We start from the raw sequence: 125,451 nt of genomic DNA on the forward strand, positions 1-125,451 counted from the left end.
TATCGAGTCCACGCTGCTGAAGATCCAGCTGCGCTGGATGGGTCACGTCTCCAGAATGGAGGACCATCGCCTTCCAAGATCGTATTATATGGCGAGCTCTCCACTGGCCACCGTGACAGAGGTGCACCAAAGAAAAGGTACAAGGACTGCCTAAAGAAATCTCTTAGTGCCTGCCACATTGACCACCGCCAGTGGGCTGATAACGCCTCAAACCGTGCATCTTGGCGCCTCACAGTTTGGCGGGCAGCAGCCTCCTTTGAAGAAGACGCAGAGCCCACCTCACTGACAAAAGGCAAAGGAGGGAAAAACCCACACCCAACCCCAACCAACCAACTTTCCCTTGCAACCGCTGCAATCGTGTCTGCCAGTCCGTCTCCCATCGGACTGGTCAGCCACAAACGAGCCTGCAGCTGACGTGGACTTTTTTACCCCCTCCATAAATCTTCGTCCGCGAAGCCAAGCCAAAGAAAAGAAACAGTGAAAACACAATGCTGGAAACACAGCAGGTCCAGTGAAGGGCTCAAGCCTGAAACGCTGGTGATGTATCTACCTTTGCTCTCTAAAGGACACTGTTTGGCCTGGTAGAACTTCTCCAGCATTGTTTTTATTTCAATCACGGCGTCTGCAGACTTTTGTGTTTGACACATTGAGTACAGGAGCAGGGGACATCATGTTACAACAACGTTGCTGAGCTGAGAGCACATTTGGGCTCAAATGTGCAGGTCTGGTCCCTCAGCCAGAGAAGGAAGTCATTAGCACCCCTAAGATACAGGTGCATAAATAGACCATTCAGTCCATCAAGTCTGCTCCACCTTTCCATCATGAGCTGATTCATTTTCCCACTCCCTGCCATCTCCATAACTTTGATACCCTGTCTATTCAGATACCTACTAATCTCTGCCTTAAATACACCCAATGACTTGGCCTCCACAGCCACACGTGGTAGCAAATTCCAGAAGTTTGCCACTCTCTGGCTAAAGAAATTCCTCCATATCTCAATTTTAAATGGGACATCTCAATTTTAAATGGGCACCCCTCAATCCTAAAATTGTGCCCTCTATGACTGGAAACTCTGTCCAGGGTTTTCAACATTTGAAATGCTTTGTTTGAGGACCCCCCACCCCATTCTTCTGAACTCCAAGGAGTGCAGTTGAAGAGCCATCAAACATTCCTTATACACTCATCCTTTCATTCCAGAAATTTTTTAAAATATATTTTTAGTTTGTGTAGCAGTTAGTGTAACACTTTTACAGCACGAGCAATCGGGAATGGGGTTCGAATCCCGCGCTGTCTGTAAGGAGTTTGTAATGTTCTCCCCATGTCTGTGTGGGTTTTCCCCGGGGGCTCCAGTTTCCTTTCATCCTTCAAAACGTACCAAGGTTGTTGATTAATTGGATGGCATGGACTTGTGGGTGAAATGACCTGTTACCATGCTGTATATAATTTTTTTTATATTCATGACAATCAATTCTACTTCTAATTCAGATATGCAGCGAGTCAGCACACTTTCCATGATACATCTGAAGAGGTTTGCCCAGGTTTTCGATGCCATAGCAAACCTCCACAAACTCCTGACCCGAAGTAGAGGCACTGATGTTCTGTTTTCATGATGGGTTCAAAAAATGTCTTCTGAGATAGCGAGTCCCAGAAATTTAAATGTGCTTACATGCTTGAATGGTGATCCCCAATGATCCCCGGATCGCTCACCTCTGGTCTTCCTTTCCTAAATTCGATAATCTCCTCCATGATCTTGGTGACAGTTGAATAAGAGGTTGTTGTTAGTACACTATTCAGCCAAGTCTCCCTCCTGTATGCTAATTCATCACTCCTTTTTATAAATTCTCTACAGTGGTATCATCACCAAATTTGTGAATGGTGCCATTATCGTGCCAAACCACACAGTTATAGAAATAAGGTGAGTAGAGCAGAGAGGTAAGTACATAACCTTTTGGTGCACTGGTACTGTTAGAAATTGTGGTGATGTTCTTGCCAAAATTGATTGGGGTCTGGAGGTGAGAAATCCAAGATCCAACAGTAACAGTGTGTATCGCAGCCCAGGTCTTGGAGTTTGTTGTTCAGTTTGAGTGTTGAATGCTGAATTGTAGTCAATAAAGAGTATCATGATGTATGCATTTTGCTGTAGGTGTTCCAGGGCTCTGTGTAAAACCAGTGAGATGGCATCTACTATAGATGCAGTAGATAACAGATCCATGTCGCTGCTCAGACAGAAGCTGCATGCTGTATCTATGTGTGTTTGTACATGGGGTTTGGATGCATTCCTCTGCATGAGTGCATGCATGGTTGGCATATGAGTGTGTCTTTCTGTTTGTGTGTCTATGTACGTGAGTGTGTGCACGCGCATGCACGCCTTACCCCTGTTACTGCGATAGGCAAGTTAGAACGGATCCATGTTGCCGCTCAGACAGGAGTTGATACGGTTCAACACCAGCTTCAAAACACCTTGCCACTGTGGATGTGAATGCCACGGATCAGTAGTCAATTAGGCAGCCTCTTGAATGGATTCACTGGTAAAAGGCAATGCCCTTGCAGGATTTTTTTTTTTAATCACTACTTTTTTCATTCCCTGCACTTTGATTTTTGCACTTTCTCCATTCCCTGCACTACATTTCACACTACTCCCCACACTATTTATTTACTTATTTGTAATTATTGGACTGCCTGCTGTATAAGTTTACTTGCCTGGGTAGCATGAAAAAACAAAGCTCACTGTATTTTGGAACACAAAAGAAAAATTCAAAACCATTCGTGATTTCTCAACATCTTTCACTCATCCTTCCCATTTTGGTTTCTCACCCCACTGAAAGGTTTCATTTCTGAGCTGTCATTCAGCCACAGAAATCCTCTCCATTCATCCACGGACCCAATGAGCAAGTTCTTCACACAGAGGTGGTGGGTTTGTGGAACAAGCTCCCAGAGGAAGTGGCAGAGGGGAGATCAAGCATAATGTGTAAAAGAGATTTGGCCAGATCCATGGGTAGGCAAGGTTTGGAGGGATGTAGGCCAAATACAGAGAAATGGGACAAGCTCAAATGGATAACTTGATTGGCACGGATGAGTTAGGCCAATGTTTAATCATTTATCCATGCTGACGTGACTTTTTACCCCCTCCATAAATCTTCGTCCGCGAAGCCAAGCCAAAGCCACAACTCAATGATTCTATCAAGTACTCTTCCCCATCCCTCTATCTCTTTACCTCCAGCTCTCCACCCCTCTCTCTCCATTCAGAGCACTATCCCCTCCCTGTAAGACTTCTCAGCTTCCCCTCCCACCCATATGTACCTCTTGCCTCTGGGCCTGTGCTCTCCCTTCTCAGCGCAGGAACAGCATTGCACTAACCGCTATGTCAACCATGCTGCCCTAAAGATGGGTCATAGTGTTTTTAAGTATTTTGGCCCATCTCTGTAAAATAAGGTGTGATAGTGTTGGGGAGAAGCACCCACGGTCTGAAAGCTTACGATATCATTACCACCAGTTAAAGTAGAAAAGCACTAGAAATTAGCCCATCTCCCAGACTAATTGGATGGATCTCCCAGCCTAGCTTGATGAAGGGCTCAAGCCCCAACGTTGGTTATGTATCTTAATCTTTGCTATATACACTGTTTGACTTGCCCCAACGTTGGTTATGTATCTTAATCTTTGCTATATACACTGTTTGACTTGCTAAGCTTCTCCAATGTTGTGTTTTTACATCTCTCCACCTACTTGCTTTTTACTGATACCTTGAAGAAGGGCTCAGGCACAAAATGCTGATTATATATCTTTACTTCCTAGGGATGCTGCAAGACCCACTGAGTTCCTCCAGCATCTCTCTCTTTCTGTTTTTAATACAAATGAGAACCAGTCTTCAGTCAAGGAGAAGGTCGTGAATAAACACCATTGTGTGCAAAGCCAATACAATGGTCAAAGTAGTTAACTACAAAAGTCTGCAGATGCTGTGATTGTAGTAAAAGCATAAAAATGCTGGAGGAACTCAGCAGGTCTCGCAACATCCATAGGAGGTAACCAATGTTTTGGGCCAAGCCCTTCTGCGAGGCAATTCAAACCTATTTGTTGGGGACCACGATCCCATTGAATACAGTAGATGAGGCTGAAGGGGGTGCATGTGAATCTCTGCCTCACCTTGAAGGACCATGTGGGTCCTTGGATGGTGGTGAGGGCGCAGGTGTGAGGACAAGCATTGCACTTTGTGCAATAGTAGGGGTGGGTGCTGGGGGATAGGGAGGGGTGTGGGAAGGGAAGTGGTCTGGGTAGTCACAAAGGCAGTGGACCCTGTGGAAAGCATAAAGGGTGGGAGAGGGGAAGATGGGGCTGGTGGTGGAGCTGGCAGAAGTGGCAAAGAAGTGAGTATGATGAAAGGTGGTGACCAGGTGAACTCTGTTTCGCTTTGTGAGGTAGGGAGCAGGAGGATCAAATAGGTGGAAATTGTTTTTAATATTCAGGAGTGTCCTTGTCAGTTGGGATGACTCCAGGGAACCTCGTCCATACCCAAAATGTACATCATTGTTCCCATTGAAATTGGGTTTATTCACCTGCTACCTTTGTACTTGGAGAGAGATTCACCTGAGATATTGTACTGAGATTCTGTTTGCCCAGGTCTCCATCATAAAGGACCCCCATCACCCTCGTCGGAGCCTCTTCTCACTGCTCCCTTCAGGCAGACGTCTGAAGACCAGCACCTCTCGGTTCAAGAACACTTACTTTCCAACAGGTATCACACTCTTGAACCTCCCCTTACTACACTCATCATATACTCCAGCCACAAAAAGGCCTGCCTGTGCTATTGTAACCCACGGTGGAAACTGGGAATATTTAATACCCATTATCTTTTCCATTTATTATCTTTTTTTAATTTGTTGTGATTTACACTATTGTGTAGTTGTGTTTTTTTTAAAAAACAAGGTACCTGTTCGCCTGCAGTGAGTAAGAATTTTGGTGTATATGTACATTGAACAATGAACATGACAACAAACATCTTGTTAATCATTATTCTCGTTTTGTGCTGAATAATATCTAAATTTATATCTGCAGCTCCAGTCTGTACGTGCCCCATTCAAAGACACAACAGTGTACACATTTAGGTTGTAATCCAAACCACACACAATACTGCAGATTTGACCTCACCAATGTCTTATACCATAACATCCCATCTCCTGTTCTCAATACTTTAATGATAGCCAACCTGCAAAGGCACTCTTGATGACCTTATCTTTTTTTTTGTAATTTTTTATTTATCGCTCTATGAATCATATCAACCAACAGATGTACAAATGTTTCTCATTAAATATACACAGTGACACTTTCTCTCTTTTCTTCCCCCCCCCCCCACCCTTCCTACCCCCTCCAATCTTTATGACCTTACCTGCCTCTGATCCCACTTTCAGGGAATTATGTATCCTTCTACTCCAACAGGGGCAACAGGACATTTGAGGGCAGCCGAGGACTGAAATCATAAAATATTTTTATCCTTTATGTAGGAGAGAAGTATGGAACTAAACTTGATTGCTTCATGGGGAAGGGAGCCTCTAAACTTTCTGCAGAGTCCTAGAGGGGACCAAAGGTTGAGAATGGCTGGCCTATTCTACTGCACTCCTACCGTTTACAAAGTTCGTCCTACCTTGCTTAGTCCTTCTAAAGTACATCACATTTCTCCTTTAAGTTCAGCTTAACTTCTGGCCATCTGAACACAACTGACTTGGCAATGTAGCTATTGAACATTAAAAAAATCAGCAAGGAACATGTCAATACCCGACCTGCTACCTGGACTTTATGTATGTTCTATTTTCTATCAGAGAAGCAGCAATTTTCCTGATCAGCTCTGCCAAACTCACCAAACCTTTACCGGAGTGATCTCAGCCACCTCCTGAGAGTTTACAGAAATGGGTTGGTTTTCAGAGATCAGAATCTGATAACTCTCTGTAGGCAGACAGTGGCAGGGCAGCCAGATTTGGCACCTTTGGCACCAAATAGCAGAAATTTGACAATTTCTTGAATCAGTTGGCAGCAGAAAATGCCGATTGGCAGGTTTTAGATTTTTAGGCTCTTTATGGGTCTGTTGGCGCTTTTTACAACTTTTTAAAATTATTTTTTTTAAATCTGGTGTCACACCTGGCAACCTTGGGCAGGGAATGATTTAAATTCTTATTATAAAATTAAGCTTTTTGCTACATTTCGCTGCATGTAACTGGAAAACAATTCAATGCATTCTCTGTGAATTGATTAAATAGATTTCCATTAAGATACCACACTGTGTCATTACTGGGTTAGCTACATTGAAGAATGGGCAGTGAGTGCCTGGAGCTTGAAAATCTGATGAAGAAATTGTCATGACATTTAAAAGTAGCTGCATGAGAATTTGAAGAGGTCAAGGCTATAGACCAAGATGAACATTTTAAAAATATTCAGAAATCCAAAAGCAGAAAAGACTGAACAGAAGATCAGGCAGAATCCACAATGCAGTTCCAAACTCCTTTGTCAGAACAAGGCTCTGGTTCAAGAATTGGGAGCGCAGAAACAATGGCCTCCTTCCTTGCCTTACATGTCTGTGATTCTACAACCATTGAAGTCGATCAAACAAGAGCAAGGGCATTAAAAAAAAATTTAGACATACAGCACAGTAACAGGCCCACGCTGCTCAATTACACCCAATTGACCAACAACCCCCGGTACATTTTTTTTGAGGGTGGGTGGAAACCGGAGCACCTGGAGAAAATCCACCCAGACACAAACTCCTTAAAGACAGCACAGGATTTGAATCCCGGTACCAATTGCTGACGCTGTAAAAGCATTGCGCTAACTGCTATGCTAACCATCCCACTCAAAGAGGGAGAACCCAAGTAACGCGTGGACAGCTAAGAAGATAGAGAGTGGATCTTTCTCAAATAAAAAAAAAATAGAAATATTCTCATGGACCAGTGGGATTGGGTTCCACACTTTTCATCCTACTGTAAAGAGTTTGATCATATTCCTGTCTTAGACATTGATGAATTAAAGGTACAAAATGCATATTGCTTTTATAAGTACCTTATTCGTAACATGTAGCCAAGATAATGAGTCTATAACTTTCCAAATACAACTTGATAATGTGTCTGTTCTTTCCATTCGTGTTTTTGGTCAGGGGCTTAAAATTGGACCATTCCCAAGATAACTGTTGAATGTGTACTTGTAGGTTTCACTTTGATTCTGGGATTGTTATTTCTGCTTGAGGCTTGGATCATCGAAGTCTCACTGAGCTCTTCCCACCATTGGTGTCAACCAGGCTCAGGAGGAAGATACGCATCTAATGGAACTGATGTTGATCCCAAGTGGTACAATCAAGTTTGCATTAATAAAAAATGGCTGGGACACTTTGGTTTCACCATATGGGTGTCTAATTCAGATTTAGAGCAAAAATTAAACATTTTATTTACAGCCCTTTAAACCTGTGCCACACAATTGCACCTATATCCCCATATATTTTGGAGTGTGGGAGGAAACTGGAGCACCCAGGGAAAACTCACGCAGACATGGGGAGAACGTACAAACTCCTTACAAACAGTGGAGGATTCAAACCTGGGTGTCTGGTGCTGTAAAAGCATAGCGCAATCTACCTCAGTAATATTGCTCCCCCCCCCCCCCCACACGGTCCAAATGTAATGGTTCAGAACTACAATGATGTTCAGTGTTTGGACACATTCGCACTGAAAATAACGAGTAATTCCATAACTATTAATAAAAGATGCCAAAGATCCAACTGAACAACTCACTCAACTCAACATGTTGCAACTGGATGAAACTTTGGTTAGGCCCTACTTGGAGAGGTTGAAGTTTTGGAAAGGCGTATTTGGTTCTCATTTAGAAAGCACCTTGGTTATCATCGATTTTTATTAATTAGTCCGACTTTACACAATTCCTTTTTTTTTAAACCTTCTGTTCATGACTTTGGATACTCAATAGTCCAGGTTGGGTATTCAATATTTCTTGAAATTGTATATAGACCAAAACTTGGCTTCCTTTGAGCAATTATCCACCAAATTTAAATGACCTAATCAAAATTTTTTTTTGCTATTTATAGATTAAGATCTTCTTAAACTCCTTAATGTTAAGCTTTCCCTAAGAGTTAGATTTTATTCTTATCTGGGAAGGATATCATTTTACACCTAATCAGAAAGGACTGCTTTCAGCCCTTTATGAACTACTTGTAAGATCTAGCGATAGTTCTTTATCTAACATTAAGAAAGTTTGGGAACATGACTTTCAACAGCTGTTTGCTGTTGGGAGTCTATTCTGAAAACTGTACATTCATTCTCTCTCTCTGTGCTATACATTCCTTATTACAAGTTAAAATAGTCCATCGGGCCCACTATTCCAAAGTTCAATGAGCTAAATTTTACCCCAATATATCTTCAAAATGTGCTAAGTGTACATCTCAGGAAGGTCCTTTATATCTTATGTTCTGGCGATGTCCCCTCTTTGTAACTACTGGAAAGATGTATTTAGTACACTATCTTTAATTCTTGATATAAATCTGTCTCTGAGCCCTTTCACTGCTATTTTTGTAATGAATGGACCAGTGGACTTAATTTGGACTCCATTACAATCCCATGTGGTTCCTTTTGCTTCTCCGTTTGCTCGAGGCTCATTGTGCTGCAGTGGAAAGATGCCATCCATAAACAATGGTTATTGGATTTGATGGCATCTCTCTCTCTCTCTCTCTCTCAAGAAAATCAGGTGCTTAACTACCTAAAACAAGTATTAATTTTTTTTCCTCTTTGGAGTTTTTAAAATTATTTTCAAAATTTATAGATCAATTATTTTTAGTTTATTAATTTTTTTTCATAGCTATTAGTTTTGAAATTAGTAATTGATGGCCAACTTTGATAGTAATTTCTGATATAATAGGTTAGGGCTAGAAATAAATTTGATTAGTTATAGATTATTTTTCTTTCTCTTTTTTTAATCAATAACACGGATTATACAGATCTTGTTTACTGTTGATAACTCTCTGTAATTTTAATTTATTGTTACCTGAACATTATGTATCTGTGCATGTGATTTTTTTTTTAATAATCAAAAACCAATAAAAAGATTGAAAAAGAAAGAATGGGCGCAGAAGAGGCTTACTAGGGCGTTGCCTGGTTTAGCAGATGTGAACCATAGGGGACAAAGTCGGATTGTTGGAGGCTGAGGGGAGGCCTGATGGAGGTTTGTACAATGGGGAACATAAATCCATTGATAAAGCAGAACTAACAGATAGGTCTTTTGGTGGCAATGTACAAACATTAGAGAAATAGCATCATCTGAGTGTACAGATCAGGGCACATTCTGAAATGGGATCAAAAGTCAGTTTTAATGGTAAATGCAGGTGTCTTGACTTTCACTGCAGTAGCCAAGACCATACAGAATGGTCTTCCCCGTTAAGACAATAGAAAACAGATGTGTAACTCTCTTCCAAGTAACCAAATGAGTTGCTGTGAAGAAATCATCTAGAACTGTTTTATTAAAGTATACAATGAAACTGTCATCTACAAAACCATCATTCAGGGTCACATCTCAGCTCCATGTTATATTTTCTCTGATTCAATTTATGATTCAATGAGTGGATGAGGTTTGTGAGATTCTAGTGCAGCTGCCCTTCACTGTCTCATGGAGTCTTTGCTCTCCACACTTGAGACTCTGTGGGTTGTTCCTGAGGGATCCGATTCCATCATCTCGCTAGCTCTGCTGCTCTGACTGTTTTGAGGTTTCATTGATCGTTAGGTACCGATTTTATCAAATGGGAGGGATGGGTGGGAACAGACGAGGGTGGGGGGAATGAAGGGGGTTGATGTGCGCTTTGATCCAAATTGCTTTCACTGCCCACAAAACTCAAGCCATGAAACTCATGAGAGGAGGAGTTACACAAAACACAAACATCAGACGTTCTACTGAATGATTTCATTGTTGGACAGCTTTTTTTTTTGTTTGTTTCTACGTGAAATATAAGGCTTGCGGTGTCTCGTTGAAGGAGTTTACGAAGCAATTCATGATCATACACTTAATGATCAAGTTTAATGCAAGAAAAATCAGCCAACTCTTCCATGCTCCTCCTTGCTGTCTGGGTCTGCCCACTTTTTCCCTTCTGTCCGGTGACTAGACAGTTAAAAACAAAGTTGGCAGCCATGCCAAGGCTGACACAATCTGGCCAATGACCTTTCAGCTTTCAACCATGCCAAGGCTGACACAATCCGGCCAATGACCTTTCAGCTTTCAGCCATGCCAAGCCCAGAGGCTGACACAATCCGGCCAATGACCTTTCAGCTTTCAGCCATGCCAAGGCTGACACAATCCGGCCAATGACCTTTCAGCTTTCAGCCATGCCAAGCCCAGAGGCTGACACAATCCGGCCAATGACCTTTCAGCCATGCCAAGCCCAGAGGCTGACACAATCTGGCCAATGACCTTTCAGCTTTCAGCCATGCCAAGCCCGGAGGCTGACACAATCCAGCCTCTGACCTTTCAGCCATGCCAAGCCCAGAGGCTGACACAATCTGGCCAATGACCTTTCAGCTTTCAGCCATGCCAAGCCCAGAGGCTGACACAATCCGGCCAATGACCTTTCAGCCATGCCAAGCCCAGAGGCTGACACAATCTGGCCAATGACCTTTCAGCCATGCCAAGCCCAGAGGCTGACACAATCTGGCCAATGACCTTTCAGCCATGCCAAGCCCAGAGGCTGACACAATCCGGCCAATGACCTTTCAGCTCACTGAACCAACTGCCTACCAGTTGACATCAGAGGAAATCAAACACCCCCATAATCGTTTGCTAAAGTCAAGAAACACACAAAAGGTTTAGTTCCAAAGAAAATAAGAGAAATTATTAAAGTTTGATTTCTGATCTTGCAACAAACTCTCAGAAGCAGAATATTGGTTTGTTTAAAAAAAAGATTAAAGAGGTGTTAAAAAAGACAGACAAACAGGGTATTTTCCACTTAGAAATGTCGTCCAGTTGTGTGATGGGCCAAGGTAGCTGGGTAGTGGATAAGGGAAGCAAAACAAGAATTTATGTCAATAAATCTTGCAAGATTAGTGCTGAATAAATACAATCCTGTTCACACTCCAAATGTGCTGCTCCATCACACAGGGGTCCAGGTTTTAGTAGCACAACAGAAGAGATGACGCTTTCTTTACAGAGATGTAGGGAAGTAAGTCACATGACATCCACAAAGAACTCACTGGGGTTCCCCATCGCCATTCTGAAAGACTGTCTGCTCGCCGTGAGTTCGGGGGGAACCGAGGCCAGGTCGCGGACGGGCGGTGCCCCAGGGGGTGCCGAGGCTGACTGCGGGGGCATCATCATTAGGGGAGGGGTGTAGAGTGGCGGCAAGCCCGGTGCCCCGTAGGACTGGTGCGTGTGGTGACTACGGATGCTGGCGGCTACAGAATGGTGGCTCCGATGGCTGAGGTTGCTGTGGTGACTGTGCTCGCTGGTGGGTGCCGAGCGCTCGCTGGTCGCCCGCTCCCGGCGGATGCCGCTCCGCGTAGTGTGGTCCGACTCACTGCCGCTGCCTCCCGATTTGGCCTCCCCAGCTTTGGCTTCCTTCTCCTTACCCCCTCGTCTCTCGCTCCCACTGCGATTGGAGCCACTGCTTCGACTTCCTGCGGGGCAGAACACAAGGGTGAAATCAATTGAATTGTTCATCGTCACCTGCACTGAAACACGGTACTAAAACTTTGTCTTGTGTGATATACGGCAAATCAACCCATACTGAAGATCCACAGGTAGTGCAAAATTCAACAGAAGTGCTGAGGATAGCATTAGAGATCAAATTTTAAATTAAATAATTTTATTTAAAGCTCGGTACAAACTGATTTCGACCATTTAAATCCACGCCACCCAATTTCACCAAATTAACTTACAAACCACTGTATGTTCTGAAAGTGTGAGGAAACAGGATTGCTTATGGAAATCCACGCAGACACGGGGAGAACATACAAACTCCTTACAGACAGCGCCGGATTTGAACCTGGGTTGCAGGTGCTTGTAACAGTGTTGCACTTATCACTAAGCCAGCTATGCTGGCCCAATGCAAGGGCCTTCTGGAAATGAAAAGGTTATCTTATGAGAGATTGTGTCACCAGGGACTAATCATCGGGGTTGAGAAGGATGAGGCAAAATTATGAAAGGAATAGAGTATATAGAAACAGGGCGATTATTTTCACTGACTGGTGAGACCTAGAACTAGGGGATACAGCCTCATGATTCAGGGGAGCAGACTTAAGACAGAGATGAGGAGTCTGCAAATGCTGTGATTGTACTAAAAAGAGAAAAATGCTGGAGGAAGTCAGCAGATCATGCAGCGTCTATGGGAGGTAAAGATACATCATCAAATGTTGGTTATACAGTGAAATCTCCATTATCTAGAGTTGAAGCAACCAGCAAGCCTCGGACAACTGGCAAAAAAAATTGTGGAAAATAAATAGGTAAAAAATATGGAAGTTTAAGATTGGAGTTCCTCGCCGTTACTTCACCAATGATACAACACACAATCTCAAGCAACCGGAAAATTCACTCATTTGGGGTCTACCGATCCCCGTAGGTGCCAGATACCAGGGTTTTTTTACTGTATGGTTACAGAGATGAGGAGGAACTGCTTCTCCCAGAGAAGAGTGAATCTAAGCAACTCTTTGACCAGGGAAGAAGAGGAGGCTGCCTTATTGAGTGTATTTAACCCAGACAGGGATAGTTTTTTGAAGTACAGGGGAATTAATACAGGTAAGTGGAGTCCATGACCAAGGTCAGTGGGTAGAAAAGAATCGTCTTCATTTTATCATCAGCGCCATGATCTTATCGAATGATGGAGCAGGGTCGAATTGGCTCAATGGGCTTCTCCTGCACCTATTAACTATACTTAGATCTGGTCCCCTTCATGCTGACTATTCTCCCTCTCCCACGGATGGTGCTCAGCCCGCTGAGTTCCTCCACTTAATTGTGTTTGGCTCCAGTGACTGCAGGCTCCTGTGTGCATCATTGGACCGTGATTCCTTGCCACACATGGAACATCAAATCAAGTTTATCGTCACCTGATCGCACAAGTACAACCCAACAAAACAGTGTTCTCCGGTCCTTGGTGGAAAACACGCAGACACACAACTGGACATGACACACATACAGACAAGTAAAAACACAAGGCTGGAGAAACTCAGCAGGTCAAACAGTGTCCTTTACATAGCAAAGATAAAAATACAGAACCAACGTTTCGGGCTTGAGCCCTTCGTCAGGGTATCAAGCAACAGACGACCTCAAGCTCATACCCTGATGAAGGGCTCAAGCCCGAAACGTTGGTTCTGAATCTTTACCTTTGCTAAAGGACACTGTTTGACCTGCTGAGTTTCTCCAGCGTCGTGTTTTTACTTCATCCACAGTGTCTGCAGACTGTCGGGTTTTACTACACATGCAGACGTACAATACATATGCAGGACAAGTATTCATCCATACAAATAAATATTGTCGTGAATAGGAGAGTCTCAGGTGGTTAGTGTGAGCAGTTCCTTTGGTCGTTCAGCATTCTCCCTGCCCGTGGGAAGAACATGAAGGGGATGGTAGGATTTCTATCATGGGCTAGCAGCAGAGTTTTAGTTTGATTTGGACATCATGTTCAGTGCACACACGTGGGCTGAAGGGCCTGTTCCTGCGCTATTCCATGCTCAATGTTTCCTGTACACAGTGCTCCGACCGATGGAGGGAAGGCTGTTGAATGCCTTCTTCACCACCTTGTCGATCTCTATGGCCGGGGGTGGGGGGGGGGGGGGGGGGGGTCTCTTGGTCTCTATTATGATGCAGTATCAACCCTGTGTGAAACAACAGAGGAACACAAAAGCAGTAGATGCTGAGATCTTGAGCAGGCAAAGAATTGCTGGGGGAGCTCAGCAGGTCAGACAGCATACATGGGTAGAATGGTCAGTCAACGTTTCGTGTGAGGATCCTGAAGGGAAGGGGATGATATTCTGTACATAAAGGGGGAAAGGGGGAGGGGCCGATAGGACAAATAGGGTGAGATGTGGAGAGGTAGAGGGAGAGACATGAGGAACACTCCTCGCATCATCTAAGGCGGGGGGGGGGGGGGGCGTGGATAGAGAGAGATAAAAGAAGTGAATAAAGAAGAGATGGAAACAGTGGAACCAGATGGGGCAGGAGTGACCCAAAACTGCAAAAATCAATTATCATGCCTAGTCCTGACGGAAGGGCTCAGGCCCAAAACGTCGACCATCTTTTACTTCCTACGGATGCTGAGTGACCTGCTGAGTTCCTCCAACAGTTCATCAGATGCTGAGGTTGAATGCAATACACAAACTTGCTAAATTTAAATTTTTTAAATGTAATTTGGTAACAGGCCCTATCAGCCCATGAGTCTATGACACCCAATTAACCTATAACCCCCCCCCCCCCCTTCCCAGGTAGGTTTTCGAACGGTGGGAGGAAAACCCATGCTGAACGTAGAAACTTATTACAGACAGCACGGGTTTCGAACCCCAGTCCAGATCACTGGTGTTGTGCTAACCGCAGCGCTAACTGTGGTGGAGAAACTCAGGAGGGCACACAACATCCATCGGAGGTAAAGGGTAAAGTAATGTTTCCTCTAGCACTTTCATGTACTGCACTAGACCCCAGCTCCATGAGAGGAATAGATCAGGTGAATGTAAAGAATCTTTTACCCAGAGTAGGGGAAATAGGTATCCAGGAGTTGGGGGGCAGGGGGAGAGACTTTACAGGAAATTGAGGATAACTTTTTATTTTACACAGATGGTGGTGGGTGTACAGAACGGGCTGCTGGACGAGGTGGTTGAGGCAGGTACCACTGCAACGTTTAAGAAAGAATTGGACAGATACATAAATAGGATGGGTTTAGAAGGATATGGGCCAAAAACTGGTAGGTAGATAATTTTGGTCGACATGGGTATGTTGGGCTGAAGGGCCTGCTTCTACGCTGTGTTTACTTATTCCATGTCTCTCTCTGCAGATTTTCTTCTTTACCTCAGTGTCCGTACTGTTGGGTTACAGGCTGTTCAGGACTTGTTCGCATAACGGACAACCAATCCTTGGCCATCAACACCTCACTAATCAGAAAGGCGCATCAGCACGTTCGCTTCTTCAGGTACCGGCCCCCATCTTGACAACATTTTACAAGAGCACGGTTAAGAGAACCCCGTCCGGCTGCATCAGCGTGTGGGACGGTAGCTGCAAAGCTTTGGACTGGGAGTCAATATAAAGGATCATCAAAACAGCCGAGGCGAACACTGGGGTCTCCTTTTCCTCTATTGATGGCATTTACTAGGAGCGTTACTTAAATCGGGCTCAAAAAATTATTGAGGACCCTTTTCATCCAGTGCGCAGTATCTTTGACCCACTACCATCAGGAAGGAGGTGCAGGAGCATCAAAACCAGGACAGCCAGGCTGGGAAATAGTTTCTTCCCACAGGCTGTGAGATTGATGAACAGTATCCTGTACCTGATAAATAATTCCAAAATATTCATTTAACATTATGTGATTTTTTTTTGTGCATTGTGGTCTGGAGAAAAGCTGTTTTGTCGGATTGTAAATGTTCATTAAGATTATAAACAACCTTGAACATGAAGCAGGTTGGAAACATTACTGTGCTGAGGGAGTTACTGAGGAGTCAGCTGACCAAGTCTGGTGGACCACCCGCCCCTCACAACGCCCACAGCCCCCTCACCTTCGCTGGCTTGGCTACCGGCGCTTCCCCCTGCATAGGTAAATCCAGTGACGTCGTGGTAGCCCGGTGGCTGGGGGTTGTAGGGGTGCTGTGGCGGGTACTGGTATGGGAAGGCGATGGGCCACGGTGCCGCTCCCGGGTGGGGCAGAGGTGCCAGCGTGTCCTGATCGGAAGCACCGCTTGATCCGTCGTGGTCGTGCAAGCTGAGGTTAGCCATATCTGTGGGAACAAGGAGCAAGTGAAACGTGAAAATCTGCAGATGCTGTGATTGTAGTCAAAAACACAGAAATGCTGGAGGATCTGTAGCATCCATAGGAGGTAAAGATTTAGAACCAACATTTCAGGCCTGAGCCCTTTCTCAAGCTATGTGAAAAAAGGATCATCAAAACAGCCGAGGCGAATTAAGGGCTGGGGAAAATAAAGGGGTAAAAATAGGAAGGGAAGGAGTACAGATCAACAGACAAACAATGTTAATTAGATATGTTAAGAGGAAATGGGAGAATTGATTTTGGCTCTGAGGGAAAAGGGAAGAGAGAGAGAGGGAGAGACAGAGCTGGAGCTAAGTTTGCTGAGGAACTATAACTCTTGCTACATGTAATCTTAAAATATAAAATAAAGTTCAAATAACTGTCTGTTTTCCTTGCCTTTTTGGTAACCGAGGCCTATCACAAAAGAACAAAAAAGTGAGATAATAGAACCTCGCGACAATGTGAAGCTGCAAGAGGACATAAAAGGGGAAGCAGGAGGCCATTCAGCCCCACAAACCTACCCCACCATTCAATCTGATCCTGGCCTCTACTATTCCTGTGCGTCAGTTCCTCACAACCTTCCATTCCTCCAACTGTCAATAGCGACCTACTTCCACCTGAAGCACCTGCAGTGATCGGGCCTTCACAATTCTCTGGGGTTGAGAATTCTGTGGTGAATGGGAGCTTGTGTGCAAAGTTCAATGGCCTGTATCTCTGCCCTGTCCCACAATCTCCTTGACCCCTCTCTCCTGAAGGTAGCTGGAAGAGCAACCTCCATTTTATTTTTTTTAGACCTACAGCACGGTAACAGGCCCTTTTGGCCGACGAACCCGAGCTGCCCAATTGCATCCAATTGACCTACAAACCCCGGTACGTTTCAAGATTTAATTTATTATCATAGTAATAAAACAGTCCCCTATTACATGAAATTCCTTTTTGCCTGCTGCAATGCAGACAGATTCGCTACTGGCAGGAATTGCCTAAGTGCTTCTTATAGTTAGAGAGCGAGAAGCAAAAGAGAGTCCCTCCAGAGTCACCAAGTGAAGGGTGGGAGGAAACCAGAGTCCCCAAGGAAAACCCACGCAGACATGGGGAGAGCGTACAAATTCCTTACACACATTTGAACCCCATTCCGATCACTGGGGCTGTAACAGAGTTGCGCTAACCACATGCCGCCCAATATAATACAGAACATCGAGCAAAAAAGAACAGAGGCAGGCTATTCCACCAGGTGAGACATCATAGGTATGCTAGATGCATATATTTCTACAGCACAGGAATAGGCCCTTTGGCCCAACGTCCATGCTGACCAAGTTAGCCCCATTTGCCTGCATTCAGCCCATATCTAAACCTGTGACTTAATAGAGGTCGACAAAATGATGAGGCATAGAGAAGGTAGAGCGCCAGCTCCTTTTACCCAAGCAAGGAGAAGCAAACAGCAGAGGACATCTGTACAAAGTGAAGGGAGAAAAGTTTAGGGGAGACATCAGGGGAGGTGGTGGAGGAAATGTTAGGACATTTAAGAGACCCTGAGACAGGCACATGGATGAAAGAAAAATAGAGGGTTATGGGTGTGAGGTAGGGAAGGTTTTGGTTTTTCGAGTAGGCTTATAGAAGTCAGCACAACATCATGGGCCGAAGGGTCTATGTCCTTCATCCACGTAATGATGATTCCCGTTTCTACCACTTCCTCTGGCAGCTCATTCCACACACCCATCACCCTCTCTGTAAAGCAGGTCCTTTTCAAAGCTTTCCCCTCTCACTGTAAATCAGTGGTTTTCAAACTGCCTCCCCCCAAACTCACATCCCACTTTAAGTCATCCCTATGCCATCGGTGCTCTGTGATTAGTAAGGGATTGCTCAAGGTGGGATGTGGGTGGGAAGAAAAAGGTTGAAAACCACTGTTTTAATTGTCCCTTGTTGACTCGTTATGTGCATGGTTTCATAACTCCAAAGGAAACGGGCAACTCAATTTTTCTCAAGCAAAATAGTTCAGTAACAATTGAGTCTAGAGCAGTGGTTCTCAACCTTCCCTTCCCACCCACATATCACCTTAACCAGTTCCTTACTAAGAGCACTGATGGCATAGGGATTACTTAAAGTGGGATGTGAGTTTAGGGGGGCAGTTTGAAAACCACTGCCTGCTCCTGTACTCAATGCTCCGACTAATGAAGGCAAGACAGTCGATCGACTTCTTCACCAGTCTCGTTTTCTTGCATTGCCACTTCCATGAAACTACGTACGTGTTTCCTCCCCCACCCCCACCACCCACCTCCACAAGTTTCTATCCTACACCACTCTCCAGAGTCCCACCTTTCACCGTGCAATCCACCCACCCCTTCGCCAGTTTAACCTGGCAAAGAGCATCACCTCACACCTGTCCAATTTAAATTCCACCTGACATTGCTTGGCCCACCTTCCCAGTTCATCTAGATTCTGTCCTCCTCAGCAGGCGATGGGAAGGGGAAAGGTGGGATGGGTGCTGTTAGAGGAAGGGATAAATGATCAGCCCCTAACCCAGGCATTGGCTAGAGATATGGACAACCCATTCTCCCCAACAAAAAGAGAACACATGACTAGGAAGAACCTGGGGCCAAAGCTTGAAGGGACAGTTGGTCCATTGCAACACTACAGTGTGTGTACTCAGGGAAAGTCCAACTATATTCAAAGTGGCTTATGCTGGTCTATAGCCAGGACAGCTTAAAGAGCCTGTCCTTGTACACACCCAGGGCACGTGATTGTGTAAACAACCAAGGTGGCTTGTAGAGCACATGCACATACAATAGCATACTCTTGTATACACTTAGGATGGCTCATGGAACATGCACTTGTGTACACCTGGGGCACCTCACATGATGTGTGCATTCACGTCAGCTCACTATGCACACACCTAGGACTGCCCTCAGGGTGCACCTACGGCCATTTGCAGTGTCTGCATTGTAAGGTGCTCACAGTGCATTCACTCAGGGTTGCTCACAACGCAAAGACCACATGCAGAGGCAGAACTGTACATAATGCGTGCACCCAGGGCTGCTCCTCGTACACACACTACCTGCAGATCCAAAATTCTTAATGGTGCACGCACCCAGGGCTGCTCATTGCGCAAACACAATAAGCAGACCCAGAAATTGCACATACCCAGAGTTCCTCACCACATGTACACTACATGCAGACCCTGTTCACAGTCTGCATACCCAGGGTCGCTCACTACATACAGACCCAGAACTGTTCGTGTTGTGCATTCCCAAGGACGCACACAGTGGATGCACCATGTACATGCCTCAGACTGTGTCTGCATGCACCCCAGTGATACCGCAACCAGCTGGCCGTGCTGCAGCAGAGGTGGACGGGATGGGGAGTAGTTTGGGGGACCATCACACCAGGACAATGAAGTGACTCACTTCCACACAGGTCGCCGAAGATGTAGTAACACTGCTCCGAGAAGGTGATCTTGTTCACGGTGTGTCGGATGTAGCCGGCTTTAAGCAGATTGCTGGTGTATTTCCGGGCCTCCCGTCGGTCAGGAAAACCTTCAACGTGATTGTACAGCCAGTCAACGACGTCAGAACCTGCAAAGATGCAGACATTCAGCCCATCTTTCTATACCAACTCGTTGAATTGAACTGTTTACCGTCTTGAGTGTGCTGAGATACAGAGCAATGCTATCCAGATAAATCAACCCATAGTCACGTGCAGCTGGAGAAGTGCAGGGTGTGGTGAAATATGAAGGACACTTTGAAGGAATTAAGCTCAGTGCCTTTTCTCCATAAACCTGCAATTTTGTCCCTTTCTCACTCTTAAACTGGGACGAAAATTGAATTTTCTAATTTCAAATAATGAGTCCTCTCTCCTGAGCTATATCCACTGTTTGCTCCCCTCCCCTACATTTTGTCCCCTGCCCCACCACACACCCCCACCCAACTTCCCATTCATTCTTCTCTCCTTCTGGTTCCACCCTCTTCCAAGTAGCCTTCATCTCATTTATCACCACCTCCCACCTTTAGCCATCTCCAACCCCACCCCGGTCAACTCATCTTCCTCCGCCTGACCCCCATTATCTACTTTGCCTCTTGACCCCTTTGTCGAGCACCTGCCAATCAACTGCATCAGCCTTCCAGCCTGTCTGTCGTCTTCACCCCTCCCCGGTTCACCAATCCCCAGTTGTCCGTCCCTTCCCATCCTGGTCCTCGCACTGCCTCTATCCCCTCCGCCCTCTCTCACTACTGCTGCTCAACTTGCTTTTCCTCCAGCAGAGTGAGTTTTGCTGAAAATCATAATGGACTTTCCCTTCAGGACTTCCTTCACCAAAAATATTCAACCCCAACGAGTTACTTCCATGAAAATGTGAACTCAAAAAAGCCGATTCACTGTATTTCTTCTTGAGGATATACATTTTTAACAGGTGTAATGATAAAATTCTGCAGCCATTGGAAATCTGGATAAAACCAGCCAAAGGTGGAGACATCTCAGCTTGGACAAAGGGAGCTCAGCACAATCTGCTGGAGGAACTCAGTGGGTTGAGTGAGCAGCGTCGGTGGGAGAAAAAGAATGGCTGACGATTTGGGTCAGAACTCTTCATCAAGACAACAATGGACAAATGGAACAAGCTTTAGTGAAGGACCTTTCTTCGAGAACCTTCACTTCAAATTCACTTCTCCCACAATGCCTCCCTGGGGGCAGGCGTTTTCCAGATAAGAAACAGAGAAAGACTGTTGTGCCATTCAATGGGTAGCGATTGGTCATCACTTTCCACCATCGTCACACCTCAGAAAACACCCCAGCTTAAAAAAAAACCTAGCAAACTCCACTTTTGAACATCTACTGATGGAAGGGAGTTTGCTATCTTCACGTCACCCCTGAATTTAATTCTCCCTGGATTTAATTTTAATTTCAAGCTGCCTCGTTCTGGATTCACACCAATGGGTGAAACTTTTCTCATCTCTTTCCCAAACTCTCGAGTTGTTTAAAACCCTGCGAGTAGGTCACCCTTTACACTGAACTTGAGGGGGTATGAACCTGGCTTCTGGAACCTGCTATTAAGATCCTCCCCTCCAATCCATCCAGGGTCACAGACCATCCAGGTGAGGCAGAACACTAATGGCTTATTGTCCAACCTAATAGAACCACTGAATGATAGAACACAATAGCACTGAAACATGCCCTTCGGCCCTTCTAGTATGCGCTGAACTATGATTCTGCCATGTCCCACTATCCTACACCCAGTTCATATCCCTCCATACCTATACTGTCCATGTACCTGATATATATTTCTTAAATGTCAAAATTGAGCCCACATTCACCACTTCATCTGCCAGCTCGTTTCACACTCTCAACACTTTCTGTGTGAAGATGTTCCCCCTAAACCTTTCCCCTTTTACCATGCCCTCTGGTTTTTAACCTCACCTACCCTCAGAGGAAAAAACCTGCTTGGATTTACTCTGTACCCATCACTATTTTGCATACCTATCAAATCTCCCCCCACCCCCCACCCCCACTTCTTCTATGCTCCAGAGAATAAAGTCTGAACCTCTTTAACCACAAAGTTCAGATTTATTGTCAGGGCACAACCCTGAAATTATTTTTTCTGTGGCCAGAGTTTCAACTTATTGGTAATGCAAAAAAAATGTAATCAAAAGAAGATACGAACATTAGGGGCATTTAAGAATCCCTTAGATGGATGAAAGAAAAACTAAAGGCGATGAGAGAGGGAGGGTTTCAATTTTTTTGGTAGACATATATAGGCTGGCACAACATTGAGGGCCAAAGGGCTTGTACTGTGCTGTAGTGATCTATGTATGCAAAAGAGAGAAATATAAATAAACTGATTGTGTAATACAGAAAAAATAAATATTCAGTAATAAATAATGTACAAAATAAGTGTCCCTGAATAACCTTTCCCATTAACGCAGTTCCTGTCCTGGAAACATCCTTGTATATCTCCTCTGCACTAATTCAACCTTATTGACATTCTTCCTGAGGTTAGGTTACCAAAGCTGCACAAGAACTCCAAATTTGGCCTAATCTGCTCCATTTGGTGCAGCTGGCGTGGCAAATTCTGAGCACCTACAGTCTGTCCGTGGGTCCATGCTGGATCTCCCAGAGGTTAACCATTTGCATCTCTTCCACTGTTCCCACACAGGCATGTCCGTCCTCATTCATTGTCAGGGTGAGTCCAAATGCAATCTTGAGGAACCACACATCACACTGCTCCTGGACAGCCTCAAACCCACCAGCATGAACATCGAATTTTCACATTTTAGATAACCCTCACCTCTCTCTGCTTCCACAGTTTCTATCTCTCCCTTACCTACTCTTGTCTTTATTTCTCACTTTAACTTCCCCCTTCCCCAGTGGTCTATCAGCCTCTCCACCTCCCCTAAATTTGGCTTGCCGCAGCTCCTCCTTCTCCTCACCCACCCTTTTTTTGCTTCTGTTCCCACTTCGATATACTTGATATCGTCCCCTCCTACTGTAGCCTTGATAAAAGGTCCCGGCACAAAATGCTGACTGGCCCTTTCTACCCATGGTTGCTGCCTGAGCCACTGGGTTCCTCCAGCTTCCCCCATCTGCTTAAATCTGCTTTTAACGCTGGCTGACTGAGGAGCGATAACCGAGGTGGTTGCATGGGATGTGGGGGAGTGAACCTCCGGTGGTGGTGAATCTTCCCCTTCCAGTGTTTCCTGATCATACAGTCACACCCCCGCTTCGGACCCCAAAGAGCTGACCAGCTCCCTGACTGCCTAACACATACCAATAAAGGCATTTGGGATGGTTATTTTAAGCCACATCCTGTCACGGACTTCCAGGCCTGATTCCGGAGATGCCATGGCTTTGACAATGGTGACAATATCACTGTGAATCGATAAATGGAAATCATCGAACCCTGGGGAAAGAAAAGAGCACAAGTCAATCCCAATTTAAATGGTACTAGCAGCAAGAGAAAGAACCATCCTTGGGGAGGCTACTTTATTTACGGGAAGAGTTATTGATTTCTGCATATTTTACAGCTCACCCAGGATTCAGTGGAACACTAACACAAATTCACAAACTGGGTTGGAAGATAAAAGTCATTCAAATCCATTGCCACAAGGTGCCGCTGTTGCCCACAGACCAGAGACACATACTTGGAACCATTGCTTCGGGAACCTTACCCGAAATTAAGGCAAGTGGAACATTTCTGCTGCATGTCCTTCCCTTGGGACCAAGTACGGATTTACTGCTTTCTTGGTTTTATCTATCTTGGATTTTTCATACCTTCCTTAACTATATACGAAACAGAATAAAATTGGCAAGTCGAATTCTCTATCAAAGGTCTCCAGGTGCACTGTGGAAAGTACTCTGACTGGCTGCAACTCAGCCGGGTTTGGTGCCTTGAGTGCCCAGGATTGCAGAAGGCTGCAGGAAGTGGCTCCGACCTCCTGTCCACTGAAGACATTCATGCGAGGCGCTGTGTCCTGAGGCAGCCAACATCATAAAGGACCCCCATCACCCTGGTCACAACCTCTTCTCGCTGCTACATTTGGGCAGAAGGTACAGAAACTGAAGACCAGCACCTCTGGATTCAAGAACAGCTATCAGGCTCTTGAACCTCCCCATACTACCCTAGCCCTAAACTACTGAAGGACCACCAAAAGATCTATCTGTACCACTGACTCAGCACAATTTCTCCACTGCCAGCTGTCAACATTTATCTTTTCTCTTTCTTTCTCTATTCAATCTATGTGTTTATTTATATTTAAATCAGTACTCGTGTGATTAATGTAACCAGGAATTTGCAATAAGCAAGACTATCATTGCATAGATACATCATTCTCACGTATGACAATAAATGATAAACTTAAGGAGTCTCGGCTAAGAGCACCACAACCAATTCTACCATGTAGAGCAGAGAGCAACTATCAATAGACCCTTTCAAACTGCTGTGTAAAATGGGTTTAACTAGATAAATTGTCCGGTTAGCACCCCAGATCCACTGCAGTTTGGAAGGGTCCAACCGGGTCAATCCATCGGAACCCAGTTAAACTTACCTAAGTCGCGTCCACGGGCGATTTGAAAATGATTGACCTGTTTATTCCAGTGACGTCAGCGCTTGCGTGCGTGTGTCACTGGGTAGCCAGCTCCGCCTTTCGCAGGGAAAATACTCTGCCAGATGCCCCAGTCTACTCGCAATCACAGGAAGTGCAGAACCTGCCCCTACATCTCTCCCCCCCCCCCCCCCCCCTTGCTTCCATCTAAGGCCACAAAATTCCTCCCAGGTGAGGCAGAGCTTTACATTCATGTCACTGCAGTCAGTGTGGCCTCCTTGACACCAAACACCATCCGGGTGACCACTTTATTGAACACCTACACTCTGTTTGCGGGTCGTAGGTTGAACTCCTAGCAGGCAACCATTTCAATCATCCCTTCACAGATAGGACTGTCCTTGACCTCATCGATTGCCAGGATGAGGCCAATTAAAAAATTCACAGGAAACCACATAAGTAAAAGCAAAGTGACAGGATTAATTCGTGACAACGGCCAACACTGGGTTTCAGGCATTTTAATGTAACTGGCAAATCAGAATCAATCCCAGCGGCTTCCTGCCACTCCAGGTGGGTGGGAATCCAGCACAAGTAGTCAGTCCATGGTCGCCAATCAGTCCCGGTGGGAGTACCCTCTAAAGCCATGGTAACCATCCCCAGACAAGCAACCATTGCACTCTCAAACCGGCCTCCACCGGACCTCTTGTACTCCCAACAACCATCGCCTTTCCTGCAGTTGCTATTAAAGTTGCCTGAGATGAGTGGGGATTCGTCCACTTCCCTCGTCTACAGGATCTCTTATTCCCCTCATAACTCAACCAAGGCTAATCATTTTGTCTGTCTTCGCTGATATATCTTAATGGCTCTGGTTAACAAATGTTTATTAATCTCAGATTTAAAATTAACAACTTTCAGTCTATGGAAGTGGTTTCAAACTTCTTACACTCCTTGCTGTAGTTCACAACCCAAGAAACTACTTGAATTTTTAAGATCTGACTCCAGCCCTCCGATCCCCAAACACAATGACCCTTTCTAAACCTTAATATCTAACAACCTTCAATCATTATACCCCTTAATCTAATTCCAGGAAACATGTTTAGTAACCTGCAACATTTTATAAAATTCAGTGACTTCAGTGCCTGGGAAGCCACTGTCTGAGATCGTGTTGGTCTTTGAGATGACCCCACTCCTCAATCATTGATGAACAGATTTACCACATTTTGCCCCATTCTAACTCTACTCACAGTCTTAAGAACATTGGAAACAAGAGCAGATATTGGCCATTTGGTCCGTTGAACTTGCTCTGTCATTTAATAAAATCATAGCTGATCTGGCTATGGATTCAGCTCCATTTACCCACCTGTTTCCCATAACCTTTAATATTTTTCAAAATCAATCTCTGTATTAAATGCATTCAATGAAGTAGCCTCTACTGCTTCATTGGGCAGAGAATTCCAGAATCCCCAGTGTCTGGGAGAAGCAGTTCCTTCTCATCAGTCTCTCAAATCCTGAAGTTGTGTCCCCCAGCTCTATTCTCATCTGCCAGTGGAAACCACCATCCTGCTTCTATCTTATTTATTCTTTTCTAATTGTACATATTTCAATAACTGAAACTCCAATGAGTACAGTTCAAGGCTATTCAACCTTTCCTTCACTTCTGCCATCAACAAGGTGAACCACCTCTGCACCGCCTCCAAAGCTGGTATATGCCTCCTCAAGTAAGGAGGCCAGAAATGCACAGAGTACAGTACTCCAGGAGCAGCCTCACCAGGACCCCGTGCAGTCGTAGCAGAACCTCCCTGCTTTTAAATTCAATCCCTCTGGCAATGAAGACCAACATCCCATTTGCCTTCTGCTGGTCCTGCAAACTAACCTCTGTGATTCATGCCCAAGCTCTCTACAATATTTCACAATTTAAATAATCGTCAGATTTCTTACAACACATGAAAGTTCTGGAGAAACTGAGCCCTTCGAAACGCTGGTTATCTTTTACTTCCTATCAATGCTGTGTGACCTGCTGAGTTTCTCCTTTTGTGTATTCACTTGTCCCCACCGGACTTTCCAATTGACTATCTTTCTTTCCAAAGTGGATGACCTCACATTGACTGACGTTGTAGCCCATCTGCCAGATCCTTGCCCAATCTCTCTGCAGACTGTGTGTCCTCCGCACAACTTGCTTTTCCACTCTTTTTAATGTTGTCATCAAACCTGGAAACCCTCCTGCAAATTATCGATGGATATTGCAGACGGTTGTTGGCCTCACCTCCATAACTTGCCAAATTGAACCAGCCGAAGGAAATCTCAGTTTAGGAATGGACAATTGACCAACAAAACTTTGGGAATGGCAACTCCAGATTTTTACTGGACTTTCTTGTTTGAATGCTCATGAACTTATGCTAGTATTTATACCAATGAAATCGGGGAGCTATGTCAATGTTCACATGGCAATAGATTTTCTTTGATAATCCATATACAGTAAAACCCCCCCCCTGGTATCTGGCACCTATGGGGATTGGTAGATGTCAGATAAGTGAATTTTCCGGTTGCCTGAGATTGCATGATCGACTAACTGTCGGCCGACGGGCACCAATTTTAAACTTTCGTATATTTTACCTTTTTATTTTCTGTGATTTTCTTTCCGGTTGCTTGAATTCCAGATAGTGGGGATTTTACTGTAATTTGATTTCAGAACTCACGGTCACGTTACTCATGCATTCCCAGGTCCTGTGCAACTCCTCATCTCCCCCTGGCTTCATTTGGGTAAATTCTCCTGGCTCCATAAATTGGTTTGAGTTTCGAGTTTATACTTAGCACTGGCATGAGCTATGCCCCTGACCAACAAAAAAATAATTTGGGGAGCACGAGTAGCAGAACAGCAGCAACCTGGGTTCAAATCCGGCACTGTTTGTGAAGAGCTTGTATGTTCTCTGTGTCTGCGTGGGTTTCCTCCAGGTGCTCTGGTTTCCTCCCACGTTCCAAAGACATATGGGGTTAGTAGGTTAATTTGTCACATGGGTGTATCTGGGCATTCCGGGGTCATGGACCGGAAGGGCTTGGTGCCACGCTGTATCTCCAAAAAAAAATTGTGCCAATTAACAAAGCTTTTAAACCAGCTTATCCCTTGCTAAGAGACGACTGAAAGGCGAGATATTATAAAATGGAACCTTTCTGTACTGCAGATGTGAAAAGCACTGTAACCCTCTGCATGCAAGCAGACACACATGAATGAGAAAGGAAATGATAAGCGGAGCAGCTTCGTGCAGTGCAATGGCAGACAGAGTCAATGGTCACGTACAGGAGGAACTTACGTTCGGTTTCTGGGATGGAGCTGGTGATGGAAGAGCTGGTGGAAGTGATGTTGCTCATGGATGGGCTCATACCATAAGGCTGATAGGCTCCAGTCATGGCCGCTGTGTGAGACACCCAGGCTGCCGGGTCAATGGGCCGGATGGGCTCACCTAAAGGGAACAAGGAGGCGTTAGTGCTGCCCCGACCTCTTCACCAGAATCAAGGGCTCCTACTGATCTTAAACTGTTCTGAGTGAATCACTCAGTTAGTGCATGCGCCAGTGATGTATGTGCATGGATCTGCACATGTGCATGTGTGTGTTTATTTGTGTTCAGGTGTGCTTTTGTGGGATGTGTGTGTTCGGTGAATTCACCTGTTCGGTGTGTTCGCATGTACTGTATGATTGAGTTTTCTGTCTGCGAGCGTCTGAGTTTGTGTGAGTGTCCTGGACATCTCCAAACGTGCACGATAAATTACCTTCATCCAAATTGTATTATTAACATCTGGTAATAAACTGGGATATTTTACTGGTTATCATAATGACCAACAATTCTGAAACTATTTACAAGAGTTAACAGAAGGTGGAGAAGGGGACCTCATGGGAGTAGAGATGGAGGAGACAGTCAAACATAATGAGGTACAAAAATCACTTAAAAGACTGGGAGAATTGAACAGACCAGAATATTACAGCAGGGAAGGGGGAGGGGAGATAATGAACTAAATCCACTGTGCTTGTTATAGCCTCAAAAAAACTCCAGTGACCCCCTCTTCTTGGATCCTGATGGAACAATTTGGACCTGATGTCTTGCTATTTTCTCCTTAATCGTAGCTTCAAGCATTTTCCCCAACTACGGATGTGAAACCAAGTGGACTATTCATTACACCAAAATGCTGGAGGAAACTGCAGGACTCGCAGCATCCACCACAGGTAAAGATACATTACCGACGTTTCAGGCCTGAGCCCTTCCTCAAGGTCTCAGGCCCAAAACATTGGTCAAATATCTTTACCTCCTATGGACTCTGTGAGACCTGCAGAGGTCCTCCAGCATTTCTGTGACTTTACTACAAAAGCAGCGTCTGCAGGCTTTGTGTTTCACTTGGACTATCATTACCTGCCTTTTATCTCCTTCCTTCTCCAGTTTCAGCCCATTCTTCCTACAGTGGGAAACCAATGGCTTCTGTGTCGAACTTGGCCTCATTATGTTAATTGGCATGGAACTATTCTCCTTCACTGTAATTTCCTAAAGCCCAGTACCCTGTCGGTTTCACAATGCCACCTCTGGGTGACCAGAGATAGTTGTGGAAGTGGTGCGACACCCAAGAGAATGGCAGATTCTGAGATCTGGAGAAGTCTTAGATTTCCAGGAGCCAATCGATAGAGTGCCACACAAAAGTCTTGCATAAGACAAGGATGCACTGAGGTGGGGGGCAAGGTATCAGATAGAAATTATTCCATCAGCCAGGCGTTACATGGATCCAGGGAGGGCAGGTCACGTATAACTAATTACTGGAGGATTTTTTTTGAGGATATAACAAGCATAGAGGATAGAGGGAAATATAATTGAACTAATTAGAGGATTGGCTGACCAATCGATGGCAAAGATTTGGGATAATATGGCTGTTTCTCAGATTGGCAAAGAGTAGTTAGATGTGATAGTCCCTCCAATCAATTCCTTCGAACAGTTCTTGCTGAAGCAGCTCAGTGGGCAGTGAAATGTCGCCACATTGGTGGAGAACTGGAGTTACAGCCAAACCAATAGGCTTTATCCCCCCAATTCAGCTTGGTGAATGAAATAGTTTTTTTTATCCCCAGCTGTTTTGCTTTGACTTTCTATACTCGAATGCAGGTACTGAGCTGCTGCAAAGCTCCAGTGAACCAGTTTATTTGTCCTTGGTTGCTGTCTGTGTGGAGTTTACAAGTCCCCCCCCCCCTCTCTCTCTCCAACAGATTATTTCCTCACACCACCCAAAAGTACCTAATAGGTTAATTGGCGGCTGAAAGGGACCTCGTGTGTAACCGGTGGTAGGGAAGTCACAAAATAAAGACATAAAATGATGGGAACACAGTGTGGAGGTGATTCACTAGGTTGATTCCTGAAATGAAGGGGTTAGTTCATAACGAGAGACTGAGTAGCCTGGGACTAGAATCATTCAAGTTTAGAAAGATGAGGGGAAATCTTACAGCGACACATAAAATAATGAAAGGGATTCACAAGTGAAAGCATGGAGGTTTTTTTTTCAAGCAATTGAGAAGCCTGGGACTGGACATTCAAGTTTAGAGAGATGAGGGGAGATCCTTCTGAGGCATGTAATATTATGGAAGGGGTACATAAGGTAGAAGCAGAGAGGTTATTTCCTCTGGCTGGTATACGAACTCGGGGGCATGGCATTAACATTTGAGGGAGTAGATGTAAGACAGAGATGAGAAGGAACTGGTACTCCCAGAGGGTACAGAATTGTTGGACCTCCAAGCATAAAAGTCCCCACGGAGGCTGCCTTGTTGAATGCACTTAAGGCAGAGATAGATAGATAAATTTTGGAATCTTAGGGGGTTTAAGAGTTACGGGGAACAGGCAGCTAAGTGGGCCTGAGTCCACAGCCAGAGCAGCCATGATCTCACTGAATGGCGGGCTGGCTGGCCGTCTCCAGCTCCTGATGTTCTTATAAAAATCTCTCATCATTCCTGAATCACTGACTCTTCTTTGTTCCACAGGTGCTGCCTGACCTATGGAGTTTGTAAAATCAGCATTTTCTGTTTTTATTTCAGATTTTCTACATTGGGAAGTTTTTTTTTCCTATTTTTCCATTAAGAGGTAGGACAATCGGGCAGATTTGAGGGAGAACAAATTGTGGGAAAACAAGTGGGGAATGACGTCAATGCTGTAAAAACTGACATGGTCACGTGGGCTTCAATGAGGGAAGTATTAGATTCCAGAGTTTCTCAGGATATTCTGAGGTGTTTTGAAGCTGTGGCTATCTATTTAAGAGGACATTTCAAGAAGATACCACATCATCTTTACAAATGGAAAGTTAGCAAGGGGCGAGGAACCAAGAAACAAATGGATCTGAACATTCCACAGGTAGTACGGACAAGCAGACAGTATTGTTCCCATTGTAAGTTCCTGGCCTCACAATGATCACAGAAGCATTACTGCTGAACTGTCTTGTCAAATAGTGCTGTTTGCCCACCCAACCAAAGGAAGATTTAGTCACCTTGACAATGAGCTCAGGCCCAAAACGTTGGCTATATATCTTTAACCTCCTATGGCCGCTGCGAGACCTGGTGAGTTCCTCCAGCAATTCTGTGTGTTTTTATTTTAGTTACAGCATGGTAAGTTTACATAGTCAATTCTTAAAGGACCATTTATAATGGGAAAAATAAACTGCCCACAGATACGAAAAGGTAATCCCATCCTGTTCCTATTTGGTTTCTTTTTGTCCGATTATTCTCCTTCAAGACCAATGTACAACTCGTGGGAGCAACTTACTCCTGGGAAGAGTGAAACAAGCACGAGGAGTTGGGTCCCAACATTTGGCAACGGTCAGCGTGATGGGCCTTGGGAAGAGAACAGAAAAGAACTTAGAACGTATACACACCCAGGGCATGAAAAAAAAACAACAGTTCAAGACTCCAAACGCTAAACAGATAAATGAAACAAAACGATTTCAGCATGTTTCTTTTAGAACTGCCTCCCTGAGGCTGATGTGTTGTGTAGGACTGGGCTATCTTAAAAACAAAAATATCCTTCTTCTGGGGGAGAATAACATAAATCTGCTGGACCAGAGCGTGGCTCACTCTCTTGGTTAATGGCTTGTTCCTGAAACTGCTCAAAGAATTGGAAGAATGTGTATTTTATAGAAGCTTCATAACCGGCAAAGTGGTTTAGAACCCATGGGTGCGCTCCTTGTTGTAATGTAGGAATGAGCTGGCCAATTCGTTGAGCAGGAAGGTTCCTAAAGCAGCAATGATCAGAGACTATTTTAATTAACACTAACCAAATATTAGTTCGAAGGTCATCAGGGAGAACCTTCTCTGTTTTGCAAGTGTACGCTATGGTTTCACTTGGTTTGCTTTCTTGCCAGCTGTTTCATAGAACATTACAGCACAGATGTTGTGCCAAACTATATAAACCTATTCAACACAAACCTTCCCTACCTCACACCCATAACCCTCTATTTTCCTTGCATCCATGTGCCAGCCTAAGAGTCTTTTAAATATCCCTATTGTTCCAGCCTCCATTGGAAGGCAATGCATTCCAGGCACCCTCTACTCTCGGAGTTAAAAACTTACCTCTGACATTTCCCCTAAATATTCCACCACTTACCTCCATCCAATGTCCTCTGGTATTTCCTATTGTTGCCTCAGGGAAAAATTGTTGGCCGCCCACTCTATCTATCCCCCTCATAAGCTTGCCTCTCATCCTTCTTTGCTCCAAAGAGAAAAGCCTTGGCTCTGTCAACCTTGCTTCACACGACATGTTCTCCAATCCTGGCAACGCCTTTCAAGAGCAGCCTATCCCGAGCACTCCACTTGGAACGTTAGCCGGGAATACGTGGGTTCTGGACCCACGGCCTTCCAACGCTCAGGGGAAAGTGCTGCCAACCACTCGAAGGTTAAAACTCCCGACTGAGTCTACCTCAGCACCCACGAGGGGCTCTTCTTTCTCTTACCCGGGTTTGTGCACAATTTCTCTCAGAACCCTGACCGCGTCATCGTTGCTCATGTTCTCAAAGTTGATGTCGTTAACCTGCGATGATTAAAAAAAAAGGCTGATCAGGAATAGGCCATGCACTCACTCAAAGCACTTCCACCATCAACACCCTAACTCATTCCCAGAGTGGTCTGAATAGCACGCAAAACTACGTTTTTGCACTGTACCTCAGTACCATAAATAAAACTAACAGTATTTCTGCCTAATTTCCACAAGTCTGTAAATTTCATAAATGCTTCTAATAAATTCCAAAGACATACAAACCTACCTGAATTATATATCCCCTTAACTCTCGACTAACCCATTGTCCCCACCATTCAAATGGTTCTTGGCACTTCATCCAGAGGGAACTGCATCTTCCCTTGTCAAGCTCACTAAATTTTATTTAGGATAGTGTTTGGTGCAGCACAAGAACAGGCCATTCGGCCCACAATGTTTTCACTGAACAGGATGTCCAAATTAAATGACAACTCTTCTGCCTCCACATGATTCCATAACCCTGCATTCCCTGTAAATTCACATGTCTATCTCACAGTCTCTTGCACGTTTTTACTGTATCTTCTTCCACTCACTACTCTTGGCAGCGTGCTGCAGGCATTCAAAACCCTGGTTTAAAAAAAACATGCCCTGCAGATCACCTTAACACTTTTCTGCTCTCATTTATTTTAATCTGTTTTCTTCTCGTTCTTTACAACTCTTCCGCTGAATATCTTCTCGTGTGTCCTCTCACCCTGGGACGCAAGCCAGTGGATGGTCCTGACATTGTTTCAGAGGTCAACTTTCTTGATTCAAGGAAAAGCCAGAATCGTCTCCAGCATCCTGGTAGGCTGGCTGTGACTGGCATTCCCTTAGGGTGGTTTGATTATGAATGTGCTTGGATGTGTGGGGCTGTGACTGTGGCTCGGATCACGACACACACACCTCTCCCCTCCATCGGCTCCACCTATACCTCCCTCTGAATTGAAAAAGCAGCAAGCATATTAAAAGACTCATCCAACCCCAGCCACACTCTCTTCACCTCCCCCCCTACGTTCTGTCAGGAAGAAGATTCCTGAGTGTGAAATCACGCACCACCAGATTTGATTCAAGGACAGTTTTTTTTCCCTACTTTTAAAAATTATTAATTGGTTCCATACGAGCTTAAAGTAAATGCTTCTGGTCAACTTGTAGAGCACAGACTAGTTACTCAATACCAAATTCTGGGGAAATGTTTGCATCCAGATTGGGAGACCAAGGAACTTGCTCACACAGGGAAATAGTGGAGGCAGAACAGGGGAGGCAGATGATCGACAAGAGAGAGGGGACATTGGTAGGGTGAGCAAAATGGTGAGAAATGTTCTTCCACAGCACATACCACCAGCATTGAGCAATGGGCTGAATGGCTGTGACACATCAGTTCTCTTGAATGGGAAGCCCATTCTTCTCCCTTGGACCTCTTCTGCCAACCCTCATTGTCGAGGCGGTGATGGAGGCGAGCCTGCCCATGGACTCACTTGCAGCAACATGTCTCCAGGTTCAATTCTCCCGTCTGCAGCCACAGCTCCCCCTTTCATGATCGATCCAATGTAAATCCCTCCATCGCCTCTCTCGTTGCTCTGCCCCACAATGCTGATTCCCAGGAAGTTGTATTTCTCTGCAGGCATAAACAATGCTGTCAAGGTACTGCACAGAACCAAACTGCTACCTGTTCACCAATTCCAAATGCCCTGGCCATCAGCAGTCTACTGGGAATCCAAAATCAAGGCCTTTTACGAATCTAACCATGTAACATCTAATACACTTTCTCTACCCTTTCCATTCCTCTTTGAGGTGGTCAAGTAAGAATTTCCTTCCTGTAACCCACGCTGACTGTTCATTATTTAGAACCATAGAACCCAGAGCAGAAATGGGCCCTTTGGCCCATCTAGTCTGTGCTGAACTATTATTCTACCTAGTCCCATTGACCTACACCTGGATGGTAGCCCTCCAAATCCCTCCCATGTACTTATCCAAATTTTTCTCAAATGTCAATATTTCCGCTGGCAACCTCGTTCCACACTCCCACCACTTTCTGCGTGAAGAAGTTCCCCCTAATGTTCCCTTGAAGCGTTTCACCTTTAACCCATGTCTTTTAGTTCTTGTCTCACTTCACCTCCGTGAAAAAGCCTGCTTACTTTATCTCTATCTATACCTCTCATAATTTTGAACACCTCTATCAACTCTCCCCTCACTCTTCTAAGCTTGAGGGAATAATATCCTCATTGGTTTAACCTCTCCAAGCAACTCAGTTCCTCATAGTACCAGCAACATAATTGTAAATTCTCTCTGCACTCTTCAACCCTATTGATATATCTTCCTGTGGTTTAGATACCTTTTCGATCCTTTCCATTGCTCTTTGACGATGAGGTGGTCAAGCAACAATTTCCTACTTAGATCCCACGCTGAGAGTTTTTTTTTAACTTCAATTTTAGTTTCTAGGGATTTTTCCTTTTTTGGACTGAAAGAGGCTTGATCTGTTCCCTCAACACTGTTAAATTCAGCAGCTTTAGTTCCATGGACTTACCCTTATCTTTTAACACTTTAAAAGATAATAGATAAATCTACAGAATTAGGACAAATTCATTTAACAGCGATGTTGGAAAAGATCAAGAGGTCCTCATTTATTTCCCGATTAATTTTTACGTCAACACAATATGATCTGCTAAGGTTTCCCACGTCTTAGTGTTGGATGAATGCAATCCATCTGGACCAGGGGTTGAAACATTTTGAACACCTCATAAATGTTAACCATTGTTATCTTTATGTCCTTTCCCAAATCTGTTCTAACTTCAGTGAGACTGAAGGGCCGAGATAATATTTTCTACTTATGTCAGGTCACAGGAGAAAAAGAAAAGTAAAATGTTATAGAAATGGCAACAGAACTGAGTAGAGACGAGCATCGCACATGATGCCGGAGTAGCTCAGCGTGTCACGCAGCGTTATAGAAGGCAATAGAGTCGACGTTGCTGCCATGTGCTCGGACCCTACCAAGATGGAAGGAACAAAAACCACTGGAGGAACTCAGCAGGTCATGCAGCAGCCATGGGGAGTTAAAGGCAGTCGACATTTCAGGGGGTGGAAATCAGCCAGACGCCCAAATAAGGTGGGGGTGGAGAAGTGGGGGGGGGGGGGCAAGCACAGGCTAGCAGAAGATAGGTGGATACAGGACGGAGGAGAGAAAGGAGCTGAGGTGACTGCGGGAGGGAGCAGAAGGCTGAGAAAGATGTTCTCAGATAGAAGGAAGGAAGGGAAGAAGCTGGAGAGCTGGAGGAAGGGTCAGAGGGATGACAGAAAGAAAGAGACTGGGGGGGGTGAGGGGATAATTGGAAAGTGGAGATCAAAACTGATCCAACCAGAGACTGCCAAGATAGAATACAAGATGTTGCTCCTCTAATTTCCCTGTGGCCTCCAACTGCAGCCTGGTAGGTCATGGATTGGCATGTCGTTGCAGGAATGGGAATTGGAAGGTCCTGGATTTTGCAGTCGGCAGAGCAAAAATGCTCAACGAGGTGATCTCCCAATCTGTCTCTCCGATGTAGAGGAGGCCACACTGGGAGCACACTGGATGCAGTAGATAACCCCGGCAGATTCACTGGTGAAGTGTTGCTTCCCTTGGATGGACTGTTTAGGGTATTGAATAGTGGTAAGGGAGTAGGTACAGGTACAGGTGGTCACGGGCATAAGTTCTGTGAGGGGGGGGAGGGAGTGTGGATGATTAGTTAGGAGGGACAAGGGAGTCACAGAGACAGTGATCCCTGCGGAATGTGGTGAGGAGAGATGAAAACATGTCTAGTGGTAGGATCCCGTTGGTGGCAGAAGTTGCGGAAAATAATATGTTGCATGTGGAGGCTAGTGGGGTGATATGTGAGGGCGAGGGGAATCCCATCCTGTTACGTGGTGGGGGCAGGATTGGAAGATATGCGGGCAAAGGAGGAGATGCGTGTGAGGGCTGAATTGTTAGACAAAGAGCATAGAATAATTTGTGTACATATATACAGTGACTTACTGTAATCAGTATGGGCAAGCTCACCACGAACTTTTAAATGGGAATTCGATAAAAACAAGCAAGATTTAAAAAAAAAATGTACTACACGGTAGAAGCTGATTCCGGCCATTAAGACCTGTGCCGCCCAATTACACCCAATTAACCTACAACCTCCGTACATTGTGGAGGGTGGAGGAAACAGGAGCACGTGGGGAAAACCCTCGCAGACATGGGGAGAAGGTACAAACTCCATACAGACACCGCGGGATTTGAACCGGGGTCACTGGCACTGTTAGAGCATGATGCTAACTGCTATGTTAATGTTAATTGGCAAGGTAAAAGGATAAATTGGTGTTGTTTCAAAGAAGTTGCAGAGATATAATGGGCCAAATGTCCCTTTGCACCTTATATTCTTGATGATCAAGTTTGCAGCTCGCTTAAAGGTGCTGCAACATACATGCACGCCCCTCCCCAACAGTGGGCAGTGTACTTACCCATGTTTAATGTGACGGTGATGATGTTGAGGGACATGGTGGAGTCGGTGATACTGCTGAATGAGGAGGACTGAAAGAGAACGCAAACATAGCCTGATCAACCTGGCTGCATTCCAGTAACGCCACTGAGATCAGGCACAGGGCCTCTGCAGTGTCTGCAAATGGCAATGGTGAACGATTCTGCAGAAGAATGAGCTGGAGGGTCATCTACAGGCTGACCTCTCCCTTTTACCCTTTATTTCACACCAAGTCCCAAAGGCAGGTGCTGGTCAACACTCAAGGGTCATCAAGAGGTCTCAACACATCCTCATTAATGATGCCTGGGTGTAGTAAACACTGGTGGATGCTTCAAGGTTAGTTAACCAGTAACCCAGTTCCAAGCCCAATTCTTAGCACTCCCAGTAAAGACGTTCTAATGGACATTGATTTCAACCATAGCTGTAACTCTGTGTATAACGCACCCTGTATCCATAAGTAGCTGATAGGTCAGTGCTGAGGGAACTTTACTCCGTATCTGACTGAAGCTCTTCCTGATCTTTTGGTGGGACCTGCAGAGGGGGCTTTATTCTGTCTCCCATCCGTGCAGATCATGCCTTAAGAGTGCATGATAGGACAATGCTTTTGTTAATGTTACAACCAAAAAAGTGATCTTTTTGCTCAGAAGCCTGAGAAATTCAGCATGTTCCCAAGGACTCTGACTGGTTTTTATAGATGCACCATGGAAAGTATCCTCCTTGGCATGGGAACTGCTAAGACCTCAAGAAACTGCAGAGAGATGTGAACATAGCCTAAGTCATCACACAGACCAACCTCCCCTCCACTACACCTCCCACTTGTCTAAGGAAAACTGTGGACATGTTGTACACAATCCCACCCAATTCACACACTCTTCTCAGCCTTCCAGTTAGGCAGAAGATACATGAGCTTGAAAACACAAACCCAGGACAGTTATCTGCTGTTATCAGAGGTTAAATGAACCTCTCAATGGTTAACGATGATACCTTGGCACTGTTTTAACTGTTTTAACTGTACTTTCCTCTGTATCCTGCTTTTGGTCTTTGTTATTACCATATCCTGCAGTCTCTGATAACTGCATTTTTACTTTATCACTGTTGCAGTTGAGTTGATTTACATGATGAGCTGGTGTGCCTGGGTAGCTTGCAAAGCTTTTCATCAGATCATGTGACAATAAATAAATCAATTCAACTAATCTGAATCTAACCCATGCTGTCTTTGCCCTGGGAGTGTGTGATAGGACGGTGTAGAGGAAAAGTCCCTGCCCTGGGAGTATTCAAGTACCCAGTGGGGGACTGAGTGCCAACATTAATGGTGTTAACCTTGAACATTAGATTAGTCCAAAAGTCGTAGGATCTGAATGAGACCATTTGGCCCATCGAGTGTGTTCTGCTGTTTAAATCATGACTGCTGTATCTGTCCTCTACCCCACCATTCTCCGGCCTTCTTGCCACAACCTCTGTGTAACGTGCAGATTGGAAATGTTGGTGCACAATGGGCTCAGGATAGAGACGAGCGATCACCTACCCTTTCGATGCGGGGGATGCGCGGTTTCCGCCGTCGCCGTTTGTGCCGCCGCATCAATTTGGACGAGTTGCTCTGTTCCGTGGAACTGCTGAACCTGGAAAGGGAGTGAACCACCAAGAGACCGAGGGATGAGAGAAGCTCAACACCCAACCTCCTACCTCACCTCCTACCTTGCCCGAGGCATTCAGTCCAGCTGATGTTAGACCTCCCTGGGAAGTAGGCATTGGCTGGAAACCTTTCCTCACTAGCCCATACAGCTCAGTGACAATGGGAAAGATCTTGCGCCCAGGAAGGCCAGCTGAAACTGTGCACTCAGCCTGATTTTAATCAGTCTACAATCAAGTCAAATGGAACTCTGAGGAACTCAAAGACCATAACCATCCCCTCCCTCACAAACGACTCATCGGCAATGGCTCCACTTCACATTCTCATATTTGGACATTTATTGTCAGAGTGGATGCATCACATATAATTCTGAGATTCTTTTTCCTGCAGGCCAGGCAGAATGACCACTTATTGGGTGAAAGAGGTACAGGCACCACAAGACTCGCAACCCAAGTTCAGGAATAGATGCTCCCCCTTCACCATCAGACTCCTCAAAAACAAACTCAATCAGGGACTCATTGAAAGACTCTCACTTTTGCACTTTATTCATGTTTTGCTCTCCCTCAGTATTACACAGTCAGTTTGCTTACATTTCTTTACGTTGAGTCCGTTTTTTTGGTACTGCCAATTAGTGGTCATTCTGCCTGGCCCGCAGGATAAAGAATCTCAGGGTTGTATGTGATGTCATGTATGTACTCGGACAATAAATCTGAAAATCTATACCTTTTTCCTGATTGTAGCAGCGATAACAGTTATGTAAATGTAATATTACTGTGTACGTATAATGTAAACTCAACGGCAAAGGACTGCCAAACTGGCACGACGTGGGGAGTGCACGCAAAAATCATGGACCTGGACCTCACCATCAGTTAGTGGTACAAAAGCAAATCGAAGGGAATGATTTAGCTCTCCTGCAGAGGTTATATAAATCTGGAGGCGCGCAGACGCCAGAATCCAGAACAAAAATACAACCTGCTCGAGGAACATATTTCAGGTCCAAGCCCTTCGTTAAACAAAGCAACAAGGTGCAAGACACCAAGTGTGCCAGCAGAGGGCAGGAGGCATCACAGAAACTCAATATTTTTTTAACGAAATACCAAGTTGTATTTGAACGGAGCCTTCAATGTAGTTCCATATCTCGGGGGACTCAGAGAAAGGTAAACAGTTAAAATCCTGTTGTGAGCTATGTGGGTACCAAGAACGATTCAGGAGCTGGGACTTAAGGGTCTGCTTTGAGGGGGAGAGAGAGGCAGGAAGAGGGAACGGTTTAACATTTATATTTAGACATACAGCAAGGTAACAGGCCCTTTGGCTGCCCAATTACATCCAATGGTCCCTCAACCTCTGCACGTTTTGGAGGAACAGACAAAGGGAGAATGTACAAACTCCTTGTAGGCAGTGTCAGATTTGAACCCCGGTCGCTGGCACTGCAACAGCATTGTGCTAACCGCGTTATCCCGAAGAGGTCGCACTCCAGAAATGCAAACTGTGACACTGGATGGTACAACCACTGAGGTGGAGAGGATAAGTTGTGGCAGGCCAGTGGGGAGGTGAAGAGGATAAGTTGTGGAAGGCCAGTGGGGAGGTGAAGAGGATAAGTCGTGGAAGGCCAGTGGGGAGATGAAGAGGATAAGTTGTGGAAGGCCAGTGGGGAGGTAGAGGCTTCTAGAGGTTAAGCAAGTGATGGTGAAGCTTACAACACATGTCTTCCTTACTTGTGACGATAGTATTCCCTTCAAAGTACCCATTCTATTTGCCTCAGTAATTTCTTTGACGCGTTTTACATGAAGGAGCTTGGACAGTGGGAATCCTCCACAGGTAACATTTCTCTGCGCTCAACTGCAGCACCCTGAGTATCCACCCAAATCTCCACCACTTGGTTATCTCAGCTGTAGCTTGAGGGCTCAAATCCCAAAGCCACTCCACCCATCTGATCTCCAGGCTTCGAGGACCCACAGAAAGAGGAAGGTCCATAACCAGGCAAGTCTCGCACTCTCCATACACTTTTTCCGAGGATTTTGACCGGGCCGAAGAAGCTTCACCAGGATGAAAGATTAGATAAACTGTAAGTGTTTCCTTTTGGAATGGAAAAGGATTAAATGGGAGGTTTAATGAAGGAACACGGAAATAGATGACCTATTTCTCTTACCAGAGAGTCAAAGATCATGGGATATAGATTTAAAGTGATGCAGAGAAGGATGAGATAGGAGCTGAATGAATTTAGTTCTGGAGGAACTCAGCAGGTTCAACAGCACCCATGAAAAGCATGAAGCAGCCGACATTTTGGGCCTGAACTCTTCATCAAGAAAGCCAAAACTCAGCCATGTAAGGTGTTTTATTATTATGTCTTGGCAGTCTCCAAACCAGATGGTATCAATGTCGGACTCCTACTTCTGGTAACCCACTCTCCCCATTTTCTCGCTTTCCCTCATCCCTCCAACTCCTCTTTACCCCTGACCATCAGCACACCCTTCTTCCTTCAGTTCCCCAGCCCTTCGTTCCTCCCATTAGACTGCATCTTCTCAGTCCTCTGCCTCCTCCCCCATAACCTTTTCAACCTCCCATCTGAATCTCCCTATCACCTTATTTGGGCATCTGCCATTCCTGATGAAGGGCTCAGGCTCGAATTGTATCCCATGAATGCTGTGTGACCTGCTGAGTTCCTCCAGCATTTTTGTGTACTGTATTGGCTCTAGTTCTGCAGCATCTGCAGACGCCTTGGGTTACCTCTTGCTTCTAGACTGTGACCAACAGATTCTACACACAGAAGCTATGGGAAGCACCAAGTCTGTGAGATCATCCCTCATTCTTCTAACCTCAGGAGAATATGGCCCAGAGTGCTTAATCTCTCCTCAGAGCACAACCCACAGTCCACATCCTAGGACTTGATCTGCTAATCCTTCACTGCCCTCCCACTGTCATTCCTCCGTCCCCCCCTTTTGTGGGGATACCAGACCTGTACATGGTTTCCAGGTGTGTTCGTTTTCTCACCAGTGCCCAGGATGATTGCAGCTCTCATACCTGCTGGTCGAATCATCTTCCTCCGAGTCAAAGAAGCTCGTGGATTCCAGCTCACTGCTCATCAATGTTGAAGAGCTCTCGTAGCCGCCAATCTCGTTCCTCCTCTCCATCTTCGTGTGGCCATTAACACGGGGAACTGAGGGCAAGGGGTTAGAAGTTATCTCACCATTGGACAGTCAGGCAAAAGAAAGAGGCATTGGTTTAGTCGAATTGGGATGGTCAAGAAAGTGCTCCAATGAAGTCCCCCTTGTCCCTCAACAACTTGTGCATCTGGACCAGTGTGGGATGGGAGCTGCTCTGCTCGAATTTGCAAGAAGCGGCAGAAGGTGGTGAATGCAGCTCAGAACATCACACAAACCTCCCTCCCCTCCATGGACTCCATCTACAACCCCCTCCTCCCCACCTAGGAAAAGCAGCTAACACTCTGGACCCACTCTCTTCTCCCACCTCCCACGAGGGAGAAGACTTTAGACTGTGAAAGCGCACACCGTGGCTCAAAGACCGTTTCAGAATCAGAATTTATTGTCATTAACGTGTCACAAAATTCGCTGCTTTGCGGCACCGTCACAGGTACACAATTTAAAGAAATAAATGAGTGCAAAAGTGAGGTAATATCTGTGGTTCATTGTCCTTTCAGAAATTTGATGGTGGAGGGGAAGAAGCTGTTTCTGTCCCATTGGGTGTTTGTCTTCAGGCTCCTGCACCTCCTTCCCAATGGTAGCAGTGAGAAGAGGGCACAGACTGGGGGATGAGGGGAAGGGTCCTTGATGGTAGAGGCCACTTTTTTGAGACACTGCTTCTTTTAGATGTCCTTAACGGAGTGAAGGCTTCCGTACAGCCATTAGGCTCCTGAATGAACCTAAGAATAATATTATCGTGCTGCCCTTGGTACCAATTGATCTTTATTTCATTTGCAACACTCTACTCTGTGAATTGTGCCCTTTACACGGCTATATGAAGGGTGGAGATAACCTGCTAGCCTACTCGCATAAGAACATTGTTCTCCATATTTTGCGACTGCTGGAGGAACTCAGCGAATCTAGCAGCACTCTAGCACGAATCTAGAGGGAAATGGATGGTCTCATGAGACCCCACGTTTGGAGAGGATGGGTGGAAAATAGATATATAAAGAGGTGAAAGGGAGCGTGAGGTATCCATGGGGATGGGAAGGATGGAGGTAGTGACAGAGTCTGGGAGGTGAGACAAGGATTAATGTATTTTGTTTGTTCATTCTCTGCTCTACTGCCTGATTCACTTCACAACCACTGCCTCTTAGCCAAATATTGAGATAATTATATTCACACGCGTGGAGATGTTACCATTCATTACAGGGCAGCAGGGGTGGGGGGGAATCTGAAACCAAGCAACATAATTCCAAGTTCATCATTATGAAATGCAGAAAGGAACTCAGGGGAACCATCTTCACTAAGTAGCAGCAAGAATATGAAACTCACTGCTGCTGGTGGTAGGTACTGGTATTACTCATTCTGGTACTGAGGTGGAGTGAGTCGATAACTTGAACTTTATGGGGGTGGGGGGGGGGGGGAGGGGAGGAGAACATCTCCTGTGACCTGTCCTGTTTTATCCACATTGACACAATGGCCAAGAAATGCACCAGCTCCTCTACTTCCTGAGAAGCCTGAGGGAAGTTGGCATAGTCCCCTGCACCTTAACGACTTCTAAAGTTAGATCATTAAAAGCATCTTGTCAGGACAGGCTGTATCCCTGTGTGCGACAGCAACAGCTCTGCTCAAGACAAAACGAACCTGCAGGAAGTTGTGAATGGGGCTCAAACCATCACACACACCTCTCCCTCCCCTCCATCGACTCCGTCAACACTTCCTACTACCTTGAAAAAGCAGCCAACGTTGTGAAGGACTCATCCTATCCTGGCCACACTCTCTTCAACACCCATCCCATCAAGATTCAAGGGCAGCTTCTTTCTTGGCATTATATCAAACTCCTGATGAACCTCATTGCTCTCCACCATCTGCTCTCGCTCTGTAACTCTGCTCTCTGTTCTGACTGCTGTACTATACAGAAGTTGACTAGCTGGATTGCTTGCAAATCAAACCTTCTCACTACTCCTTGGTAGATGGAACAAAAACTTGAACATTGGATCTGAAGTTGTCCTGAACAGGACAGATATCTTTTTTTTAAGGAGAAGGTGGATAAATTCTTTCTCTTTCAATCTTTTTATTGACTTTTATAAAGGAGATTGGATAAATTCTTGAGGAAGAAAGTGAGATCAGAGAAACATTTTCACCTTTCTGGAGAATCTTCTGCTTTGTCAGGGATGCCCCCAAGAGGTTTATGGTGCAGGTTTTGGTGTGGGAACCCTAACAGTGAATGTGCGCAGCACAATCCCACAAACAATCAAACTGCAAATCAGCGGTAACAGATGGATAGGGAGGGTGGCGAACAATATTGACTGGCTACGGCAAACTCTCCTGCCTTTTCTTTTAAATTATGCCAGGGGATGTTTCTCCTCCCTCTGGTTTAACGTGTCACTCAGAAGATGATATGACCAATGTTTAAATGCTTACTTGTGTGCCAGTGAGGTTTCAGCTAAGTTCTCCCTAGCGAGATAAAATTACATGCTCATAAAAACTATAAGGTACCGTGTGAGGATTTACAACATTGGCATAGACTAGCTGGCTCAAAGGGTTTGCATCTATACTGCTAAATTCTACAAGAGCAATGTTTTCCCACAGTTCATTATTCACCACACCCAGAATCTAATTAGATTCCTCACCATTGCATCTGAAAATTCGCGATAATTAGGGCCTTTCAATCTATCTTATGGCATTCAGATTTAAGGGAAACTGATCCTCTTGAATTCTCTCAGGAAGCATCAAATTCTATGTCATCTCCTCCTGGTCTGACCTGAATTTAGACCTGTGGAGGAGGTGAGAGGAAAGGAGCACGGATCCCTGTCGGGGTTACCCCTGGGTTCTGTTCTTGAGAAGTGCTCAGAACCTGAACCGTTCTCAAGTTGGGACTGAACAAAAGTCGTGCGTGGGAGAGGATCACAGAAACTGCTCACAATGACACACACACACAGATAAACATGCACAGTGGCACTCTTCGCGTAGCCATTAGCACGACAATATTACGGCGGCAGCGACCTAGGCTCGAATCCGTCGCTGTCTGTAAGGAGCTTGTACCTTCTCCCTGTGACTGCGTGGCTTTCCTTCCACCCTTCAAATTGTACAGGGATTGTAGGTAACTTGGGGTATTTGTATTGTACAGGCTCGTGGGCCGAAGGGTCTGTTACTGAGCTGTATGTCTAAATATTAGAAAAAAACAGTCCTGATCAAAGAGTAGATGACAGACGTGACCATCAATCTTTCAACCTTTCCTTAATTTGGTTCAGAGTACACACAGATGACATTAATGCCTCTTAATATCACTTACAAGCATCTACAATTTAATCAGTGTGTAATCGGTCTAAGACACACTGTTCCTTTGCTCAGTAACGTATCCTCCTGAGGCTCACACTCAGACCCCACCCAGCAATCTGCTCCCAAACTCTCCTCCCTCCCCTCACAAATCACCCCTCCCCACACACTCTGGCAGATGGACAATTTTAATTAAAATAATGAAACTACGATGGAGTTTTTAAAGGAGATAAACTGTAAAAACACAATGCTGGATAAACTCAGCAGGTTGTAACAGGGAACTTTCTTTCGCAAAGATAAAGATACATAATTAATGTTTTGGGCTTGAACCCTTCATCAAGGTATGGACAAAATGTAGCCAAGGTGCCCAAATTCGTTGTCATCGGAGAGGAGCAGCCATCATCAGGGATCCACATCACCCAGCGCATGATCTGTTCTCGCTGCTGCCATCAGGAAAGAGGTCTCGATGCCACAAGACTCGCACCCCCAGGTTCAGAAACAGCTGCTCCCCCTCCATTATCAGACTCCTCAACAACAAACTCAATCAAGAACTCATTTAAGAACTCTTACTTGTGCACTTTATTGATTTTTTAAAAATTATTTCTGTATTGCATAGTCAGTTTGTTTACATTTGTTATCGGTTTACAGTTCTTTATTTGTTAACATGTTTACGCTGTGTACAGTTTTTTTTGCACTACCAATTAGTGGTGATTTGGCCTCGCCTGCAGGGAAAAGAATCTCATGGTTGTCTATTATGCCATGTTGTTCTCTGACAACAAATCTGAAATACAGTCCACTATCTGACCTGCTGAGATTCTGCAGCATTGCACTTTTACTGATATAATGGTGTCTGCAGACTTTTGAGTTTTACTCATGCTGGGCTCTAGTGCATCAAGGTGCTGGAGAAACTTAGCACCATCCATGGGAAGCAAAAAGCATCGATGTTTCGGGCCTGAGGCCTTCTTCAACAGTGCCAAAAATCAGGCAGACGTCTGAATAAGGTGGGGAAGAGCATAGGCTAACAAGTAATCCTGACAAAGAGAAGCTGGGTTGGGGGGGGGGGGGCAGGGGACTCAGTGGGTCAGGTAGCATCCGTGGATAGCAATGCACCTGAAACGAGCATCTCTCTCCATGGATGCTGCCTGACCAACTGAGCCCCTCCAGCTTCACTCAGATATCTCCGAGGATCTGAACTAAGAGAAAAAGCCTCAAGATTCAGTGGAACCGATCAAGCCCAGAGCCAAGGAGGAACCAATTCTCCCAGAGTGTGTGGAACCTGTGGAGCTCTCTGTTCAGGGCTGCACTGGGTGCTGTCTCAATATGTATATTTTTGTGCTGGGGGCAATAGCATACGCCAGAGGACATCCATTTAAGGTAAGTGGAGGAAAGTTTAGGGGAGATCCCAGAGGTTTTTTTTTAAAATAGAGAGTAATGGGTTGCTGGAAATGTATTGCTGGGGGGGGAGGGGGGGGGCGGGGGGGGTGGTGGTGGTGGCTGGTAAAGTAGAGACATTCAAAAGACTCTTAGATAGACACATGGATGTAAGGAAAATAGAGTTATGAGTGTAGGGAAAGATCAGATTGTCATGGAGTGAGTTTACATAGGTCGGCTCAACATTGTGGGCTGAATCAGTGTCCTTTCTGGCTGAATCATTGTGTGGGACGGTTGTTGCAAAGCATCGGACCAGAAGTCAATACAGAGGGTCATGAAAACAGCCGAGAAGATCATTTTTCTCTACTGACAACATTTACCTGGAGAGTTATTTAACTAGTGCTCAAAGAATTATTGAGGACCCTTTCCATCCAGCTTGGAGCACCTTTGATCCACTACCATCAGGAAGGAGGTCGAGGAGAATCAAAATCAGGACTGCCAAGATGGGAAATAGCTTCTTCTCGCAGGCTGTGAGATTGGTGAACTGTATCCTATCCGTGTAAATCATTCCAAAATATTTACATTTGTAATTATATCTTCATGTACGCGTGTGTGTGTGTGTGTGTGTGTGTGTGTGTGTGTGTGCGCGTGCGCGTGCGCGTGCGCGTGCGCGCATACGTTCTGGAGAAACACGGTTTCAGCACATTGTATCCCGCGCTTTCTGTAAGGAGTATGTTCTCCCCATGTCTGTGTGGACTTTCCCCGGGGCCTCCGGTTTCCTCCCTCTGTTCAAAGCATACCGGGGGTCTGAATCCAAGGTCAGATTAGCCATGATATTATAAGGTGGAAGGGATTCAATGGGCTGAATGGCCTCCTCTTGCTCCTATTTCTCTCAAAGGCAGTTGTGGATCAAGAGCCAGTATATTCAGTGAGCAGCTTCAACACATTCCCCAGGAACAAGCAGGTAATCCAGACTGCCAATTGCAGTCTAGGACATAGGGAGTGGAGCACTGTTGTAGGTGCTTACATGAGCTTGTGACATGCGGATTTTTCTACTGCCAACATTTCCAAATCCACGTCACTGCCTGCACCACTGACAGGTAATGTAAGGGTTCCTTTTCTCATCTGGTAGCCCAGGCACTGTTGTAACAGTAAATCCATAGATGGTTGCCTTACTATGCCCAGGTACCCACATAGAAGCAATGATAGAAAAAAAAACACACACCAGCGCCTTTCCTTCCTTAGAAGTCTGAGGAAATTCGGCCTGTTACCAGCGTCCCTCAACAACATTTACAGATGCACCACTGAAAGCATCCTGTCAGGTACATCACTGTGTGGGACCGGAACAGCTCCACCCAAGAATTCAAGAAACCTCAGAGGGCTGTGAGCATTTCCCAGGCCATTACACACCCTCTCCCCTCCATCGACCTCATCACATACCCCCTCCATTACACAACCCCCGCCCCTTCCATCGATCTCTCCATAACTCCTGCTGCCTCGGGAAAAACAGCTAACGTATGAAAAGTCTCATCCTAACTCGGCTACACTCTTCACCCCCTCCAGTTAGGAAGAAGATTCACGAGTGTGAGACCTCATACCCCCAGATTCAAGGACAGTTTCTTTCCCGCTGTTATCAGACTCCTGAATGAACCCCACACCAATACAATGATGCAGTCTTTGCTCCGTCCCACCTAATCTCTATCACCCTGCACTTTTGTACTGTGTCTTACATGCTGTACCATGTATGGGATGCCTAGCTGGACTGTTTGCCAAACTAACTTCATCGGTGCACCTCTGGCGATAAACTCGAACCCAGTAAGAATAACAGCAACAGCAGCAATTACCAGCCCACCCACCCACCCACCCAAGCTCCATAGGTTATGGTATCCTGGGTTTATTTGGGATGGATGTAGGGTGTGTGCAGACCCTGGGTGTGGGGCTGCAGCTCTTTACTCAGTCGCAGGCTGCACAGCACTCTGTCAAATGGCGATGTTTTCAGTCAGTTCCGTAATTATCCATGAACTGAAGAGAGCCACATCTGGTATCTGACACACTTAAATGATCAAAAGCACTGATTGCCTTGAAAAGGTGTGCAGAATCAATCACAGGCAGGAGAGAGAAACAGGGAGACATCAATAGGCCACGTGTCCCTGAGGAACTGATGGGGTCTAGGAATATATCCCAAAGGATAAAGCAATGTACGCCAATGGAGTGGTTACAGTCCCAGATAATCAGGCAAAGTTCTGCACCGTTAATTCAGAGAGACGAGCTCCAACCCCAGCTGTGCTGGGGAGGAATGAAAACATTCCACGGGTGTAACACAAGGACTACAAGCAAATGCCACTGCCTTCCAGTCCCCACTGATGGAGCTTGATCTTGACCTTGCAGACTGAAGGGAGTTTGCCTGCTCTCCCTGTGCTGACATGGGCCTCCACTCCCTTCTAAGTCCTGGTCGGTAAATTATCCGGTGTACATTATCCCTGGTGTAGATAGAGGTAGGAGAATTATGGGGAGGTTGAAAGAGAGAGAAGAGGTTGCAGAGAGGCCAAAGAGGGGGGGGGGGGGAGGATGTTGATGGGTGAGCTCTGAGCACTGATAGGGACTCATTGGGCTGAATGAACAGAAATAAATCATGAAAATCTGTAGACACCGTAGCTGAAGTAAAAACACAAAGTGCTGCAGAAACTCAGCAGGTCAAATAGTGTTCTTCATGTAGTTAAAATACGTGACTGACATTTCGGGCTTGAGCCCTTCATCAAGGTGTGGAAAAATGTCGGCAGGCGTCCGAAAAAAAGGATGGGGACAAAGGCAGGAGATGATAGGTGGAGAAAGGAGGGAGAAAACAGAAGCGATCAGGGGGAGGAGGGTTGGGTGTGTGTGTGGAGGGGAGAGAAGAACTAGAAAACTGAAAATGGGCAGGGGTAAAAAGGTTGAGCAGGTTAACAGAAAGCAGAAGTCTATGTTCGTGCCATCTGGCTGGAGGGGCCCAGACGGACAATAAAGTCTTTGTGGTTCCTCCAGTCTGCAGGTGGTCAGGGTGGATAGTACATAAGGCCATGGACAGACATGTGAGCATGAGAGTGTGTCTTGGAATTGAAAAGGTTGGCTCTGCTCTGTTTTAGCAGAGGGAGCGAGAGGTGCTCGGCGAAGAGAACTCCCAATTTGCAAAGAAATGAAAGGCAGAGTGAACGACAGACTGGGATCACTGTGTGAAACTTGAAAGTATGCCGACGCTGAGATTGCAGTAAATAAACAACGGAATGCTGAAGGAACTCAGCTGGTCTTGCCATGTCCGTATGAAACAAAGATATATTGCCGACATTTAGGCTCTGAGCCCTTCTTCAAGGAATAAACAAAGAATGGAGACCGTGCTGGCTGGGGGAGGAGTCCAGACCAATAAAAAGTGCTAATTGGATATGATAAGGGGGAGGGGTGAGAAGTGATCTTGTCTGCGTGAAAGGATACAGAGGGGAAAGGGAGAGAAATACAGAGCTGGGGGAAGAAGATGGGGGTGGCGGAGGGCAGGGGAGGAGTTAACAAAAACCAGAAGTCAATGTTAATGCCATCTGGTTGGAGGATGCCCACCCAGACAGAAGATGAGATCACTCTGTGACCTGACCACGTATGGGGAGTTACATAACCAACATCTCTGGTTTGAGCTCTTCATCAAAGTATCAGGTAGATAAGAGTAAAACACAAAAATCTGTAGACACCGTGACTGAAGTAAAAACTCGATGCTGGAGAAACCCAGCAGGTCAATACTTCGCTATATAAAGGACAATGTTTGACCTGCTGGGTTTCTCCAGCATTGAGTTTTTACTTCAACTATGGTGTCTACAGATTTTCGTGTTTTACTCCAAAGGTGAGGTTGTAGGAGAGAAGATAGGCAGACAAGTTTAGGGAACGCAGCCCAAACCTGATCAACATCCACAAGGCTCACCAGGAGGGTGAGGGGACACTCCTCTACTCATCTGCATGAAAGCATCTTCAATAACCTGCGAGAAGTTCAACACCATCCAGAACTGAGCAGTTGCATGATAAAACCCTTTCAGAACCTAACCCTCACCCCTCCCCCCACAACCGGTTGCACAATAGAACCCTGTCAGAATCCATACACTCACACCCCCACCACCACATACACAGCAATCTGTACCATCTACAGCATGCACTTCAGCAACTCCCCAAGACTCCTCAGACTGCTCCTTCCAAACCCACCCTCTCCATCAGACAGAAGTGCAGGGGCACCAAAAGCACATGGACCCCATCCCCTGGAAGTTACCCTCCAATCCACACAACATCCCAACTTTGAAATACATCCCCATTCCTTCACCACTGTTGGGTCCAAACCCTGGAAACCCCAACCTCCCACCCTCTTGAACAGCACCGTGGGCACAGCCATACCTCAAGGGCTGCGGCAGTTCAAGAAATGGCTCCACACCACCTTCTCAGGGGCATTGACAGACAGGCAGTTAAACATTGGCTCGGCTTGTGAAGCCCATGATCACCAAATCAATGACAATTCTAGAGCTCGGGGGCGAGGAACCTAAAGTACAGATGCCATTGGTGCAATGGTGGAAACTGGAGGTGAACTCAAAAGCACAATTGGAGACCAAAGTCATGGAGTCATGCAGCACGGACAAGCCCTTTGGCCCAAATTTTCCATGTTGATCATGGGCTAGTCCTATATGGATACGTTTGATCCATATCCTTCCTGGCCATACAGAACATCTGCCCAATTACCTTTTGAATGTTCACAAGATCACAAAAGAACAGAAGTAGGCCACTTGGCCCATCAAGTCTGTTCCACAACTATGTTGAAATGAAACCTGCAATCTAAATGTGGTAACAACAGGGAGGGGAGTGGTGAAGATTTGTGAGTATAAGTGAGAATTTTTTTTAAAGTAAAATGTTTTCTGACAGAGGTAGAGATGGCAAGAGTTATGTTCTACAACCCACTGGCTGTCTGGGGAAGTTTTTACTGTTTACTTTACAAGCAATATCTTCTCAATTATCTTCACCATGCTTTGAATGCAAGGTCAATCATCCACCAGAACGAGGTCAGGTATTTGCATTTTCTTTAAATCCGATACCTGTGTCACCAGTCGTGAAGATCCTGGCAGACAGGAGAGAAGGCTGAGTAATGACCTGGTCTCCTCTCTCACTCCCCGCAGCAATGATCAAAGGCTAGAGTGGACACAGGGCACTGCGCACCCAGAAACAGCACGACAAAACCATGGGAACTTCAGCTCAATGCAATTCCAAATTATTTATTAAAACCCGTTTCTGTCAGAAGAGACTTCACTCCCACACAGGCATTCCACTACTTGGCCATTAAATGGGAGAATGGGAGCAGACCTTTCATCCCTTCATTTTAGTTCCCCTATTTACTGGTTCCTGCCTGATGCAGCTGTACAAAATAGTGGTTAGAATGCAGTTTTAGTACGACGTGCAGGTCTGGTCACCAACTACTGGATGAGACAGCAGAAGGGATTCACCAAGGTGTTGCTGAGAATGGAAGGGTATAGTCACAAGGAGAGAAAGGTTGGTTTGTTCTCTGAGGAATACAAATAGCTGAAGTGTGACCTGATGGAAGTTTTTGGGATTATGAGATAGATTGTAAGGGGGTGGTGCAATACACATTGACAGACCCGCCCCCACCAGTACTGTACCCCAGTGTTACATGGTGACAGACCGTCCCTACCAGTACTGTACCCCAGTGTTATACAGTGATAGACTCGTCTGCACCAGTACTGTACCCTGGTGTTATACAGTGACAGACCCATTCCCACCAGTAATGTACCCCAGTGTTACATAGTAACAGACCCGTCCTCACCAGTACTGTACCCCAGTGTTACACAGTGACAGACCCACCCCCACCAGTACTGTACCCCAGTGTTACATGGTGACAGACCCACCCCCACCAGTACTGTACCCCAGTGTTACATGGTGACAGACTGTCCCTACCAGTACTGTACCCCAGTGTTACACAGTGACAGACCCGTCCCTATCAGTACTGTACCCCAGTGTTATACAGTGATAGACTCGTCTGCACCAGTACTGTACCCCAGTGTTACATGGTGACAGACCCGCCCCCACCAGTACTGTACCCCAGTGTTACATGGTGACAGACCGTCCCTACCAGTACTGTACCCCAGTGTTATACAGTGATAGACTCGTCTGCACCAGTACTGTACCCTGGTGTTATACAGTAACAGACCTGTCCTCACCAGTACTGTACCCCAGTGTTACACAGTGACAGACCCACCCCCACCAGTACTGTACCCCAGTGTTACACAGTGACAGACCCACCCCCACCAGTACTGTACCCCAGTGTTATACAGTGACATTCCCCACTGGTATTATACCCTGGTTTTACACAGTGAGCACTTGGTACCTCGGTAGCATGTGAAAATTTCACCTCTAAGCTCAAATCAATGGAAAGGACAGAAACAACTGATTGTTTCCTGTGGTTCAAGTGAGAACAGAAGGACATTTCACAACTGCTCTGTGAAGCGATGCTGTACCTGCCAGTGACTCAGAGACAAGCACCAGGAAGCTCACCAGAGCGGGCGGGTATATCCTCATGGTCGGTCATTCCATGAGGACGCTGACAGAGATTTCACAAATTTTCCAACCACTACAGATCCCACACTCCCCGGAAGGGAGTGTAAAAGAAGCAGATAATCCCTCCAGCGAGCACATTGACATAAATCTGCCTGTATCTAATCCCTTCATCAGGATCTCAGCTCAGGAAGGTTGTGGGGGGGTGGGGGGGGGGGGTGGAATGGGATGATGGAGAGGTGGGTGTGAGGCAGAGGGTGGGGTGGGGGGTTGTTGGTGACTTACAAAGACGAGCTGCAGGCTGCGACTCAGGGTAACAGCGGACTCGACACAGCGATGGCAGGCCCCAGCGACACAGACGTGCTTGCATCCGATGGGACGTCGCGGCAGTGGGGGTTCGGTTTCGACTCCTCCCCCTCCCTTTGAAACACAGGAGCACCATCCTTGGCCCCTCCCTCCACCTCAACGACAGGCCTTCCCCACCCCTTCTCCTCGCTGAAGGGGGACGATTCCTCGGGGTGGTGAGGCAAGAGACTGAGACCAGTGCAAGGCTCAGGGCAGCGGTGCTGAAGAATGGGGATCTATCTGTCGCGGACGCGTGTAGACAGTCAACCTCTGCATTCAGCTGCAACCGCAGGGGTCTATGCAAGCACGCTGCAACCCCGTCACTCAACAGCAGACTGCAACACTCAGGCTGGTTCCAGAACACACAGAGAATTGTTCACAGTACTGAGACCCCAAAGGCAGAAAGGTATTCTTGCCTCTTTTTTCTCTCTCTCGACTAAATGTCAGGCATCCTTCTGCTGTTGCCTGGAGTCAGGGTGGCAAGAGTCAACTGACCAGCCTTGGAGCTGTTCCGGAGCCGACAGGGGTTGCAGAGGGAGGTTCTGATGATCCAGTGGACACACAGATGTGGTACCCCAGCTCTTTGCATGCAGTGTGCACTCCTGTCCTGCCTGCAGGTGTAGCTGACTGAAAGCCTTCGCCCTGGGGACTGAGATTCCTGTGTCCTGCCTCGCAGGTTGCTTCAAGTACCAAATGGGTTCTCCCCCCCCCTCAGCCACAGGGAATATCGCTGACAGTGGGCCCCATAGGGAGGAGTCTCCTGCTCCTCCAAACAGACATCAACTAATCCCAGGAGACAGTGGCAGAAGCAGGATTTGATTATGTTAACTCCTCGGCCTCCACCAATCACGGCTCCATCGTTGCCAGATACAGCTCCCGACGTACACAGAGAGCCAATCAACACCCCCACCTGCCAAACCAAGAGCCAATCACCGCTCCCTTGTTGCAAGCAGTTACCCAATCACAGTACTCTCTCAGCAGACCTCCAGCCAATTAAAAATTCTACAGTCCAGACAGGGAGCAAAATCCACTTTTAGAGGTATAAAAATGACAAGGGGCAGAGCTATTGGTAATAGCCAGTCGCCTTATGTCACCGACTCTGAAACAAGAGGGCACAGATTTCGGATCAACATGAAGCATGGAACACTGCAGCATAGAAGCAGATCCTTCAGCCCATCTAGTCCATGCCAAACTATTTTTCCACCTAATCCCATCCATTTGCACCTCCATACCTATACCACCCATGTAAATATCTAAATTTCGCTTCAATGTTGAAATTGAGCCATTTTTCATCACCTCCACTGGCAGCTTGGTCAACACTCTCACCACCCTCGGAGTGAAGAAGTTCCCCCTGAACATTCCCTTTAAAATTTCACCTCTCACCCCGATCTCATGTCCTCTAGGTCTCACCCAACCTCAGTGGGAAAAGCCTGTTAGCATTTACCCGATCTATACCCTTTATAATTTTATATATCTCTAGTAAATATCCCCTCATTTTCTACGCTCCAGGGAATAATCCTAACCTATCAACCTTTCCCTCTAACTCAGCTTCTCAAGTCCCGGCAACATCCTTGTAAATCTTCTCTGCGCTCTTACAATCTTATTTACACCTATCTTTCGTGCAGGTAGGTGACCAAAACTGCACACAGTCCTGCAAAGTTGATCTCACCGGTGACTTGAACAACTTCACCATAATATCCCAATTGCTGTATTCAGTACTTTGATTTATGAAGACCAATGTGCCAAAAGCTCTCCCTACAACCCAATCGACCTGTAATGACACTTTCAAGATGGGAAAGGTTTCCTCAGTGCTCGAGGGGTAACTTTTCCACAGAGGGTGGTGGGTGTATGGAACGAGCTGCCAGACCAAATAGTAGGCATGAGTAACCATATAACCATTTGGGAGAGGGAAGAGGGAAGGACGAGATAAAAAACATAGAAACAGAGAAGATAGGAGCAGGAGTAGGTCATTCGACCCTTCGAGCCTGCTCCGCCATTCAACGAGATCATGGCTGATCTTAAAGTTCAGTACCTCGTCCCTGCCTTCTCTCCGTAACCTTTAATACCCTTATACTGAAGAAATAGATCTAATTCCCTTTTAAATATATTTAATGAACCTGCCTCTACTCCCCTCTGTGGCAATGAATTCCACAGATTCACCACCCTCTGGGTCAAGAAATTCCTCCTCATCTCGGTCCTAAATGGTTTGCCTATTATCCTCAAACCATGGCCCCGGGTTCTGGATTTTCCCATCCTTGGAAACATCCCATCTGCATCCATTCTGTCCAGTCCTGCCAGAATTTTATAGGTCTCTATGAGATCCCCTCTCAATCTTCCAAACTCCAGCGAGTACAATCCCAATTTGCGCAATCTTTCCTCATGTCATTCCTGCCATTCCAGGTATCAGCCTGGTGAATCGCCTCTGCACTCCCTCCATTGCAAGAACATCCTTCCTTAGATAAGGTGACCAAAACTGCACACAATACTCCAGGTGGGGTCTCACCAAGGCCCTGTACAGATGGAGGATGAAGAATTAAAAAGTAGACCCAGATAAGGGGAAGGGGAGGGGGAGATTATTGAGAAGCAGAACCAGATATGAGAGGGGATAGGGAGGGTAGGCCAAGGGTGTGGAATCCCAGGTAGATAGGCCTGTGGGTAATGGGCAGATGGGAACAAAGGGAAAGAGAGGCCCTGTGTGGCCTGATGAGAGTGAAAGAGAAGGACTGGAGTGAGTTGCATGAAAATAGAAAATTCAGTATTCCCGTTATTCGGCTCCAGCCTATTCAGACAGAATATGAGGTCTTGTTCTTCGAGTTTACCTTTGGCCGTCTCTGGTAACTTCACCACCTACAAATTAAATCTCAGCCACAATTGCTGAAGAATGATCTACTGGGCGCACAAAATCAGTGAACCAGAATTACAAAATTTAAAAGAATTTTACGCAGGTATGTGGGGAGGAAGGGTTCACAGGAATATGCGCCATACACTATCCCGGGATGGCAAATGGGACAGCCTTGGCTGGCATGGACGAGTTGGGCCTGAGGGTCTATGCATGTCATAAAACTCTATCACTCTAATGTGAACCAAGCACCCAATAGGAGAGTCCTGTCACCACAGCACACAGGTTGAGTGCTGGGAAATGGCATTTATGCACAGGGTTCGTTGGCCAGCATGGGCTCTGTGGGCCAAATCTGCGCCATAACTTGATGCTCCTTGGAAATGCACTCCAGGAGACTGACCAGTAATAAGCAAAGTGTGGAGAGTAAAAATCTAAAACAAATCAGCCAGCTTTGAATACATCTAAATAGATGTAACTAAATAAACATTAAAGGGCTTTCCCACCCCGCTCACACTTTCTTCTCCCACCTTTGAGAGGGGTGAACATGCACAATTTGGGAAGACAAACCTGCAGATTCAAAGACAGTTTTTATTCCTACTGTTATAACGTCCTTGAATGGGTCTGGCAAAAGGTGATAGCCCTTTACTGCCTTTCATGTCCATCATACATACTCGTGTAATACTTTGGTTTTGGGGACCAAATGTTTGGGTCAAATTTGGGGGGGGGGGGGGGGGGCGGGGTCGACTTTTACATGGATACTATTTTGACCACAGTATCTACCTACATTGTTCAAAGCGTCGGGAACTCAGATGGCTGGAACTGGGTGCTAAGTCCATACTTGGGGCATCAAGAGCTCCTGTGGCCGGTCGGCTGAGTCGAGGATCTGTGGTCACCTCGGATGGGCAGACAGCTGAGGCGAGGATTCTTGGGTGACTGGGTTGTCGTGAGCTCGGACAGGCGAGCAGTCGGGCCAAAATTAGGGTGTCAACTTTTACACGGGATATAGAAAAAACACAACTTTTGGGCCTAAAAATGGAGGGGGGGGAGGGGGAGCTGACTATTACATGAGTACCAAGGTTCCTTTATTCTCATGTAATTCTACATTTAGAATGTAACATACATGAAATTCTTTAACCTTGTCTACCATAAAGAAGAGAGAGTTGGCACTTTGTCCAGTGCCCCTCACAGAAATGAGGCCCCAGCGAGGAACGAACTTCTGACTCCTGGTTTACAAGACCAGTGCCCTAACCACTGAGCTATCAGTTGAAAGTCTTTGTACTTTTCTCTACACCCTGCTCCAGTTGACCGTTGTAACAACTCTCCCTGCACGGTCTCAGTTACGATTATTTAGTTGTCTATCATTACACTGTTTTACAAGTTAGGTAGGCTGGATAGCATGGAAAACAAAACTTTTTACTGTATTTCTGTACATTTGACAAATAAACACTCATTCATCTCTGTTACAGTAGAGTTAAACAGTGCATTGAGAAAATCATTGCTGAATAGGGTTTGCTACTGTGCTGGCAAGAGACACCATTTCAGATGCTCAGAAGCATCTGGTCAGCTGATTAAAAATGTCCTCAGATGAGAGCACAGGGATATTCACTGCCAGGAAAATGACATGATGAATACCACACGACGAAAGGCTTGTTAATTCATTATTAATGAGTGATTAAACAATGATGCCTGGACTTAATCCCAACGTGCTGTTCCCTGAAGATCGTTTCAGTCTTGTGTTTGGGAATTCCTTGCATTTATCTCTTCACAGGAATCAAAAGAGCTATGTCGAAGGAATAAGGCTTCCCGTCTAATGATAAGGACTAAGCCATTTAGGTCTGAGATGAGGGGTTTTCCAGAGCGTTGTGAACTTGTGGAACTCCCTACCACAGAAAGTTTAAATTTAAATTCAGGCATACAGGCCATTTTCGCCCCACGAGTCTGTGTCACCCCATTGACCTACAACCCCCCACCAGTAGACTTTGAAAGGTAGGAGGAAACTGAAGCCCCAGGGAAAAACCCACGCAGTCACAGGGAGAACGTACAAACTCCTTACAGACTGCACCCAAATCCTGGGCCGGATCACTGGGGCTGTGACAGCATTGCACTAACCGATTTGCCAACCATAATGTCGAGGCTGGTTTGGAAAGGAGATGAACATGGCCCATTTGGCTAAAACAGCAGTTCTCAACCCTTTTTTACCCCACTCACGTACTACTTTAAGTAATCCCTTACCAACCACAGAGCCCCTATGGTATCCTATGCCATATGAGCTCTGCAGGTCGTAAGGGATGACATGGTGGGAATGCGAGATTGAGATCACTGGGCTAAAGGGGTCAAGAGGTTGGGAGAGAAAGCAAGAATAAGGAACTGTAGTTGTTACCATCAGAAAGGAGGTACAGGCGCCTGAAAATGAACACCCAACAGTACAGAAACAGCTTCTTCCCCTCCGCCATCAGATTTCCGAACGGACAATGAACCACAGGCACTGCCTCACATTTTATTCTCTTCTTTTGCACTAATTGATTGATTTTTAAATTGTGTATTTGAGGAAACGTAATTTATAGCACCTGTTCTGCACAGTCCTGCTTCCGCAAACAAAGCCAGAAGGTTCCAACCAGCCGTCAATCCCCCCCCACCACCCATCCCCCGGCAGTTGGTGCAGCTCCTCCCTGTCACAATCTCCCCTCCATCTTCCAGAATCCCACCTCCACCTCCTTCAACTTTCCAAGACCCATCCTATTCTTCAACACATAATCCAGGACAGTATTTCCAGTCAGAGGGAATGCTGACGGAACATAGCGTCGACGAATCTGTTTGCTGCCCATTAGATAAAGCTTTAAACTAAATCCCTGTACGCTCTCAGGGCAATTTATCTATTTTTTAGACATACAGTACGGTGACAGGCCCTTCCAGCCCATGCCGCCTAAATACCCCAATTGACTGACAATCCCTGTACATTTTTGAAGGATGGGAGGTAACTAGATCACCTGGAGAAAACCCACGCAGACATGGTGAGAACGTACAAACTCCTTACAGACAGCGTGGGATTCGAACCCACATTGCAGCTGCATTATAGCTTTGCACTAAACCATTACACTAACCATGCACCCCAAACATCTGTGAACTATTTCACAACACAAAAATGCAGGTACACGTTGAGTGCGAAACAAAGCAGGAGACACAAGAGGCTGCAGATCCTGGAATCTGGAGCTTGGAACACTGTCTGCAATTCTGGTCGCCCCATTACAAGAAGGATGTGGAGGCTTTGGAAAGGAGGCAGAAGTGGTTTCCTCAGGTGTTGTCTGGATTAGTGGGTGTGAGCTGTTGGGAGAGGTTGGACACACCTGGGCTATTTTCTCCAGGGAGTTGGAGGCTAAGGGGAGACCTGGTGAAATATATAAAATGATGAGAGGCAGTGCTTAAGAGGATTCTCGATGGACAGACACATGAGCGTGCAGGAGATGGAAGAATAGGGATCGTATGGAAGCAGCAGAGCTTTAGTCTAATTTGGGCATCATGTTTGGCGCAGACATGTGAGCCAAAGGGTCTGCTCCTGTACTGTTCAGCAGCACCAGTGGGGTCAGGAGAAAGGAACTGTGGAAGCTTCATGTTGAAACCCTTCATGAAGAAATCAGAAATGATGAACCCTTCATCAGAGACAAGGCTGCTGAAGAGGTGGCACATTGCCTTCCCAATTCTGTCACTTAATTGCTTTGCAAACTGCTGAATCCATAAGCAATCAGGAGCGACTCATTTGGTCTGGGTTGTTTGCACAAGTAATGCTGGGAGCGATTCAATCAGCTGTTTCTTGGCAGCAATCTTCAACGCAAAGCCCCCACTGCATCTCACCCTGGACGTGAACTCCCAATCTTGAAGAAAATTTATGACGGAAGAATCGGTGCACGTTCACGCTGCTATTTGTGATTCTAAGGAATTGTAAATGCCCCGGAGCAAGAGAGGAGAGCATTCCAGCCTTCACTGTACAAAGCTCAGTCTGAGCTCTGGGGCTTCAGCCTGGGGAGAATGAGAGTAAATTAAAAACTCAACCACTGCCAAACCTTGCACCTGTATTTACTGCAGATCCAGATTACGATTGACTTAGTCATTATCATTAAAACACTGCAATTAATTGTGAAGCTCGCTGGGTCCAGTGACAGTCCAGTCAGCCATAGAAAGCATTTGGCTGAAATGATTACTACATGGTTCTCACCCTCTGGGATCAATGTTTCTGGATGCCTTCAACCCCACCAGATCTCCCTGGTCCTCCAAATCCCTCCTTTTTTTCACTCCTGAATCTCCTGTCCTGACCCCTGTCCTGGCACCGTTCCCCAATGTCAATGGTACAGCTGCAAGAGATGAACAGTTACACCCTCACTGTGACCTTCTTGTGGCAAAATGAATACCGAGCAATACGGGGAAGATGTTGTAACCCAGGGGAGGCGAAACAGGCGCACCTTCCTCGAGAAAAAGTGGAAGAGGCGGTGACCTGTCAGAGGGTGTTTGGAGAATGAAAGAGTCGACGGGGTGGTGCATAGAAGACACTACCCTCGAAGGAAGAACAAAAACCAGGGCCACAAATGTAGGATGATCACATCGAGATCCAATGGACAATCCAAGAGGTACTTCTTGATGTGGTGAGCAGTGAACCCAAAATGACCTCCACAAAGCAGATCTCAAACTAGTATTGAAGAAGCAGAATAGAAAGATACGAGGGAAAGGAAACAGAAGGATGTGGTGACTGGATGGAACGGAGTAGAAAGGCCAGATTCCACAATTGAGCCAAATGGTCTGTTTCAAGATTCAAGACTCCTTTACTGTCACGCAATAAGAGAGTGCAATACTACACGGAATTTGCTTTCAACTGCCGTAAGGCAGACAAATTCACCATCGGCAGAAATTGCCTGAGTGCCTCTTACAGTCAGAGAAAGAGAACTATAAATGTACTATAAATGAGATTGCTTGAGGAAGGTTAAATTTAAATTAAATTTCATTCATATCACGGCAGGAGTCAATTCTGGCCATTTCAACCCGAGCTGCCCAATTTCACCCAAATTAACCTACAACCCTGTACGTTTTGGAGGGTGGGAGGAAACTGGAGCACCAGGTAGAAACTCACATCGGTCGTGTGAAGAACGTACAAATTCCTTGCAGACATCCCAGTTGCTGGCGCTGTAATAGCGTCGCGCTAACTGCTACACTAACCGTGTTGTTTGAAGGACTCAAGGGACTGGAAAATTAAAACCATAGAAAAATCCCTAAAAATGGTGTAGCTTTATTTTCTGTTGGCAGGAACAAGGTGCAGCAAAACCACAGACATGATCCTGTGGGAGAGACGAGTCATTTCAGTGAAGTCTTCCTGGGAAGGTGAAGGTAATCACAGGATGAAAAGTCATTGATGAACCACCCTCCATGATAAAGAGGGCAGCTGAGCTGCCTTTTGACCTTATGCCTTAGTATTCTACAGCTTGGGTGAATATTCACCTGACCAGGGGCCAACAAACATGTTGCAGTGGTTCACCTCCCTGACAAATGCACTAATACCAGGGATTGGGAAACAACGGGCATGGGAGAGGCTACCTCCCCAATTTCACACAGATGGGTTCCGAATACAACAGAAGGGAATGTGTGATGGGTGCCAGGCAAAGGGTGCTGGGCAGCGGGCGGAGGGTGCTGGGCAGCGGGCGGAGGGTGCTGGGCAGCGGGCGGAGGGTGCTGGGCAGCGGGCGGAGGGTGCTGGGCAGCGGGCGGAGGGTGCTGGGCAGCGGGCGGAGGGTGCTGGGCAGCGGGCGGAGGGTGCTGGGCAGCGGGCGGAGGGTGCTGGGCAGCGGGCGGAGGGTGCTGGGCAGCGGGCGGAGGGTGCTGGGCAGCGGGCGGAGGGTGCTGGGCAGCGGGCGGAGGGTGCTGGGCAGCGGGCGGAGGGTGCTGGGCAGCGGGCGGAGGGTGCTGGGCAGCGGGCGGAGGGTGCTGGGCAGCGGGCGGAGGGTGCTGGGCAGCGGGCGGAGGGTGCTGGGCAGCGGGCGGAGGGTGCTGGGCAGCGGGCGGAGGGTGCTGGGCAGCGGGCGGAGGGTGCTGGGCAGCGGGCGGAGGGTGCTGGGCAGCGGGCGGAGGGTGCTGGGCAGCGGGCGGAGGGTGCTGGGCAGCGGGCGGAGGGTGCTGGGCAGCGGGCGGAGGGTGCTGGGCAGCGGGCGGAGGGTGCTGGGCAGCGGGCGGAGGGTGCTGGGCAGCGGGCGGAGGGTGCTGGGCAGCGGGCGGAGGGTGCTGGGCAGCGGGCGGAGGGTGCTGGGCAGCGGGCGGAGGGTGCTGGGCAGCGGGCGGAGGGTGCTGGGCAGCGGGCGGAGGGTGCTGGGCAGCGGGCGGAGGGTGCTGGGCAGCGGGCGGAGGGTGCTGGGCAGCGGGCGGAGGGTGCTGGGCAGCGGGCGGAGGGTGCTGGGCAGCGGGCGGAGGGTGCTGGGCAGCGGGCGGAGGGTGCTGGGCAGCGGGCGGAGGGTGCTGGGCAGCGGGCGGAGGGTGCTGGGCAGCGGGCGGAGGGTGCTGGGCAGCGGGCGGAGGGTGCTGGGCAGCGGGCGGAGGGTGCTGGGCAGCGGGCGGAGGGTGCTGGGCAGCGGGCGGAGGGTGCTGGGCAGCGGGCGGAGGGTGCTGGGCAGCGGGCGGAGGGTGCTGGGCAGCGGGCGGAGGGTGCTGGGCAGCGGGCGGAGGGTGCTGGGCAGCGGGCGGAGGGTGCTGGGCAGCGGGCGGAGGGTGCTGGGCAGCGGGCGGAGGGTGCTGGGCAGCGGGCGGAGGGTGCTGGGCAGCGGGGGGAGGGTGCTGGGCAGCAGGGGGAGGGTGCTGGGCAGCGGGGGAGGGTGCTGGGCAGCTGGGGGAGGTGCTGGGCAGCTGGGGGAGGTGCTGGGCAGCGTGTGCTGGGCAGCGTGTGCTGGGCAGCGTGTGCTGGGCAGCGTGTGCTGGGCAGCGGGGGGGAGGGTGCTGGGCAGCGTGTGCTGGGCAGCGGGGGGGTGGTGCTGGGCAGCGTGTGCTGGGCAGCGGGGGGAGGGTGCTGGGCAGCGTGTGCTGGGCAGCGGGGGGAGGGTGCTGGGCAGCGTGTGCTGGGCAGCGGGGGGAGGGTGCTGGGCAGCGTGTGCTGGGCAGCGGGGGGAGGGTGCTGGGCAGCGTGTGCTGGGCAGCGGGGGGAGGGTGCTGGGCAGCGGGGGGAGGGTGCTGGGCAGCGGGGGGAGGGTGCTGGGCAGCGTGTGCTGGGCAGCGGGGGGAGGGTGCTGGGCAGCGTGTGCTGGGCAGCGGGGGGAGGGTGCTGGGCAGCGTGTGCTGGGCAGCGTGTGCTGGGCAGCGGGGGAGGGTGCTGGGCAGCGTGTGCTGGGCAGCGGGGGGAGGGTGCTGGGCAGCGTGTGCTGGGCAGCGGGGGGAGGGTGCTGGGCAGCGTGTGCTGGGCAGCGGGGGGAGGGTGCTGGGCAGCGTGTGCTGGGCAGCGGGGGGAGGGTGCTGGGCAGCGTGTGCTGGGCAGCGGGGGGAGGGTGCTGGGCAGCGTGTGCTGGGCAGCGGGGGGAGGGTGCTGGGCAGCGTGTGCTGGGCAGCGGGGGGAGGGTGCTGGGCAGCGTGTGCTGGGCAGCGGGGGGAGGGTGCTGGGCAGCGTGTGCTGGGCAGCGGGGGGAGGGTGCTGGGCAGCGTGTGCTGGGCAGCGGGGGGAGGGTGCTGGGCAGCGGGGGGAGGGTGCTGGGCAGCGGGGGGAGGGTGCTGGGCAGCGGGGGGAGGGTGCTGGGCAGCGGGGGAGGGTGCTGGGCAGCGGGGGAGGGTGCTGGGCAGCGGGGGAGGGTGCTGGGCAGCGGGGGAGGGTGCTGGGCAGCGGGGGAGGGTGCTGGGCAGCGGGGGAGGGTGCTGGGCAGCGGGGGAGGGTGCTGGGCAGCGGGGGAGGGTGCTGGGCAGCGGGGGAGGGTGCTGGGCAGCGGGGGAGGGTGCTGGGCAGCGGGGGAGGGTGCTGGGCAGCGGGGGAGGGTGCTGGGCAGCGGGGGAGGGTGCTGGGCAGCGGGGGAGGGTGCTGGGCAGCGGGGGAGGGTGCTGGGCAGCGGGGGAGGGTGCTGGGCAGCGGGGGAGGGTGCTGGGCAGCGGGCGGAGGGTGCTGGGCAGCGGGCGGAGGGTGCTGGGCAGCGGGCGGAGGGTGCTGGGCAGCGGGCGGAGGGTGCTGGGCAGCGGGCGGAGGGTGCTGGGCAGCGGGCGGAGGGTGCTGGGCAGCGGGCGGAGGGTGCTGGGCAGCGGGCGGAGGGTGCTGGGCAGCGGGCGGAGGGTGCTGGGCAGCGGGCGGAGGGTGCTGGGCAGCGGGCGGAGGGTGCTGGGCAGCGGGCGGAGGGTGCTGGGCAGCGGGCGGAGGGTGCTGGGCAGCGGGCGGAGGGTGCTGGGCAGCGGGCGGAGGGTGCTGGGCAGCGGGCGGAGGGTGCTGGGCAGCGGGCGGAGGGTGCTGGGCAGCGGGCGGAGGGTGCTGGGCAGCGGGGGGAGGGTGCTGGGCAGCAGGGGGAGGGTGCTGGGCAGCAGGGGGAGGGTGCTGGGCAGCGGGGGAGGGTGCTGGGCAGCTGGGGGAGGTGCTGGGCAGCTGGGGGAGGTGCTGGGCAGCGTGTGCTGGGCAGCGTGTGCTGGGCAGCGTGTGCTGGGCAGCGTGTGCTGGGCAGCGGGGGGGAGGGTGCTGGGCAGCGTGTGCTGGGCAGCGGGGGGGTGGTGCTGGGCAGCGTGTGCTGGGCAGCGGGGGGAGGGTGCTGGGCAGCGTGTGCTGGGCAGCGGGGGGAGGGTGCTGGGCAGCGTGTGCTGGGCAGCGGGGGGAGGGTGCTGGGCAGCGTGTGCTGGGCAGCGGGGGGAGGGTGCTGGGCAGCGTGTGCTGGGCAGCGGGGGGAGGGTGCTGGGCAGCGGGGGGAGGGTGCTGGGCAGCGGGGGGAGGGTGCTGGGCAGCGTGTGCTGGGCAGCGGGGGGAGGGTGCTGGGCAGCGTGTGCTGGGCAGCGGGGGGAGGGTGCTGGGCAGCGTGTGCTGGGCAGCGTGTGCTGGGCAGCGGGGGGAGGGTGCTGGGCAGCGTGTGCTGGGCAGCGGGGGGAGGGTGCTGGGCAGCGTGTGCTGGGCAGCGGGGGGAGGGTGCTGGGCAGCGTGTGCTGGGCAGCGGGGGGAGGGTGCTGGGCAGCGTGTGCTGGGCAGCGGGGGGAGGGTGCTGGGCAGCGTGTGCTGGGCAGCGGGGGGAGGGTGCTGGGCAGCGTGTGCTGGGCAGCGGGGGGAGGGTGCTGGGCAGCGTGTGCTGGGCAGCGGGGGGAGGGTGCTGGGCAGCGTGTGCTGGGCAGCGGGGGGAGGGTGCTGGGCAGCGTGTGCTGGGCAGCGGGGGGAGGGTGCTGGGCAGCGTGTGCTGGGCAGCGGGGGGAGGGTGCTGGGCAGCGTGTGCTGGGCAGCGGGGGGAGGGTGCTGGGCAGCGGGGGGAGGGTGCTGGGCAGCGGGGGGAGGGTGCTGGGCAGCGGGGGGAGGGTGCTGGGCAGCGGGGGAGGGTGCTGGGCAGCGGGGGAGGGTGCTGGGCAGCGGGGGAGGGTGCTGGGCAGCGGGGGAGGGTGCTGGGCAGCGGGGGAGGGTGCTGGGCAGCGGGGGAGGGTGCTGGGCAGCGGGGGAGGGTGCTGGGCAGCGGGGGAGGGTGCTGGGCAGCGGGGGAGGGTGCTGGGCAGCGGGGGAGGGTGCTGGGCAGCGGGGGAGGGTGCTGGGCAGCGGGGGAGGGTGCTGGGCAGCGGGGGAGGGTGCTGGGCAGCGGGGGAGGGTGCTGGGCAGCGGGGGAGGGTGCTGGGCAGCGGGGGAGGGTGCTGGGCAGCGGGGGAGGGTGCTGGGCAGCGGGGGAGGGTGCTGGGCAGCGGGGGAGGGTGCTGGGCAGCGGGGGAGGGTGCTGGGCAGCGGGGGAGGATGCTGGGCAGCGGGGGAGGGTGCTGGGCAGCGGGGGAGGGTGCTGGGCAGCGGGGGAGGGTGCTGGGCAGCGGGGGAGGGTGCTGGGCAGCGGGGGGAGGGTGCTGGGCAGCGGGGGGAGGGTGCTGGGCAGCGGGGGGAGGGTGCTGGGCAGCGGGGGGAGGGTGCTGGGCAGCGGGGGGAGGGTGCTGGGCAGCGGGGGGAGGGTGCTGGGCAGCGGGGGGAGGGTGCTGGGCAGCGGGGGGAGGGTGCTGGGCAGCGGGGGGAGAGTGCTGGGCAGCGGGGGGAGGGTGCTGGGCAGCGGGGGGAGGGTGCTGGGCAGCGGGGGGAGGGTGCTGGGCAGCGGGGGGAGGGTGCTGGGCAGCGGGGGGAGGGTGCTGGGCAGCGGGGGGAGGGTGCTGGGCAGCGGGGGGAGGGTGCTGGGCAGCGGGGGGAGGGTGCTGGGCAGCGGGGGGAGGGTGCTGGGCAGCGGGGGGAGGGTGCTGGGCAGCGGGGGGAGGGTGCTGGGCAGCGGGGGGAGGGTGCTGGGCAGCGGGGGGAGGGTGCTGGGCAGCGGGGGGAGGGTGCTGGGCAGCGGGGGGAGGGTGCTGGGCAGCGGGGGGAGGGTGCTGGGCAGCGGGGGGAGGGTGCTGGGCAGCGGGGGGAGGGTGCTGGGCAGCGGGGGGAGGGTGCTGGGCAGCGGGGGGAGGGTGCTGGGCAGCGGGGGGAGGGTGCTGGGCAGCGGGGGGAGGGTGCTGGGCAGCGGGGGGAGGGTGCTGGGCAGCGGGGGTAGGGTGCTGGGCAGCGGGGGGAGGGTGCTGGGCAGCGGGGGGAGGGTGCTGGGCAGCGGGGGGAGGGTGCTGGGCAGCGGGGGGAGGGTGCTGGGCAGCGGGGGGAGGGTGCTGGGCAGCGGTGGGAGGGTGCTGGGCAGCGGGGGGAGGGTGCTGGGCAGCGGGGGGAGGGTGCTGGGCAGCGGGGGGAGGGTGCTGGGCAGCGGGGGGAGGGTGCTGGGCAGCGGGGGGAGGGTGCTGGGCAGCGGGGGGAGGGTGCTGGGCAGCGGGGGGAGGGTGCTGGGTAGTGGGGAGAGGGTGCTGGGCAGTGGGGGAAGGGTGTTGGGCAGTGTGGGGAGGGTGTTAGGCAGTGGGGGGAGGGTCCTGTGCAGTGGGTGACCGTTTAAGCAATTTGCTGTCAGTGCCTGATAACCTGATCTTCGTGATGTGCCGTCCCTTCTGCCATATCATTATTATTCTCTGGGGAAAGACCTCAGATGCCAAAATCTGGAGCAGGACACCATCTGCTGGAGGCATCCCACAGGTCAAGCAGTGTCAGTGGGAGAGAAAGAATGGTTGATGTTTCAGTTCAGAACCCTTCATCAAGACTGAGAGCATGGAAGGGAGGAGGCATGTGTAATGAGGATAGGGTGACTTGTCTGCCAATCTACGTCTTTTTTCAGATGTATGACAGGTACCTCACCTTTGCCCACATCCTCCACAGCTCGTGTTTGCAAGGATTAAAATTTCACCTTGTGTTTCTTGCAGTTTTCCACTATTCAGAAACTTTGTGGCTATCTGGGATATATTATTTCTTCTCCTCTTTCCCTTAACAGCCTGGGGGCTGGGCATACAAGAGTCTGCAGATGCTGGAATGTGGGGCAAAGGAGGAGCTGCTGCCTGAGGGTTCACCAGGTTGCTTGCAGGAATGGTTGGGTGAGATTCATCAATTTATTGTCATACACATTGTACAGGTTGAGCATCATAAATCTGGCTCTCTGTGGTCCAGCAACTGCCGTGGTCCAGCACCCGCTGTTTGTACAAATTCATTGCATGGGATTCAAATTGCATTCTCGATCGTTGGCACTGTAAAGGCATTGTGCTAACTGGGATTTGATTTGTGATATATTTGATCCTTTTAGCTACCACACCTGTGACAACTATTTTTTGTGCATTTTCCATCATTTTCCCTGCTCCGGCAATGACTGGGTCCCAAGGTCAATGGATTAAAGAAGTTCGACCTGTACAATGTACATAGCATTGAAACTCTTGCTGAAGCTGGACAGGTTCTTGTAAAGTAAATCTACAAGAGTAATCCAATTGATTTGATCTAAAAGAGACAAGGGATGCACAAGATGGATAAATAAATATTATCATTAATCTAGATTGTAATAACAAAGATGGCGCATTTGTGATGTCCATGGAGTCCCTGATAAGCTGTGGCTGACACATGGATAGGAGAGGTATGGAGGGCTATGGAGAGGGTACAGGTCAGTGGGACCAGGCAGAATAATAGCTTGGCATAGACCAGAAGAGCATGTTTTGGTACTGTAAAGCTCTATGGCTCCATGGAAAGAAACTGTTCTTGAACCTAGAGGTGCTGTTCTTCAGGCTTGTGTACCTTCTGTCTGATGGTGGTAGTGAGAATGTGACCAGAGTATTGGGGGTTCTTTATGATGTTGGCAGTGTCCTGCATAGATGTCTGCAGTGGATGGGAAAACAAAGCCTGTGATGGACCTGGCTGTATTTTCTACTTTCTGAGTTCTTGGGCACTTTTATTCCCAAACCAGGCTGAAGCAATGTTTCTCACAAGGAAAGTTTTAGTAGCTTGGAACTATACTCACTGAAGTTGAGAAGGATGAGAGGGGATCTTATAGAGTCATTTAACATTATTAAAGGAAGATATAAAATTGAAGCAGGGAGGTTGTTCCAATGGCTGGGACTAGAACTGGAGGGAATCAGATTGAGTGAATTAGATTTAAGACAGATGAGGTGGAACACCTTTTCCCAGAGTGGTCAATCAATGGAATTCTCTGCCAAAGGAAGCAGTGCAGGCTGCCTCATTAAATGTATTTAAGACACAGACAGATGGATTTGTGAATAGCATGGGAATTAAGGGTTCTGGGGAGGTGGAGCTGAGTCCATGGCCAGATCAGCCGTGATCTTATTGAATGGCAAAGCAGGGACAATTCCTGCTCCTGTTTTATTGTGCGTCAGGTCAGGCAGCACCTGCGGAGGGAAAGGGATGATCGATGTTTCGGATGGAGACTATACAGCAGGACGGGGATCCAGCCATCTAGATTTCTTCATTTACCAGTACGCACCTTCAGTCCTGCTTTGATCAATATTGTCAGTGTCCTGATCCTCAGTAAGTACCAACACAAAGTAGGCGTTAAATCAGTGGTTCTCAACCTTTACCTTTCCACTCACATCCCACTTTAAGTAATCCCCATACCATTGGTGCTCTGTGATCAGTAAGGGATTGCTTAATGTGGGATGTGAGAGGGAAGGCAAGGTTGAGAATCACTGCTCGAGACCTAATTTTTACTGAAATATTTTGCTTGAGAAAAATTGTAATTGGTCCATTTCCTATGGAGTTATGAAACCGAGCACATAACGAGTCAATGAAGGACAAATAAATCAGTGGTTTTCAAACTTTTTCTTTCCACCCACATCCCACCTTAAGCAATCCCTTACTAATCACATAACACATATGGCATAGGGATTACTTAAAGTGAGATGTGAGTGGAAAGAAAAAGGTTGAGAACCACTGTATTAAATCTTCACTTACTGTCAAGCCTAATAGTTGAGTAAGATCTCAAAATATAGGAGCAGAAGTAGACCATTCAGCCCATCAAGTCTGCTCCACCATTCCATCATGAGCTGATCTATTCTCCCACTCAGCCTCACTCCCCGGCATTCTCCCCCTAACCCTTGGTACCCTGACAACTCAAATATCTATCAATCTCTGCCTTAAATACACCCAACGGCCTGGCCTCCACAGTTGCCCATGGTAACAAATTCCAGATGTTCACCACTCTGGCTGAAGAAATTCCTCCACATCTCAGTTTTAAATGGGCACCCCTCAATACTGACATTGTGCCCTTGACTCGTCCACATGGGAAACATCTTTGCCACATCTACCCTGTCCAGGTCTTTCAACTTTCAAAATGCTCCTATGAGGTCATCCTTAAATGGAGTTCTGAACTCCAAGGAGTACAGTCAAAGAGCTGTCAAATGTTCTTCATTTACTAATCCCTTTGTTCTGGTATATATGACAATACATACTCAAAACTTGCTTTAATTAGTTAGAGGTTCACAGAATTGTTAAAGACCAGAGAAGAACCCAGTACCACTGAATCACCAGTACAAATGTGACACAATTAACATCTCCCTCATCACACACTCACTGTGCTCATGTCCTTCCTTCCGCCGTAGCCTTTCCTTTCGTGACGAGATCACCGACTCTGTCTCCGTCTCATTGTCCAGGTTGTCCTGGCTCCCAGCTGCATTGGCGCTGCACGGAAAAAAACAGCAAAGGTATGGTGAGTCGGAGGACGCAAGTTACTGTGATCGGCCAGTGCTGTGACCGGTCAGAGGACACCAATGTAGCATAATTCCCCAGCCACGGCATGCAGGTGGGATGTGAGAGGGAAGGCAAGGTTGAGAATCACTGCTCGAGACCCAATTTTTACTGCACTCACAGGTGGAGCCAAGTCCATTGCCAGATCAGTCATGGCCTTACTGAGGTGGGGAGGGGGGGGGGCAGGCTTGACAGACGAGATGGACAGCTCCTTCCCCTAGTTCTTATGGACTCAGAAAAACAAGGCAGTAGCAAGATCTGGACAACATTAAAGCAAGAGCAGGCGTCTGCAGACAACCATCAGCCAACTAACGCCCAGTCCTCCAACATAATATCCTGAAGGTTTCTGTGATCAGGACATGTGGTTAGCCTAGCTACTGAAACAACGTGCCTTTAAAAGGTGGTCAGAGAGTGAGGGGCTACGGGAGCTTGACATGTTCACTTCTCTAGATACAGACTTCCCTCTGAGACTATCATAAATCTGTCCTTTTTTACCTTCAACCTATCCCTTCTAATTCCAGAACAATCTGCCCTGGGGATAAAGACTTTATCCATCCCCCCTCGATTTTATAAATTTCTAGGTTCTCCCCTCTGTCTCCTACACTCAAGGAAATAAAGTACCAGCCTCCTCAACCTCCCCCCATAACTTAACCCCTCCAGTGCCAGCAACTCCCTGGTGAACTTTTCCAATGACCCTTTTCCTTGTCTATTGATGTGAGTGAGGGGTGACACGGCTAGCACTATGGTTAGTGCAACACTGTTACAGCGCCAGTGACCCAGGTTCGAATCCGGCACTGTCTGTAAGGAGCTTGTTTGTTTTCCCCGTGTCTGCGTGGATTTCCTCCGGGGGCTCAGGTTTCCTCCCACCCTTCAAAAATGTACAGGGGAAGCAGGTTAATTGTGGTATTTGGGTGGTATGGGCTCATGGGCTGACATTGGAGAGGTTCAGAGGTTCACAAGGATGATTCTGGGAATGAAAGTTATCATATGAAGTACGTTTGATGCACTTGTTAGATCTTAGGAGAATGAGGAGGAACATTTTGAATGGTGAAAGGCATGGAAAGAGTAGATGTAAATGAAGGGAGACCACCCCAGAAGGTGGTGAATCTATGTAATTTGCCACAGGCAGTTGGGGAGGCCAAGTTATTGGATGTACTTAAGGCTGAGATTGATAGTTTCGTGATTAGCCAGGGATCGAAGGTTATGGGGAGAAGGCTGGGCAGTGGTGTCACTAGGGGGGTGCGTGGGGTATGGACTGCATTAGGTGACACCAGAATGACTATGTATATAATTCTTGTGCAGTTTCAGCAGAAAGTTATTATTTTTATAAAAATATCCCTGTAGTTTGTTATAACAACAAAAACATTTTTCATTAAGCCCAGTTTATATGTATCAATAGACCTATGAGGCTAAAACTCAATGCTCATTTACTTTTTGAACCTTCTACTGCTCTCCAGTCAGAGCTGTTGTTATTCCTCGATGTTGCTTCGAATCACGTGGTTTTGTCTGCACGTGCTACAAGCCAGCGTTGGTGTTTTTGTCGCTGCTATGGTCACTGCTTTTGCCAGATTTTCTGGTGTTTTAGCTACAATATTGTGGTCATTAGTATCTGTGAACCGAGATCAATAACGCTTTCGAGAAAGAAGTAGGAATTAAAGGAAAAGAAGGAGAAAAATCAAAACAAGGTTCCACTGAGTTATGAGTAACGTTGTAATTCAATGTACAAAGATTTACAAAACAATTTTGTTGTTAGTATTCATATATAATCTAAGAAATATTACATTTAAGCAATTTTACAACTATATTTATCACATATTATTCTATATTTTTTACAACTATATCTCTTTTCAAATATTGGTCATTTGTCCTTTTTTTACATTTAGTCTGTGCGCACGATATTGTAATTTAAAGGTGTAATTTTCATTTTCCTAGCTAGTTACCTCACTACTGTTGACGTTACATTCAGAGATCTGCAGAAATTACGATTTACAAGAGACATTAGAACAAAAGGCATTATGAAGGATTCTGTATGGTCTGGTACGGGAGCAAGTCCATGAAGTCGGTGGGGGTGGGGTGGCGATTGGAGGTGACAACATGAGTTACTGCACTGGGTGAGACCAACCCTAGTGATTCCACAGACCGGGCAGTGGGGCTGAGTGGGGAAATGGATCAGCTCATAATTGAACAGTGGGACAGACGATGGGCTGAATGGCCCATTTCTGCTCCTGGATCGTCTGGTCTTAACATAGAACATTATAGTGGAGTAAAGACCCTCCAGCCCACAATGTTGTGCTGACCTATGTAAACCTACTCTGCAATGGGCCACAGTAATATTTATTTTATTAGACATTAGATTTTTACTACTTACATCAATGTCCCAGTTAAAGGAACAGGGAGTTTATTTGTACAGGACCTACAGCAGAAGGAAATCACCAATGGACCATTTAGCTGGTCATGAAGAATGCTATTCTTCAAAAGAACCTTGTCCCATTCTTTCCCATTTAATGCCATAAGCACAGTTCCCTAATGCAATCAATAAGCTTCCCTTGTTTTGGGAAACTTTGACACAAGGTTGTATCGGGAAACTCCACCAAGTTTGAAGGTCCAGAAAATTGGTGGTTAAGGAGTTCCGCAATTTTGACCCAATGACAATAATGAAACCATTCCACAGTGTGATGGAGACATTGATCAAGGTCTCCTCCTGTGATTGCTCCTCCTGACCCCATTCGCTTGGACTGGTGGAGAGAGTGAAGTTTGGAAACAACAAGAGCTAACGCAACCTGAGTGAACAAAGAGAAGCTGGAGGGACACAGAGGGGCAGGCAGCATCCGTGGAGAGGGATGTGAAGTGCATTGTTTCACATCGGGATCCTTTATCGAGATTAAAGTGGGATTGGTGGTGGGGAGGGTGGGGAAGAAGTGATGGGTTCTGAACAGATGAAGATGAGAGAAGTGGAGAGGCAAATATGAGTGAGATCATTGGGGAAGGGGAGGTGGGAGGGGGAAATGAGAGCAGGAGTAGGTAAAGAGCTGCATGGAGGTGAGGGGGGAGTTACATCGAACTGGAAAAATTAACATTCCTGCCATTGGCTGTCAAGGGGGGGGAGGGGAGCATGAAGAGACTGGGAGTTTATTTTGTTGACCACCTTTGCTCTGTCCACTGCAACGGTCAGGATCTCCCAGTGGCCATCCATTTCAGTTCCGTGCCCCGTTCCCACACCGACATGTCTGTGCATGGCCTCATCCACTGCCTGATTGAGACCACTCTCAAATTGGAGGATCAACCGGATGGCATTAACATTAGGCCACTCAGCTGCCTCTATCTCTTCCCCATCCCTCTGTCTCCTTTCCTTCAGCTCTCCCTTCCCTATCCATTCAGAGAGTCACTCCTTCCCCATCAGCTCAGCTTTTTTTAATCTTCTGGACCCCCATCCCCAATATCCACATGCCCTTGGACCTGTACTCTTTCCCGCCTCCCCCTACTTTATTCAGGTGCCTGCTTGCGTTTTGCTCCTACCTTGTTGGCTATGAATCTTTGCCACAAAGAATGTGGGACCTGCTGAGTTTCTCCAGCACTTCTATGTATTAAAATGCATCAGCTCACTGCCCCCTTGTGGTGGCAGCTTCCAGAAGACGATCCGTGATCAGAGATGGCTATAAGGAATGTAACTCTGTCTCCCAAATATATTTGACAGGAACAAGGACAAAGTTTTGCTTTATTTCCTGTAATTTGCCTTATGCACCCATTTTGTGTGCTTTTTAGTTGGGTTATCTTTTTAAATAGCTTCATTTAAAAATAATTAGATTCAGATTTCAGGTTTATTACAAACCTGAGATTCTTTTTCCTGCAGGCAAGGCCAAATTACCACTTATTGGTAGAGCAAAAAAAAATCTCTACACAGAGTAAACATGTAAACAGATAAAGAAATACAAACAGATAACAAATGTAAACAAACTGCAATAGAGAGAGAATAAAAAAAATCAATAAAGTGGACAAGTCATAGTCCTTAAACGACTCCCTGATTGAGTTTGTTGTTAAGGAGTCTGATGGTGGAGCCTGGGGGTGTGAGTCTTGTGGCACCGATACCTCCTTCCTGATGGCAGCAGCGAGAACAGAGCGTGCCCTGGGTGGTGTGATCCTTAATGATTGCTGCTGTTCCCTGTAGATGTTCTCGATAATGGGGAGGGTTTTTACCTGTGATGCCTTTTGGAGGGCTTTATGCTCAGGTGTTTTGGTGTCCCCATACCAGGCTCTGATGCAGCCAGTCAGCATCCTTCGACCCACACATCTGCAGAAATTTGCCAGGGTTTACGGTGTCCTACCAAACCTCCGCAAACTCCTGTGGAAGTAGAGACACTGACGTGCTTTCTTCACAATGCCATTAGAGTTGGGCCCAGGAAAGATCCTCTGAGATAGTGACTTCCAAGAACTTAAATTTGTTCACCCTCTCCATCTCTGATCCCCTGATGATCACTGGATTGTACACCTCTGGTTTTCCTTTCCTGAAGGCAACAATCAGCTCCTTAGTTTTGGTGACATTGAGTGCAAGGTTGTTGTTGGTGCACTATTCAGCCAGGATTTCAATCTCCCTCCTGCACACTGATTCATCCCCTTCCCTTGCACAACCCACTAACGTGGTATCGTAGGCAAATTTGTAGACAGTGTTGTTGTCCTACCCATTAACAATGCAAATCAAAATATCTGAGAGACAAAGACTCCAGATGCTAGAAACTTTAAGCAGGTGACGAACTGCTGTAGGAAGTCAGCGAGGAAGGCAGTGAGAGGGAGGAAATAGTTAACGCTCAGAGTGAAAGTGGAAAAGGGGCGGACGTGGTTGCTAAAGTGCAGTACACAAAAGTGCTGGAGAAATGGAGGTCAGAGGCTGTCGACGTTGCAGGCCTGAGCCCTTCGTCAGGAGTGTAAAGAGTTAATAGAACAACCTTGGGTTAAACACGATTGTTCAGTCTCACAAGAGCAGGCAGCCCTGGCAACAAGAATGAACCAATGGGGTCGGGACAAGTCAGAGGCTGTTCCTTCTCTTTCTGCTTTGTTTTTCTTCAGTGTTACAAGGGATGTAAAGCTACTGAATAAAAGCGAACAGAAGCCATGTCAACTTCAAGCCCAACAGTTCCGCTGCGTTAAAAGTTTATCTAGAAGTCACCGCGCTGCATCGTAATTCTGATCTGGATGCCCCCCCTACCCACTCCATGGGTAGAACGCAAGACTTAAGATTTTACAAAAAAGGCACGTAAAGAGGGGGACTGCAGGGCATGCGGCAGACATGATAGGGTACAGGCGTGAAAGGGGTGAGCAGGGGGGGGGGTCGGGAAAGGGAGATGAAAAAAAAAGTTAGAGAGGGAGAGAAAAAGTGCAGGAAGTAAAAAGACAGAACAGTGGAACCAGATAGAGGTGGGGTTACCCAAAACTGGAAAAACTGATGTTCATGCCATCGGGCTTAATTAAGGCTGCCCTGGAGAACATGTGTTGTTCCTCAAGTGTATGTCTGGCCTCACCCTGACAATGGATGAAGCTGAGGGCAGACATGTCATGCTAAGAATGGTTGGGAGTTGAAACGGTTGGCTATAGGAAGCTTGTTTCCTTTATTGTCATGTAATAGTACAGAACATGTAATATTACATGAAATTGCCATCTGCCTACAGTAAGACAAAGAGTCCCCTTACAGTATGAGGGAAAGACAAGCAAAGGAGAAGCCCTTCAGAGTTGCGGAGTGTCCATGGATTCTCCTCCAGTGCTCCCGCAGTCCATGCGGGCCCACAAAGTGTTCAGTGAAGCCCCCATCATACTCGGAACAGCATGCACAAACCTGGTCACACAACTATCAGAAAAATGTCTTCAAGCTGGAAAAGATTTGTGAGAATGTTGCCAGGACTGGAGGGTTGACTTACAAGAAGAGGTTGGACAGGCTGGGGCCTTTCTCCTGGAGTGCAAGAGGGTAAAGAGAGAAGTTTATAAAAGCAAAGGGGGCATAGGGTCAGTGAACCTAAAATTAGACGGGAGAGGGGAAATATTGAGAGAGACTTGAGGGTCACCCTCTTCACACAGAGGATGGTGGGTTTATGGAATGACCAGCCAATGGGAAGTGGTAGAAATGGGGACAATTGTTACATTCAAAAGGCAATTAGACACATACACGAATAGGAAAGGTTTAGAGATATGGGTCGAATGCAGGGAAATGGGATTAGCATAGATTAGAGAGGCCGAAGGGCCTGTTCCCATGCTGTAGGACTATCATTCAATGAATAATCCCATCTACCTGTGCGTACATCTGTCTGAAGGCTTCTTAAATGTCGCTAGGGTATCTGCTTCTCCAACTCTTCCTAGAGTTCAAATCAGGCAACTACCTCTCTCAGTGTTAAAAAAAAAAGTGCCTCATAAATCTTCTCTAAACTTTCCCCTCTTCAAGATAGTGGTGGAGAGTGCCGGCGTTCTATGAGCTGCCACAGGCTCATAGAATGGCTCCACATTTAAGAAAGGACGTGCTGAAGTTGGAGAGGGTTCAGAGGAAGTTCACTAGGATTATTCCAGGAATGAAAGGGTTATCATACGAGGAGCGTTTGACAGCTCTTGGCCTGGACTCGTTGGAGTTTAGGAGAATTGGGGGGGGTGGGGGTGGGGGGAATCTCATTGAAACAGTTTGAATGTTGAAAGGTGTGGACAGAGTAGATGTAGAAAGGTTATTTCCCATGATGGGAGAGTCCACTACAGGAGGGCACAACTTCAGGATTGAAGGGCATCCAGAGAACAGAGATGTGGAGGAATTTCTTTAGCCAGAGAGTGGATTTATTGCCACAGGTGGTTGTGGAGGCTGGGTCATTGGGTGTATTTAACACAGAGATTGATAGGTTCTGGATTAGCTAGGGCATCAAAGGTTAAGGGGAGAAGGCCGGGCAGTGGGGCTGAGCGGGGAAATGGATCAGCTCCTGATTAAATGGTGGGGTGGACTCGATAGGCTGAATAGGCTATTTTTGCTTCTATATTTTATGTTTCTCTACCTGCATGCATTACAGGTACACAATCTTTTATCCGGAACCCTTGGGGGACAGTGGGTTCCGAATTTTGGAATTTTCCAGATTTTGAAAAGCCAAATTTAAGTCCACCCAAATTGTGCTGCCATATCCACCCTCACCCCCTTTCAGTCGCACTGCTGTCTCCCCTCCTCGCCCGCCCGACTCGCGCTGCCGGTCTCTCTCCCCACTTGCTGGTTTGTGGAGCTTTCTGATTTTAGATGTCTGGATACAGGATTGGGTACCTGTACAATCATTCTAGCATTATTGCATAAACTATTGGACTGAAGTAAGGGTTGACCTGCCTGGATAGCACGCAACAAAGTCTACAACTGCAGAATCTTTGCTGTTGAATTACCTCTGTGCAACTAGTGCTGCACCTTTCCTGGAAGAGTTTGACTGGGTGACAGTATACTGTGTATGCTAGTCATTTCCCGAACCCTTATCCTGAACCCACAAAGCCCCAGGTTTACAATAATCAATCCAGGATGAAGGCAGGAGAAGCAGGAGGTTCAGAAGTCAGGTGGCAGATTACCTTTCATTGCGTTTAGAAGAGTTTTAAAATGAGCACTTCAATTAATTGTATGGGGTACTAGTGAGGCCATACCTGGTAATGCAGTTAGCGTAGCAGTTAGTGCAACGCTACTACAGCGCCAGCTGTCTGTAAGGAGTTTGCACATTCTCCCTGTATCTGTGTGGGTTTCCCTGGGGACTCCAGTTTACGGAGGTGGATCAACAGCAAAGATTCTGCAGTTGCAGACTTTATTGTGTGCTATCCAGGCAGGTCAACCCTTACTTCAGTGCAATAGGTTATGCAATAATGCTAGAATGATTGTAATGTATGCAGGAATAGGCTATTCAGCCCATCAAGTCCACTCCACCATTCAAATTGTGTGGCATGGGCTCACAGGCCAAAAAAGGCCTGTTACCATGCTAATAATAATCTATTAGCAATGAGAGGAAATCCGAAAGAAATTCATAGGCCAGGACGAGAGAGTTGTCCTATAAAAAGTGGCTAAAGAAAATGATTTATACTTGATATGCCGGTGTACAAGACGACCCCAGAATTCCACTTACAATGCAGGTTTTGATCTATACCTGCAGTATAAGACTGATCCTAAGTGAGTGATCCTATCACAATACTTTAAAAGCAAATGGTCGAGGTTTGAGGGCAGTGGTTTTTAACATTTTTTTTTTATCCCCCACTCACATTCCACCTTAAGTAATCCCTTACTCAGGGGGGCAGTGCTAATTTTTTAGGTGCCGGAACTCACCAAAACAGCGACAAGGAAGTGCCCAGAGCCACCCCATGAGATGCCCGGACTAGCAGCCCCCGTTAACCCCCCCCCCCCCCACCAATGAGGGGGCCGGAGAGGAGCTCCAGTAGCACGGCACCCCTGCCCTTACTAACCACGGAGTACCTATGGCATCCTATACCAGTGGCGGTCTGTGGTTAGCAAGGAATTACTTAGCGTGGTATGTGAGGGGAAAGAAAAAGGTTGAGCACCATTGGGCCAGGGAAACAATCTCAATAAAGAGACCCGATCCAAAACATTGAATGACGATTTCTACCCAAGGTGAGACGGGTTGGGGAAGAGATCAAGGTGGGGCAGGGGGAGAAAGAGGTCTGACAGAAGAATGAGAACAAGAGTAGGTAAAAGAAAGAAGGAAACCATGGAACCAGGTAGAGATGGGGGTTACCTAAATTTGGAAAAGTAACTGGTTCATGCCATTGATTTCAAACAGTCCAAATTTATCTCTTTAATAAATTTCTTATTCCCTCCCCCCAACACCTGCATATAATGCATATCAACTCCCCACCTCTCCTATGCAGGTTATGCTGGCCAAGTAACTGGGCAGCGTCTCTTTGGGTTGTGAGAGGAAAGTGGAGCATCTGGGTAAAGCCACAGGATCACGGGGATAAGGTGCAAACTCTTCCGGTTGCCCATAAGTCCAGGATTGAACCCAGATCTCTGTGAAACAGCAAACGTCTCCCCCATTGTCATCTGAAACCCAGGGCTGGGGCTCTCTGCAGTGAAGTCTTGGGGCTCTCTGCAGTGAAGACTGCAAATGCTTGAAGGTACAAATATTTTCTGCAATTTGTTATTGATACCGGAACAATTCCTCGTCAGGGATTGATACTCTTTAGTTAACCAACGTACTAACAGCCAGATTAATAGATTCAGTCAGTGGCCAGCCACAATTTCACTGAATGTTTGTCAGTGTCAAACTTCTTCACCCAGACCCCACGTCTCCATGTACTTACTGGAAGGAGGGAGGCCTCGAGTCACCAATTCCACCCGTCCGCTCAATGGGGGGAGGCAGATCCGACTGGTTGTCTGCACACATGGATCCAGAGTCCGAGTGGGAACCCTCTGCAGACACCAGCTGAAACAGAGGAAGGCAATCGACAATGAACCTCAGCAGATCAACTCTCAACATTCAAAGAATGTTGGCATGGGGCAGCAAAGAGGGAAAATGTGCTCCCCACCCCTCCCTCCACTGAGTAGGCAAGGTAGAGGACCCTACAGGATGAGAAATGGCAGCAGTGGACCAATGAGTGTGTCAGTGGCCGAAGGACTCATATCAGGCTACTGGACACCGGAACCAGGTATTGGGACTGGGATCCACGAGGGTGTTAATGGCGAGAAGGGCTCCCAAAGGGGCCTTGGGCACTGACAGTTTTCTGATCGTATCAGGAGTCCAGAACCAGGAGCTTGGATTCACCGCTGGCACGGAAAGGAGGCAGTACAGCTGCAGAAACGCAGGAGGCAAATTCACAGACACTCAATGTCTCTGAGGGGATTTTCTTTTGCTTCTCTTTCTCCTATTGGTGGGGGCACAGGGCTAGAGGTGCCTCTTTGCAAGTCTTTACGGCAAACAAAATTTAATACATTTTATTCATGACAACAGAGGAAACAAGCTCCTCAAACAGTGTACAAGTGAAATTATGACCAAGTTACTGCACTGGTGTTCAGAAGCCTGCACAACTCATCCAGAGGCACAAAATGAAATTGGTCATGGATACAATTCCAAAGATAATAGAAATTTTTCAGGAAAATCAGGAAAAAGAAAGAAAATTGGAAACCAGCATTTTTAGAAAATAAAGTACCTCAGTGCTAGGTCAAAATTTTAAAAAAGCCAAAAAATAATCATAGATAAGGCCACAGAGATTGGTCACAGTCTTACCCCCGCCCAAGAGCAAATGACTTAAAATTAAAAGGCAGAGCTTAAAGTGAGAGCTGAAAGAGGAGATACGAATGGCAACTTTTTCCACAGAGGGCGGGAGGGATATGGAACAAGACATACAGACGAGCCCACAAATAGGGAAGAATTAGGGCCAAATGCAGGTAAATGAGATCAGCTGAAGAATAAAACTTGACTAGTATTAGCAAGTTGGGCTGAAGGGCCTGTTTCTGTGCTGTACAAATCGATGACAAACTTTGATTGTAAATCTAGAGGGCAGAGGTTTATGGTGAGAGGGGAGAGGAACACAAAGGGAACCGTTTTTCTTAATTTAACTAGGTACATAGATGGGAACACAGGCAAATGGGTTGTCCACAGGTAGCCAACCTGGCAGCATGGATAAGTTGGCTGAAGGGCCTGTCCACACTGTATTATCTCATAAATATAAAAGTGCTGGAGAAGTTAAGCAGGTCCCACAACACCCACAGGAGGTAAAGATATATAACCAACATTTATGCATTGTCACAAAGGGCCCAGGCCTGAAATGTCAGTTATAAATTTTTGCCTCGTCTGGACGCTGCGAGACGTGCTGAGCTTCTCCAGCACTTCTTGTGTATTAACTACAAAAATCAAAGTGTCTGCAAGTTTTCATCAATCCATATTGCTCCTTCACACTTGAAGTAAAAGGAAAATAAAGAATGACATGGTTTAAGGCTGTCGCGGATGATATGAAGTGTGAAGTAAACGCAAAAGGCTGCAGACACTGTAGTTGAAGTAAAAACACAAAATGCTGGAGAATCTCAGCAGGTCAAACAGTGACCTTTATGTAGCAAAAAGATACCTAATCAAAGTTTCCGGATTGAGCCCTTGAGGATATGGAAAAACGTCGCCAGCCGTCCGAACAAAATAGTAGGGGGAGAGGCAGGGGAAGGAGCAAAGTCTCACAGGCAGGAGGTAATAGGTGGATAAGGGAGGGAAAGGATAGCAGCAAATGGAAGTGGGGAGAGAAGGCTCAGTGAATAGAGAGGGAAGGGGGTGGAGAGCTGGAGGAAAGGAGACAATGGGAAAGGGAAGGGATGGAGATTGAAGAGTCGGCTAGCAGAAACCGGAGAAGTCAATGTTAATGCCATCAGGCTGAATATGAAATGTGGTTCCTTAAGATTATGTTTGGCCTCTGCTGACATGGATAAGGCTGAGGACAGACACAAATGTGCAGGAATAGATGGGGGGGGGGGGGGGTGGAGTGAAATGGTTGGCTACAGGAAGCTCAAGCTTAGAACTAGAAACAGGGCGAGGGAGTTCAACACAAAGCTTGGTCAAAGTAGTAAAGGGTTTGAGAGAAGCACATTGAGGCTGGGAATTCCACATATCAGGATCTAACCAGCTAAAGACATGCCCCATAATGTTTAAGATCAGGGAATGGGCAAGAGTCCAGGGCGCAGGAGGAGTTGGGCGATCCCCTCAGACTGCAGGCCTGGGGCATCTGACAGAGAAAGGGAGGTGCCAAGCAAGAGAGATTTGTAAAAGGAGGATGAGAATTTTAAGTCTGAGGTGTAGCTGGGCCGGGGGCCAAGGTAGGTAAATGAGTACATCTGAACAGGAACAGCAAGTTATGAGCAGGCACATGCTATAAATCACAGAACCATTCAGCACACAAGGAAATCATATGGCCCATCGTGCCTGTGTCAGCTTTCACAGAATGAGTCTATCAATCACTTTTTCTTCCTGTTTCTCCAAAGCCTTACAAGGTTATTTCCTCCAGGTTTTTAAGTCGATTGCTTTTAAAAGCTGCTATTCCCACTGTAGCTGCTTCCAACTCCGATTAGGCTGTGCATTTCTGATCACTGGAATGCCCCATGGAAAATAAATCAGGCAGGGCCGCGGGCAGCCCTCCCAGGTAAGGCAGGGCCTTACCGGCACAGGGGCCAACCTAATGTACTGCATTCTGTGCCCTCAGCATTGCCTCGGTGGGATAAGCGTGGATTGAATGATCAATATGCCAATCACCTGCACTCTGGAGGTCCAAGCAATAACTCCCAGCAGCCAACCGTTGCAATGCCCTTCACTATTCCAACAGACGTGCTCCTGAAGGTCTCCAGAGTGCCAGAGAGGACTGCACCTCTTGGACGAGAGAGCTGCTATGAACTCCTGTGCTCCGTTTATGGATCTTCCTGCAACCAAACATTTCAACCCCACTAACTATTCCAGCACATTTGTGCCTGACCCCACGCATGTTAGGTGGAGGCCAAGCATATGGAACCACACTTCAAATTCCTCCTGGACAACCCAATGGCTTAACAGGACTTCCCACCATCGAGAACATCTACAGGGAATGCTACCGGGATCCACATCACCCAGCACAAACTCTGTTCTCACTGCTGCCATCAGGAAAGAGGTATCGGTGCCACAAGACTCGCACCCCCAAGTTCAGAAACAGCTGCTCCCCCTCCACCATCAGACTCCTCAACAACAAAATCAACCAGGGACTCATTTAAGGACTCTCACTTTTTCACTCTATTGATTTTTCCTCTCTGTATTGCAGTTTGTTTACAGTTCTTTATTTGTTTACAGTTGTGTACAGTTTTTTTTTAGCATTTCCAATAAGTGGCAATTCTGCCTTGCCCAGAAGTAAAAGAATCTCAGGGTTGTATGTGATGTTATGTATGTACTCGGACAATAAATCTGAAAATAAATCATTGATTTTTCCAATTTTATGTAAACCCCCACCTCTAACTGGCATTTCCATATTCTCTTTACTTTTCCCTCTACCCTTCTCCTCACCCCTACTGTCTCTCTCTCCACCTCTCCCATCTTCCGTCATTGAGTATTTCATCTTTCAGAAAGAAATTTATTGGATGTTTAACCCACCCACAGGATCACATCATGGAAGTGTGTGGGAAAGAATGATTAGATCAATCAGAAAAATTCTTAATTTCATTTTGAATAGTCAAATACTCAATAATGACAATCTTCAGACAGTTTTGTGCAAAATCAAAGCTATTTTAAATAGTCATCCAATAACAAAAATATCTGTCGATTCAAATGACATAGAGGCACTGACACCAAATCATCTCCTACTTCATATATCTAAACCTTTGATGCCCCCAAGTCAATTTCAAAAAGAAGATATTTATGCAAGACACAGATGGAAACAAGACCAATTTCTTGCAGAAATTTCTTAGCCCCTCTCCAGCTTATTTTTCCCTCTTCCTCCTCCCCCCCCCGGATAATACTTCAAACTATAGACTCAATAAAGGGTTCCAACCCAAAACATTGACTGACCATTTCTCCCCATAGATGGTGCCTGACCTGCTGAACCCCTCCTGCTTCTCGTTACAACCTCACTCCATCGATTCTTTACTCCGGTGTGTGTCCTCCTGCCACCGGTAAAATTCATCACCAACTTGGATTTAGGAAGAACAACTCCATTTCCTCCAAATCAACCTAGGAGTGAACTCCCTCATCTTCAGCACTGCTGGTCAATCTCTCCCAGATTGCTGTCAATCTCTGAGAAACCGTTAGCCAATTTTTCAGAAATCCCCCTTTCACAGCCCCCTTAAATATCACTTCTGTTTCTGATACTCTTTCCGTGTTCACACAGTTCACAAAAAAAAACAATTCACCATTTAAAAAGTGAATTAGAAAATTGTTGGGGTGTTATTACGCTAGTGTAGCGGTTAGCGCAACGTCATTACAGCACCAGTGACCCGGGTTGATCCAGTACTGTCAGTAAGGAACTTGTACGTTCTTCTCCTTATGACCTGCATGGGCTCTGGTTTTCTCCCACCCTCCAAAAACATACAGGCTCATAGCTTAATTGGGCAGCATTGGTTTAAATGGCCGGAATCGGCTTCTACCGTATTGTTGATGTGCAAGCATTTTGTTTAGTTAATTTTATCACAGCACCAGCGACCCTGGTCTGAATCTGCTGCTGCCTGTAAGAAGTTTGTTCATTCTCCTGTGACCGGAGTGAATTTTCTCCAGGATCTCCAGTTTCCTCTCATCCTCCATAAATGTCTGGGGTGGTATACACTGTGTACAATATTGTTTGCACTACCAATCAGTGGTAATTCTGGCAGCCCGTAGAAAAAGAATCTCAGGGCTGTATGTGATGTCACATCGGTACTTTGACAATAAATCTGAATCTGATTGGAAGATCAATTGGGTGTAATTGGACGGCACAGGTTTCAATGGCCATAATTGACTTCAGTGATGAAGTCAATAAATAAATAGCAGATGCAGACCCAGGGAGTGGAGACACTGCACCTCCCCGCAAGGTCCTACTGCCCAGCTCTTTACAGGCTTTAAATGGCCTGTCAAGGAGATGTCAATGTTTTATTTAAAATCCTGTGACTGTGGAGTCTGAGCCCAAGATGGCAGCACCTGTGATCAACAGCAACGTCGAGGGGCTGCAGACTCCAGGAGAGCAGCAGATTCCCCACGCTGAGAAGAAGCCAAGGTGATGACCCCAAGGATGGTGACCAGGGTAGCGGACCCATGAGGGGCTCTGTGGCTGAAGGACACACACAGATGGCGAGCCGTTGATGACTTGCGAGCAAGGAAACCATGCTGGCCGCGGGCTGCTGCCGATGAGGTCAAGAGGCTCACACCAGGCTACGGGTTGCTGGAGATTGGCTCACGAGAACCAGGTGCCAGAATCATGATACAGGAGGGTGCTGAGGGCAAGCAGGGCTCCTGAAGGGCCATAGGCTCTGAAGGCTTCCTCACGTCGGAGACTTGGATCTGGGCTCGTTGACGATAGCTTGAACTGAATCGGAGGCTCGTGCGGCTGCAGAGGCAGTGGGAGGGTTGGAGGAAAATCCATGGATACTCAGTGACTCTAGGTAGACTCTGCTTCTCTTTTCTCTAACTGTAAGGGGTGCTGGCCAATGCTAATGGCGAATCTTTGTCTGCTTTATGGCAGACTAAAGGCAATTTTGTGTATTATTACATCTGTTTTATTACACAACAATAAATAGTATTTGATCTGATTAATAGGATTAAGATTGAAGAGTCTGGAAAATCCATCAGACTAGCTCAAGGCTTTGAGTGTGGTGGAACATCAAACATTACAGGTCATTGCATACTGTTCAGCCCACGATGTAGGGCCAATGGTGGAGTATTGGATCTTTGCTGTACAAGTGTAATGGTCTAGCTTGTGGAGCTGTAGTCTCACAGTCCCAGCAGTGGAGTTCAGCCCTGACCCTGGAATGTGTACATTCTCCTTTTGATAACACGAGTTTCCCCCTACATGCTCCAGTTTCCTCCTACATTCCAAAACCGTGCTGGTTGATCACTGTAAACTACACTTAGTGTGTAGGTGAATGGGAAAATCTGGTCCGGGGGGTGAGGGTGGGGGGCAGAGGGAGTTGATGGCGACGTGGGGAGAATAGGTTACAGAGTAAATTAGTGAGGAATGGGATTGTCCTGTGGACCCACATAGAAGGGGCCAAATGGTATGGAAATATTGAAATCTAGTTAAGAGTGATGTCACAACAATCTTGCACTCAACGCAAGCAAATCTCAGGAACCCATTGTGGACTTCAGGAGAGCGAAATCAAGAGAACACGAACAAGTCCCTATCGAGGGGTTAGCAGTGGAAAGGGTAAAAAAAAACCTTTAAATTCCTGTGTATCTACATCTCTGAAGATGTATCCGAGGGCGTCCATGTCAATGCAATCATGAAGAAGGCTCACCAGTGGCTAGACTTCATGAGGTGTTTGAGATTTGTTATGTCATCAAAGATTCTTGCAAATTTCTACAGGTGTTGCGTCAAGAGCATTCTGACTGGTTGCATCACTGTCTGTTGTCAATTTTCACAGGACAGGGAAAGGCTACAGAGGGTTGTGAACTCAGCCAGCACCATCACGGGCAGCAGTCTTCACTCGATTAAGGACATCTACAAGAGTCGGTGTCTCAAGAAAGCAGCCTCTATCCTCAAGGGCTCTCAACCACCCTGACTATGAGCTTTTCTCACTGCTACCATCAGGAAGGAGGAATAGGAGCCTGAAGACGAGCATCCAATGGTATAAAAACAGCTTCTTCCCCTCTGCCACCAAATTTCTGAATGGACAATGAACCACAGACACGACCTCGCTTTCTCTTCTAAATATATATATATATAACATAACAATTACAGCACGGAAACAGGCCATTAGGCCCTTCTAGTCCGCACCGAACCAAACACCCCTCTCTAGTCCCACCTCCCTGCACAATGCCCATAACCCTCCACCTTCTTCTCATCCATATACCTGTCCAGCTTTTTCTTAAATAATAAAATTGACTCTGCCACCACTATTTCTCCCGGAAGCTCATTCCACACCGCTACCACTCTCTGAGTAAAGAAGTTCCCCCTCATGTTACCTCTAAACCTCTGCCCCTTAACTCTTAACTCATGTCCTCTTGTTTCAATCTCTCCTACTCTTAATGGAAATAGTCTATCCACATCCACTCTGTCTATCCCTTTCATAATCTTAAATACCTCTATCAAATCCCCTCTCAACCTTCTACACTCCAAAGAATAAAGACCTAATCTGCCCAATCTCTCCGTGTACTCTAGATGCTTAAACCCAGGTAACATTCTGGTAAACCTTCTCTGCACTCTCTCCACTCTGTTTATATCCTTCCTATAATTAGGCGACCAGAACTGCACACAGAACTCCAAATTAGGCCGCACCAAAGCCTTATACAATCTCAACATCACCTCCCAACTCCTATATTCCATGCAATGATTGATAAAGGCCAGCATACTAAAAGCCTTCTTCACCACCCTATTCACGTGAGTTTCTACCTTCAGGGAACGATGTACCGTTACTCCTAAATCTTTCTGCTCTTCTGTATTCCTCAATGCTCTCCCATTTACTACGTATGTCCTATTCTGATTCTTCTTACCAAAATGAAGCACCTCACACTTATCAGCATTAAATTCCATCTGCCATTTTTCAGCCCACTTTTCTAAGCAGCCCAAATCCCTCTGCAATCCTTGAAAACCTTCTTCATTATCCACTATTCCACCTATCTTAGTATCGTCTGCATATTTACTAATCCAATTCACCACCCCATCATCTAGATCATTAATGTATATAACGAACAACAATGGGCCCAATACAGATCCCTGAGGCACACCACTGGTCACCGGCCTCCAACCTGACAGACAATTTTCCACTACCACTCTCTGGCCTCTCCCTTTCTTCTGCACTAATTTTTTAAAAATGTAATTTACTGTAATATAACAACGAATTTCGTGACAGGGTTCATGACAATACATTTTGATTCTTCCTCTCAGAATTTGACCGGCTTGGAACCAACTAGTGACGTGTAAAGGAACATTCTGACCCACTGAAGCTCCGAACTACTGAATGGGGATCAGGTGTCGTCAACACGCAACCATTCATATCGTAATCCTGCTCTTTCTCTTTGTTTTGGATACCTGGTGCTTGGGGATTAGCCTTCGGATTCTGAAATCAGAACAACACAGTGAACCACTCCTTCTCTTGTAGTGTGAGGAGGTGTGGCTATTTCTCCTGGCAAACCTCCCACTACAAACTGGCAACTTCATGACATTTTTTCGAGAAATGGGTGACCAAAACTGCACAATACTCCTCAAATGTCTGTAGACGCCGTAGTTGATATTAAAGCTGGAGAAACTCCACAGGTCAAACAGTGTACTTTATGTAGCAAAGATAAAGATACTAAAACAATGTTTCAGGCTTGAGCCCTTAATGAAGGACTCAAGCCTGAAACGTTGGAGATGTATCTTTAGCTGCTTTCACACTTGTATCCCACTAAATCGGCTGTTCAGTGTCCCGGGATAGGAATGGGGGCTTTGGATTTTCACACTTGACCCCTCCTATCTGGGACAGTGTTCACACTGCAAGGAACCATCCCCAGGGTTAGGACTGTTCTACCTTCTACTGGTGCTGTGATGTCACATCGAGTGATGGTGGACCTGCCCTAAATCCTGATCAACGTATTATGATCTTATATCAAAGTTAATCATGACTAATTATAACATAATTAAATTTTATGTACAGTAAGCCTTTCAGCCCGTTGTTGTTGTGCCAACCTACATAAACCTTTATAAGGGACCGAGAGAAAGTGCGAATAATAAATAGCAATTGAGGACAATTTTTAAACAGCGTGGGAAGGTTGGATGCGCTATAGCGCACAATTTATAAATTCTGTGGGAAAATTGGTCGCACGATTGCACACAACAGAAATATAGTGGGGAAAAAGCGATGTGAACCTGCCCTCCCAGAATTCTGTGAAGCAGAGAAAGGGCTATGTATACAGCTGCATGCACAGAGCACTCATGGAGGGGTTTCTCTGCTGCACGGCATTCTGGGAAATCAGGTTTCCCATTGCTTTTCCCTATGGCCTTTATAAATGGTGCACTGTTGCTTTACCAACTTCCCCACATTGTTTAAAAATTGTCTGCTATTGCTATTTATTTCCTCCCTCTCTCCTGCTGTGACTTTCCCACGGCAAAGTTTATACCTTCATTTTAATCTTTTCTTTCTTCACATTCCTGCACTCATGCAAAAACTTAGGTCATTTCAATCCCACAATGCAATTGCTCATTCTACACTTGCCTATCTGCAGACACCAGGGATACTAGGGGTTGAGGCCATCAATTCCCATCGTGAGATGGTGTAATCTGACGCCGGTGTTGAGACAATTTTCCTTTCATAATATAGGCACTTTAAAGGCCGATAGCCGTTAATTCCTAGGACCACTTGCAAGTTTGAAAGAGGCTATATTCTCCAGCTATAACACAACGTCTCAACTCTTGCATTTAATGCCATGACCGACAAAGGCAAGCGTGTCAAACACCTTCAACATCACCCAGCCCTTGGCTGCCTACTCTATTATCTTTGGAGTGCAGGAAAACAAAGGCTGCTTGTTCAAATGGCTCCCCTCCAAACGTTCAAGATCCAAGGGAGGCAATGAAGAGATGTCGAGATGTTTCCACTGGTGGGAGTGTCCCCTTGATCAAGGCTTAAGGTTTCAAGGCAATGGCTATTCAAATCCAAGGTCATTAGAAACTTCTCACAGAGGGTAATGGACCTCTGGAATATTCTATTGCAGAGGGTTTATGGAGGTTAGATTATTAGGGGATCACTTTTTGGGGATCAAAGGCTGTGGGGTACCAGCACAGAGTTCAGCAAGAGAAAATCAGCCATGATTATAGTAGAAACACAATGGAGTTACAACTCAGCTGGTTAAACAGTTACTATTTGTAGCAAAAATAAAGATGCATTACCAATGTCTCAGGCTTGAGCGTTTCATCAAGGTGTGAATGGTGGGGGAAGCTTGAATGGCCTCATGGTCTATTCCTGCTCCTGTGCTCTTGGTCCTTCAGCTTGCATCAAGAACAGCATGCAATGTATCTGGGTGGCACGGTGGGTAGCAGGGAGTGCACCTTTCTCTCAGGTCCAGTGAGCTGGCTTCAATTTAGACTTCCAATGGGATCTCGGTGTGGAATTCGTCTTCCCTGTGACTGCACAGGCTTCCCCCACATCTCAGAAAACTGCTCATTAGGCAAGTTGTGGGTGGCAGGAGAATCAGGGAAGGCATGTGAGAGAGAATAGATGAAATCGATAAGGGCATGGGATGGTTCAGAGTGAGGGCATGAGCTCAGTGAGTCAATTGGCCCTCTGCTGTACTTTGTGAGGAATTTGAGGAGATTTGGAATGCCAGCAAAGACTCTTGGAATTTTCTACAGTGTACTGTGGAGAGCTGTTTGACTGGTTGCATCACTGTCTGGTACAGAGGTGCCAATGCACAGGACAGGAAAAGACTACAGAGTTGTGAACTCAGCCAGCGCCACCATGAGCATCAGTCTTCACTCCTACTACAAGAGGAGGTGTCTCAAATAAGCAGCCTCTATCATCAAGGCCCCCCACCACCTAGGCCATGCCCTCTTCCTATTGCTACCATTTGGAAGGAGGTACAGGAGCCTGAAGACGAGCACCAAATGGTACAAAAAACAGCTTCTTCCTCCCCCACCATCAGATTTCTGAATGGACAATGAACCACAGAGACCACCTCACTTGTTCTTTTTTTGCATGAATTTTTAAAAAAATGTAAAATGCAACTGCTAAAATAACAAATTTTATGACATTTATAACAATAAATTCTGATTCTGCTACATCACAAGGAAGTACAAGTGTTCATCTTTCCCACAATCAGTGGATGAGATCAAAGTTCCACAATGGGCCCAGAACCGGTCAAGAACTCATGGGAAGAAAGAGTTCCAAGAACATTCTCATCGTCAATGTTAGCAGGACACGGCCTTGTGAGTGCCAAAGGCAAGGCTAAAATATTTGCATTCATGCTTCATCAGATGATCACATCTGGAGTTCTTTTAAAGTGTCAACATCAGCTCATTTGATTGAACCATAGGCTTGGGACCAGTCAACGCCCCAGCTGCAGTACAGAAGATCCAGAAACAGTCAAACACTGGTCTGACAACCTGAAAAGTCATCAACATGCACCCTGTTTATAAAAAGCAGACCAGACCAACTAATGAGGGATCTCCCAGTGGAAACCCATTTCAATTCTCCGCCCCATTCCCTGTCCATGGTCTTGTGCACTGCCAGACTGAGACCACTCATAAAATAGGGACCCACCAACTGGATGGCATTAACAGTGACTTCTCTGGTTTCCTTTAGTCCCCCTCATCTCTCACTTTCCCCATTCCTCCATCTCCTTTCCTCCTACTCTGTATTTCCAGAGCTACTCCCTTATCCTCTAGCAATTCGGTTTTTCTCTCTCCCCTTCTTTAGCGTCTCGGTTGATGGCCTGTGCTCCTCCCTCTGCCCCTTCCTCCTTCCTCCCCCCCCCCCCAACCTATTTATTCAGATGCCTGCCTGCTTTTTGCTTATCACCTTGACGAAGGGCTCAGACCCAAAATGCTGGTTGTATATCTTGGCCTGGACACTGTGTGACGTGCAGAGTTCTTCCAGCATTTTGTTGTATATTCTCCAACGAATCCTCACCCAACTTTCCGAGTGGAATTTAATTACCATTAACCTGCCCAATGATGTCTGTTGCTGGGTTTATCAGGACTGCCAACCCCCCAAACATGGAACAAAATTCCCGAGGGGAGGTAAGAATGTGACTCTCCTTGACATCTCAGCACCAGTTGAGTGTGGCATCAAACCCTGAAATTCACTGGTTGGACTCGTAGTTGTAATTTGGAGGCCAATTAGTCCAACCATAAGACACCACTGTTGGAGTTCCCAGGAGAGCACTGACATCACTGGGGTGGGGACCTCACCGGGTGATACTATCAGAGGGGGGTGACACCAAAATGACTGTCTATAAAATTTTTGTGCAGTGTTTCAGCAGAAATTAAAAAAAAAATAAAACTATCCCTGTAGTTAGTTAGAACAACAAAAACATTTTTTGTAAGCTCAGCTGACATGTATCAATATATTTATAAAACTAAAACTCTGCGCTAATTCACTTTTTGAACCTTCTAATGCACTCCGGTCAGAGTCCACCCCATTCAGCACTGCTGCCACCCCAGAGGAATCCCACGCAGACTCGTAGGGGAGACACACAGAGCACAAACATTGACCAGCATGGATTCCATCGCCTGGTATCCAAGACTTTGCTGTCAAGATTGCAAACCAGTTAAAAATCAATAAAAACTACTCACCCATGATACCACACGCCCATTGAAGCAGGGCAATCTGGCATTGTCATCAGATATCTCTTCCTTCACCACCCTGTGGGAAAATGGAGACACATTTACTATTTCTGAACACCCACTCGCACATCACCTGTAAAGAACCATCACGTCCGAGGGAAGGCAAGACAAGAACTAGAGCCCGTCCCGCCAAATTAAGCCCAAATCTCCTACAACCCCCGGTATGTTTTGAACTGTGGGAAGAAACCAGAGCCCCCCCAGGGAAAACCCACGCAGGCATGGGGAGAATGTACAAACTCCTTACAGACAGTGCAGGATTGGTGGCGCTGTAACAGCGTTGCACTAACTACTATGTTAATCGTGCCGCCCATTTAAGGGGGATCTTCTCCACACAGAGAGTGTGGAACAAGCTGCACCAGAGGTGATGGACGCAGGATAGATTTTGACACAAGATTTGGGGAGGGGTATTGGGAGCCACAGTCCTGGTTGATGGGACTAGGCAAAACCAGAAGGCTCAGACCACATGGGCTGAAGGGCCTGATTCTGTGCTATAGTGTTCTATGAACTGTGGAAATATATTCGGAGCTTTTGAAAGATGCATCACTTGCATCTAGTGTCAAACTACGTCAGGGATGTAAAAAGTAAACAACAATCTTGCTAATGAACCTCAGCGGGTCAAGCTGTATTGGAAGGAGAAAGACTGACAACACCTCAGGTCAGAACCTACCATCTATTCACCAGATTCCAGCATCTGGCATCTGGCATCTCCGTGCCCCAGACACTACTGATCAACAACTTTGTATTCCTTACGCTGGACAACGAAGATTTTGCTTCCTGAAAACGTTTGGGTGCATTTTATTGAGTCTGGGGCTCCTGGTCATGAAAATCCCCTTAAAACTTTCCTATCACGTACCATTTTTTAGATATAACATATTTTTGAGATTTCCTGTCATATTTTGTCTATTACAAGCATACAAAACCATGAATATGTCATTGAAAATTCATTTTCTACATTTGTACTTGGACTTCTTCCTCGCTGATCTTGGTGACGAACATTGTGAAAGGTTTCACCAGGACATTGCGACTCTGGAAAAGCGATATCAGGGCAACTGGAACCCATCAATGTTGAACACTGACACGAGAGGCATCAGATGCCGAATTCAAACGAAAATCGGTGGCAAAACATTTTTCAGTCAGTTGAACTCACGCAATGTGTCAGCATCATTTTGGGATTAATAAAAGTTAATTTAACATTTCTCCAACTTCCTACGTGAAACACTAAATCTGAAATTATCTTTGCGTTCAGCTTGAAGTTTTCTATCATAATCTCCAAATTTTTTTCAGGAAGCAAACTTTTTGAAAAAATGTGTCGTCCAGTGTTATTCTCCAAATTCCAAAGGTTCATCACAACACGAGTGAAAACATTTTTCTCGTCTCAGTGAAGAATTTTATCTGCAGTACACTTTTATAGACTATTTTTTCTTGTTTACCCACAGAATTTTATCTTTTATCTTTCCCCTTGAGAATACAATCCAAGTTCAACAAGAGTATAATTTCAGAGTTGGCAAGATCATTGCTTCTTCTTCTGACCTGCAGAGAATATTGGCCCATTCTATTAATTCTTTGCTTGTAGGACAGGTTTTTCATCCCAGTAGCTAAATCACAAAACTCCTGTGCTAGCTCCAAGCTTCGTTTCCCAAACCAACAGCTGATTGCTCTTGGAGGACCATGATTCAAAACCTTGCCTTGCAGGTCTATCTCCTCTCTTTTAGAAACTCTGCTTTTACCTACAGAGATTTCTTTATCCACGATCCTACCTCAGCTCATTTACCTGCTGAAACTCACCCCCCGACATTTCACTCAGCCATTCCAACATTCCTGACTAGCATCTAAGAGTGCGAACTTGAGCTCATCAAAACTGTGTACCTTTAATTCTACCCTACGGAGAGTTCCGTTCACCAGTCACTCACCACCTCAACCAAATGATTCCAAGATCTTGAAGGGCAAGATCCTCCTCCAGCCCTAAAGCTTCCGCAATATCTACATTCCATTTTTGGCTTTCCCCAGCTTAATAGTTGCACCAATTGCCTCTCTTCTTCAAACACCTGTTATCCACATTTGAGAAGGTCTTCGTTAAGCCTCTCCACTTCCCTGTCCTCTTCAAGGCAATAGATTTTGAATAAAGTGATTGATATTTGTTCTAATTAATGCAAAACTACCAAAGTTGATATGTTTTGAAACACCATAGGATAGTCCAGTTAAAAAAATTTCCAGCATGTTAATTGTTTGAGTGTCAAACTAAATAAGGCTGGAATGAAAACCAAGTCTCACAAGAATAGCAAGACGACATTGCAGAAATGTACCTGGCTCATAAACACCGTTCACGAAAGGAAATATGCCATCCAGTCAGACTATAATGTAACTCCAAGCCCAACGGATTGGTTTATTCCTAACTAGTCCCTCATTTCAGGTAGAATAAATATAATCAGTCAGTATTTACAGCATCTGTCTGAATGCATATGTCCATCATGTTGCCCTTTTGTGCTTCTGTTATTTCAAGGAAGATTCCAGAGATTCATCCTTAGGGAGTTCCTTATAGACCATCTTTCATTCTATTCTTCATTTCCCAATATTTTGTTCTTCAATCTTAAGAGAATGGAGACCAAAGTTCCTTTGGGTGGGGGGAGGGGCGGGGGTGGTGTGATGGACAACCTATCCTGGATCCACAACACATCCTCAGTAGTCAGGAAGGCTCAGCAGCAAATATACTTCTGAGGGAGGTTGCGGAGGGCAAGGCTACCAGCCCCCATCTTGGTTACATTTTATAAGTGCAACATTTGAGAGCATCCTGTCTGGCTGCATCACTGTGTCACTGCAAAGGTTCAGACCCAAACTCAATACAGAGGGTCATCAAAACGGCTGAGATCACTGGGGTCTGTCTCCCTTTCCTCTGTTGATGCATTCACTGGAAGCGTTGCTTAAGTAGGGCTCAAAGAATAATAATGATCTCCACCATCCATCATACATGATCTTTGACCCACTACCATCAGGAAGGAGGAACAAGAGCATCAAAATCAGGACGACCTGGTTCCCGCAGGCTGCAAGATTGATGAACCATATTCTGTAACCTTGGGTCTCTTGTAAATGAAACAGTAAATTATTTCAAAATATTTATTTTATATTATATTTTTATTTGATTCTTATGTGCTGTGTGAAAAAGGTACACCGTGGTCCGGAGAAACGCCATTTCATATGGTTGTACGTGTACAGTCAGATTACAATAAACTTGAAATTAGTGTTAAGATAATTCACCACTACGAGTTTAGGTCAGTTCCATCTCCACATCTGAAGGCAGGCCATTTGTCCTCTTTGTTCTACTGTTAAAACAATTGCTTAAAATTTCTGAACAATTCCAATTTCAGTCAACAAAACACTCATTAAATCGAGCACTAAACAAAACCGGAGTAATTGAGGAAACTCCCAGGTGCCGTAATTAAGTGTCCTGAGTCCTCCTTACACTCCTGACCGGCCGTCGAGCCTGAGCTGAAGCCAAGGCATTCAAAGCACTGGATGCACTTGTCAGATTAAGGACGGCCTTTCGGGAAGGGAGAAACCTTCCTCAGTTTATAACACGAAAGTCTGCAGACACTGTGGTTGAAGTAAAAACACAAAGCAGGGGAGATTCTGCAAGTCAAACAGTGTCCTTTATGTAGCAAAGATAAAGATATATAACAATGTTTCGGACTCAAGTAGAGTGTTTGACCTGCTGAGTTTCTCCACATTGTGTTTTCACCTTCCTCACTTTGCCTGGCAACTTATGCAAGGGCAGGAAGTGGCAGAGGCCGAGATACCGATACAAGAAACTGTGGTAAAAATCACAGCTCTAGTCAAGACAACACCACAGACCACAGCTCACTGTAATACCACTCCTTCTGACTTTCAAGAGAATATTAAACTAATATTTATTGAGGCAATTTGATTTTGCTCATTACTCCTCCAGCTTAACCATTTTACCAAATGTAACCTTGGAAAAGCATTGAGATTTGGCCTACGTCTGTGCGTGGCCTTGTGTACTGCCAGGTTGCGGCCACACATAAATCGGAGGAACACCACCGAGTATCCCGTCTCAGCTGTCAGCATCAATACCAATTTCTCCAATACCAATCAATACCAGTAACCCCCTCCCCCATTCTCTCACCCCTCTGACTCCCTGCCTCGAGCACCCCACCCCCTTCCCATCTCCAACCAGAGAGCACCTTTCTCAGCCCTCTTCCCCCTACGCTATCACCTCTCGGCACTTTTCTCTCTCCCCCCCCATCCCATCTGTTTCCACCTGTCACCTGATAGCCTGTGCTCCTCCCTCATCCTCTCCCCCACCTTCATATTTCCACCACCTACAATTATTTTTGTCTTTTCAGTTGCATCTGAACAATATTTCAATGGCTCCATTGGTTTTTTAATTTACAACAGAGTAAAGCAAATTCCAGCCATTAAAACTCGTGCTGCCCAATTACACCAAGTTGACCAAAGAGCCTGTAGATTGTGGAGGATGAGAGGAAACTGGAGGGCCTGAATAAAGCCCCTGCAGACAATGGGAGAATGTACAAACTCCTTACAGACAGCGCTGGATTTGAACCCAGGTCGCCGGTGCTCGCTAACCACTGAGCTAACTGTGTTGCCCTTGCCACGAGGATACTGAGAATGTTTATTATGTATTTATCATCTCCTCCAATTTATTTTTAAATCATAGTTGTTAAGGGCGGCACAGTGGGCGTACCAGTTAGCGTTACGCTGTTACAGCGCCATCTATCGGTCCGGGGTTCAAATCCTGCACTGTCTGTAAGGGGTTTGTACATTCTCCCCGTTTCTCTACGTGGGTTTTGCCCAGGAACTCCGGTTTCCTCCCACCCTTCAAAAATGTAGGTTATTTGGGCACCACGGGCTCGTGGGCCAAATGGGCCTGTAAATTTTAGCAGTTACATTTAAAAATTTAAAATTTAAATACAAAATGTTTTCAAAATACCTGTTTGGCTGCAGCAAGCAAGAAATTTGGTGCACATTTACATTGCACAATACATGACTAACTCATTCTCAACCAGTAATGAAACGTTCATTCTAAATTGATTGCACTATTATTTGAAGAATTCTTAAGAAAACTTAACAGGCCATTATGAAATATTACTCTCTGAACCAAGGTGCAGTGACTCAGGATAAAGGTTCAACTAGGAAGGAAACGAGGGAGAGACGTTTCTCAGATGATTTCAATTCACTTGAGTTCTCCAAATCAGAAGGCTCCACACCCACAATAAATTAGTGTATTCAAGTCTCATTCTGGCAAGAAAATAGCAGGTTTGTGGGGTTTGACGGGAAACTTCCCTCCAAGGATAGAAAGACCTTTATCAGAAAGACAGCCAAAGTACCGAAGGTCTCAGTACACCCCAAACACACACTCTTCTCATCCATCGAGGAGAAGGCTCGGGACTGTGAAATCACACAGACAAGTTCTTCCCCGCAGCCATCAGGCTTCTGAATGAAGCCCCCACAGGGTGATCACTCTGCCTAATTGATTTTTCTTTGCCATTCTAACTCTACACTCTGTGGTGGTGCCAATCGCTCTTGATAACGAGAAGAACCGTTCTCACCATATTAGCTGAACAGACTTAAAATGGTCGAAATAGATGATCAACCATAATGTTAGTGAAAGGACACCCTCTCCCCCCATCATTTCTCTTTTTTTTAACTCTTCCACCCTCCCACCTGCATCCACCTATTACCTCTGACCTGTTATCAGGTGCTCCTTCCCCTTCTCTCCTCCACCACCCCCCCCCCCACTCTTTTTATTCACCCACCTGCCTGTTTTGGCCTAAACCTGTTAAAGGGCTCAGGCCCAAAATATTTAATTTTAATTTAATTTAGACATACAGCGCAGTACCAGGTCGTTTCGGCCCACAAGTCCATTCCGGCCAATTTGCACCCAATTAACCTACACCCCAGTACGCTTCGAACGGTGGGAGGAAACCGCAAACACGGGGAGGACATACAAACTCCTTACAGACAGCATGGGGATCAAACCCCATCCCCGATCGCTGGCGTTGTAAAGGCATTGCGCTAACTGCTATGCCAACCGTGCCACCCTTTACTTCCTACGGATGCTGTGTGACCCGAGTTTCTCCAGCACGTTTGTGTATTGCATTGTTACTGAAAGCCCTGTCTCTGATTGGTTTTCTGTTCCTTTCAGTTCACAGGCCATCGCTCGCCTTGTAGAGTCCTGCAGCCCTGCTGATAAACACAAGAGCAGGCCCCTCCTCGTTCAATGTGCTTGATGAGAACTGGAGCAGTGGTGACCTCCTGTAGAGCAGCTTTCATTTGTCTGACTGCGGAGTACTGTATCGTCACCGTGCCATCTGGCATCACGCTACGTCAGCTGAAGGAATGGAGCTCTGCCCTGCATGTCAATAGAGGGGTTTTGGAGCCAAATTTGGGGGGGGGGGGGGGGGGGGGGGGAAGGGGAGAGATGACCCACACTCACTCTGTTTCAGTCTGGATGTTAAAAGATCACACTCCTCTCCAGGGTCAATGGTGCCACAGGGCAGGTATCCCTCATCTCTGGAGGAGGACAAGGAATGGAATGGAACATTTTATTAGCCCCTGAAGAACTTTAGCCAGGCAGCAGCACTGCCCAATCCTAAACTGCAGGACACGTTCCCAACATCACCCTGTTTTCTTTTCCTCTCCGAATAACCAGAACATGTTTGTATTGAAGAAGGACTACTGTATATACTCGTGTAATTTAAATACCATGAAAAAGTCGACCCTCCCCCTTTTCTTAGTCCTGACCACCCACCCATTCTAGTTCCCAACATCCCATCTCTCACCCACCCAACTGAGTTCCTGACTGCGAATCCTCGCCCCGACCATTCACCATTGAACTCCCAACACCCAAGCCGCTCACTAATCCAAGTTCCTGATGTCCTGACTGTGGACTTGCACTTGGTCCTAGCCATCCAAGCTCCTGAGGCCTTGAGTGACACAGATACTTACTAAGGACAAAAGTTTGACCCGTGTAAAAGTCGACCTACCCCCTCTTTTTTTGGCCAAAGAATTCAACAATTACATGAGCAAATACAGTATAAAATCCCCCTCCAACTTCAAGCTCCATTTGGGAACTTCCAACCAAGCTCAAGAAGACTGCAGTCTGGTGCTTTCCAAGAGAAAGGAAGGCCAAACCTCAGAGTTGGCTCACAGTATCTTGTGGTATGTAGTAAATAACTGAGCTGGATAAAGAGTAGGAGGTGGCAGATTGGCCGAGGAGAATGCAAAATAGCGAGGATGGGAGAAAAGCAGAAATAAAGAGGTGAAGTGGAAAGTTTGGGCCGGGCGAGACTGGAATTGGCTCCTCACTAGAAGGCATTGGACTTTACATCACCACTGGTAAAGATCGAGGGAAATGGGACAAAGGGCAGATCTTCTGCATCCATAGCACCCACTGCCTTGGAAAAGTAGCCAATGAATTAAAAAGACCCACCTCACCCCGTCCACCCTCGCTTCACCCCGGGAGATGGGAGAACATTGAAAAGGAGAATCAGATTCAAGGAGACTTTCTTTCTTGCCAATATCACACACCGGAACTTAAATGACACTGCCTTTGCTCTGCGCCAACTGACTCTCTCTGTATCTCTACACTTCTGTACTGTGCCTAACTTATGCTATGTACGAGATGCCTAACTGGTCTACTTGCAAAACAACCTCTATCATTGCATTTTTGGTACATGTGACAATAAGAACATAAGAAATAGGGTTGGCCATTTGGCCCATCGAGCCTGCTCTGCCTTTCAACAAGATCATGATTGATCTGGCTGTGGACTTAGCTCCAATCAATAAACTTGAACTATCGTTGAAACAAAGGGCCAAATGGGCTCTTGTACCTTTGTGATTCGAAGAACTTACTGCGTCACGGCAGAAGGAACAGTTAATGTTTATTTCATCCCCAACTTTGCTCCTTTCATTGGTCTCTTCTTACAAACACCTGCCCCAGTCAAGGGCCTACATCACCCCCTCTCACACAGCACCGCCACCAGTTGTGTAATTCAGTCCCAACCCCCCCACCCCCAATCTCCACTCTCTCTCTCAGGCACTCCCTGCATCCCTCCTTCCCTTCCCTACAGCAAAACCTCTTTGGATTCCAACTTCTCCCAGTTGTGAGTGACCGAAAACATGAACCCCTTGGCCCTCCACAGGTGCCACTCGAGCTCCTGAGACGTTCTAGCACCTTCCGAAAGAGTTGCATTTAAATAGCACAAGAATTGGGAAACTCCAAATTGATTCAGGAGGTCAGCAGCATAGCACCTAAATTCATAATGGTGAAAATCTGGAGGATGTTGGGGGGAAAGAGAGATCGGGAGTGGGTTAATGGAATTTTGAAAAGCCTATATTGAAACCATCTGGTTAGAGACTGAACATAAAGTGTTCTTCCTCCAATTTTTCCAGGTGGCCTCAATTTGCCAGTACATGAGGCCACGGACAGACATGTCAATGTGGCAGATGGTATGTGGAATTAAAAGGGTTAGCCACTGGGAGGTCCTTGCTGTTTCAAAGGACAGAGCAAAGGTGCTCAACGAAGCAATCTCTACATCTGCGCCCTGTCTCTCCGACGTTGAGGAGTTCACATCGGGAGCACCGGATGCAGTAAATGACTCCTACAGATGAAGTGCTGCTTCTCTTGGAAGGTCAGTTTGGGGCCCCGAATGGTGGTGAGGGAGGAGGTGTCAGTATAAGTGTAGCATTTCCTGCAGTCACAGGCTTAGATTCCTGGGGGGCAATTGGTAGGAAGGGAGAAGTGGATAAAGGTAAGAACATAACGAACATAAGAAATTGGAGCATGAGTTGGCCATCCGGCCCATCAAGCTGCTCCACCATTCAATGTGATCATGGCTGATGTGATCATAGGCTCATCTCCACCTACCTGTCTTTTTCCCCATATCCATGTAGAAATCTATCCAACCCTTGTTTTAAATATATTTACTGAGGTCACCTCCACTGCTTTAATTGGCAGCAAATTCCACAGATTCACCAGTTCCTCCTCATCTACATCCTAAATCTACTTCCCTGAATCTCAAGGCTACGTCTGGTCTCCCCCACCAATGGGAACAACTTCCCTATCTCCATCTTACCTATGCCTTTCACAATTTTATGTTTCTATAAGAAACCCTCATTCTTCTAAAGTCACAGATTCTTTAGGTAGGGATCCTTTATTGAGACTACAGGAGGAAAAGGGCTGTGACTATTCTCCGCATCTATTCTCTTTATGATTTTATATACCACTGTAATGTCACCCCTTCAGCCTCCTATGGTCCTCGAGTATTCAGCCTCTCATTACAAATGAAGCTTTCCAAACCCAGCAACATATTTTTGTATTTCTGCCACTACACTAAGAATGTATCATACACAAAATTCTTTAACTTTGTCTACCGTAAGGAAGACAGAGAGTCACCACGTTGCCCGGCACCTCTCACAGAAATGAGGCCCCAGCGAGGAACAAACTCATGACCCCTAACCCCTAAGCTCTAACCCCTAAGCTATTGGAGCAATGGCATTCCTTCAACTGCAAGATGAGCAAAACTGCACCATTTTCCAAATGTGGCCTTCCCAACATTGCCTGTCAAACAGGAACATGCAAAAAAATTTCCACTTTACCAGGAAGTACAAAAAAAAACATATTTTTTAAATGATGAGAGACAATAGAGTTATTCAATAACAATGTTTTAGCAGTGGTTCTCAACCTTTTTCTTTCCACTCACATCCCACTTTAAGTAATCCCTATGCCATAGGTGCTCTGAGATTTGGAAGGGATTGCTTAAGGTGGGATGTGGGTAGAAAGAAAAAGTTTGAAAACCACTGTTTTAATCGTCCCTCATTGACTCGTTATGTGCACGGTTTCATATCTCCAAAGGAAATGGGCCAATGGCAATTTTTCTCAAGCCAAATATTTCAGTAACAATTGGGTCTAGAGCAGTGATTCTCAACCTTCCCTTCCCACTCACATCCCACCTTAAGCAATCCCTGGCATAGGGATGACTTAAAGTGGGATGTGAGTGGAAAGAAAAAGGTTGAGAACCATTAATTAAAGGTCATTGTCATATGTATTGTACAGTGTACACATGAACCAAAATTCTTTATTATTGCAGCTGAACGGATACTTTGTTTAAAAAAAAACCTACAAAACAAAGATGCAGAGGGGTCTGGGTATCCTAGCAAATGTTCTCAAAATGCAGGTACAGCAAGCAACAAGATAACAGGATATTATTCTTCAATTGAATATGGATGCAGGGAGGTTATGCTTCAGTTACCTCGGCTGTCCGTGACAGCACTCCTGAAGTACTGCCTTCAGTAATGGTCATTACTTAAACAAAGACAATAATGTGTTGCAAGCAGGTCAGATCTTTACCAATCCACAACGCGGTGGCAAACAAAGAGAGGCTGGGGAAACTGAGTGGGCCAAACAGGATCCGTGAGCAGAAATGGCCATTCAATCTTTCAGGTGATGCCTTTAACATACAAATCTACAGAGCACAGTGCAAACTCCAGCCCACACTGCTGTGATAACCTAATGACTAACTCTTAACAACTCCCTCGAATTTCCCTACTGCATACCCCTCCATTTTTCTCAGTTCCATGTACCTATCTCTTAAAAGCTCTTTCCCCACATTGCCGGCAGTGCATTCCATGCACCCACCACTTCGGTGTGAAGAACTAGCCTCTTACATCAGCCCTGTACTTGCTGCCAAGCGCTTTGAATCTATGCCCCCTCCCCCACACCCTCATGCTCACCATTTCAGCAGTGGGAAAAGTCTCTGTCCATCCGCTTGATCAATGCCTCTCATCATCACCCAAACCTATTCCTCGGAGACAATGTGAAGATCAGTGCCAGTGACTCAGCCATCTCCTACCTCGCTTCCCACAGTGGCCTTGATGACTTATCCAACTTGATGTTTTTCAAAAGCTCCAACACTCCCCCTTTCTATTGTCAACATGCTCAAATGTTTCAGTCCACTTTATGATATCTTCATAATTTCCCAAGTCCTTTTCTCTGTACAGTCCTTCTTGAGGATCTCCACTACTTCCTCTGACTCCATGCCGGTTTCCACCATCATCTCTGGTGGGTCCTATCCCCTTGTTCTTCACACACTGGAGAATGCCTTGGGGTCTTCCTTAATCCTGCTCACACAATGCCCCCTCTAGCTTTCCAAAGTGCTTTTTAAGCTCTTTCCTGGCAACCTTGTATTTCTCTGGAGCTGTATCAGATTCAATCTTCTTTATCGAGAACCCAAGGAGGCCTTGCTTTGTGTATACAGAAGTGGCCTATCCAGAGAAGGAAGAGGGTGCTTGTCTTCTGAGAAAGCTTGGCAAGGCGAGGTTTATACCTTCATGGCTATAGAAAAATGAGAGTTGACTTAACTGAGGGATGCAAGATCAAGAGAATGTTTCCTCTTTTGGTTTAAAAGCAAGGAGTAGCCAATTTTAGATAGAGACAAGAATAAATTTCTTCTCTAAGTGCGGCACAGGCCTTTAGAAATCTCCTCCTGAAAAGCAGGGAGAGGAAGGGCATAGTCCACGTCCAGGGAAATGGGATTTGTGAGCCTGCCATCAAAGGGGGTGCAGACTCCGTGGGCCAAAGGGCCTGTTTCTGTGCTCTATGACATGCCAGTCATGGTGCCAGCCATCTCTCTGCCTCCACACGTGCTGCTTAACGTTCTGTTCTTCCAGCAGTTTAATTATTTTTTTGCTCCTCTCCAAAGGATGATGAAAGTGAAGGCTTTAAATACTAGACACAGAGATCCATAAATTCTTGATGAACAATACAGAATAGGTGGGAATGTGGGGTTGAGGTTACCACGGGATCAAGCACAGCAGAGCAGACTCAGGTCCAAGTGGTCTACTCCTACACCCAATCCTGCGACAGACCTGTCCCACCCGGGGCCTGCAGCCTCTGCTCTGCAACCATGCTGCAGCGATATGTGTGCAAGCACCTACACTGCATTTAGATGACAGATGTACACTTTACACTGGTAATTATAGGTTGGAAAGTACAGAGGTCAGAAACATCTTTTTGGATGCTTTCCGCAGTACAAATACAGGCATTATGTGACTGTCTCCCAGCGCCCCCACCCCCTCCCCCCCACCCGCCCCCAACCAGTGCTCAAGTCAAATCATTGCAGAGACCTGAATCCCTGGAAGCTGCTCTGTTCGTTAGCACACATGTTCATCTATGTAAAGCCCTCTCATTTGTCCATCCATTGTTATTGAACAGGCAGAGCAACTGCTCTCAAGACAGCCAAGCACTCACGCACACATTTGCTGTATAAATCGGGACGCAACCACAGCAATATATCATGGGGCAGCATCTGGAACCTATAACCTTTAATCTTCCCGACATCAAATACAGATCTGTATGTGGGGTGGGGGGGTGTGAGAAGAGGGAGGGAGGAGAGAGTGGGAGGGAGGAGAGAGTGGGAGGGAGGAGAGAGTGGGAGGGAGGAGAGAGTGGGAGGGAGGAGAGAGTGGGAGGGAGGAGAGAGTGGGAGGGAGGAGAGAGTGGGAGGGAGGAGAGAGTGGGAGGGAGGAGAGAGTGGGAGGGAGGAGAGAGTGGGAGGGAGGAGAGAGTGGGAGGGAGGAGAGAGTGGGAGGGAGGAGAGAGTGGGAGGGAGGAGAGAGTGGGAGGGAGGAGAGAGTGGGAGGGAGGAGAGAGTGGGAGGGAGGAGAGAGTGGGAGGGAGGAGAGAGTGGGAGGGAGGAGAGAGTGGGAGGGAGGAGAGAGTGGGAGGGAGGAGAGAGTGGGAGGGAGGAGAGAGTGGGAGGGAGGAGAGAGTGGGAGGGAGGAGAGAGTGGGAGGGAGGAGAGAGTGGGAGGGAGGAGAGAGTGGGAGGGAGGAGAGAGTGGGAGGGAGGAGAGAGTGGGAGGGAGGAGAGAGGGAGGGAGGGGAGAGAAGGAGAGAAGGAGAGAGGGAGAGAGGGAGAGAGGGAGAGAGGGAGAGAGGGAGAGAGGGAGAGAGGGAGAGAGGGAGAGAGGGAGAGAGGGAGAGAGGGAGAGAGGGAGAGAGGGAGAGAGGGAGAGAGGGGAGAAAAAACAATGGTCAAAGTCAGAGGAAGCAAGATAATGACAAGGATTTGGGATCAAGACAAAGGAGCAGGAGAAGACATGTCCAAATAACAGATAACATAAGGAGAAACACAAGCTGCAGGCGCTGGGCTGCTCTATGAGCAGTGAGAAGCTGGAGGGACTCAGCGGGTCAAGTAGCGTCCATGGGTAGAAATGTTCAGTCAACGTTTTGTGTTTGGACCCTCTATCAAAACACAAAGAGTTGGGTTTGTTTGAAAGATAGTGTGAGAAATTAAATACCCTGGGACTTGGTTGGGTGGGAAAGAAAGGTAGTTAAAATGCATACTGATAACAATAGACAATAGACAAAAGGAGCTGGAGTAGGCCCTTCGGCCCGTCAAACCAGCACCGCCATTTTACAGATCATGGCTGATCACTACTATCAGTACCCCTTTCCAGCCTTATCCCCATAACCCTCAACTCCCAGGGTTCTGTCCCATGCACGATCTTCAGTCATAATCAATAACAGCAGATTACGTGGGTCTACTCCACTCCGCCCTTTCCTACAAACCATACAGACGTGCACTGGCAGGCACATCTTCATTACACAGCGACCTCATTCTTACTGATCATAAAGCACTTTTATGAAAGGGAACTAGAGGTTGACAAGTTTGCTTTGAGACTGCAATAATGGATAAAGGGGCAGCAGGTAGATGTGGTGTACATGGATTCCAGAGGGCATGCAATTGGTTTACCGCACAGTCAATAGTGCATTGAGGGCAATATGATGGGTAAAATAAATAAGCAATTGGTTAAAAGTAAAATAGAGTTGAGCTAAATGGATAATCGCTAACTATTTTGATGTGGAAGAAAAATTTGGACGGGTATACAGGTGGGAGGGTTTGAGGGATGGTCCGAGTCAATGGGACAAAGCAGAAAAATAGTTTTGCACAGATCTGTAGGGCCAAAGGGCCCATTTCTGTGCTGTAGTGGTCTATCCTTACGATAACTGGTGGGTCCTCAAATGTCTTTACAGGGCATAGGGTAACAAGATTTGCTGACAAGGTACAGCAAATAATTACAAAAGCTTACAAATGTTATAACATATAACAATTACAACACGGAAACAGGCCATTAGGCCCTTCTAGTCCGCACCGAACCAAACACCTCTTTCTAGTCCCACCTCCCTGCACAATGCCCACAATGCCCATAACCCTCCATCTTCTTCTCATCCATATACCTGTCCAACCTTTTCTTTAATACTCCATATTTGTTGCAATAAAGGAGGGAAGTTCTGATTAAACTTTGGAGGTTGACGGTGAGAAGTGCCTCAGAGATCTGTGTGGGGACCACTGTGGTTTGTTGTCTATATCAGTGATTTAGATGATAACATGGTAGATTGGATCAGCAAGTTTGGTGATGACATAAAGATAGGAGGTGCTAAGGACAGTGAGGAATATTTTCGAAGCTTGCAGAGGAATCTGGGACAACTGGGAGATTGGGCCAATAAATGGCAGATGGAGTTTAATGCAGACAAGTGTGAGGTAATGCATTTTGGAAGGGCAAACCAAGGTAAGATGTACACAGTTAGCTGTTGGGCACTGAAGAATGCGAAGGAGCAGAGAGAACTGGGAACACAGATACATTGTTCCCTGAAGGTGGCATCACACATGGACAGGTTTGTAAAGAAAGTTTTTGGAATTTTCACCGTTAAAAATCAAAGTACTGAGTATAGGAGTTGGGATGTTATGTTGAAGTTGTTCAAGACATTGGTGAGGCCAAATTTGGAATATTGTGTGAAGTTCTGGTCGCCTAACTTCAAAAAGGTTGAAAGAGTGCAGAGAAGATTTACTCAGATGTTGCCGGGTCTTCAGAGTTGAGTTGCAAGATAAGATTAAACAGGTTAGGACTTTATTCCTTGAAGCGAAGAAGAATAAGGGGAGATTTGATTGAGGTTTATAAGATTATGAGAGGTGTAGACAGAATGGATGCAAATAGGCTTTTCCACTTAGATTCGGGGAGATAAATATGAGGTCATAGTTTTAAGCTGAAAGGGGAAAGGTTTAGGAGGACATTAGGGGGAAGTTCTTCACTCAGAGAGTGGTGGGAGTGTGGAATGAGCTGCCATCTGTGGTAAATGGAGGGTCAATCTTAGGTTTTAAGAATAAATTGGATAGATACATGGATAGGAGAGATCTGGAGGATTATGGAATGGGAGCAGGTAAGTGGGATTAGCGAGATGATGGTTGGCACAGACTAGAGGGGCCAAATATCCAATTTTCTGTGCTGTAGCATGCTATGGTTCTATAGACAAGCTCCGTTTTGTAAGACTGGGATCCGTGAGGGTGCCGACGGTGAACAGGGCTCCCAAAGGGCCTCAGGTGCTGACAGATCCCTGATTGCATTGGGGGTTGGAAAGCAGGGTCCGAGGAGGGAGACTCGGATGCCTGGAGCTCAGGGTCACCGCTGGACCGGACAGGCAGGCACGGTTACAGCGGTTGCAGGGGAAAATTGGTTGGTTGGGGTTGGGTTTTTCCTCCTTTGTCTTTTGTCAGTGAGGTGGGCTCTGCGGTCTTCTTCACCAAATACACTTATGTGACCAAGAAACCCACCAAACCCCATACGCCTTTCGAATGGGGGAGGAACCCAGAGGGGACCCATGCAGACGTGGGGAGAATGTTAAAAATCCTTAGAAAGCAACAGATTTGAACCACTCTGCTGACCACTACACTCACCATGCTGCCAGTATTTAAAAAAAGGATATACAACTTCATGATTAGCTGAATCAGATTTGTTTCCACCCCACAGAAATTGTCCCTTTAACCAAGCTTTAATTCAGGAAAAAAAACATACAGACAATAGAGATGCAGATAAATAATTTCTCCTGGAGCATTTTCACAGAGTAAGGATCATTCATTAAATTCTTCCTCATCTCCATCTTAAGATTTAGATTTATACAGCACAGGAACAGGCCCTTCAGCGCAACTCATCCATACTGTCCAAGGCAGACCCTGCATTTAGCTCGTATCTCAAAACCAGAAGAGCTGTGCAGACCCAGAACAGAGCGCTACAGCTTGTGGAAGGAACCATTTCAAAATGTTAATCCAATTCCTATCTCCACAGAAACTGCCCAAGCTGATTGGAATTTGAAGAATTTTGTGCTTTTTCTTTATCATTTCTGTTTTCACGGTATTTGGATTTCAATTGAGGGCTGAACATGTCAGCTGAAATTTTCTTAACCGTCTCTAAGCATCACCTGATGTGCAGAATTGAATGTTGTGACTGAAAATGAGTTGACAGGAACAGGAAAATCAACCAAGAGCCTATGTGTTTCCTGACCTTGGAGCAGGCAGACTTAACCGTCCCAGCCTGTCACGAACCAGATGCTGAACCCAATTAGAGGGAAAGGCAGTAGTGAAACCCAAGGAAAAGACCAATTACCAAAGTAAACAAACTGTACGCAGGACAGCAGATACTTGCTGTGTATGGAGGGGATTCACAGCTCAGTCAAATGCAATGCTTGGCCACAAATTTGTGCTGCAATGGGCTTGAAGGCAACCATGGAAATAGCTAATGTGCCATGTACTGGTGATCGCTGGTCCAATACCTCTATCCATGCTCCATCCGCTGGCACACGCCACCAGAAACAGGGAGGAGAGGAGACGACCCTACAGGACGGTGTCCACACCGGCAGACCAGCAAGTGGCTCAGCAGCTGAAGTACCAGTGCAGGAAGACAGCTGGACTCTGAAACACAGTCATGTTAAATGCCCCGACCTCCTGCGTCATTTTGTCTTCAAAACATAGGAACATAGGAAGTAGGAACAGGAGTAGGCCAAAAATGGCCCATCGAGCCTGCTCCGCCATTCAATAAGATCATGGCTGATCTAATTTATGACCTAACGCCACTTACCTGCCTTCTCCCCATATCCCCTAATTCCTCTATCATGTAAAAATTTATCTAACCGAATTTTAAATATGTTTAATGAGGCAGCCTCAACCACCTCCCTGGTTAGAGAATTCCAAACATTCACTACTCTCTGGGAAAAACTATTTTTCCTCATCTCTGTCCTAAATCTACTCCCCCCAATCTTGAGACTGTGTCCTCTCATTTTAGTTTCCCCGGCCAGCTCAAAAAACCTTCCTACATCTATCCTATCCATACCCTTCATAATCCTATATGTTTCTATAAGATCTCCTCTCATTCTTCTGAACTCGAGCGAATACAATCCTAGACGATTTAATCTTTCATCATAAGTCAACCCCTTCATCCCAGGGATCAACCTAGTAAACCTCCTTCTGGACTGTCTCCAAAGCCAGTATATCCTTCCTCAAATATGGAGACCAGAACTGGACACAGTACTCCAGGTGCGGTCTCACCAGTACCTTGTACAGTTGCCACATTACCTCCCTACTCCTGAATTCAATTCCTCTAGCGATGAAGGCCAACATTCCAATTGCCTTCTTAATAACCTGCTGCACCTGCAACCCAACTTTTTGCGATTCATGCACAAGCCCTCCCAAGTCCCTCTGCACAACAGCATGCTGTAGTTTCTCACCCTTTAAATAATATTCAGCTCTTTTATTTTTCTTGCCAAAGTGGATAACCTCACACTGACTAACATTGCACTCCATCTGCCAGACCTTTGCCCACTCATCCAGCTTAACTATATCCCTCTGCAGACTCTCCACATCCTCATTACAATTTGCTCTTCCACTCAATTTGGTGTCATCCGCAAACTTGGCTGCACCACATTTTGTCCCCTCCTCCAAGTCATCAATGTAAATGATGAACAGTTGTGGGCCTAACACTGACCCCTGCGGCACCCCACTTACCACTCTCTGCCAAATTGAAAAACTCCCATTTATCCCGACTCTCTGCCTCCTGTCAGACAACCAATTTTCAATCCAGGCCAATAGACTTCCCCGGACTCCACTTTCCTGTAACTTACTGAGAAGTTTCTTGTGCGGCACCTTATCAAAAGCTTTCTGGAAATCCAAATACACATCAACCTGTTCCCCTCTATCCACCGCACCCATTATATCCTCAAAGAATCCTAACAAGTTTGTCAAACAAGATCTTCCCTTTCTAAAACCATGCTGCGTCTGCCTGATTGAACCCTTACGTTCCAAAAGTTTCACTATTTCATCTTCAATGACGGCTTCAAGCATTTTTCCAACTACAGACGTCAAGCTAATTGGCCGATAATTTCCAGTCTTCTGCCTACATCCCTTCTTAAAAAGTGGCGTGACATTTGATGTCTTCCAGTCTGCCGGGACCTGCCCAGAATCCAAGGAATTTTGATATATGACCACCAATGCATCAACTATAACTTCTGCCATTTCCTTCAGAACCCTTGGATGCATATCATCAGGACCAGGTGATTTGTCTGGCTTTAGTCCCATTAGTTTCTCCATCACTACTTCCTTTGTAACAACTATTTTATCAAGGCCTCGCTACCACTCCCTCTTTGATTTAATTTTTAAGTTTAGACATCAACATACATCATGGTAACAGGCCCTTCCGTCCCTCGAGCCCATGCCGCCCAATTAACCTATAACCTGCGGTACGTTTTGAAGGGTTGGAGGAAACTGGAGTTCCCAGAAGAACTGCATGCAGACATGGGGAGGACAAACTCCTTACAGACAGCATGGGATTCGAACTCCGATCCCAATTGGTGGCGCTTTAACAACATTGTATTAACTACGCTGCCCCACAGTTGTTGGGACAAAATCATGGAACTCACCGTCTTACATCTCGGTATGAGGGTCTTCACCAGATATGGATGTACACTGAGAGTACTACTGCAGTCACTTTGTTGCACTAGAAAAACTGTGAATACAGTGATTACTTTCTATTTTTTCAGAGAAAATTAAAAATTGAATTTCTAATTCAATTAAATATTTGGTGTGTAGTTTTTTTTAAAAGTCCATATTCATCTGCAGCAAGTGGGAATTGCCAACGCACATTGTACTCGTGTGCATTACAATAAGCTCAGTATCTCAGAATGCATGATCCATCTAACTAACACAGGGCAACAACTCAGTCCACTGAGTCATCATTCAGGAATTTGCGGAGATTTGGTATGACACCAGAAACTCTGACAGATTTCTACAGACGTGTGGTGGAAAGTGTGGAGTCACCAATACCCCTGGTCCTAAAGCCCAGGACATCACAGGTAAAACCCTTCCCATCATCGAAAACATTTACAGGGAACACTGCCATTGGAGAGCAGCAGCAAATATCAAGGACCCACATCACCCAGCTCACACTCAGTTCTCACTGCTGCTGTCAGGAAAAAGGTGTAGATGCCACAAGACTCGCATCCTCAGGTTCAGGAACAGCTGCTATCCCTCCACCATCAGACTCCTCAATGACAAACGTAATCAGGCCTTATTTAAGGACTATTTCTTTTGCACTTTATTGATATGTTTTTATTCTCCCTGAATTTCAGTTTGTCTACATTTGTTGTCTGTTTACAGTTCTTTATTTGTTTACATGTTTACGTTGAGTACAGTTTTTTTTTGCACTTCCAATAAGTGGTAATTCTGCCTTGTCCGCAGGAAAAAGAATCTCAGGGTTGTATGTGATGTCATATATCTACTCCAACAATAAATCTCAAATCTGGACAGCAGTCCAAGATTTCCATTCTCATTGAAACATAGGGTAGACCAACCATTCTCAAAGGGGGTCCTAGGCACCCCCACCCCTCCGGGCCACAGCACATTTAAGTTAAACCATAATTTCTCTTCACCTCAATTTTTTTTTTATGTAGCCAGTAGGAGAGACATACAAAAGAAATCAAAACTTCACTGCTTCAAAGGGGCCCATAAACTTTACACAGAGTGCGGGGGGGGGGGGGTGCGGGGTGGGCATGGTTGATAACAAGGTCAAGAATGGCTGGCCCTGATCCCATCCCAACCTCCAGTGCCATCTGTATAGAGTTTGCACATTCCCTCTGCTAGGTCAGTCACTTTAAATTGTCCCCATTGTAAATAAAAAGGGAGCTAAGAGAATTGGAGGGAAGAAAATGATGCAGAGTACTGCAATGGCCAGCATGGGAATGATGGGCTGAAAAGTTTCTATTCTGCAATAATGCAAAGAAATAAGAGCAGGGCTATTTTGCTACTCCTGCACAGGAGACAGGCGAGGACACCACAGGAGTACCGAGTGATGTTTTGGCCTCTTGAAAAAGATATGATATGCACAAACATGCTGGAGAAACTCAGCATCCATAGAGAATAAAGGGTAACCGACATTTCAGGCACCATCCTTTTGCCAAGATATAAGCGGAGAACAGGCAAGTGGCTGGGTTAAAAGAAACAGGCAGGTACATGGAGCTGAGTCTACAGCCAGCTCACCCATGGTCTCATTGAATAGCGGAGCAGGCTCGTTGGGCTGGATTGGTCCTGTTCCTAATCCTTGAGTCTTATGAGAAATAACGTTGGAATTTTTATTCCTTAGAAAGCTGTAAGTGCCAAGTAATTAAATACTGAAGAAAATAATGTGCAAAGACCAAGATCAACAAGCATAACTAAGCAACACCGGTAACCATCTTACTCTGTGTTTCGGAGACAGGGGGCATTGACAGCAGACACCTTAATATATTGGAGAGATACCACCAAACGTCTGCCCGAAATCCTCCAAATCCACGAGAACTTGGTTCAAAAATAGCTCCCTCCCCCCGCCCCAAAGCTCTTTGGCTCTTGAACTGGCCCATTCAGCCCTGGCCATAAATATGTCAGAACCATCAAAAATCCATCTGCTCTAAGGAGCATCACTTTTTAATTCACCAAATGCTGTGAATATGTATTTATATTTATTGACTGTTAGAACATAACCACACAGAACTGGCCCTTCAGCCCACGATGTGTCTCCTTGTGCACATTGCCTCCTTTATCCTTCACTCTCATTATCCTTCTACTCTTCATGTATGCACAGAACCCCTTAGGGGTTTCACTCACCCTTCATGCCAAGGCTTCTGCGTGCCAAGTCCTTAAGTTCCTTCCTGGCTGCCATCCAAGTCCCATGAGCCACTCCTGTCTTTTGCTTCCTACATCTTCTGTAGGCTTCCTTCTTCCTCTGAATTAGTTGTCTCACATCTTGTCCACCACAGATCCCTTATCCAACCATCCTTTCCAAGTTTCAGGGAGATAAATCCATCCAGAACCCCGTGCAAGTGGTCTCAAAACATCCTTCACATTATTTCTGTGCTTTTCCATTCCCATTTACTTCCCCCAATTCCTGGCTCATCCCATTGTAATGAGTCCTTCCCCAATTAAACACTACTACTAGGTCTACTCCTAACATTGTCCATAGCTACACTATGGAAAAGGAAGTCGGGGGAACACAACCCAGTCCTCATCGAAGGCTCAGTAGTGGAGAGGATCAACTTCAAATTCCTGGGTTTCACCATCTCTGAGGATCTGTCCTGTTGAAGAAGGCTCGCCAGCGGATATACTTTGTGAGGTGTTTGAGGAGATTCGGTACGTCAGCAAAGACTCTCGTAAACTTCTACAGGTGTAACGTGGAGAGCATTCTGGTTAGTAGCATCACTGGCTGGTATGGAGCCACCAACACTCAGGTCAAGATTAAAATCCAGAGGGTTGTTAACTCGGCCTGCAACATCACGGGCACCAGACTTCACTCCATCGAGGACATCTACATGAGGCGGTGTCTTAAAAAAGCAGCCTCTATCCTCCAAGTCCCTCAACCACCCAGGTCATGCCCTCTTCACTCTGCTACCATCGGGGAAAAAGGAGCCTGAAGACAAGCTCGCAACAGCACAAGAACAGCTTCTTCCCCGCTGCCATCAGATTCCTGAATAATCAATGAACCAAAGCCACTGCCTTACTTTTTATGCACCATTATTTTTAGAGTTCTCTGCACTTTTCTTGGAGCTCTCTGAGGGCAAAGACCATGTCAGTAGTTCCTCTGTTTGCGCGAAAGCTGCACTGTGATCCTGGGAGAACATTTTCGGCGACACTAGGTATTATTCTATTTAGGAGAACCTAGCGAAGATTTTGCTTGCAATGGAGAGCAACGTGATTCCCCTGTAGTTTGAGGAGTCTGATTTCTCGCCTTTGTTTTTGTACAGGGTGATGATGATGGCATCACGAAGGTCCTGAGGCAGCTTTCCTTGGTCCCAGCAGAGCTTGAAAAACTCATTCAGTTTGGCATGCAGAGTTTTGCCGCCAGCCTTCCAGACCTCTGGGGGGGATTCCATCCATACCTGCTGCTTTGACACTTTTCAGTTGTTCAATTGCCTTATATGTCTCTTCCCGGGTGAGGACCTCATCCAGCTTTTTCGCGCAAACAGAAGAACTACTGACATGGTCTTTGCCCTCAGACAGCTCCAAGAAAAGTGCAGAGAACAAAACAAAGAACTCTACATCACCTTTGTTGACCTCACCAAAGCCTTCAACACCGTGAGTAGGAAAGGGCTTTGGCAAATACTAGAGCGCCTCGGATGCCCCCCAAAGTTCCTCAACATGGTTATCCAACTGCACGAAAACCAACAAGGTCGGGTCAGATACAGCAATGAGCTCTCTGAACCCTTCTCCATTAACAATGGCGTGAAGCAAGGCTGCGTTCTCACACCAACCCTCTTTTCAATCTTCTTCAGAATGATGCTGAAACAAGCCATGAAAGACCTCAACAATGAAGACGCTGTTTACATCCGGTACCGCACGGATGGCAGTCTCTTCAATCTGAGGCGCCTGCAAGCTCACACCAAGACACAAGAGAAACTTGTCCGTGAACTACTCTTTGCAGACGATGCCGCTTTAGTTGCCCATTCAGAGCCAGCTCTTCAGCGCTTGACGTCCTGTTTTGCGGAAACTGCCAAAATGTTTGGCCTGGAAGTCAGCCTGAAGAAAACTGAGGTCCTCCATCAGCCAGCTCCCCACCATGACTACCAGCCCCCCCACATCTCCATCAGGCACACAAAACTCAAAACGGTTAACCAGTTTACCTATCTCGGTTGCACCATTTTATTGGATGCAAGGATCGACAACGAGATAGACAACAGACTCGCCAAGGCAAATAGCGCCTTTGGAAGACTACACAAAAGAGTCTGGAAAAACAACCAACTGAAAAACCTCACAAAGATTAGCGTATACAGAGCCGTTGTCATACCCACACTCCTGTTCGGCTCCGAATCATGGGTCCTCTACCGGCATCACCTACGGCTCCTAGAACGCTTCCACCAGTGTTGTCTCCGCTCCATCCTCAACATTCATTGGAGTGACTTCATCCCTAACATCGAAGTACTCGAGATGGCAGAGGCCGACAGCATCGAGTCCACGCTGCTGAAGATCCAGCTGCGCTGGGTGGGTCACGTCTCCAGAATGGAGGACCATCACCTTCCCAAGATTGTGTTATATGGCGAGCTCTCCAATGGCCACCGTGACAGAGGTGCACCAAAGAAGAGGTACAAGGACCGACTAAAGAAATCTCTTGGTGCCTGCCACATTGACCACCGCCAGTGGGCTGATATCGCCTCAAACCGTGCATCTTGGCACCTCACAGTTTGGCGGGCAGCAACCTCCTTTGAAGAAGACTGTAGAGCCCACCTCACTGACAAAAGGCAAAGGAGGAAAAACCCAACACCCAACCCCAACCAACCAATTTTCCCCTGCAGCCGCTGCAACCGTGTCTGCCTGTCCCGCATCGGACTTGTCAGCCACAAACGAGCCTACAGATGACGTGGACATCACCCCTCCATAAATCTTCGTCCGCGAAGCCAAGCCAAAGAAAAGAAAGAAGATTTTTATGGTAATGTTGTAAGATGGTTATAATGTGAACGTTTGCTCTACGATGCTGCCACAGAACACTGAATTTCATGACTTGTTCCTGACAATAAATTCTCTGATGCTCAGGGAATTTTGGTCACTTTCACCGAAATGCCCCTCTACAGAGAGGTCAGTCACCTGACCAGGGTCATTAACCAGTACTAGATCCAGTGTGGCCTTTTCTCTCATTGGGCAAGGCATTCTTGAATGTACCTGACAAATTCTGCTCCATCTATCCCTCTTGCCAGTCAATATTAGGGAAGTTGAAGTCTCCCATAACAACCACCTAGTTATTCCTGCACCACTTCACAATCTGCCTACTTATGTATTCCTCGGTATTCCACGGGCTATTTTGGGGCCTATAGATTTCTCCCAAAAGAGTGATCACTCCCATCCTGTTTCTCACTTCCACCCACACGGACTCAGTGGACAATCCTTCCAAGATAGACATACACACCTGGAGAAAGTATGGACATCTCATGGCAAATTGCAGCAATTTGATTTATTCTATTGTTTTTTTTAATTTTTCACACCATAAACCACATTGATCAAGATACATACATTTTCCTTTTCAAATATATACAGTGTCGTTTTCTCCCCCCCTCCCTCTTCCCCTCCCACCCTCCCTACCTCCCCTCCCTTTTCATTTAAAGTTCATAATCTAAGATACATTAAACCAGTCAAACAATGTTGTCACTCAATAAAAACAAACAAGAAATTCCACTGAGTCAGTTCTTTTCATTCTCTTCTCCTTCTGTCATTTTAGGTGGTAGATGTCCCCGGTAGGTTTTCTCTATTATGTTTCATGTATGGCTTCCATATTTGTTCAAATATTGTAATATTATTTCTTAAATTATATGTTATTTTTTTCTAATGGAATACATTTATTCATTTCTATATACCATTGTTGTATTCTCAAGTTGTCTTCTAATTTCCAGGCTGACATAATACATTTTTTTGCTACAGCTAGGGTTGATGGTATGTCTTGCATACTGGATGTAACATATGCAAAAAGTAGGAATGGTCATGCATCTATACTTTGTACTTGTGTATATGACAATAAACTCTAATAAGTGCACAATAGACCAATGAATGCCAGGGTTCTTTCTCAAGCCTCAAGATATGGATCGCATTTGACCAACTCTGATGGTCAGGCCACATCAACGCCAAGGTCAACATGAGAAGACAGAAATAAGCACTCCTCCCTGGGCTCTGCCACTGAAAGAAGTTTCAAGGAGGACAAGGTCCAGGAAGTTATGAAAAGCCTATTTCAAATTGTTAAAAATTCCTGGGCTGAGCCTGTGTGGGCCGGGGAGGGGGAGATTTGGGGCCATGGAACCTAGCAAGGTGCAGAACACCTGGAATCACTTCCGTGGGACCACGTGAAAGACGAGCAGGAGAGGTGGAAGGAGCTCACAACCTTTTCCAGTGAACAACTAGCTGACTGTGGATCCCACGTCAGGGTTTAAACCAGCACAGGACAGCAAGTCGTCCTCAGCAGCTACTCCAAGAGATTAATCATTATCCAGGCTGACATGCATTTTTATACTGCAGGAGAGTGGAGAGCTTCTGTTGGGGGTGGTGGGGAGAAACACGCACGAAGCAGAGCAGACCCAAATTCAGTTAGGCAGTCACCTTGATGGCGCAGCAGGCACAAGGGGCGTCTCATCTACTTCTCCCTCCCTCCCCGTTTCCTGGTCTGTGTTTCAATACTTCATTCAAACACACAAAAACTGCAAGGCAGCTGTTTCACTGCCAGTGACCAGAGATTCCAGTGCCAGCCATCTCCAACACCACACTATTTCCCAATGGAAATTCCACAATTTCCCTTGCACTGCAGTCAGCTGGAACTGTTCCAAATATCATGCCCCTTTTTATGGGCATTGTCATTCAAGTGAAGAGCAGCACTGTTTGCATAGCAGTGAGCACAACACTTGGAACAGCACCAGTGACCACAGCTCAAATCCTGCGCTGTCTGCAAGGAGTTTGTACGTTCTCCCTGTGTCTGCGTAGGTTTCCTCCCACCCTTCAAAATGTACGGGGTTTGTAGGTCAATTGGGTCTGAGCTCGTGGGCCGTAAGGGCCTGTTACCATGCAGTATGTCTACATTTTTTTTATTTTAAACCCAGCTCACCTTCAGGAGGGGAAGGTGTTAAATCAATTTTAAGTCAGGAACATGTCTTACACACACAGCATAATTCTGTCCACATACTCTGCATCATTATAACAGCATGCCCCCCCCCACCTCCACCCCCACCCATTCTACTGGCCACCCGTTGACCTCCAAACTGAGATTATTCATTTAGTATTTCATCTGTGTTGTGAAGGCCAAAACTCATTAAAGAACAGCCTGCAGCGACACAGGAAATTTTAATTCTGTGAGCGTGGTTTGGATTAGAACATGTGATTGAGAGTTCAAGTCTCAGTGCACCACAGAGAGCCGTTCCACCAATTCAGTCAAGGTGGCACCAAGATCAGAATGAAGATTCTGGTCACCCACTTCCTCACTTGCATCCACACAAACAGAAACACAATCCGAACACTTGCCTGAAACAAAAGGAGAAAGTGTGGGAAACACTCGGCAAGTCAGGCAGCATCCGTGGAGAGAGGAGTTAAAATTTCTGCTCAAAGACCTCTCAAAAATCGGTGTTGATGACCTGAAGCAGCAACTCCATTTTTCTCCCACAGGCACTTCCTTCTTCCAGAAGTTTCAATTTTGTTACGCTGAATAGCAGTTGGCGCAATGCTATTAACGCACCAGTGACCCAGGTTCGAATTCTGTGCTGTCTGTAAGGGGTTTGTACCTGTGACTGTGTGGGTGACTTCCGGGTGCTCCGTATCCTCCCACCCTTCAAAACGTACAGGGGTTGTAGGTTAATTGGGTGTGATTGGGTGGCATGGAAGGGCCGGTTACCATGCTGTATGTCTAAATTGAAAACTAAAATCACAAACTTTGTTACCTCTGGACGCAGTTATTTTGAACCGTCTTCCTGTGAATTTCAGATCATGGGAACTTCATTCCTAGATCTCTTTCTCTTGGAATTTAAAAATTCTCCCAGTCACCCACATGCTACATTTCAGCTGTCTCAGAGACAATTGCTGGCACATTAAAGGACCTAGCCCTGCCATGCGCTCTTCTCTCCTGCACCATCATGTTTGAAAACAGAGCTCCAGATTCGAGGCAGATTTCTTTTTCCCTGCCGTCATCAGACTCTTAAATGGACCTCTCATTGGTAAAAGATCTTGCATTATCTTTTTTTTAATATTTACTTTCCTGTGGATGTTTTTGTATTTTTCCTGTTTCACTGCACCTCACACTTGCCTTGTTCATTTGTCAGTGCTTGGTGTGCATGTTGATTTGCAAAACAAAGCTTTTTACTGTAATTTTGGGACGTGATAATAAAACCATTCGATTCATGGATATTCTCCATACAACGTCCTCCGCGAACCACATCTCAGACACACTGTTCACACTTTCAGTAGCAGCCATGACCGATGCTGCAGTGTTATTGTACCTTGCTCAAACTGTGCAGTTGAGCATCAGTGGTGCAGAGGTGGAAAGAGTAGACAGCTTCAAGTGGCCCAACTTGGGTCTGGCATGTTGTCACGATGGTCAAAAAAAAGCATGTATGTGTCAACTTCCTGAGAAGATGGAGGAAGTTCGACATGTTCCTCCAACAACTTCTACAGATGTACCATTGAGAGCAGCCTTGCTGGATGCACCACACTGGTCTGCTCAAGATCAGAAGCTCCAGAAGGTGGTGAATGCAGCTCAGAGCATCAAGCAAACTTCCCTCCCCTCCATGGACTCCATCTACCGGGGAAAGCAGCCGATGCACTGAAGGACCCGTCACACCCTGGACACACTCCCTTCTTCCGTCAGGAAGGCGGCTCAACAGCGTACACCAACAGGCTCAACCCCACACACCAACATGCTTTCCTACAGCCATCAGGCTCCTGAATGAACCCTTTCTTGATACAAATTGATTTTCACTGTAGCTCTATTAATTGCGCTCTTCTACTTTATACTGGTGTAAGAATGTGGCATCTGGCAAAACATCCTCCAACTCAATACTTAGAAGATCAAGGGTGTTGTCTTGAATTGAACAAGACAATCTGCAGATGCTAGAGCTTAATGCAATATACAAAAGAAACTCAGCAGTACACGCAGCATCGATAGGAAGGCAACTGGCTTTTTGGGCCTGTGCCCCACGATGAGAATTTGGAAAAACAGGTAGATGCCTGAATAAAAAAAGGTGGGGGGGCAGAGGAGAGGAGGAAGGAGCACAGGCTAACATGCAAGGGGTAACAGGTGGATGCAGGAGGGAGGGTAGAAGAGAAAGAAACTGAGAAGTGGTGGGCAGAGTGTAGCTCTCTGAAAGGAGATGGAAGGGAAGGGAGTTGGGGAGCTAGAGGAAAGGAGACAAGGGGGAGGAAAATGGAGACCAGTGGGGGACGGGGTGGGGGGGGTTAATGGAAATTCCAGGCAAGCTTCTCCAGCACCTTTGTGCACTGTTCACTTGAATCCTCATTTTAAATTGGAGTCTGGGACCTCTAACTCCATCCCTTCACCTTGCAAATGACTGAAGTGGAACCATACTCTCCACAGCATTGGAACAATGCTCATCTCGGAGTTGAGTTTCATCGACTAATTACCCGATTAACCACCCAACTCTGATCCCCAACCATGGAAATGTGCAACATCTGCCATTTCTATCATTTCTGAAGGGCTCAGGCCCAAAACGTCGGTAATATATCTTTACCTCCTATGGAGGTTGCGAGATTGGCCGAGTTCCTCCAGCATTTCTGTGTTTTGACTACTGATCAAGATTTCAGACATCTGCCCTAATATTTCCTAATCTGCCAGAATGTCAGTCCAAGTTTGACAACTCTCCTCCAAGTAAATAGTTCAGGAGGTCTCACAGCGTCCATAGGAGGTAAAGATATATTACCGACGTTTCGGTTCTGAAACCATCCTCAAAATATGAGGAAAGCAGCCAGTGTCAGAATAACATAAAAAGCAGGGAGAAGAATACAGACCAGCAGGCAAAAGGTGATACTTGGACATGGGGAAGAGAGCAGGAAAGAGTGAGAATTGATAGGGGAAGGGGGGTTGGCTCAGGTAAAGGAGACAGAGGGAAAAGGGAGAGAGAGAGAGAGAGAGAAAGACAGGGCTAGAGGAAAGGAGTCATGGAGTTGGGGAGAGGGGGGGAGAAAGAGGGCAGCTAATGGAAACCGGAGAAGTTAGTGCTCATGCCATCGGTTAGAGGGTGCCCAGAGGGAATACGAGGTGTTGTTCCTCCAATTTGACAGTGCATGAGACCATGACAGACATGTTGGAAAGGGAATGGGACAGGGAATTTAAACTGGGTGGCTACTGGGGGACCCCGCTAATGTAGCAGACAGAACCAAGGTGCTCAATGAAGTGGTCTCCCAGTCTGCGTGCAATCTCTCCAATGTAGAAGAAATCGCAATAGGAGCGCCGGATGCAGTAGGTGACCTCTGCAGATTCACAAGTGTTGCTTCACTTGGAAGGACTGTTTGGAGCCCCGAATGGTGGGGAGGGAGAGGGTGTGGGCACAAGTGGAGCATTTCCTGTGGTCACAGGGGTAGGTTCTGTGTTAAAATGCAAGATAAATGGAAATTGCTCATCATTCTCTGCTGGAAATGGTGGCTTCTGGTCTGGTAAGGCCTTAATTTTTAGCGATCCTTCTCTGTAATCTAATCCCTCAGAGACCTCATCCCTTCTGTGGAAATCTCTGCCCAAGGAGGCAGTAGAGGCTCCCTTGCTGAATGCATTTAAAGAACAGATTTTTTTTGAATAGTGGGGGAATTAGAGGTTATAGGATGCAGGCAGGTATGTGGAGCTGAGTCCACACCTAGATCAGCCATTATCATATTGAATGTTGATGCAGGTTTGATGGGCCAGATGACCAATTCTGCTCCGGTTTCTCATGTTCCAATCACTGTAACTTTATCAAGCCAAAATCTGAATACTCCTTCAGTTATGTCCTCTTGTGAAAGCCTTAAATCCAAAATTGGGAACAGGTGCCTTCAGAAATTCCCTCCCTACCCCCCTCCACTTGCCTTTTTCCCCCCTTCCTTCAAGACTCTCCATAAAACTTATCCCTTTCCCCTCCATAATCAGTCACATGATTTATTAGTTCAACACTTGTCAAATCTAGACCTGGGACGTTTTCACATAGAGAGAAGGGCAAGGTGTTCTGATTTCCTTTCTTGTGTCTACAGTTATAGTGACAGACTGTAATCGTTGGTCCTATAATTGACAGATGAACATACACTACAGATATCAGTCCTATCCACGCCTCAAATCCATGTTGTTATTGATCCAACTGTATTAAGTATTGCCAAGATTCTTCACCATTGAAAATAGGTGCATGAGGAGAATATTCAGCCCTTCAAATATGCTTCTCTATTCAATACAATTGTGGCTAATCATGTAGTCTGTCCCCTATTCCTGCTTTCTCTCCAAACACCATGATCCCTTTAGCCAAAGGGATAAATCCAACTCCTGAATACAGGCAAAACCCCTGTGGAACTAGGATGCAGCAAAGTACAGGTCCTTCAGCCAACCCATATATTCCTTCCTTGGAAAAAAGTATTAAACCCTCTCTACCCCATAACTCTCTATTTTTCTTTCATCCATGTGGCTAAGAGTCTCTTAAATCTCCCTAATGTTTCTGCCTCCACCACCATCCCAGCAAAACATTCCAGGCTCCCACAACATTCTGTGCAAAAAAAAAAGTACCTCTGATGTCTCCCCCCAACTTTGTACAGATGTCCTCTGGTGTTTGCTATTCCTGCCCTGGGAAACAGGCGCTGTCTGTCCACCCTATCTATGCGTCTCATAATCTTGTAGATCTCTATCAAGTCTCCTCTCATCCTTCCTTGCTCCAAACAGAAAAGTCCCAGCTCTGCCAACCTTGCCTCATAAGACTTGTTTCCCAATCCAAGCAACATCCTGGCAAATCTCCTCTGCCTCCTCTCCATAGCTTCCCCCATCCTTCCTGGAATGAGGTGACCAGAATGGAACACAATTCTCTAGTGTGGTCTCACCAGAGATTTGTAGAGCAGTAACGTGACTGTTCTACTCCTGAATTCAATCACATTATTAATGAATCCCAGCATCCCATAGGTCTTTTATCCAGAATTCAAGCAACTGGCAAAAAAATAAGAATAAAATTTAAAAAATTTAAAAATTGCATAATAGGTAAAAATATAGAAGCTTAAACTCAACACGGTTCGTCATTAGTTCACGATCATGCAGGAAATTCACTTATCTACCATCTACCAATCCCCATAATTACCAGATAACAGGGGTCTCGATGTATCTAATGAGCCGGCCTCAACAACTTCTTGTGACGGGAAGATGAACAAGTTCACAACTCTGAGTGAAAGCAGACTTGTTGGATGCATTGCAGTGAGCTCTGTTCAAGATTAGAAGCTGTAGAAGATGGTGATTACAGAACATCACGCAAATGTTCTTCCCTTTCATGGACTCCATCTACATCCCCCATTGCCTGGGAAAGGCAGCTGAAGCACTGAAGGACCAGTCACATCCCGGACACACTCATCTCCCTTCGGGGAGAAAGTTCAAGAATGTGAAATCACTTACTAACAGGCTTAAAGATTGGCTTGTCCACGCAGCCATCAGGCTCCTGAATGAACCCATCAACAGTGCTCTTACTCTGCCCTTTCTTGGTGATCATTGATCTTCCTTTTCACTGTAATCCTGCACTCTGTAAATGTGCTCTACACAAAGCTGTATATAATGCTCAAGATAACCTGTTGGTCAGTTCACAGAAGAATTCTCAATGAAACAACGAAACAGGTTTCTCTGCATCTCAGTCCTCAATGGCTTACCCCTCCTCTTGAGACTGTGACGAACATCCAAAAAGTGCTGGAGATAGACTGTATCAGAGCTAGTGACACTGTGAGAGGCAGCCCCTTTGACTGAGGTAATGAGGACTGCCTCTTTCTGCCCTCTCACATCATTTAGTTATTAATTTAGATACAGCAGGGTAACAGGCCCTTCTTGCCCACGCCACCCAAATACACCCACGTCACCAACTAAATGACAAACCACGTACGTCTTTGGAGGGTGGGAGGAAACCAGAGAACCCTGAAGAAACCCACACAAGTCACTGGTAGAACGTACACAAACTCCTTACAGACAGCATCGGATCGCTGGTGTTATAATAGCATTCCGCTAACTGTCCCTCCCTTGATCTGCAAAAGATCAAGTTTACCTTCTAAGTGCATGACACCAGAATGGTTTCCCTTCTATTCTCAGCTACTGAAAGCTTGCACCTTGGGCCTCACCACCTCTGTCATTACATAGCAGGGGAATTAAGGGTTATAGGGAACAGGAGGTGGAGCGGAGCCCACGGCCAGATGAACAGTGAATGGCAGAGGAGGCTCGACAAGCCGGATGGCAGACTCCTGGTCCTGTTTCTTCCGCCTCTGCAGCCACAGAGCGAAACCAGAAAGAAGCAGTCCCTTCAGCCCATCGATGTTGACCCTCCGTTCTGATCCCAATTATGGGCAGATTCCTGCAATTCTGAACATTTCACCTTCGCTTCTGGGTCCTCACCAACCTCCCCCACCCCCCCACCGCTCATTCCCCCATTTCAAATACAAGAGAGGATTGGGGTAGGTTAAAGGCGGCTGGCTCACAGAGGTTTCAGCCACTGCAGCCCCTGGTGCATGAAGGACAGGAGGGTTTGATCAGCCAGCAAGCTGGCACGTGTCCCAGCACCGGGATGGACCTGGGGTGCAGGGGCAGAGGAGGGGTGGGGGGAATGCAGCACACGGTCCCCGAGCCCAATAATCCCAGGGCTGTCCCACACAAATACGTTCCGCCATTTTCCTGCTGGGGCTACAGATGAGCCTACACCCCCCCCCCCCCCCCAACCAGGGTTCTGCTCCGGTCCCCAAGCCCGGCCACCTAACCCCCCCTCCCCCCACCCCCGGGGAGAAGACGCTGCTCCCCACTGCCCGGCCACCTCCCAACTCTGGGCAAAGACTGGAGACCAGCCCCGCTGGCCGCTCTCACACCAAATCCAACCCCCGGCAACGCATGGTCCCATGACCGGACTCAGTGGTCTGGCGTCAGAACAACCCCCATACCTGGGAGCACGAAACCCCACCCTCTACCCCGCTTCTCATGGTCTCCAGCTACCTTGCCCCCATCCCTCTCTTTCCACAGCTCTCCCCCCACCCCACCCCTGTCTTACTTTGGACACAACAGAGAGGGGCTGCCGGTGTTGAGCACAGAAACTCTGCTGAGGGGCTCAGTGGGGAGAACATCATCACTGGGGGAAAGGGAAGCTTCCACCTTTCAACCCACCCCCCGCTTCCACCCCTCAACCCACCCCCCTCCCCCGCCCCCCGCCTCCCCCGCCCCCCCCCCTCCCCCGCCCCCCTCCTCCCCCGCCCCCCTCCTCTCCTCCTCCCCCCCTCCTCTCCTCCTCCCCCCCTCCTCTCCTCCTCCCCCCTCCTCTCCCCCTCTCCCCCTCCCCCCCTCCTCTCCCCCTCCCCCCCTCCTCTCCCCCTCCCCCCCCTCCTCTCCCCCTTCCCCCCCTCCTCTCCTCCTCCCCCCCTCCTCTCCCCCTCCCCCCCTCCTCTCCCCCTTCCCCCCCTCCTCTCCCCCTTCCCCCCCTCCTCTCCTCCTCCCCCCCTCCTCTCCCCCTTCCCCCCCTCCTCTCCCCCTCCCCCCCCTCCTCTCCCCCTTCCCCCCCTCCTCTCCTCCTCCCCCCCCTCCTCTCCCCCCTTCCCCA

At 47.3% G+C, this 125,451-nt stretch overlaps 1 protein-coding gene across 1 annotated transcript; it reads right to left on the reverse strand.

Annotated features, from left to right (window-relative positions):
- Positions 1-9,478: 9,478 nt before the first annotated feature.
- On the reverse strand, positions 9,479-98,312 carry LOC138742736 (segment polarity protein dishevelled homolog DVL-3-like). Its single transcript, XM_069897542.1, has 15 exons — positions 98,294-98,312; positions 91,774-91,843; positions 79,189-79,310; positions 69,725-69,831; positions 41,148-41,283; positions 38,022-38,115; positions 36,480-36,549; positions 33,476-33,615; positions 31,942-32,018; positions 30,759-30,826; positions 27,291-27,440; positions 22,713-22,844; positions 19,363-19,530; positions 15,714-15,932; positions 9,479-11,636 (listed from the first exon to the last, which is right to left on the reverse strand). The coding sequence occupies exons 3-15, from the start codon at positions 79,269-79,271 to the stop codon at positions 11,188-11,190; spliced, it is 1,893 nt and encodes a 630-aa protein (XP_069753643.1). The 5' UTR covers positions 79,272-79,310; positions 91,774-91,843; positions 98,294-98,312; the 3' UTR covers positions 9,479-11,187.
- Between the last annotated feature and the right edge of the window lie 27,139 nt (positions 98,313-125,451).

Source organism: Narcine bancroftii, chromosome 9, assembly GCF_036971445.1.
Source record: "Narcine bancroftii isolate sNarBan1 chromosome 9, sNarBan1.hap1, whole genome shotgun sequence".
Lineage (NCBI taxonomy): Eukaryota > Metazoa > Chordata > Chondrichthyes > Torpediniformes > Narcinidae > Narcine > Narcine bancroftii.

Bases quoted from the DNA above. Each gene is read 5' to 3' on its own strand.
- LOC138742736 (XM_069897542.1), bottom strand. From the start codon at position 79,271: ATGTGTGCAGACAACCAGTCGGATCTGCCTCCCCCCATTGAGCGGACG. The intron at 33,616-36,479 runs GTAAGTACACTG...TTATGCCTGCAG, and splicing joins CACCGTCACATTAAACATGG to AGAAATACAACTTCCTGGGA. The intron at 30,827-31,941 runs GTAAGAGAAAGA...TCTCTTCCCAAG, and splicing joins GAAATTGTGCACAAACCCGG to GCCCATCACGCTGACCGTTG.